The 124,298-nt window shown below is 41.4% G+C and overlaps 16 protein-coding genes across 29 annotated transcripts; 4 read left to right on the top strand and 12 right to left on the bottom strand.

Moving 5' to 3' along the window:
* Nucleotides 1–10,485: 10,485 nt before the first annotated feature.
* On the bottom strand, nt 10,486–18,804 carry zdhhc18a (zinc finger DHHC-type palmitoyltransferase 18a). 3 transcript variants are annotated; one of them, XM_041045161.1, is made up of 10 exons: nt 18,195–18,804; nt 17,921–18,081; nt 17,512–17,661; nt 16,184–16,321; nt 16,028–16,079; nt 15,101–15,203; nt 14,895–15,007; nt 14,560–14,665; nt 13,185–13,255; nt 12,276–12,413 (listed from the first exon to the last, which is right to left on the bottom strand). In XM_041045161.1, the coding sequence occupies exons 1-9, from the start codon at nt 18,425–18,427 to the stop codon at nt 13,214–13,216; spliced, it is 1,098 nt and encodes a 365-aa protein (XP_040901095.1). In that variant the 5' UTR covers nt 18,428–18,804; the 3' UTR covers nt 12,276–12,413; nt 13,185–13,213. The 3 variants fall into 3 exon arrangements, with proteins under 3 accessions (XP_040901093.1, XP_040901095.1, XP_040901094.1); XM_041045159.1 differs by lacking the exon at nt 13,185–13,255 and having other exon boundaries at nt 10,486–12,413; XM_041045160.1 differs by lacking the exons at nt 12,276–12,413; nt 13,185–13,255 and adding an exon at nt 13,514–14,434.
* A 573-nt stretch (nt 18,805–19,377) lies between these two features.
* pigv (phosphatidylinositol glycan anchor biosynthesis, class V) lies at nt 19,378–22,233 on the bottom strand. Its single transcript, XM_041045158.1, has 3 exons — nt 21,887–22,233; nt 20,423–21,589; nt 19,378–20,317 (listed from the first exon to the last, which is right to left on the bottom strand). The coding sequence occupies exons 1-3, from the start codon at nt 21,953–21,955 to the stop codon at nt 20,030–20,032; spliced, it is 1,524 nt and encodes a 507-aa protein (XP_040901092.1). The 5' UTR covers nt 21,956–22,233; the 3' UTR covers nt 19,378–20,029.
* A 936-nt stretch (nt 22,234–23,169) lies between these two features.
* On the bottom strand, nt 23,170–40,074 carry arid1aa (AT rich interactive domain 1Aa (SWI-like)). 3 transcript variants are annotated; one of them, XM_041045145.1, is made up of 20 exons: nt 38,880–40,074; nt 36,129–36,347; nt 35,388–36,011; nt 35,170–35,265; nt 34,130–34,370; nt 33,009–33,098; nt 32,735–32,905; nt 31,702–32,119; nt 31,404–31,549; nt 31,228–31,313; nt 30,886–31,095; nt 30,570–30,774; nt 30,238–30,373; nt 29,924–30,093; nt 29,594–29,810; nt 28,913–29,038; nt 27,991–28,087; nt 26,674–27,520; nt 26,413–26,543; nt 23,170–26,316 (listed from the first exon to the last, which is right to left on the bottom strand). In XM_041045145.1, the coding sequence occupies exons 1-20, from the start codon at nt 39,792–39,794 to the stop codon at nt 24,445–24,447; spliced, it is 7,017 nt and encodes a 2,338-aa protein (XP_040901079.1). In that variant the 5' UTR covers nt 39,795–40,074; the 3' UTR covers nt 23,170–24,444. The 3 variants fall into 3 exon arrangements, with proteins under 3 accessions (XP_040901079.1, XP_040901078.1, XP_040901077.1); XM_041045144.1 differs by having other exon boundaries at nt 29,924–30,087; nt 30,238–30,391; XM_041045143.1 differs by having other exon boundaries at nt 30,238–30,391.
* Nucleotides 40,075–42,996: 2,922 nt separating this feature from the next.
* On the bottom strand, nt 42,997–46,560 carry gpn2 (GPN-loop GTPase 2). 2 transcript variants are annotated; one of them, XM_041043376.1, is made up of 6 exons: nt 46,509–46,560; nt 45,679–46,208; nt 45,363–45,519; nt 45,021–45,181; nt 43,830–43,960; nt 42,997–43,624 (listed from the first exon to the last, which is right to left on the bottom strand). In XM_041043376.1, the coding sequence occupies exons 2-6, from the start codon at nt 46,096–46,098 to the stop codon at nt 43,552–43,554; spliced, it is 942 nt and encodes a 313-aa protein (XP_040899310.1). In that variant the 5' UTR covers nt 46,099–46,208; nt 46,509–46,560; the 3' UTR covers nt 42,997–43,551. The 2 variants fall into 2 exon arrangements, with proteins under 2 accessions (XP_040899310.1, XP_040899309.1); XM_041043375.1 differs by having other exon boundaries at nt 46,286–46,553.
* Nucleotides 46,561–46,701: 141 nt separating this feature from the next.
* Nucleotides 46,702–49,577, bottom strand: gpatch3 (G patch domain containing 3). The gene is made up of 7 exons (XM_041043453.1): nt 49,137–49,577; nt 48,096–48,550; nt 47,762–47,936; nt 47,517–47,576; nt 47,285–47,406; nt 47,067–47,194; nt 46,702–46,953 (listed from the first exon to the last, which is right to left on the bottom strand). The coding sequence occupies exons 1-7, from the start codon at nt 49,549–49,551 to the stop codon at nt 46,770–46,772; spliced, it is 1,539 nt and encodes a 512-aa protein (XP_040899387.1). The 5' UTR covers nt 49,552–49,577; the 3' UTR covers nt 46,702–46,769.
* Nucleotides 49,578–55,236: 5,659 nt separating this feature from the next.
* Nucleotides 55,237–56,556, top strand: nr0b2a (nuclear receptor subfamily 0, group B, member 2a). The gene is made up of 2 exons (XM_041044837.1): nt 55,237–55,814; nt 55,922–56,556. Exons 1-2 carry the CDS (start codon nt 55,280–55,282, stop codon nt 56,161–56,163), a joined length of 777 nt encoding a protein of 258 aa, XP_040900771.1. The 5' UTR covers nt 55,237–55,279; the 3' UTR covers nt 56,164–56,556.
* A 1,565-nt stretch (nt 56,557–58,121) lies between these two features.
* kdf1a (keratinocyte differentiation factor 1a) lies at nt 58,122–61,961 on the bottom strand. Of its 3 annotated transcripts, XM_041045385.1 has the most exons (5): nt 61,846–61,961; nt 61,660–61,758; nt 60,246–61,312; nt 59,754–59,828; nt 58,122–58,847 (listed from the first exon to the last, which is right to left on the bottom strand). In XM_041045385.1, the coding sequence occupies exons 3-5, from the start codon at nt 61,291–61,293 to the stop codon at nt 58,762–58,764; spliced, it is 1,209 nt and encodes a 402-aa protein (XP_040901319.1). In that variant the 5' UTR covers nt 61,294–61,312; nt 61,660–61,758; nt 61,846–61,961; the 3' UTR covers nt 58,122–58,761. The 3 variants fall into 3 exon arrangements, with proteins under 3 accessions (XP_040901319.1, XP_040901318.1, XP_040901320.1); XM_041045384.1 differs by having other exon boundaries at nt 61,660–61,953; XM_041045386.1 differs by lacking the exon at nt 61,660–61,758 and having other exon boundaries at nt 61,846–61,945.
* A 1,080-nt stretch (nt 61,962–63,041) lies between these two features.
* On the bottom strand, nt 63,042–64,506 carry LOC121186047 (trophoblast glycoprotein-like). The gene is made up of 2 exons (XM_041044649.1): nt 64,241–64,506; nt 63,042–64,011 (listed from the first exon to the last, which is right to left on the bottom strand). Exons 1-2 carry the CDS (start codon nt 64,498–64,500, stop codon nt 63,042–63,044), a joined length of 1,230 nt encoding a protein of 409 aa, XP_040900583.1. The 5' UTR covers nt 64,501–64,506.
* A 19-nt stretch (nt 64,507–64,525) lies between these two features.
* LOC121186048 (transmembrane protein 222-like) lies at nt 64,526–68,322 on the bottom strand. Its single transcript, XM_041044650.1, has 6 exons — nt 68,204–68,322; nt 67,828–67,912; nt 67,479–67,510; nt 67,275–67,371; nt 67,052–67,182; nt 64,526–65,825 (listed from the first exon to the last, which is right to left on the bottom strand). The coding sequence occupies exons 1-6, from the start codon at nt 68,320–68,322 to the stop codon at nt 65,738–65,740; spliced, it is 552 nt and encodes a 183-aa protein (XP_040900584.1). The 3' UTR covers nt 64,526–65,737.
* Nucleotides 68,323–69,122: 800 nt separating this feature from the next.
* Nucleotides 69,123–76,374, bottom strand: wdtc1 (WD and tetratricopeptide repeats 1). 4 transcript variants are annotated; one of them, XM_041045197.1, is made up of 16 exons: nt 76,339–76,374; nt 75,570–75,709; nt 75,313–75,396; nt 75,123–75,169; nt 74,638–74,749; nt 73,771–73,958; nt 73,469–73,651; nt 73,241–73,335; nt 72,985–73,100; nt 72,796–72,871; nt 72,603–72,699; nt 72,323–72,493; nt 71,974–72,209; nt 71,503–71,671; nt 70,813–71,005; nt 69,123–70,709 (listed from the first exon to the last, which is right to left on the bottom strand). In XM_041045197.1, the coding sequence occupies exons 2-16, from the start codon at nt 75,633–75,635 to the stop codon at nt 70,512–70,514; spliced, it is 2,031 nt and encodes a 676-aa protein (XP_040901131.1). In that variant the 5' UTR covers nt 75,636–75,709; nt 76,339–76,374; the 3' UTR covers nt 69,123–70,511. The 4 variants fall into 4 exon arrangements, with proteins under 4 accessions (XP_040901131.1, XP_040901130.1, XP_040901132.1 ...); XM_041045196.1 differs by having other exon boundaries at nt 76,237–76,366; XM_041045198.1 differs by having other exon boundaries at nt 75,570–75,650; nt 76,237–76,364.
* A 1,406-nt stretch (nt 76,375–77,780) lies between these two features.
* cep85 (centrosomal protein 85) lies at nt 77,781–89,798 on the top strand. 2 transcript variants are annotated; one of them, XM_041044502.1, is made up of 14 exons: nt 77,781–77,905; nt 78,846–78,905; nt 79,010–79,141; nt 82,322–83,115; nt 84,540–84,670; nt 84,811–84,928; nt 85,052–85,237; nt 85,745–85,897; nt 86,004–86,158; nt 86,298–86,415; nt 87,144–87,194; nt 87,282–87,389; nt 87,509–87,752; nt 87,855–89,798. In XM_041044502.1, the coding sequence occupies exons 2-14, from the start codon at nt 78,866–78,868 to the stop codon at nt 88,016–88,018; spliced, it is 2,394 nt and encodes a 797-aa protein (XP_040900436.1). In that variant the 5' UTR covers nt 77,781–77,905; nt 78,846–78,865; the 3' UTR covers nt 88,019–89,798. The 2 variants fall into 2 exon arrangements, with proteins under 2 accessions (XP_040900436.1, XP_040900437.1); XM_041044503.1 differs by lacking the exons at nt 77,781–77,905; nt 78,846–78,905; nt 79,010–79,141 and adding an exon at nt 79,194–81,631.
* ubxn11 (UBX domain protein 11) lies at nt 89,784–93,923 on the bottom strand. Its single transcript, XM_041044504.1, has 14 exons — nt 93,853–93,923; nt 93,724–93,764; nt 92,876–93,010; nt 92,676–92,776; nt 92,524–92,575; nt 92,349–92,428; nt 92,180–92,264; nt 91,820–92,037; nt 91,650–91,727; nt 91,451–91,574; nt 91,246–91,349; nt 91,017–91,090; nt 90,263–90,412; nt 89,784–90,178 (listed from the first exon to the last, which is right to left on the bottom strand). Exons 1-14 carry the CDS (start codon nt 93,921–93,923, stop codon nt 90,010–90,012), a joined length of 1,482 nt encoding a protein of 493 aa, XP_040900438.1. The 3' UTR covers nt 89,784–90,009.
* A 1,469-nt stretch (nt 93,924–95,392) lies between these two features.
* Nucleotides 95,393–102,023, top strand: fez2 (fasciculation and elongation protein zeta 2). 3 transcript variants are annotated; one of them, XM_041044687.1, is made up of 8 exons: nt 95,393–95,833; nt 97,046–97,154; nt 97,334–97,450; nt 97,608–97,740; nt 98,493–98,758; nt 99,349–99,424; nt 99,503–99,568; nt 100,853–102,023. In XM_041044687.1, the coding sequence occupies exons 1-8, from the start codon at nt 95,481–95,483 to the stop codon at nt 100,867–100,869; spliced, it is 1,137 nt and encodes a 378-aa protein (XP_040900621.1). In that variant the 5' UTR covers nt 95,393–95,480; the 3' UTR covers nt 100,870–102,023. The 3 variants fall into 3 exon arrangements, with proteins under 3 accessions (XP_040900621.1, XP_040900623.1, XP_040900622.1); XM_041044689.1 differs by having other exon boundaries at nt 98,493–98,620; XM_041044688.1 differs by lacking the exon at nt 100,853–102,023 and adding an exon at nt 100,332–100,357.
* A 1,025-nt stretch (nt 102,024–103,048) lies between these two features.
* Nucleotides 103,049–104,610, top strand: clec3ba (C-type lectin domain family 3, member Ba). Its single transcript, XM_041043409.1, has 3 exons — nt 103,049–103,244; nt 103,388–103,486; nt 103,738–104,610. Exons 1-3 carry the CDS (start codon nt 103,145–103,147, stop codon nt 104,136–104,138), a joined length of 600 nt encoding a protein of 199 aa, XP_040899343.1. The 5' UTR covers nt 103,049–103,144; the 3' UTR covers nt 104,139–104,610.
* Nucleotides 104,611–106,416: 1,806 nt separating this feature from the next.
* Nucleotides 106,417–112,453, bottom strand: LOC121186497 (CUB domain-containing protein 1-like). Its single transcript, XM_041045248.1, has 9 exons — nt 112,234–112,453; nt 111,229–111,438; nt 110,735–111,094; nt 110,268–110,636; nt 108,783–108,974; nt 108,304–108,675; nt 107,864–108,220; nt 107,644–107,731; nt 106,417–107,486 (listed from the first exon to the last, which is right to left on the bottom strand). The coding sequence occupies exons 1-9, from the start codon at nt 112,361–112,363 to the stop codon at nt 107,051–107,053; spliced, it is 2,514 nt and encodes an 837-aa protein (XP_040901182.1). The 5' UTR covers nt 112,364–112,453; the 3' UTR covers nt 106,417–107,050.
* Nucleotides 112,454–113,276: 823 nt separating this feature from the next.
* Nucleotides 113,277–114,797, bottom strand: LOC121186498 (transmembrane protein 158). Its single transcript, XM_041045249.1, has one exon. It carries the CDS (start codon nt 114,551–114,553, stop codon nt 113,852–113,854), a length of 702 nt encoding a protein of 233 aa, XP_040901183.1. The 5' UTR covers nt 114,554–114,797; the 3' UTR covers nt 113,277–113,851.
* Between the last annotated feature and the right edge of the window lie 9,501 nt (nt 114,798–124,298).

The following is a 124,298-nucleotide window of genomic DNA, read 5'->3' on the forward strand; positions in this document are numbered from 1 at the left end:
TTATAGTATAGTATTGCGTTTTTTTCGCCCAAAAAAGTCCAATTTTTTTTTGACCTCGAAATGTCATAAAAAACGTCATAGTATAGTATGGCGTTTTTTTCGGACAAAAAAAGTCAAAATTTTTTTTGACCTCCAAAAGTCATAAAAACGTCATAGTATAGTAAGGCGTCAAAATCGGACAAAACAAGTCAAAAAATTTTTTAACCTCCAAAAGTCATAAAAAACGTCATAGTATAGTATGGCGTTTTTTTCGGACAAAAAAAGTCAAAAATTTTTTTGACCTCCAAAAGTCATAAAAAACGTCATAGTATAGTATGGCGTTTTTTTCGGACAAAAAAAGTCAAAAAATGTTTTAACCTCCAAAAGTCATAAAAAACGTCATAGTATAGTAAGGCGTCAAAATCGGCCAAAAAAAGTCAAAAAATTTTTTGACCTCCAAAAGTCATAAAAAACGTTATAGTATAGTATGGCGTTTTTTTCGGACAAAAAAAGTCAAAAAATTTTTTGACCTCCAAAAGTCATAAAAAACGTCATACTATAGTAAGGCGCCAAAATCGGTCGAAAAAAGTCAAAAAAAAATTTGACCTCCAAATGTCATAAAAAACGTCATACTATATTAAGGCGCCAAAATCGGTCGAAAAAAGTCAAAAAAAAATTTGATCTCAAAATGTCATAATAAACGTCATACTATAGTAAGGCGTCAAAATCGGACAAAAAAAGTCAAAAAATTTTTTGACCTCCAAAAGTCTTAAAAAACGTTATAGTATAGTATTGCGTTTTTTTCGGCCAAAAAAAGTCCAATTTTTTTTTTACCTCGAAATGTCATAAAAAACGTCATAGTATAGTATGGCGTTTTTTTCGGACAAAAAAAGTCAAAATTTTTTTTGACCTCCAAAAGTCATAAAAACGTCATAGTATAGTAAGGCGTCAAAATCGGACAAAACAAGTCAAAAAATTTTTTAACCTCCAAAAGTCATAAAAAACGTCATAGTATAGTATGGCGTTTTTTTCGGACAAAAAAAGTCAAAAATTTTTTTGACCTCCAAAAGTCATAAAAAACGTCATAGTATAGTATGGCGTTTTTTTCGGACAAAAAAAGTCAAAAAATGTTTTAACCTCCAAAAGTCATAAAAAACGTCATAGTATAGTAAGGCGTCAAAATCGGCCAAAAAAAGTCAAAAAATTTTTTGACCTCCAAAAGTCATAAAAAACGTTATAGTATAGTATGGCGTTTTTTTCGGCCAAAAAAAGTCAAAATTTTTTTTGACCTCAAAATGTCATAAAAAACATCATAGTATAGTAAGGCCTCAAAATCGGACAAAAAAAGTCAAAAAATTTTTTGACCTCAAAATGTCATAAAAAACGTCATAGTATAGTATGGCGTTTTTTTTTTGGCCAAAAATATTCAAAAAATTTTTTTTACCTCAAAATGTCATAAAAAAACGTCATACTATAGTAAGGCGCCAAAATCGGTCGAAAAAAGTCCAAAAAAAATTTGACCTCCAAATGTCATAAAAAACGTCATAGTATAGTATGGCGTTTTTTTCGGACAAAAAAAGTTAAAAAATTTTTTTGACCTCCAAAAGTCATAAAAACGTCATAGTATAGTAAGGCGTCAAAATCGGATAAAAAAAAGTCAAAATTTTTTTTGACCTCCAAAAGTCATAAAAAACGTCATAGTATAGTAAGGCGTCAAAATCGGACAAAAAAAGTCAAAAAAATTTTTGACCTCAAAATGTCATAAAAAACGTCATAGTATAGTATGCGTTTTTTTCGGACAAAAAAAGTCCAATTTTTTTTTGACCTCCAAAAGTCATAAAAAACGTCATAGTATAGTATGGCGTTTTTTTCGGACAAAAAAAGTCAAAAATTTTTTTGACCTCCAAATGTCATAAAAAACGTCATAGTATAGTAAGGCGTCAAAATCGGCCAAATAAAGTCAAAAAATTTGTTGACCTCCAAAAGTCATAAAAAACGTCATAGTATAGTAAGGCGTCAAAATCGGACAAAAAAAGTCAAAAATTTTTTTGACCTCCAAAAGTCATAAAAAACGTTATAGTATAGTATGGCGTTTTTTTCGGCCAAAAAAAGTCCAATTTTTTTTTGACCTCGAAATGTCATAAAAACGTCATAGTATAGTAAGGCGTCAAAATCGGACAAAAAAAGTCAAAATTTTTTTTAACCTCCAAAAGTCATAAAAAACGTCATAGTATAGTATGGCGTTTTTTTCGGACAAAAAAAGTCAAAAAATTTTTTGACCTCCAAAAGTCATAAAAAACATCATAGTATAGTAAGGCCTCAAAATCGGACAAAAAAAGTCAAAAAATTTTTTGACCTCAAAATGTCATAAAAAACGTTATAGTATAGTATGGCGTTTGTTTTTTTTGGCCAAAAATATTCAAAAAAATTTTTTTACCTCAAAATGTCATAAAAAACGTCATAGTATAGTAAGGCGTCAAAATCGGACAAAAAAAAGTCAAAAAATTTTTTGACCTCAAAATGTCATAAAAAATGTCATACTATAGTAAGGCGCCAAAATCGGTCGAAAAAAGTCAAAAAAAAATTTGACCTCCAAATGTCATAAAAAACGTCATACTATAGTAAGGCATCAAAATCGGACAAAAAAAGTCAAAAAATTTTTTAACCTCCAAAAGTCATAAAAAACGTCATAGTATAGTAAGGCGTCAAAATCAGCCAAAAAAAGTCAAAATTTTTTTTGACCTCCAAAAGTCTTAAAAAACGTTATAGTATAGTATGGCGTTTTTTTCGGCCAAAAAAAGTCCAATTTTTTTTTGACCTCCAAATGTCATAAAAAACGTCATAGTATAGTAAGGCGTCAAAATCGGACAAAAAAAGTCAAAAAATTTTTTAACCTCCAAAAGTCATAAAAAGCGTCATAGTATAGTATGGCGTTTTTTTCGGACAAAAAAAGTCAAAATTTTTTTTGACCTCCAAAAGTCATAAAAAACGTCATAGTATAGTAAGGCGTCAAAATCGGACAAAAAAATTCAAAATTTTTTTTGACCTCCAAAAGTCATAAAAAACGTCATAGTATAGTATGGCGTTTTTTTCGGACAAAAAAAGTCAAAATTTTTTTTGACCTCCAAAAGTCATAAAAAACGTCATAGTATAGTATGGCGTTTTTTTTCGGACAAAAAAAGTCAAAAATTTTTTTGACCTCCAAAAGTCATAAAAAACGTCATAGTATACTATGGCGTTTTTTTCGGACAAAAAAAGTCAAAATTTTTTTTGACCTCCAAAAGTCATAAAAACGTCATAGTATATTAAGGCGTCAAAATCGGACAAAACAAGTCAAAAATTTTTTTAACCTCCAAAAGTCATAAAAAACGTCATAGTATAGTATGGCGTTTTTTTCGGACAAAAAAAGTCAAAATTTTTTTTGACCTCCAAAAGTCATAAAAAACGTCATAGTATAGTAAGGCGTCAAAATCGGACAAAAAAAGTCAAAATTTTTTTTGACCTCCAAAAGTCATAAAAAACGTCATAGTATAGTATGGCGTCAAAATCGGACAAAAAAAGTCAAAAAATTTTTTGACCTCCAAAAGTCATAAAAAACGTCATAGTATAGTATGGCGTCAAAATCGGACAAAAAAAGTCAAAATTTTTTTTGACCTCCAAAAGTCATAAAAAACGTCATAGTATAGTAAGGCGTCAAAATCGGACAAAAAAAGTCAAAAAATTTTTTGACCTCAAAATGTCATAAAAAACGTCATAGTATAGTATGGCGTTTTTTTTCGGCCAAAAAAAGTCAAAAAATTTTTTGACCTCAAAATGTCATAAAAAACGTCATACTATAGTAAGGCGCCAAAATCGGTCGAAAAAAGTCAAAAAAAAATTTGACCTCCAAAAGTCATAAAAAACGTCATAGTATAGTAAGGCGTCAAAATCGGACAAAATAAGTCAAAAATTTTTTTGACCTCCAAAAGTCATAAAAAACGCCATACTATAGTAAGGCGTCAAAATCGGTCGAAAAAAGTCAAAAAAAAATTTGATCTCAAGATGTCATAATAAACATCATACTATAGTAAGGCGTCAAAATCGGACAAAAAAAGTCAAAAAAAATTTTAACATCCAAAAGTCTTAAAAAACGTCATACTATAGTAAGGCGTCAAAATCGGTCGAAAAAAGTCAAAAAAAAAATTGATCTCAAAATTTCATAATAAACGTCATACTATAGTAAGGTGTCAAAATCGGACAAAAAAAGTCAAAAAAATTTTTTGACCTCCAGAAGTCATAAAAAACGTTATAGTATAGTATGGCGTTTTTTTCGGCTAAAAAAAGTCCAATTTTTTTTTTGACCTCGAAATGTCATAAAAAACGTCATAGTATAGTATGGCGTTTTTTTCGGACAAAAAAAGTCAAAATTTTTTTGACCTCCAAAAGTCATAAAACTCGTTACAGTATAGTATGGCGTTTTTTTCGGCCAAAAAAAGTCCAATTTTTTTTGACCTCGAAATGTCATAAAAAACGTCATAGTATAGTATGCCGTTTTTTTCGGCCAAAAAAAGTCAAAATTTTTTTTGACCTCCAAAAGTCATAAAAACGTCATAGTATATTAAGGCGTCAAAATCGGATAAAAAAAGTCAAAATTTTTTTTGACCTCCAAGAGTCATAAAAAACGTCATAGTATAGTATGGCGTTTTTTTCGGACAAAAAAAGTCTTTTTTTTAAGGCGTCAAAATCGGTCAAAAAAAGTCCAATTTTTTTTTTTCACCTCGAAATGTCATAAAAAACGTCATAGTATAGTATGGTGTTTTTTTCGGACAAAAAAGGTCCAAAATTTTTTTGACCTCCAAAAGTCATAAAAAACGTCATAGTATAGTATGGCGTTTTTTTCGGACAAAAAAAGTCAAAATTTTTTTTGACCTCCAAAAGTCATAAAAACGTCATAGTATAGTAAGGCGTCAAAATCGGACAAAAAAAGTCAAAAAAATTTTTGACCTCCAAAAGTCATAAAAAACGTCATAGTATAGTATGGCGTTTTTTTCGGACAAAAATAGTCAAAATTTTTTTTGACCTCCAAAAGTCATAAAAAACGTCATAGTATAGTAAGGCGTCAAAATCGGACAAAAAAAGTCAAAATTTTTTTTGACCTCCAAAAGTCATAAAAAACGTCATAGTATAGTAAGGCGTTAAAATCGGACAAAAAAAGTCAAAAAATTTTTTGACCTCAAAATGTCATAAAAAACGTCATACTATAGTAAGGCGTCAAAATCGGCCAAATAAAGTCAAAAAATTTTTTGACCTCCAAAAGTCATAAAAAACGTCATAGTATAGTAAGGCGTCAAAATCGGACAAAAAAAGTCAAAATTTTTTTTGACCTCCAAAAGTCATAAAAAACGTTATACTATAGTAAGGCGTCAAAATCGGACAAAAAAAGTCAAAAAAATTTTTAACCTCCAAAAGTCATAAAAAACGTCATAGTATAGTAAGGTGTCAAAATCAGCCAAAAAAAGTCAAAATTTTTTTTGACCTCCGAAAGTCATAAAAAACGTTATAGTATAGTATGGCGTTTTTTTCGGCCAAAAAAAGTCCAATTTTTTTTTTGACCTCGAAATGTCATAAAAAACGTCATAGTATAGTATGGCGTTTTTTTCGGACAAAAAAAGTCAACATTTTTTTTGACCTCCAAAAGTCATAAAAACGTCATAGTATAGTAAGGCGTCAAAATCGGACAAAAAAAGTCAAAATTTTTTTTAACCTCCAAAAGTCATAAAAAACGTCATAGTATAGTATGGCGTTTTTTTCGGACAAAAAAAGTCAAAATTTTTTTTGACCTCCAAAAGTCATAAAAAACGTCATAGTATAGTAAGGCGTCAAAATCGGACAAAAAAATTCAAAATTTTTTTTGACCTCCAAAAGTTATAAAAAACGTCATACTATAGTAAGGCGTCAAAATCGGTCGAAAAAAGTCAAAAAAAAATTTGATCTCAAAATTTCATAATAAACGTCATAGTATAGTAAGGCGTCAAAATCGGCCAAAAAAAGTCAAAAAATTTTTTGACCTCCAAAAGTCATAAAAAACGTTATAGTATAGTATGGCGTTTTTTTCGGCCAAAAAAAGTCTAAATTTTTTTTTACCTCAAAATGTCATAAAAAACGTCATAGTATAGTAAGGCGTCAAAATCGGCCAAATAAAGTCAAAAAATTTTTTGACCTCCAAAAGTCATAAAAAACGTCATAGTATAGTAAGGCGTCAAAATCGGACAAAAAAAGTCAAAAATTTTTTTAACCTCCAAAAGTCATAAAAAACGTCATAGTATAGTATGCCGTTTTTTTCGGACAAAAAAAGTCAAAAAATTTTTTGACCTCCAAAAGTCATAAAAAACATCATAGTATAGTAAGGCCTCAAAATCGGACAAAAAAAGTCAAAAAATTTTTTGAACTCAAAATGTCATAAAAAACGTTATAGTATAGTATGGCGTTTGTTTTTTTTGGCCAAAAATATTCAAAAAATTTTTTTTACCTCAAAATGTCATAAAAAACGTCATAGTATAGTAAGGCGTCAAAATCGGACAAAAAAAAGTCAAAAAATTTTTTGACCTCAAAATGTCATAAAAAACGTCATACTATAGTAAGGCGCCAAAATCGGTCGAAAAAAGTCAAAAAAAAATTTGACCTCCAAATGTCATAAAAAACGTCATAGTATAGTAAGGCGTCAAAATCGGACAAAAAAAGTCAAAAAAATTTTTAACCTCCAAAAGTCATAAAAAACGTCATAGTATAGTAAGGCGTCAAAATCAGCCAAAAAAAGTCAAAATTTTTTTTGACCTCCAAAAGTCTTAAAAAACGTTATAGTATAGTATGGCGTTTTTTTCGGACAAAAAAAGTCAAAAATTTTTTTTGACCTCCAAATGTCATAAAAAACGTCATAGTATAGTATGGCGTTTTTTTCGGACAAAAAAAGTCAAAATTTTTTTTAACCTCCAAAAGTCATAAAAAACGTCATAGTATAGTATGGCGTTTTTTTCGGACAAAAAAAGTCAAAATTTTTTTTGACCTCCAAAAGTCATAAAAAACGTCATAGTATAGTAAGGCGTCAAAATCGGACAAAAAAATTCAAATTTTTTTTTGACCTCCAAAAGTCATAAAAAACGTCATAGTATAGTATGGCGTTTTTTTCGGACAAAAAAAGTCAAAAATTTTTTTGACCTCCAAAAGTCATAAAAAACGTCATAGTATAGTATGGCGTTTTTTTCGGACAAAAAAAGTCAAAATTTTTTTTGACCTCCAAAAGTCATAAAAAACGTCATAGTATAGTAAGGCGTCAAAATCGGACAAAAAAAGTCAAAAAATTTTTTGACCTCAAAATGTCATAAAAAATGTCATAGTATAGTATGGCGTTTTTTTTTTCGGCCAAAAAGTCCAAAAATTTTTTGACCTCAAAATGTCATAAAAAACGTCATAGTATAGTATGGCGGGTTTTTTTTCGGTCGAAAAAAGTCAAAAAAAAATTTTTGACCTCAAAATGTCATAAAAAACGTCATAGTATAGTAAGGCGTCAAAATTGGCCAAATAAAGTCAAAAAAAATTTTGACCTCCAAAAGTCATAAAAAACGTCATAGTATAGTAAGGCATCTAAACCGGTCAAAAAAAGTCAAAATTTTCTTTGACCTCAAAATGTCATAAAAAACGTCATAGTATAGTAAGGTGTCAAAATCGGACAAAAAAAGTCAAAAATTTTTTTAACCTCCAAAAGTCATAAAAAACGTCATAGTATAGTAAGGCGTCAAAATCGGCCAAAAAAAGTCAAAAAATTTTTTGACCTCCAAAAGTCATAAAAAACGTTATAGTATAGTATGGCGTTTTTTTCTGCCAAAAAAAGTCCAATTTTTTTTTGACCTCGAAATGTCATAAAAACGTCATAGTATAGTCAGGCGTCAAAATCGGATAAAAAAAGTCACAATTTTTTTTGACCTCCAAAAGTCATAAAAAACGTCATAGTGTTGTATGGCGTTTTTTTCGGACAAAAAAAGTCAAAATTTTTTTTGACCTCCAAAAGTCATAAAAAACGTCATAGTATAGTAAGGCGTCAAAATCGGCCAAAAAAGTCAAAAAATTTTTTTACCTCAAAATGTCATAAAAAACGTCATAGTATAGTAAGGCGTCAAAATCGGACAAAAAAAGTCAAAAAAAATTTTTACCTCAAAATGTCATAAAAAACGTCATAGTATAGTAAGGCGTCAAAATCGGACAAAAAAAGTCAAACATTTTTTTACCTCAAAATGTCATAAAAAACGACATAGTATAGTAAGGCATCAAAATAGGTCAAAAAACATCATAATATAGGAAGGCTTCCAAGTAGGTCAACAAAAGTCATTCTTTAGTATGGCCTCAAAATGTCATTTAATTTAATTTAATTTAATCAACAACACAATCTGAAGAGTTGCTTGGGAGCCGAAAGAGCCGGCTCTTTTTAGTGAGTTGAGCCACAAGAGCCGGTTCTCTAAAATGAGCCACAATTCCCATCACTACTGCTCTTGTCAGACCAGTGAGCGATGAGGAAAATACTTGTGAGAGCATGACACACGGCTGCACACATGACCAGCGGCAGAGCCAAAAGTGGCTCGCTGAGGAGGAACGAGCATGATGAATCACAGAGTGGATGACAGCCGGAGGTACATTGATAGTGGGTTATTTCTTTGAAGGGCTGGAATTTATTAGTTTTAAGCGAGAGAGGCGGCTTTCCCTGCTGTTCGGTTACAGCATGTTGCTCATATGTTCTGAGAAAAAACAGGGAATCAGTCAAGTAAAAGTGTCGCATCAGATAATAAAGTTTTATCTGCACTGATTTCATGTATAATGATCACATATGTTCTAAAAAGAGCAGAGAAGATCCAGTAAAGCTCAGCCCTCACCCAGCCTGCGCTGTCTGATCTAAATCTGTTTCTGAAGCGAAATAAAGTCACCTTGGTTTGACTAAAACACATCCTCTTATTTTGAAAACCAGCAGTGAAGCAGACCACTCATCTCCCGCTGACTGGGTGGCCTTCTCAGTCTCTCTGCCACACCAGTTGGGGTTAAAGATCATGATACACTCCAGCAAGCGAATAATCACCTGCAGCCAGCAAGGTCTCAAATAATCCACATCTCAACACTGCTGACCAATAAACCCGCTGTACTCTGATAACCTGGTGCTTTTACTGGTGCTGTTAAATTAAACTCGTCTTCAGATTTCTTTTCTACTGAAAACCATTTTTAGACTTCTAGGCGATGGAGGGTTGTGGTTAAAATGCAACACAGATGCTGGGGCAGTGATGCTTTAGTTTTTCTTTCTGCCAGACACTGATCCAAAAGTCTGACCATCTGTTTTATGTTAGCTTGAGATGTACAGGTTGCTATACTGACATGTGTCAGCAAGGAGTCTTTTGAAGTCAAATGATGTAACAGAGACATTCATTTTTTTTTAAGAAATCCATTAAGGTTATCATGTTTCACAATAAGTATGTTATTCTGCTGTGCAGGGTCTGAGCCTTGCAAGCATCCTTTGACGTCCTTTTTGTCTAATTCCAGCCAGAGGCTTTAGCACATGTTTATGTCTTCAGTCATCTTTTCTTCCCTTTACTTCCTGCAGCATTAAATAGTAAAAATCACAACAGTGTCATTCTATATTATTGCAGCTGCAGACACAAAGATAGTGATTTTTGGATTCCCTTAAAGCAACATTCTCACTTTTCTGTGCTCAGAAGTGACAGCTGAAGTGAAGTCAGACTCCAGCCTCAGCTGCCACGGTCCATCCGTTGTGATCTCTGGCCCGCAGGCTATTTTTCTCCAGTTTTCAATTTCAATAATTATAGGCAAAACTGCTTCTTAAAAAGTATAACCCTGGGCACAGAATAAACATCGTGTTGTTGGCAATGCCAAGGAAACAATTTACCACACTCTGAAAGATGATATTCCGTTTCATATGGCTATTTACAAAAGGGGGAAAAGGGGGAAGAAAATCTCTAAACCACAGTCCAAAACACTTAATCTTATTTGATGGGAGAACATCTCGGGACAGATGGAGGGAGGATACCTCAGATAGTCCTAATGTCAACATCATATCTCTGTTTACAGTCTTTTGTTTTCTCAGCTTATGGTTCACAAACCCAGTACATGACCGGGTCTGTCAACCTAGACACTGTGCTAGTTTGGCTAAGAAGATCTTTATAAAACTATTTTATTGTTCAAATAATATGTTGTTGATTCACTGCAAACCCGTCTTTCAGTGCAGGGTCAGCTGCTGAACACACCTCACACTGACCCTTTTCATGACTGGATGTTTGCCTGTCTGAGCACATGTGGCCAACATGCACATTATGAGGGAGAGATTTACTGTATTACAGTTTGATATGGGTCTGTTTGACATCATAGAAGTTTAAATAAAGTGAGCTTTGCTATGCAGTTAGAAAACTTTCACATGGGAAGACCGCATCTTTAAATGCAGAAAATGAAACCATAAAACAGTAGAATTCAACAAAACTGATCATTTTTTATTGACCAAATGTTACAGCTCCACTGTTACATCCTACAAAATGCAAACAAGTTTGTCCATACAAGCACTGCTTGTAATTATCTCTACACAAACTATGGGTCTTGATGCAGACTGATAAATGAATGACCCTCTGACTATGGCAAAGTGGTTCTTCACAAATTCACAACCTATGCACAGCTTCAACGCTCAAATAAAAAAAGAATAAATAAAACATCAAAAGGCCTCTCCTCTACTATTCGTCTTCTGTGATGCCTAATTCACATCCTGCCCCCTAGTGGCACAAACTACCTCCTCACTCTGACAAGAAACTGAACTCCACCATTACAGATAGAGGGGTTAAGTTTCATGCTGCAAGAGCAGTGAAAGGTCACAGCCATGAAAATGACAGCTTGAACTGCATTAGAGGCCTCATCAACATTCCTGAAACATTACTCTGATTGAAACAGTCCATACATCAAGACTGTGCTTCAACCACCGACGCACTCATGACAGGTAACATACTGTTGACATGCCCTGAGGCAAAGAAAAAGCAGATGCTCACTTGTACTGAAAGCGTCCCAGTCGATCACATGGATAGGAGATAACAGTGCTTCAACAATGAATACTCAAATCCAAGCCCTGATAGGCGGCAGCAAATTTGACTTTGACTTTTTTAAATACTTGGTTTTAACATCCAGCAAATTAGGTAAAGCTACAGAATGGACATTATACAATATGTATAAATGCTACACATTTCAGTCACTTAGTATCCAGTCATACCTGAAGAAATCTGAACAAATTCACTCAGTTTTAAGTATCATCTTTCAGTTAATGTCTCCTAATGTGATAAACCTCACAAAAAAACCCAAAAACAACATATTTAGCCATTTAGTTTAAAACCATCTGATGTACAAGACATGCAGAAAAAATGTTTGATAAGTAAATAATAAAAATAAAGCAAAAACTCCACCTTGTCCTGCCCTTTCAAACTGATTACTAATTTATCTCAAAACAGTCAAACTGGATCCACCCAGTGACAGTGGGCCGATGTAAATCTGGATGATAGGAAATGATACATAAGGCTAACACATGATGTGGTCATCCTGAAATGGCTCACTATCCAGAGAATGTCAGTTCAGTAAATCTTTTGTTTCTTTACTTCCATCCACAGTCAAACTGTGAGTATTCCCAGATTTAAAGACCTGTTTGCATAAGAGATTAACAGGAACTCAAACACTGCGGGGGTGATGTATGGCTTGAGGTTCTGTGGAAGGTGAGGAGGCATGTTCTGGGCATCTTAATAAAAAGGTGTTTAAAAAAATATCTCTATATTGTGCTTCCGAGTGTTTACTAAGATTTACCTCCATCCTGAAGGACACAAGTAGGACATTGTTGGTATAACTCACAGAACATAAAAGCCCTCCAGGTAATGCTTAACCAACTCATCAGAATGACATCTTAAGAAACCAAATGGCAACAAACATCACGACCACCACTGTGAAAAAGTCTCTTTGTAGCCAAAATCACTGCCAGCGATACAGAGCAGATGAATAAGTCCACTATGGCTCCTTCTGTCCTGTCATAACTGGGTTCACACTCAGGGTAGTGGGATAAAGCCAATGTCGGGTGCATCGTCCAGAATCAAGCTGGCGCGGCTCAGCGACGGCGAGGGTGAAGCCAGACGGAAGGCCGGATTGATGGAGTGCAGCGAGTCCCTCTTGCTGCTTCTGCTGAACGGGGGGCAAGGAGCAGCCACAGGCTGGTGGTCGTGCTGTTGTGAGCAGCCAGTGGAGGGTGAAGGCCCTGTGGAAGGTGCTGGCGTGCTAGAAGCCTCCAGGCCAAGAGGGGTGGTCTTTGGTGTGCCAGGGGGGCACAGGCCATGAAAGTCAGAGGAGTGGACCATCCTCTCCAGCACGTCCTTGGTGCTCTGGGTGCACTGTGTGCAGAGGAAGAAACAGAGAAGTTAGAAAAGAGGGGGAAAAAATGAGCCACATCAAGTGTTTTTGTTATGAAAGGCCAAGCTGCAATGACAAAACAGTAAGACACACATGTATAGAAAATTCTGCATTGTGATTAAAAGGATTAGTTTGGAACTCATCAAGCACAATGAAAGCAGTGACGACACTAATGACAGCACTGTCCAAAGATTCAAATGAGGAAGCATGGAGAAAGTGTCAATGCAATTAGAGGGCAACCGTATTGAACAAGGGTAAAGAAAGATTAAGATGCATGTGGAGACTCTGCTTCTTCTTGTGTTTCTTCTGGCTTTGATCAGAGTAGAAAGGGAGGTGAGGTTTACGCAGACTTGTATTTGTTTGCATCACTGTACATGCACAATAAAGCCCCAGACAAGTGACAAATACACGTCATCTAACTACAGAGAAGACAAAGAGAAAAATCATCAGCCTTCAAACACGAGCTCCATCCAGCACTGAGTGAGTAAGTGAGCAAATGTTAATGAGAGGATGAATGAATGGGCAGTGAAGCATGCACATTCAAGAAAGACAGTGCACCCATCCACACCATCACTAAAAACCAATCACAAAAACTGTCCTAAAATTTTTTTGATAAAATACTTCAGAAAATAAATAACTGTTGAGACGACAGCAATTCAAAGCCTAAACACCAACTACAATGTGAAAGATGACAGAGTGAATGGCAAGTGAAGAGATGTTGTGATTGGTTTAACGTTCAACCCTACTCTTACCATCAACCGTCTACATGCAGCAGTGCCCTTCAGGCTGTGCAGGACAAAGCAAAATCCTGACAGTTCTCCTCCTAGCAGGGTGGAATGGATACAGTACAACACTGAGTGTCAAATCTTTCATCCAACAATTCAGTTACAGGCATACACAACAAAACGTTCATTACAAAAATAAATGCAACTGTTCACCAACTTATACCTACTGAAAAAAAGATATAATACAAATACGATACAACTTTTTCCAAACATCGCAAAACCTGCAGTCAGTCACATAAAGACTTGATAAAATGAAGAGGTAAAGTAAACTTACAACAGAGACCAAAATCCCAAAATACAAAAATAATGTTTATTTAACACATAAAAGAACACTTGCGTTATGCTTTTTAGGTAAATAAAAGATACATAAAAAAGAAGTAAAAGTAGATTTTAGAAAGCTGATAACACACCTTTGACATTTGATATGTTGAAAGCAACGAGACAAATCTATTCAAGGCATGTGACACATGATCGGTGATAAAGTGCTGATAAATCCAATACAAAATATGATCTAATACCATCTGCATGTCCAAATAAAAAGCAGTAATTGAGTTCTTTGTGTGCACACCTTCACCGCAACATACAAGCAAACTCAGTAGTATAATAAGGAGGAGGTAGATACAGCAACATGTTGAATTCCTAAAAGTGTAAGCGAACATAAACACGAGTAAAATATCAAAAGGGTACAACAATTAATGTGTCTACTGTCCGACAGCAGAAAATGGCCATAATGTATCTGCAGAGGTCTGACAGGGTAACTCAGCGACTCAACAATGACCTAAACACATGGTTAAATTTTTGGCGGTTAAAACTCGCTGACCACTTTCTTGCTTTTTTAACTGCTCAGTGATGCCAAACAGCTTTACAAGTGACTTCCAAGACATTTTGTTCTAAAGCTAAAAGAACAAATGACACAGCAGTATTTCTTCAGCGTGTTGCATGGTGATGAATCACCGCTTCAACAGCTCTAATGCCAACTCTAAGTAGCTTTCTCCATCATTTCTACTGTGAATATCTGGCTTTATATTAGTTTCAAGTCATCGTAAGCTGAGCCCTAGTAATGTTGTTCAAATGCAAAGACAGGCTACTTTTGCTATTACAGATCCACGCTCTTTTCTCTTCTCTTTTCATAGACAAAACATATAAAATGTGCAACTTAACACAGATCCAAAGTACTGCATGCCAGCAACTCTACTTGAGGTCTTGAATCTGGAAGTCTGGAGGATGAAGGAGTGGAAAAACACATTGTGGAGAAGGCACACGGGGGGCAGGCTAATAATAACACAGGAGCTACTACGGGACAGTTGGGACCTGGGAGGGACCACAAGCTGGTTCATCCTACCATGTGCGCGTCATTCTTGGCTGTGAAGAGTGGCAGCTCTATCTCCGAGGCAGAAGCAGCAGGGATCGCCTCATCAGGAGGCAAGAAACCTCTTCTGTCAATCAGACTAGAAAACAGAAGAGAAGATTATGTTGTGATGCACTTAAAAACATGCACTGTACCTCTACTGTAACCAACGCTATCATTACAGAAATGTTCATAAAGCGTGTTCACTGATACTAAATGGAGGAAATGTTTGTAGACCGTGAGCTGTAATGAGAGACCAGGTGAACTTCAGAGGAAACATAAGATAAATTAATGTGGGGATGATGAGGTTTCCTGACGCCTTCACTCACCTCGGGGGCATGGGCCCACATAACGTCACGCAGCAGTTGGTTATAATGCTGTTGTAACTGTATGGGTTCCCAGACTCCTCTGCCCCCCTTTTACTTGACCATGAGCCCTTTATCTGCACAGTGAACAAAGGACGTGTGCTGTCAGTTAGTGGATAAAGTCAATATTAACAATCATGCAGTGAACTGTGTCATACGTGAATACTTACATCTTCATTTGTTGTGAGGTTGGAGGCTACTAAGTATGTATGGAAGCCTGAGAGGCCCAGTATAGACCAGATGGAGAAGAAACAAATCACCAACTCCACCACAGTACACGAGGAAGAGTCAAGGCATGATAATCTCACTATTATCAAGGATCACTAAAGACAGGTGGCAATTAAAGGAGAACATCTATGACTGATGGTGTGTGTTTAAGTTGTTTTCCTCTCACTGTTACATAGAAACTTCGAATTCACCAAGATAACTAAATATCTTTTCCACTGTTGTGTGTGTTTTTTTCTGTTCACCATCTGTAAGAGGTACTTCAGCTATGTCATGACATACTGAAACAGAGGTAGTTATGTAATTGTCATTTATTTAGACAGTTTAGAATCATTTGTAAATTGGCTAAAAAGGCCATTGTGACTTTTAATGCTTAACAGTCACAGAAGATTCACAAATTCATAAGTTTTTTTAGTTTTAATATGAAATTAAGAAAAAAAATGAAATAAAATCATCTGCTCTATGAGGTAACTGATATGGTTTGGGTTTTTTTTAAGTTTACGCATGCAGTCCAAAAAAAAGACATAACGTCATGCTCATCATGCGTACAATGAGGTTATTAACCCACATCCTGCTGTGAATAACAAATCAAACCACTCTGTAGTCATGCAGTCTATATTTGTCAAGGCAGAGACATCATCTCATAAGGACATGAGGCAGCAAACCTGCTACTGGAAAGCCATCTGCCTAAAAGCACTGCTTTGCTGGATGCTAACTCTCTGATCCTATTAAGCGTGGGCTTACGCTGAGGAGGAGTGGGAAATACCCTGTCAACAGTGGAACTTGTGTTATTTCTTGGCAGGAGCAAATTCAAAAAGATCTATCTCATGAACAGGTCGATAATGTGAAAATTTGGTATTTACAAAGGATATCTGGCAGGGCTCTCCTGAATGGCTTGAACAAGGCTTGTGCCTGCCTGAGAACCTGAAGAGAAAAATTGCATATATGAGGCAGTGGTTCTCAATAACATGACAGGAACATCATACAACTACAGGGCGATGGTCTTTTTTCAGAGTGAGAATACTTACGCAGAGTGATGTGTGTGATGACACAGCCAAATATGAAAGATGTCAGAAACGACAGAGAGATGATGAAGCTGTAGAAAAAGCGGTAATTGCGTTTGCCCACACAGTTCCCCACCCATGGGCAGTGGTGATCAAATCGTTCTGAGGGTGAAAAAAAGTATACGTGTCATAGATTAGACACACGTTTTGTAAGCTATAACAGCAGTAAGGCTCAATATCTAACAGACTGTACTGTATATTACATTATTCATATCAGTGAGGCTGAGAAAAAAGACTGGAGGTCTCCTAAGTCAATCTGTGGGACTGGGATCAGAGCAGATCCAAGCATAATTGCTCTTTACTGGCTACTGAGTTTGACCATTTAATGAAGTACACCTGTTCAAATTAATGTGATACAATGCAGCTGTTCCTTCTACTAAGTCTACCTTAATGATAGCCATTGTTGTGGACACTGTCATAGAGTTGTTAATTGAAATATATATTTTAGTATCAACATCATAAATAGAGGTGGTGTTGTCCTGGACTGTGTTACACTGAGAGGCGTTTCTGATAGTCTGCCTACCTCTCAATATGATTTAGTCCAGAGCAACAACACCTATGACTTCAATAATAAGCCTATAATTGAAATTACACATCTCTGACAATGTCACCAAAACACTGAACATCATAAAAGTACAATTTCTGGCAGAGCGCTTCAGGTTACCTGTGTACCTAATAAAGTGACCACTGAGTGATTATCATTCCACAATTTGGATGTAATCATGTTTTTTTTTTCATTCATACTTTTGTAGCTTCACAGTAAAATTAAAAAACAACAATATATTGGACACAATGTAATACTATTACATGAGAAACACAATCACTCCCACCCCAGAATTATAAACAATTATATACAACATATAAAGATTGTCCTTCACAGCAAACAGGACAGACCTTTCAGTCTGGCAACAGAGACACTCTGCAGTCACATACTGCTTGCTCTACCTTGCCAATAGATTACCTAATGCTTTTAAGACCACCCACTTTATAGCAAACTGTAAAAGTCCTGCACACACCAATACAAAGCTGATTTTCTATATTTTTCATAACTAGAGCTCACTTTGAAAATAAATACAACCGTCTTAGTACTGTTGTGTGGACCTGTTCATTTGATATCAAGGTGTCTCAACAACTCGGATTCTGGACACAGATTTAGCAGATTAACAGAGTAGAGTGGATTGCACAAAGCAAAATGGTGATCAGTATAGTATGCTCCTCTTGACAATGGTTTTAAGTTGTCAAGTTTAATTAAAGTAGTTGGAATAAGTTGTTATTTCACAATACATCCTTACCCACACAGTTGTCACACAGGCTGCAGTGGGAGGTCCGAGGAGGGCGGAACATTTTACAAGTGAAGCAGTATTTGAGCTTTACCACCTGCTGGTTGATGAGGATCTCCTTGGTTCGTGGAGGGGGGCGATATGTAGAGGATCCTGAGGTATCTTAAAATAGAGAAGTACAGAAACTCACTAAGACACATTTCATCTGAATAACTAACCTAAGAAGTAATCAAATGTTATAATAAGGGACACATAAACACAAATAAAGCCATGTCATGCTCTTCAATCATGATAGTGTAAGCTGCTTAGGTGTTGGTCTGTAGTTCAAAGACAAATACGTCCCTCAGAGATCCCCCATATGGCAAAGCTCCTTTACCCCATCTGTCCCGCAGCAAGCATGCAATTCCAGGGTGTGCCTTACCTATCTGCTTCTCTATGTCTGCAGCTTCATCTGGGGTCGCCCTAGGCAGGATGCCTGGGTCTGTAAAGCTGGTTCTCAGCAGGGAGATGACCACAAATACAAACAGCATCCCACCAATCACAGGTATGAAGACGGTCAGATGCTCGACCAAGAATGGGCAACTGTAAAAGACAGAGAAGAGCTATTTTCAGGCAAAATCAACTTTACTCCTTCAGTATATTGTCACGATACACCGTTTAAAATTAACTCAATAAAGCGTAATCCAGTTACTCACTCGAATGCAAAGAAAAGGCCACAAGTGACAACAATAAGGCCCAGTGTCAGAGGAAGGACACCGCTCTGTCTGGCCAGTATGATCCGTCCATCGCAGAAAAATCTGTTCTTCCCTGGGAACACTTCCCATTTCCTCCGCGGCCGCTGCGCTTTCTTCTCGGTGTGGTTCTGTGCCGACGTGGGCGACACCGACAGCGCCCGCGGGTCGATCTGCTGGTACTCGCAGTTCTTCATCGTGTAAACAGTACCCACACGGTTCGGAGGTAGCTAAAGGCACACACGAAACTCTCTTTCCTCGACGCGTTTTCGAGAGACAGCGCTCTCAAGATTCACTCATTGTACATTTATATTTTGCCTGATCGGTTAGCGTTCAGTTGTTCATCCTGAAAGCTAACGCGAGCTAGCTAGCTAGCGTACCAGCAAAGGCATTCTTCTCCGTAGTTGAGTTTAACGAGATGAATCGATTCCCGGGTTGACTCAAGGTTAACTACCATCTTTGGTAGTTAAAGTAAAGACTCTCGCAAATATTTGCGCTCATTTTTGTCAAGAATTCAACACAAGCAAACACAACGGGTTTCGGCTCAAGCTTCTTGCAGCATTTCACGTTTCCTTTTTTCTCTTACCGTCAGCTAGTGTACGTCACGTGCGAAGCGATGACGTACCCACCCAGGGCTCACCGCTGATTTGTAACGAGACGGCGACGTCAGTTTCCGCGACGAGATGATTTGTAGATCAGCGGCAAACACCAACGCCTGCAGAGTGATAATCTTTGGATTGGCTTAGGCAGCTCTTTGTGCTTCCCCAAACTGTTGGGGGAAGTTTCCATTCTACAACTAAAAAAGTACATATGGTGGATGCTTTATAGGCTGATTAGAGTATTTGGTCCAAAATTCCTATGTAATTCGATGAATTCATAAATTATCCTCACTGACTCAGAGCAGGTCTGACACTCACAATGTGAGTGCATCTGAATCAATGAATGAGAGGCAAGCTGTAAGTCACCTTCTGTACTGTAAAGGCCATTTATAAATGCAATCCATTCAGCATTCATGGGACAAAGAACACAGTGCATACTTTCTACACAGTCTGAGAGAAATCTGGGATTTGTTTGTCTCACACTGTCAGCATGTGGCCGCGACCCCTGCAAACACATACAGCTGAAATCTGAATCTGAAACCTTTTACAGCAACAAAATCTTTATTTTTTTCATTCACATCCCAAAGTCTCAAACAATAACTTGGAATAATTATTCCAAACATGCAGTGCAATATTAAAATCTGTAAATAAAATCTTGATGCTTCAGCAAGAACTCAGCATAAAATAAAAATACATAGTCTTCCCAAGTTTTACAACCAAAGTGTTCAATAAAGTTTCAGATACACTGTACAGTTCAGTTTATTCTCAAACAACTACAAACACATTAGACTAAGATGTGAAAATCAGATTTGTTGACTACTGCATGAATGAATCTTCATCAAAAATGTAATGATGTCAATATGTTGTATGTAAGACTGGGCGTCATTACCAAAATATGAGACAATATTTTCTTTTCTTTGGATTGGGTTTTTCTCCAAAAACAAAATACAGTACCTTTTTTTTTTAACAAATGTGACATTTACAATATTTTGCATTCATGTATTCTTTTATTTTTTTAATCTCTTTTTAATGAAATATTACAATGAACAATTTAATCATTGTTGGCATAAAAAAGACAGTGGATGATGATATGGTGTTAAAAAAAAAAAAAAAAAACTGCGTGTGGATTCACATCATTTAAAATATGGTCACTAGCCCAGTCCTACATAGAAATATTGCATTTAAAGCTAATGTCTAAAGTCAAGTCCATGGCAAGAAGTTGCAATGCAGAGCGAGCCCCAGCACCCAGTAAGAGATGAAGTATCCCAGGATGCTCTGTGTGGTAGGTGAACAGGTTTTAAAATGTGGCAGCAGTGCAGTGATGGGGTTTTGAGGTGTGTGCTTGCATCCATTTCTGGAATGTGCCTGTAGCTGTATGCTGGGGTTTGATGTTTTCCTTCGATGTAGAAGCGGCTCATTGAGAAGGAGCAGGTGAGCACTTATCCAGAACGGCACAGGAGATGAGGAGGCCATGAACCTGGTTAGAACCTAGAAATGTGGAGTGAAAATGGGAATGAGTGAGAATTAATGGCTGTTCCTGACACCCAGACAGTTTACACGGTCCACAAGAAGGTGATTATAAGACTGACTTACCTGTACATGCATGCACAATGTTCCAAACACCAGGAGAACTGTTGAATGTACAACATACACAAACACCCTGGGGTTGAAGAATCCCGGTGTGGGTTTGTCAAGCCCTTTATTTGCAGCTGTCTCCCACAGTCCAAGTCTCAGACACAGCTCTGGATTAGTTTGACAATATGCATAAGCTGCCATTATGCCGAGGGTAGCCATAGGTAGAGCCAGAATAAAGTTTGGTATCTGCCTCAGCTCAAAATAACGGAGGAAACCCACGTCCCAATACACGTCCTGGATATGAGAATAAAGTAGGGGGAGGGGTCTCATGCACCAAAGGGGTGGCGGACCATTTTCATCTGGAACCCGGTAGCCCTTCCGTTCACCCAGTGACAGAAGCGCGGGAGGGATCCGCTCCAGGGAGACGGATGGTGTGCAAAACGTCCTATAGCCATAGTACTGGAAAGCACAGAAGGGAAGGGCAATAATTGCAGTTCCCAAGAGGGAGGTGACCAGGAGACGGATGATTGCCCAAATGTAGTGGAAGACTTTAATGTGGCCTTTTGTCGTTGTACGATACACACGAATCTGAGAGATGGCGTGCAGTGATGGAAGATACAGCAGAAATCCAATGTTGACAAGTCCATTGGATCGTGCTGCAGTGGCTATGCTGAGGGCCAAGCACGCTCGGAACGTGAATCCCTTCTCCAGGAGGAACAGCCCGCCAAAAGTGAGGGCAGCAAACAGGCTCTCTGAGTATCCAGCAGTCATGAAAACATTGGCAGGTGTGATGCAGTAGAGCAGGCTGGAGAGCAGAGCGAGACGTCTGTCCTGCAGAACCATTCTACTAAGTGCGTGCAAGGCGACCACACTCAGCAGGAAGAGGGCACTGTTCCCCAGAGCGACGGCCACCAGCAGGCGGCCACGCACACTGAGCCAGCTGCTCAGGGGCCACAGGAGCGTCTCTGCCAGGCCTCGGAGGACGACGGGGAAGAGGGGGAAAAAAGCAAAGTTGTGCTCATAGAGGTATCCTCTCTCAGCAATGAAGAGGAAGTGCTCGGCGTCCCAGCGAGAAAGGCCACCCAATAACCACTCCACTGCAGAGTCCAAGTACAGAGGCTCCTCAGTCCGCGGGGGCCTGAATGCATCAGCTTCATGGTCAGGGATGGCAGCGTTCAAGACAGCCTGAGGAGAAATGTTTTGTATTATCAAAATAAATCCTGCCATTATAAACAGAGTTTTGCCCGAGAGAGAAATCAGCCACACAGGTGTACAGTCACTTCTGTGTCTGTGACCTACTTATCACACACAGTATATATTCCCCTGAGTGATATTCATTAGCGACCACACAGAAACATATAATTGCCAGAGGGACTTAAACATCAGAGGCAAATGAAGGATAACAAGATTATAGCTATAAACTGGGGAAGCTTAATTAGTAAAATGTCTAATTCACATTATCCAACTTGTCTTAACAGTTACCTGCAAGAACAGCGAGAGGCCCCTGGTGACTGTGGCAAACTCCAGAACTGCTCTGACATCCATAGTCATTGATGTGACGAACAAAATCTGCAAAAGCCGGTTATGACAGGCCTGAGCATTGTCGCTGCTACGAGGCAGAAACCGCTGGATTCCTCATAATTTCTATTAAACATCGCTCGCAGGGGTAAACCGTCCGGCAAATGAGATCCCGCAAGTTTCGCGTTTTCATTGGTTTGACAAGTTTAGAAAATCTAATAGCATCAGTGTTATTAGATGGCCAACCGTCTTCCAGCAGCGTTTGTTTTCGCTCAGGTGCAATCTTTGTCCCCACATCCTCTCCCCCTGCAGTGGTCTGGCTGGTTTCGACTGGCACTTTTCACTTCCGGTCCAACAAAGGAAACGCGTTTTCAAAATAAAAGTTCGTTCGCCCAGACGAGGAGAACACTAGCGAAACGAATACATTTAATTTTGTTTTAAAAAAGTATACGTTTTAACAGATAATATGAATGCTAGTTTGGCTTTCCTGTTCTTGAGTTTGTAACCTCACATCTGCTTTGATCACATTGTAAGAAGGTTGAATATTAAATGATGGGTGGAGTATTATTTCCTCTCCAGCAGGCGGCGCTCCAGACTGTCTCATGGGCTGGTTTTTCAAGTACTACAAGTGTGATTAAGTGTTCTTCATTCAAAAGAGAAGCTGCTTCTTTTCATGTTCTTAGTCTATTGAGTTTAACTAACTCGGATTTAAGGTAAATAGTGCTTCTAATACACATACCTTTGTCAGTAATCTTATAAATATGTGTGTTTTTTCTCGTGATAGGCTATATATTAAAGGTTCACATTGACTGAAAATTTATGTGAAGTGGTTTCTAAATGGTTTATGTCTGTTTGGTCCCTAATGCAGGTGTAAGTCAAAATGTTAAATTTGATTCAGTGTTATTCTGTTCGGATAAATAAAGTGCTCACACAAAGAGAGCTTTTGTGCAGTCGTCCTCCTTCAGGCTTTATGTTATGTAGCCTATTTAAGTTCGTGAAACGACTGATGCCTGTAGAGCTTTCCTTACATTTATGCAAATTTCTAACTGAAACATAGAAACTGGACTAAGGCTAAGTACAAACACATTAATTTCCACCAAGTCCATCCAAAGGGACCATGTTTCCTGCAAGCTTCCTGAGCACTCAGGTGATGACACTTTAATTTCAGAATTATGTTTTTGTTGATTTGTTTGTGAAGAACAGGCAGTTATTCCAGAAGAACAAAACCATCAAACAGCTTACGAAGATTTAATGTACATTTATTCTTACCACGTGGAACATATAGTATAAAGATTTCATACTGAATAAATGATATTCATTGAGCCAAAAAAGGGAAAGGGAGGAATTTACATGTTGTCTTAGCTACATAGTCTGAAATACAAATATGCAGAATCCATGACTGGAGAAAAATTGTCAATGTGTACTTCATCTAGTTTATTTTTGTTGTACCAGGAGATAACAGGTTTGAGCCGTGTCTGCCGTACTACGGAGCTGTGGAGAGACCAGAGGAGTGGGTCTAATCAGAGGGGGAGTGGAGGTCACGGACCAAACTCACAAGTCAGCCTCCATCCCTCACCAATAACAAGAGTGAGAATAGTGACACAGACAGAGACAGACACAGAGAAAGGAAGTGTAATGTACAACATTATATATACACCACAGCAAAGCTGTATTTGAAGTTGAAAACCAGTCCTAAGAGGTGATTTCTTTTCATAAGGGTATTCATACAATCAAGGGATAAGAGGAGGTAAGGGTGTTGTAGGTTCTTGATACTTTGGGGAAGAAAGCCATTTTCTGTTTAACACCAAACTAAAATGACCTCAAAACTCTAGAAGAGCTGCATCGTCAGCTTCTGTGTGAAACGTGTGGTACAGAATGCTTACACTCAAGAGCAGTACGGTACAGAAAATGTCCTACAATCTACTGCACACTGCACAGGCCTCCCTGGTGAAGGTGTCTATTGACAGCACTTTGTCTACTGTCGGGCTGACTGGTGAGAATCCAACTACAGCAACTATAACCAGTAGGCCACTTGTCAGTCTGCTTCACCTCTGAAACGTCAACCAGTTACAGACTCATTGTGCCCTCGAGGGGAGAGCTAGGGCACACTGTGTCTCCCAAACTCACTGTAAACGAGACAGCAACTTTGGTTACAGTTTTTGTTTTTCAGCTATTTATTTATTCATTTATTTATCTTTATTAAAAAGTACTTTCCCCCAAGTGCAGAACAGTCTCCCAACCGTGGTGCTCTGCTCTGTGTCATCCAGTTGGCATTCATGTTGCAAGTAGTGTCACTTTGTGGGCATCTCTCTGGTTTGTAATCCACCACAGCTCTGTGATTACCCTCCTCGAGCAAGGACGGCCTGGGGAGGGCTCAGAGAATGGAATCTGAAGGATTTTCATAAATTAAAGACAGTCACTTGAACTTTCCTTGCCCTGTTACACACACAAGCCAGGTTACCAGGGAAGAGGGGATTGGGGATAAAACCCCCAGAAAGTGGAGCCACGGCTCCCTACAGCTGTCATGACTGGCCAATCAAAAAGAGTACATCACAGATAACATGAGAAACCAGCGAGTTCATTAGGGGAGACACTGAAAGGTCGAGGAGTCGGGACTCATGTAGTGTGAACTCTGAGTGGTTTTCCTCCACCTTGGCTAAGGCGTGCAGAGCCCGGGCAGCTCGCCGCATCATGTCCGGGCTTGTGGGCTCGAAGTGCATCCCCTGTAGGTGTAGTAGAGAGCTCTGGCTCTGCTGAAGCTGTGTGGCAGCCAGACTATCCTCCAGGAAGCCCAGCAAGTTGCCCACGCTGCCCTTCTGAACAGCAATTGCTCGGGCTGCCATAGTATCACCCTGGGCCAGGTTGGCCAGTAGGACCACGGCCATCTCCCTGCAGACTGCAACCTTCCTGTCTCCAATTAGCCGCACCAGGTTTCCATATAGCTTCTCCAACCGACTGAATGGCGGAGTGGCCAAGATGAGGTCCACATTGTTATCTTGGATGCTTAATTTGCTTAGCGTCTCCAGGACCAGTCTCTGAGGTGACAAAGCACTGTGTGGGCCCAGGGTGGGGAAGGGATCCTGGGCCTCTGCTGAGGGGCAGACAGCCCAGTGGAGAAGACCATCCAACAGAGGCAAGCAGATGCTTTCAGAGTAGATGGAAAGGTCCAATTGGCCTGAGATATTCGCCAAAGTGACCAGTGTGTTCTCCCTCAGGAGCTCCAAGCAGTCCCACCACCATTCATCTCTTTGGCCCACTCCCTCGTCTGAATCCTCATCTTTCTCATACGTGAGCGGGGCCTGTTTGCGTTCAGGGTGCCTGTGGTGGAGCAGGATCAAGCGACCCAGTAGCAGCAGCAGCCCTGGATGTTTGGACATCTCGTGGTCATTGCCTGGCACAAATGAGAGGCTGCGGACAATATTGGAGACACAAATGCAGCGGCGGGCTAAAGAATCCTGCCAGTTAGCCAGTGCAATGAGCGGCCCCTCATCTTTACTGTGAGGCTCATCCTCCAGGATGGTGCCAGTCTGCTGTGCCTGCTGAGCTAAAACACTGCCGGAGGAGAGAATTGGTCTATTGTTCTCCTGGTGACTTGTAGCACCTTTCTCAACTGTCTTTGTCTCCAAACATGTTTTCCTCTCCTCCTCACTGCTGAGTGAGGGACTGGCCTTCTCCGAAACTGAAGATGATGTCTCTTTTGGCCTTTCTTCTTCATCCTGATGCTTCCTTTTCTCCTCCTCAGTTGGCAAACAATTTTCCAGTATCTCTTCTTCTAGGACTCGTCTCCTCAGCAAAACTGGGGGCACAGGTATTCGTTCTCGAGGTTCCAAGAAGTCTTTGCGTGGCTCAAAGTGGGTCTGAATGTGTTCTGTTGAATCCCCCCCTCCAGCACTCCAATGAAGTAACCCACTGTCAAACTCTTGCAGTTTGCCACAATTCTTGGACTGGACAGCCACAAATGGGTCTTTCCTTCGTACCACCTTTAGGGGAAACTTGTCAAACTTGCTGGCCTGTTTGGGTCTCTCATGGGTAGGTAAGGATTGCGATGAGCCTGTCTGTTCAGATGAAGAACCCTTGCTCTTCCTCTCCTCATCTTCTGTCTTCTCATCTCGACCCCGAGATTTAGAGCATTGCTCTTGCTCTTCCTCATTTTTCACATGAGCTGGCCCCTCTGCTTCTCGCTCCTCCTCTTCTTCATCATCCTCTTCCTCTTGTTCCATGTCCTCAGCCCGTGGCTCTTCTTCTTCTGTGCTGTCCCAGTCTCGCTTCAAGGCATCAGGATCAAGTAGTGTCCTCTGGCCAGGATCTCCAACCTCATACTCCCGCAGAATGCCAAAGATTTCAATGAGGCAGCGTCTGAAATACTCAACCACCAACTCTAGCAGGCCAGGTAACTGAAGAAGGAGCAGAAATATAGAAAATATTAGACACGATCACCATGTTATTATACTGCTACAAACTATCATTAAAGGATCAATGTTAAGTCTCACCGTGTTTAGATCAAAGGTGGAAATACTGCTGTCATCATACAGGAGAATGTTGATGGTATCTAAGGCCCACGTACTCTCAGCCAATAAACCAGACTTCAGTGACATCATGACTCTCCAGGCCTCCGGTGTTCCTACGGAGTAAAGACAAAGAACAATTGGTATCAAGTCCTCTATGAACAAGAACTTGGGAAAAGGTTGACTGATTGCCTGAGCCACACCCTGTCAAAAGAGGGTTTTATTATTTATAATCTATAGTCATACCAATATCTTTCATGGTGAGTCTCCGACGTGGTTTCAGGACAGGATGAGTAGCTTCGACAGAGCCCGGGGGAAAAGGCATGTCTCGCCTTATTAGAGGCGACTGCACCGGAGGGGGCACTATGTGAGATGCAGGCACTGGAGGGCCAGCCTTCTGCATCTTCATTACTCCGTGCATGTAGGGAGATTTACTAGGTGATGTCCTGCTCTCCATGGGGCGGGGCATGGAGGCTGGGCTGGACACCTGTGGAATGTGGTTCTGTACACCCTGAGGGGGCTGGTAGTTGGACTGTACTGAACGAGGCATAGGTTGGCCAGGCCCTGCTGGACCATAGGGAGGCTGCCGCGGGCCCATCTGACCCCCCCACTGGCCATCATGGTTCATGCGCTGTTCCGATGACATCATCTCCTCTGAGCGGTTCATGCCAGGGTAACCAGGTCCCTGAGGTGGGCCTGCAGGGCCACCTTGCCGACTGGGGTAGTTCTGATAGTTCATGTCTCGTGGTCCTTGCCACATGCCTCCCTGAGGACCGTCAGGGCCTGACTGCATCATCTGAGGGGGCATGTTGGGCTGAGTGTTGGGCCCTGTCACTCCCTGCATCCGTTCACGGCCAAAGGGGAAGGGGAACTGATTGCCTGGGCCAGGTGGACGGCGATCAGAGCCGGGGTAGGGCCCACTGCCGCTGTACTGATTGTACGACTCCTGCTGTCCTGAAGAGGGTGCAGAGGCGCCTCCTTGCTGTTGCTGCTGCTGCTGCGGTGGTTGCTGTCCGCCAGGGAAAGGCCCACTGTACTCTGTCTCATGACGCTTTGATGGAGGGTAACCCCCTTCCACAGGACGCTTGTAACTCTGCACATTGAAAATGGCACACAAATACACAATTATTTCCCACTATTTCAGTAGAAATGTAGAAAACGTTCATGAAACAGTTTCTAGCTTAAAAGCTTTATCTAATATGACAGCAGCAACATCTAAGAGAAAAAATATATACTAAAACAGTTAAAAGAAAAATCTTTGAAATTATTTATCCAAGTGTATAGTTAGAGTTAAGCCTTCCTCGGGGACAAGAACATGGACACAGTTATTCTTTACAGCTACGTTCTAGTCGACTCTGAGTCTGCTTGGTGCAGGCCACGTGCAGTTGTTGCCTAGTAGTGCAGTGGTGCGCAAACTAAACAAATTGGTGGGTACACAAACATTCGCACAGAGTCGCATGTACAACCTCTGATGACGAAATTCACATCACTCGTACTGTAACGGACCTTCGCGTACATGAAAAGCATAAGAATAACCTGAGTGTGGTGCAGATAAATGTTTACCTGTTGTTGTTGTGGGTACATTCCAGGTTGCTGATTTGGGAAGGAGCCAGTAGGGGGCGTTCCCTGTCCAGGATACTGATTACCATAGGAATCATGCCTGCAAACATTAAGCCCCAGTCAGTTTGACCATGAAAATATTATGCATCTCTCTCTCTCACTCACTCAGACAAGCCCCACTATTACACATGTATAGCGGGACACACATTCAGTCTTATGATGAATTTACAACCGTAAAAAGACATCCAGTTGAAAGGGTTGCTTTTTGTTTACAGCTTCAAACACAGTTACATTATACTGAATCTCCCTCAGTCTCGGTTGTATCAATATGATTCATTAATTAATTATAAAAAGGTAAATGTAAATTCTGAATATAAATAACTACCTACTTTTTGTCAACTGTTCTGCTTACTAGTAGGTAAGTAACACTCGCCCCCAGACAATGCAATTTGTATTGTCTGGGGGCAATTTGCATTGTCTGCAATTGCATTTTTAGACACATTTCAAATTCAAAATACATTTCAATCAATACAGCCTCTGTCTGTGCATATATCATCACATCCACATATAATAACCTCAAACAGGGCTCTGAAGATTAAGTAAAATTTGAAGAAAACATTTTATCGACGAAGGATGGCAACAATAATTCTAATGTTTATGGTGTGATCCTGTACCGGTAAGTATTTATCCAGATAATTAATGTCAAAATAATGTCAAATTAAATTATACAACTGGATGAAACAGGAAGACCTCTAACGACACTGAAGAAGCTATTTCAAGAATTTCTGGACATTTCTGAAATTGTCCAAGAGTTGCCCATTATTACATTAGGATTCACAAAAGCAATTAATTTGAATGATCAGTTTTCCAGTGACCGGAGCTTTAAACCTAAGAAGCTTGGCAAATAAGTGCTATGTGAACTGACCGTGGCTGCTGTGGTGGGAAGCGATTTGGCGAATACATCCCCGTGTCGGCGTTGGCAGGCATCATAGGGTTTGGCTGAGGAGCACTGGATCCCATGTTGCCCTCAGGGCCCATTCCTTGCTCCGATCTGGGAAAATCAGAATATGCACAGTATGTTGTTTTTTTTTTTTTTTTTAATATATATATTTTGCTTCACACTGACATACAAATTACGATAGAGCTCATCAAAAAAAAGCAATGGAATAACAAATGTTACGATCACAACTTCAATCTTCGGTGTTTGATGGTAAACTATTGGCAGGAGTGACTTAAAGAATTTACCAATTTTCCAATGTTGTGTTGACAAAAACATTTGTGGTGCTTGGAAAAATATGACACAGAGCTTTAATTGGCATGAACAAGGCTTCTTCAGTGTTTCAATTAAACAAATTAAATCACAATCACTTAATTCTGAATGTTAAATATAGACTTGAAGGTTTAATTTCCAACTTATCATTTCTGTTAACTTATTTTTCAGAGCTACAGAAATGCACCGCATGACCCTTCTTCCATCACAAAGACAAAATATCAGTCTCCACATGTCAGTGAGCAACATTGTAAATCAAACTGAATAAAACTTTGACTGATCATAAAAATATCTCCTCAGTGAGTGTTCAATGACCATCCATTCAATAATTATTACCTCCTGTCATAGCCTGGTCCATAAGGATACTGCTGTCTGGGCCCCATTGGCATCGTGCCCATTGCCCCAGGTGGTCCTCTGTTGAATGGCGGCTGCTGCTGTTGCTGCTGCTGCGGTGGCGGCTGCTGTTGCTGCTGCTGCTGTGGCGGTTGCTGCTGCTGTTGGTCACCCACGCTGCTGTTAGGGCCCTGGTTAGCAGGTAGAAACTGCTCCCCGACTGCAAATGCATTCAGAATTAAAGCCCATTTAGGAGTGATTAACTAAACGGGTAATTAAGGAAGCATTTTAGCTTTTAGGTTAACATGATCCATTCAGCTCTAGTGTGCCCACCTTTCCGCATGTTGCCAAAGGGGTCCTTGTTGGGTTCGTAGGGACCCATACGCCCTTGCATGTCTGGTGTGTTCATGCCAGACTGATAGGCAGAGTTTGGCGTCATGTTCTTCCTGGGGAAAGCAGGGTCATTTCCTTCAGAGAATGGGTCCTGCAGGTTAACGCTGCTCCTACGGGGAAGTAAAGGTGAGGGGGAGGGGAAATTAGACGTGAGTGGGAGAGACAGAAGAAAATGCAGAAAGACATTAGTTTCTCTTATTCTAATGTCTTTTAGAAGGTAACAGTCAGTTGGTAAAATCTTAAACAAGAGTCACCTGGACACGGGTGGCATGGGGGGCATCTGGGTATGAGGAGTGGAAGCTGGGGTGGGAGGTTTTAAGTCTCCTCCCTCAGCCATGGAGCTGCTGGTGGACTGGGGTGTCTGAGGACCCTGCAGAGAGCCTGACCCAGCTGTGGAGCAGAGGGACGCTTCAGTTTGAAATAGGAGAGGAGCAGACAGACACGGTACATGACTTTAGTGACACTCAAACACAACCAGTTATGTATTTTTGTTGGTTATTAAAGTGCTTGGATGTGAGTTACTGAATTGGAAGTGCACTGGAATATGTGCTCATCTGAAAAAAAGTGGCATGGGTACAACTCTAACCTGGAGAAGGTGGCTGGACCTTAGCAGCTTGGTTCTTTTTGTTGTCTGAAAAAATCTCAGGAGGAGGGTCCTCACCGCGCTCTACTTTGCACTCAAAGGCATACAGACACTGGATGTACTGTTTCTTCAAAGAACTGGCAGCGCTGCTGGATGTACCCACATTCAGGGCAGTGGCCAAATCGCGCCATTTCTTGTTCTTATTCACCTGAAACACATACACACACAGCGAGACATAATTAGAAGAGATACAATGAAGACAAGGGCAAGAAATTAATGTACTTTAGAATTCATTGTTATTTATAAATGCCATATTCACCTGTGTCATGCCTCCGATCTCTTTAACTGACATATACAGCCGGAAGAGGTCGAGGGGTTTGCGTCCTACAGCAGGCAGGTTGCTCATGCCCAAGGCTTTCTCTTCAATGAAGGCCAAGTAACGGTCCACCCACATCTTTCTGTCTGGCTCTGGTCCTAACTCATACAGGCGTGTTATCTTGTCATTGGTTGTGGTGGAAGAATTGGACTTCTGTTTTAAGCAAAAGAAATGAGATGCCCATTTTAAAACAGAGTGGAAACTCTGCAGATGCACCAAGATGTTTGAGGCGCTCAGACTGACAGACAAAAATACCGTTATTACAACATACAGTAGGCAGGTTACCTTTGATTTGGACTCTGGTTTGGGCGTTCCACTCCCATCTACTTTGTTATTCATCTTATTGTTCATCTCTGGACTGGGGGCCATACCTACAGACAATGATGGGAATTGGAATTAGCTCCTACCTTTAAAAAAAAATGGAGAAAAGGGGTAGGTGCAATCACCTCTGTACAACTTACCACTTGAGTTATTGGCCATGTTTGGCCCCATCGGATAAGGTGATCCACCTTGAGTGTTCATCATTCCAGGCATGTTGTTCATGGGAGGGCCATAAGGTGGTCCAGACCCCATCATGCCTGGAGACATATTGGGGTAACCAGGCATCCTGGATGGAGTAGAAAATATGTGAGAATCTAGTTTGCACAATAGCAGCAGTTTGGTACAGCTATCTAATTTTTAAGCCTAAGTGAGAACTCAATCACATGTGTTGTATGAGGTAAACAAAGCTCGCCACTTGAGGATCCAGCATAAACCAACCTGTTGTGCATGGAGTTGGTGGCAGGGTGCTGCATGGCTGTGGGGTCCTGCGGCTTTCTGTTCATGCCTGGTGGAGGACACATTCCTGAGCCGACCTGGGGTGGCATGTTGCCCATGTTGGGAGGCATGTTTGGACCCATGTTGGGGCCCATGTTGGGGCCCATGTTGGGGCCCATGTTGGGGCCCATGTTGGGACCCATGTTGGGACCCATGTTGGGACCCATGTTGGGACCCATATTGGGACCCATACTGGGGCCATAGGGACGTGCCCCCATTTGGTTAGGAGGCATCCTTCCTGGAGGCATGCCAGCATACGGTGGTCCCCCACCCTGTCCTGCCATAGGGTTCATCGGGCCCATACCTGGCCCAGGGTAGTTGGCATTGGGCATGTTGCCATAGCCAGGCTGACGGGGATAACCTATGGATGACATTATAACAAAAAATAATCAGTTAACAGAATCACTTGGCTCTAGCTGTACACTGGTCTGGAAAACAAACAGCACCCATCAGTACAGCACCCAGAAGTTTGTGTTCAACATTACATGTGGATTGTTATAACTATGACAAAGTCCTTTCCTAAAGAGCTGTGCGAGGCAGACTTTTTCCCTACAGTGTGCTAGCACAGAGAGCTATGCACCCTGAGCAACAAGCCTTCGTCACAGTCTCAGCTCTACTGACAGGAGGCTCTGCTACGTCAGCTGACTCTCTGCTTCACGGCTATAAATAGCTGCAACAGAGTCAGAGGGTGGGACCAGCGGTAGCATGGTATTCCTATTAGACAGGGAGATATATTCCATAGGTTTGTCTAATGGGAATTGTGTACATGAGAAAACTTTACAAATAGTAAATAAAGTGGAAAACCTGTATAAATCAAAATATAAGCCTAAACAATTCCATCTCTAGAAGCCATTTTGATGAATCTTTTCACAGTGTTGTAACAGTAATTCAAAACAAAACAAAGCTCTCCCTGCTCAAGTCAAATCCCTGACAGAGATGAGTCAAAAAAAAAAAAGAAAAAAAAGAAACCACACACCTTGTGGGCCATACTGTCCTCCTTGCTGCCCATAGCCACCCATGGAGTTGTTCTGCTGATATGGGCCCATCCCAGGATGCATCTGTCCCCCTGAGGACTGGCGCGGAGACAGTGCAGAGGCTGACTGGGGGGAGCCGTAAGGGGGCATCTGAGGGTTTCTCTGCATAAACCCTGAAAGAAGGAAAGAGAGGGAGACCATGCTCAGACTCAGATTCAGCAAACACTCTTGACACGTTGATCTCTGTGAAGACTCTGCATTTACACTGCAGCATACCTCTGTCCTGGGCCATAGGAGACTGGCTCATTGCAGGGTGTAGGCTCCCATCTGACTGCACACTTGACGGCCTGGGAGGCATCTGGGTCCCTAAGCAATAATATTTAACTTAAGTTAAGGGTGAGCTCAAAAAAACGTATAAGTACAGAGTTTTAAGTCATTGTGGTTTTCAAGTACCTAGAATAGTTATTCTGACTGAGGACAAAGGTAGATTTCTATTGTTGAGCAATCAACAAAACTGAAAACAGTTATCAAGAAAAAGTTAGCAACACCAGCTACCTGAAAGGCACATTTAGAGTAGGACATTAGAAAATATTACTTTATAGTAAAGATTTATTTGGCTCAAGAAACAGTAAAGACTGGGTATCAATTCTGTGGGTGGACAAAACCGCTTTTCTGCATAAAAAGAGAGCATGCTGCAGTTTCAAATTTTAGCAAAAAAAAATTTTTACCATTAAAAAACACCAACAAGAAAAGCAGTTAACAATTAACAGAAATATGGCAGTAGTTACTATTTGGCTTGTGTATTTTTTCTCTGTCAGACTCCCAAAATTTTCAAAGCCATTTTTAAACATCTTTCACCCTGCTACACCTACTGGCTCAGTCCTTACAGATGCTTTGTTTTTTTTCCCCCAAGAGTATTGACAAAACAGACCCTTGTGTGACTGAGGAATCCAAATATGCCAGGCTGAGACCTCAGGGAAAGTGTAATTACATGATATACTTAATATTAACAATAGCTGTGCGATCTGTATCGGGAACATTATACAGTTTCATGAAGTTTTAGAAAGAGAAGATACAGAAAGGTATGGTGATAACGTGTGGGGCTACTCTTTTACTTATTTCGAATTTTAAAGTTCTGAAAAATCAGGGTTTAATCATTTGACAATATGAGTTATGTATTACAGTATAGTTCTGTTGTTGTTAATGTTCTCCATTAAATAAGTTGACAAAATTCAAGAACGTAACGAAAGAAATTAAGCTGCTATCAAATGCACTCCCCCTTGAAATGCAAACTTGCAAATAGACCAAAACCATCAGTAATACGACATTAGTGAGCAATTTCAGAAGTCTATTACTGATCATATGTCTCATTCCAGTGTTCAGACGGATCAGCCCACCTGGCATGTTGGCGGGTGACAGCGGTCCTGTGCGGGGTGTGCTGGCACTGGCAGGGGAGCCAGCTGGGGAAGGTGAAGGCCCTCGGATTCCTGGCAGGTGGGGAGACGTGTGAGGAGAGAAGGGCGACTGAGCGGGGTTACTCTGCTCACCCTGGCTGCTCGACACACCTGACGTGCTCACGCCGGGACTCAGGGCACCTTCTGTACCTGTAGGCAGGTCATCGATGGAACCTGACAGATCCTGAAAATAATAGGGGAAAAAAGGAAAAAATCATTTATGGCTTCAAAAGATTCAGCTCTTGTACATTTTGAGAGAGATCATGTTTCTTTTTTACATTTACAAACAGATCACTTAGATTTGTAATGTTTATTTCATATACTGGCTGTAGTAACAGCCTGTTGCAATTCCTTCTCTGTTGTTAAGATACGAGTGGCACACATACAAATACTACAAACACACACACACACACACACACACACACACAGACCCAGAGGCCATTGTCCTTATTTATCTCTTTCAAAGGAAAAAAATGAGTGTGCATTAGTGCAGAGGGTTGTCATGGTTACCAAGGTTTGTAGGATGCGAGCTGAGTCAGCATGTAGCAGCAGCCTTGCCATGTGATTTAATACACAAACAAACTCTCTTGCATTCATCTCAGATCTGTGCATTTACACAGCACCTTTTTCCACACGCATCAGCCGTGCAGCTGTCTCTCGACAACGCTAACGTGCAGCAGTGCACAAAGTCTAAAATCGCCAAGGGACGGACAGCGCAGCAGCCGCAACACAAGCACGCAGAAAAATGAAAGCATTCAGAACATTAATAGCTGACATGCAAAGTAACACAAAAGGAGTTTTTAAATGCAATGAGCCTTACAACGTCATGTTTTTTATAAGTAGTAAAATGCAAATGCCCTATGTAATAAACACGACAAGACACAAATAGAAAGTAACCCTCTAACACTTTGAGGTGAAAAGCAAAAACAGTGTGTGAAAAGGGATTTTTATGTTACAGCAGTGATATAAAAAGCAGAGCTGACCGGAAGGCTGGAGGGACGGCCTTGACTGTCCTCTGGGCCAGATTTAGGCTGAGTGGATGGAGGGGCGTTGGACTGAAATGAGTCCTGGGATACCTCCTAAAAGACAGCAGAACATGTGCTTAAGTGTACTGCCAGACATACAGAAACACATATAACTGAACATACACAGAGAGGATTAATTAAGCATGATGAATATGATCCCACACTGAGCGTAGTACCTGTTGTTGTTGTGGAGGAGGAAAGCGCTGATAAGGTGACTGTTGTGCTTGCTGCTGCTGCTGCTGCTGCTGCTGCTGAGGGGTCTGCGGGTATGCTGCAGGCTGGCCCTGTGGGTGTTGGATGTGTCCCGGTGGCTGCTGTGGAGGCTGAGACTGTGCCTGCTGTTGCTGCGAGGGAGGCTGCTGAGGCCCCTGTGTGGATCCTGGGTAGCTAGACTGGCCCTGTGATCCAGGGGGAGCCTGGGAACTTGGCTGCTGCTGGGCCTGACTGGGAGGACCCTGCTGTTGGGCGTAGGGAGACTGGCCAGACTGTGGGGTTGAGGCTTGAGAATAAGGTGGCTGAGACTGTGGGGGCCCTTGGGATGGGCCTGGCAGTGGCCCCTGGGGCTGTGGGGGCATGTGGGGCTGCTGATAGGCTGGTCCTCCCTGCGTGTGAGGAGCAGAAGTTGGCGCAGGGTGGGGTTGCCCTGGGTAAGGTGTCTGGCCACCCAGTTGTCCTGGTGGGGGCTGGGAGTAGGGAGTTTGCTGCTGGCTTGGATGAGGAGCCTGGCCAGGCTGGCCATAATACGGTGCCTGGCCCTGAGAGCCATAGCCTCCTGGTCCCTGTTGTCCATAAGATCCCATCTGAACAGAGTACACAAATCCATTAGACGTCAAACACAATTGAAGAAAACACTGATACTAAGGTCAAATTAAGACACCAAGGACCTATTTCTGAACAACAAAAAACAAGTGAAAAACCTGTGGGCTATATGGCATGCCACCCATGCCTCCAGGGGTACGTCCTTGCATTCCTACTGGGTATCGCTGGGGACCTGGAGGACCATAACCCTGGCCAGGATAACCGGGCCCCTGTTGTGGACCTGTGGGAGGCCCCTGCTGCGTTTGCTGACCATATGGACTGCCTGCTCCGTATAGTTGACCTCTCATTTTCCCCATTGGGTCCATGGGACCAGGTGGCTGCAGATAGTGAAAATATGAGAAAATAAGTCAACAGCCAAACAATGTAGGAGAATTTTAAATAACAAGTGCTACAACTTACATTCAGCCTCCTCACGCTTACATAACATAATTATGGCATTACGGTATTTTCTTCGAAGTCCATAAAATACTTGGCTAAGGACAAAACGTGTAAAAACAAGCTTCAGTGAATGAGGAAATTGTGCTTTTTTCACCTTATTTCCCACGGTCATTACCCTGATTTTTTTTCACCTCACTTTGCCATAGTTTCGGAAGTCAACAGAGCTATATATATCTACTTTCGAATGGAGGGCAGTCTGCCCAATCTTAAACATATCCCAGCTGTGCTCCTGTTTTGAGCCTCATCCAAGTCGCGTTTTTTTTTCCCCAGAGAAGGCAGTTTGGCTCTGGATGAATGACATCAGAAATGAAGGAAGTACTTTCACAACAGCCAGGGAAAGTGAAAAATGTACATGAGTATACTCGGTCAGTAACAGTTACTATAAACATTCTTCATGTAAAAACTAGGTGCTGTATCTAAATCATTAGCGCCTTCAACTTAGTGCTATGCTATATTGGAACCATACATATAAGATCCTAGTATCACCTCCACCAAAAACACTGGGCACTAATAAGTCTGGAATTTTATGATAATTTCAGCATAAGAGCATCTCCTTGAAAACCTTAAGAACACTCATACATTAGGTCACGTGAATTCCCACATGTGCACTTTGGAGAGAAGAGCCTCCTCGGCTTAACAACAGCCTTTTACAAATAGTATGCAAAATGCCTTACATGACATTTTGCAGATCCAAGATAATGAAGTGAAATAAATAGGAGCAGCACATGGCTAATCTGCATAAGACAGAGAGGAAACTCCCTTGGTGGGTGAGAGATGGTGGACTGCCTTCTGATTGGCTTGGGGGGAGGATTGGGGGGAATTCTTTGCAGTCACACAGTCAAACTTGCGTGGCATGCTAGATACAGCAGCAATACACACTCACACACATACTCATGGGCAGAGCTCAAATTTGCGTTTTGATACAGAGTACCAAGTTATATATTATATATATATATACATATGAAAAATGAAGTAGTCTATTAGTCTTTAATTTGATTATCTAAGGATTATCAAGGATAACAAGTAAGGTGGTATGCAAATTAATATCAAGAAAACTAATGCAACAGCAGATGTTATAAACCATAATACTGAAATCATTTCATTATTATAGAAATGCTGTTACATGGTTTTATTTAGATTAAACACAAAACAGCACAGCACTATCCTTCACATTCAACGAGGCGGGCGCAGCAGTTATATGGGAGCACATTTTGCAGCCATCAAGCTACAGTTTGTGGTGATAGTGTTTCTGATGGGAATATTAAAACCATGCTGTATTCCTGTTAGAACAGGTAACTAGAGTATTGGTATTAATATTAATTATTTTGGGAAGAATTTGCCAAAAGATATATATATATATCCACGCATTATTCAAAGCCCAGCTGCTCCAACACTACATGTTTTATTGAATAGATAAAAGCAGGGCTGTGAAGAGGAGTGAAGCAGGAAAACCTCTGGTGACCCTGTGATGAGTTAATGCTGTGTGTTCTTATCAGCAACTGTTGCCTTGCATCACATGTAATTATAAATGGCCATGAGCAGCGGATGAGGAGCCAATCAGATTTCAGCTAGCATGTCAACCCAAGACCAACTATCTCCTGGCTCTGACAGCAGGATTTTACCTCCACAATTCAAATCCCAGTGCAAACTGCAATCTGCGGGCTGCAGTCACTCACTCATATGGCTGAGCCGACTGTTTACAGGCAGCATGCATGAGAAGCCCAGCTGCTTTTCAGCGCAGGGAAACAAATTTAATCAATATATGATGAACATGTAATAATTTACATCCCTTCCTGACATCCCACAGGGCATTTACGTGATTTAAACTGGACCTACACAGGCCATTTAACTAGCCGTGAGAGGCTGATTTCGGCATGCAACACATTCCCTCCGTCATGGCCACAAAATTACAGCTTATCGAGTGAGAAAACAATACAAACGTGACTGTACAAGCAACTACAAGAATCCACTCTGTGTACGAACATGTTATCCTTTATATACCCGTGTCGTTTAAACACATTTACAACACAGTGTAGTGTAAATTCAACGTATAACGCGAGTAGCAAAGCTATCGGAGAAAAAAAAACGAGCCGTTGGTCTTCGGCGAGTATTTTCGCCCCCTTTTCAAAGTCGGGCCTTCTTGGCTCCCTGAACGTCCTTACATCGATTCAACAACTTATATCTTATTGTAGCGGCACTATTGTATTGCTATGTACCTTCATAAATTTAAAAAAGCAATGATTTAACGGTCTGTTGTAAAGGGAAAAAAACACACACGAGAGGCAGCCATTTTAGAGTCTTTGCGAACTAGTATCAGACAATGGCTGGCCTGCTACGTTGTGAACTAGCTAGGAGGAGGGAAGAAGCCGTGCTAAAGCCCACATCATGTTCCTGTAATAATGTGATTTTACCTGGTTTCTAACTAGCGGCTGCCCGGCATTTCCCGGGCTCATAGGCGACGGGTGATGGCTTCTTTGTTGCCAACCCGGATTGCTCCCTCCATACTGACCGCTACTGCCCATGTCTGCTGGTCCCTTACTAGCTCCTTCTTGGCTACTGTAGTCGCTAGACGGGTAGTTTGGATATCCCCGCGTTGAGCTGGGGGAGGTTAGGAGCTTGTTGAGTGTCGGTGTGGATGTAGGCTGAGGGTTTCCAATGTTATATCTCTGGTTACTGTAAGATCCAGACATCGCTGTGGGTCCTCCCGCTGGTGGCTGCTGCTTAGCTGGCTGCCCCCCAGCTGTCGGCGCCTGGGTACTGCGAGGGGAGTTCATGGCGTACGCTTGGCCGGGATAGGGAGTCCTGTTCGGGAATGGGTTGTAATTGTTAAACTGGTGGTTTGAAAAGCCATGATCGTGTGAATTAGGTTGATACGGGTCCATCATGTTGCTCGACTGCACGACCGGACCCGCAGCAGCTGCCATGCCAGGGCTTTGTTGTCCGCCATGTTGATGAAAAGGGGCCCGACCGTAGTGCTGACTGTATCCGTACGAAGGTGGAGGAAAAGCGGTGCTGTGGTGATGCACCAAACCGGGATGATTATTTCCCTCCGGTCCGACAGAGTCATTCTGGTTATTATTGTTAGCCCTGGGCGGGTTCCCATTCCCGTTCTTCATCTCAGGTTCCCCTCCTCCCCCTGCATTTCCACCGTCGGCCCCGTCCTGCAGATCCCCCCGGCCCGGCGATCCGCTGTCCAAGCCCGGCTGCTTTTTGTCTGACTGCTTCTCCCCCGGTACCGACTCCTCCTTGGGGTCTCGATCCGGCTTTTTGAGTTCGGAAGGCGGGCTAGTGTTAAGAGTGGCGGCGCTGGCGACCTGAGCGGCCATGATATACCCCCCCCACCTCTCTCTCCCTCTCTCGGCGAGTCAGTCACAATCACAAGCTAGCATTGAATATAAATAATTGTTTATAACCATTTATCCTTGTGCCGATTCATTCCCACCCCTTATACCGGACCGAATCCGGTTGCCATCCCCCCGGTTCCGGTTCCGTAAATGAGTTAGAGAGATGATGGAGGCTCCATACAATGCGTAAAAAAAGCGACAGAAATTGTTGTGGGAGTTGTGTTACTGAGCCCGGGTAGAGGCAGGGAGCGAACCCAACCAACACGAGGCTCCGCTAGATACAGCCATTTTACTGAGCCGCACAGATGGCTGCAAAACATGGACTGGATCCCCTCCTCCAGCGCGGACTGGATTTTTTGTCTTACAACCTCACGTTGTGCCCCCCTCCCCACTCTCTCTCTCTCCCCCCATAGGTGGAATATTTTCTCCACATGAAGAGAGTCTAATGTTCACACAACTCGTTAATGTTGTGTTACCAACATGTAAAAACAATTTATTTTAAATCTTACATCCATGAGGCCGCGCATCACAATATCTCTATATATGCATGGTGAATTTCATGAGTGATCAGTGCAGGGGGAAACTAATTAATTCATGAAATATATAATTTTCCAGCTGTATGTGTGTTTGGACATGTGTGGATGCCACCGCTGCACATGTAAGGAGCTGTACTGCACGCACAGCAAGGTGGGCATTAAATGAATTAAAGGGTGGAAACTATTTGCAATGAGTTCATTCAGCCTTGCTTGTAATACCATTATGACTCTGACTTGGAAAAAGAAAGAGCAGAAATTGTTATATCTATAAATGTGTTCAGCTAAAAAAAATCTGCCTGTGTATACTGGTGTTTTAGTTATTTCCCACCAGTGATTCTGAGAGGTATTTACGCAAGCAAAGGCAACATACACAGGTTTTTCCAGAGCAGAAGGAGGAAGCCTTGCAGCAAACGAGACTACCAATGCACATTCCCTCTTATTCCCTCCCCTGCCTGCTGCCTGCTCTGCTCTCCTCTACCACCCCCTCTCCTCTCCTCTCCTCTCTGTCTGTCTCTCACTCCAAGCAGAAACACTCTTCTGCTGAGTGTGGGGGGATGGGCGCGCAGGCTCCAGCTCTCTCTCACCCTACTAACATTGAACTACGCCGTACAGAAAAGAAAAAACAGACCTTATCTACCCGACAGAGGATGCATGAACAGTTTCAAAGTCTCCCAACAATTAGAAAAATGGGGCATTTGTTTCTCTCTCGCCCCATTCTCAGTCAAATGAGGCAGACATTTTTGGCATCCACAAAACGCACAGGGTGTGCGCACAGCATTGAGCAGGGGTGGGATGGTAATGAGAAGTGTGTGCATGTGTTGTATCTGTGTGTGTGTGTGTGTGAGAGAGAGAGAGAGAGAGAGAGAGGCTGAGGGAGTTTTTTATATATATATTGAAATGCAAATACATGGTACGCTTTATGAGGCGTATAATGGTTCGATTTGGTATTGATTAGAATTCAGGTTTTGGGTGTAAGTGGGACGAGATTGCCTTTCGGTTTCTTTTCTCACTCTCGACGCGCGCGCTCACACACACACACACACACACACACACACACACACACACACACACACACACACACAAACTGTCTCTGTTCTCTCTCACACACGTACACACACACACACACACACACACACACACACACACACACACACACACACACACACACACACACACACATCTACCTCTAGGGGGCTTATAGGGGAAAAAAGGCAGGAAGTACCAGTGAGGAGGCATACTTGATCACATGTACAAACATCGGAACACAATTTAACATTCTGCCTGACACACCCCCCTAATGCACGGAGAGCAGAGCTTTGCAGGCAAGAAGCTGTCCACATATAATTTCACAGTCACATCATACCACACAGGGTTAATGTGATTTCCCACATCAGTGCGAGCTCGCAAAGTGGATCACGCTTTATTTTAGTCTGACTGCAACCCTGCATGAGAAGTGCGTGCACGCACATCATGAAGCCTCATGTTCAAAAGATGTGCGTGTGTGAGTGCGTGTTACTGTGTCTGCGTCTATACTTCTGATATGGGGTTATATTAAAATGCGGATGTTAGGTTTTAAACTGGGTTACACGGTTGCGGAGGGAGCACAACAACAGCAGCAGCAGTAGTGCAAAGAGTTATCTCCTCCGAGTGAAAACAGAGTTTTAGTTGCTTTTAGAAAGACAGAGGGTCTTCCATCCCAGAGACCAGACACAGGGCCAGTTGTGCAGAAACACAGATTTAATGTGGCTTCCTCTCCCCGCCTGACTTAATTTTTCTGCTCTGGCTCCTGAGAAAAGTTGGAGCAGACTTTTATGGATCTGGGAGAAGGATTTGCAAGCGTATGCGCCACCTGCTGGACAAAGGATTGATCCATAATACAAGGACTCGCTCTTGGCCAAAGTCATTTCTACTCCTGATGTGTTGTTTTTCACTCACCTCATCTTTGTCAGAAAATGCTCTATGGACATTTCTGACTGTTATAACTAAGTAGCCCGTGACCACTTCAGATTACTTCAGATCACTACTTTCCATTTTACCCTACATGTTGCAAAATATCTCATTTTTAATGAACAGAAATCTCTTGAAATGTGTGATTCTGTTATGGTTAACAAAAAATTATCTGTTTGACATAAGAATATATGTGGTTTTATATTTCAAGCCATCTATTCTTAATACGTCACTATAAACTGGTTGAATATTAAAGTGATGAGTACTTTACCTATACATGAGAAATGTCACCATTTGTTCTATAAAATAAATGATGTAGTATTCGTTTTAATATTTACCCATCCACCACACACACACACACACACACACACACACACACACACACACACACACACACACACACACACACAATCCAATTGCACTTGGATCTCTGAGGCACTGGCAGTTGTCAAGTTCCATTATATTCCATTGCATATCAAGGGAAAAACGCTGTCTGTTCTCTGTATCTTCCTGTCAGACATCTTCCACGCTAATATATGCACATGGCAGGAGCTTACGCATGAGGAAAGTCCAAGTCCTCTCTTTAATCTTTGCCATAATGTTCTTCACTAAATTATAAAACAACAACAAAACACAGTCAAAAACTAGAACACTTTTCAGAGACTTAATATACACAGCAATAATCTAAAATACGCAATAAGGAATATCAACATGAATCTTTTATTTTCTGTTAATTCATGCCCGCAGAGAAGGCAAAAAAACCAAACAATAACATGTATTTATTGTTTCTGAATGAATATTATTAATATTATTATATAGACCTGCACCACTGGATGCTTACCATTAGACATTTACCTATAATTCCTCAAAAAAAAATTACAGCCTCAAATATCTACCACAGTCAAAAAACAATGGGCTTTACATTTGGTAAATTTAAAAATAATGTACTTGCATCTATTGAAAATGTCCTTTATTGTTGCCTATAAAGACAGCAGTAGAGAAAAACTATTAACCACAAGCCTCTCATTGATAACTAAAGCAAAGTTAAGCATTTACTCCCTTTCAGTCATCCTGTGCGATTTTTATGAGGTGTGGTGCAACCTTGAAGGATCTACAGCACCAAAATTTAGATCCTGTTTCTTCACTGCTTTTGTAGAGAGAGAGGGGCCAACTGAGATGAATGTTACCAAGACTCCCCTGATATACTGGTGTTAAAACTGAGACCAGTTTTGTCCTATTTAATAGGGCGTTTCAATTTACAGGTCCATCATTTCCTCCTCCACAGTCTTTCCACTGGTTTCAACATATCTCTCTTGCACTCCAAGAGTACTGGAGGGTTCGAATGTTAAGGAAAACATAATGAAATCAAACATTTTAAAATGTGTATTGTATGATTCAGGTTACTTTTAAAATAATTCATTTTAAGTTATTCGTAACATTAGAGTAATCAGTATGTCACCTCCCGTAAATGTTAAGGTTTGATTTTAAACCAGATGAGTCACAGTGAGTCACCACAGCGATTAGGAAAGGATACGAGTCGAACTGGAAGTCTGCCCCCACAGCAGCTGACATCATGGCCTGCAGATTCCTCTCCTCCAGGTCTCCAAAGCAGTAGCCGTTGGCCTTGTCTACTGCTCGTAAGACTTGAATCATGCTCTCCTTGTCCTGGAGACAGAAAACAGAAGTGTTTTATCAAGAGGGGTGGGGGGAAAACCCACTCACAAACTATTTGATGACAATACTCGAACTGAAACCTTGCTAAAAGTGCTGTTTGAAGACAAGTGTGCTTCTGGTTTGTGAGTAACCAGTGTAAAATACCTAAAATAAGCATATCTAAGTATGCAGAAGTAATCCTATCACAAGTCTGTGTAATATCTGATGTGCTTCATATGTCCTAATTCTCTTTCCCTATTTTTTTCCACGAACAGTCTGTTCAGTACTACATGAAGGCACCTTCCTCAAAAAGGTTTCGAAATCTTCTTGGAAATGTGGTAATACAGCCTTTTCTGCCTTGTTTTTTGTTAATCAAGGCTTGGTAGTCTGAAATAAACTATAAATCCATATAAATCCACATACCTCCAAGAGTTTCGTATCTTGCCTTTCTCAATGTCAAAAATGTTGGGCTTTTCCCTTTTAAATTTGCTGGACTCGTGTCTCCGGACATGCACAGGATCAAATCAGTCTCCATAAAGAAGTAAAGTCATATGCAGAAAACTGACCGGTTCCTCAATCTGAAGTGCTAAAAGTAATTCAGTATTATGATTGATTCACTACCAAAGTCCTTTGAAAGATCACCAAAGTTTTATTAAAAACATTAAATTAGTTTTAATTAGTAAAATAGAATTGTAACTTGGAAAAAAAGCATTTACTGTCTTTCAGTCAATTATTTTGTGCTACACACATAAACTGAGCCCTCAAAGCCTAATTTCTGTACATGTAGTATGTAATTTTATTAATTTAAATTCAGAGGGTTGATGACAGACATGTACAGTTGTGTCTGTATTAGCCTGAGCCGCTTAAGCCCTTTTTTGAATTAGGAAATCCCCCATGAGTCTACTTAATTAATTAACAGACTTAATTAACTTTATTTACTGAACCACGCAGTAATTCAGTGGATATATAGCAATAGGAGGTCCTATTGGCTAGAATCTACCACCAACAGTAAGAAATATTTTAGTCATTTTGCAATATATAACAAGAAACATCTCAAAACCAGCAGTCATACCTGTACATTGAGAGGCACGAAGGAGACGAGGCTGTAATCTTGTATGACTTCTGCCAACTTTTCATTTAGTTGGCGGAATTTTTTAAAGAAAGGATCTGCAGCCAGGTGATCGAGGAGATAGGTCAGATCCATGACCTCAGTGTAGAAATCAAGGTTGAAGGCTGTACAAGAATACAGACAAGAAAAAACAAAACAATGTGACTATGGTAAATAATATTATGTGTGAACCTTTCTATGTCATAAATATATATAAATATATAATTAAATAAGATGTGAAATTATTGGTGCATGGTTAAGAAATACAAGAATCTAGGAATTTGAGGTAAAGCCACCAACCCTTACCAAGTTTGCCATACTGCTCAATCAAGTCCATCTTGGAGAGGATGTTGACGTGGGGAAGCTCCACATGCAGCATGGTGGACAGGGAGGTACACAGCACAGAGATGAACTTGGCTGGGTCAGCACAGTAATGCGAGTCCACAAGGTGCACTGCTGTCAGCTAAAAGAAGCAAGAAAGATGGGGAGAACAACAGATATAAGGTCTAAAGGGGGATATCATATTGAGCACACGAATAATGACTGTATGGATAAAGTATCCGTTTAAAGCTCAGGGGACATGAGATGTCCCATCCTACCCCCGAATGAACTGGAAGCTCACCCTGAAATTCCACTTAGCCAGCTGTGAGAATATATTCTTCACTGAGCTCTGGTGGGTGTAGAGCTCCACCTGTCCAGGACAGTCAAACAAGAAGTAACAGTCACTGTGCTGTTTCAGCTTCTTCTCTAACCAGTCCAGATTTGCTTCAACATACTCCATACAGTAGAGGAGCCCACCGTTGGGCCCAAGCTTCAAGCCATCCATGACATCGTCCAGAGTGACCAGCTCAGAGATATCTACTGCACAGGAATATGGTAGTCCTTCGTTGGCAGGGTCCATGTTCACCACCACCACCTTGCGTCCCAGGTGAGTCAGGAACTCTTGCATTCCTTGGCAGTAAGTGGTTTTACCTGAACCTGGGGGTCCAATAACCACCTGGCCAAAACGTAGGGAGGGGGTTGCTCCTGTCTTGATGGACATGGTTTCAATAGCAAAGGGACTCGGGGGCTGTAGAGGTTCACATTAGATTGGACCAGGATGTCAGAGGGGCCACATGTGCTGTCCTGAGCAGGATAATCAGCATCCAGCGGCTACAAAGAGTCACATCAGTAAGTGTCAGGTAATTAAACAGCCTTCACTTCCTACTCACTACTATTATTATACTCACCTCGATATTTAACAAAGAATAAATGAATCTCAGCGGAACAGCGTTAAGTTACACACTGGTAACTTAACATTAATGAAGTGAGCTGGCTTTATCTAGTTAGCTTCAGTTAAAAGTTTCTGTGCGACATAAAAGACATGCAACAAATGTTAACGACAAATTTGTTGCATTGTTATGGACTTCAGCTTTTAAATTTAGCAAGTGCTGACAAATAATAACCATTTACCGCCGTTATGTTTGCGTGCGTATGATGGTCGATGCTAAAATGCTAATCAACTCCAAAGCACATCCGGGTTACGTCAACGACGTGTCAAAATAAAAGCTGTGTTTTTCATTTCATACTACACCAACTGAAGATTTACATTACATTAAATAAGCATAGGAATAGTAGAGACAAACACATGTGGAATGAATGATCTGCAAAAATGTTTTAATATCAAAGCCAGACAAATAAGTATTCAAAATATATATGTACAAAATAATTAAGTCATCGCCGCGGTCCAATGCTGCCACCTGGCTGCCAGCCTCTGTATTTCATACTGGTGTTTGGTTGGCGTCTCAGCAAGGTGTCACCTCCATCTATGTCTTTCGGTTTATCGTACACTGTTGTTATATGGAAATCTGTCCTGGCCTTTTTCGCAGGATGTAAGAGCAACTTCTCCCCATGATACCTGTGAAAAGAGAAATTTATGATAGTATGAGAAACCAATGTATAACAAGCAAAGCAAACATCCCAAAACATACAATAAAATTTTGTCCATTCTGTTTTTGTATTTATACTCACCCGAAACCCCTTTTGCAGTTAGGATGTTGGCCCTCATTCTCTAGGGCTTCAGGGATTCCAATTTGACTGTTCCCCAACCCTTCGCCATCCTTCCAGCCTTGCTTCTCCATCACACGACGACCAATGCCCTACCAGAGGGAAATTCATTACTTAAATAGCTTGTACAGACTGAAGGAGACATTTTAGGAGCAATTTATAGGTAGCAGCACCCTCCTTACCTTAGTGAACCTCTCAAAGCTACCAATAGATTGACTGGTTCCAGATCCATCTTCAAGACCCTCCCTCAGCCTCTTTTCATAACGCATTCGGACATAGTCACGGGCATCCATGTCACCTCCATCTGTGAAAGGAAAGAGCTGGGTTAAGGAAAATTTGACTCTGCAGGGATAATTTAGTTTGGTTCCCCTCTTCAATCAAGATAAATGGAGATGTATAACACTCTTGGGATACCTTTATCATAGTAAACGCTCATGTCAACGTCCCAGTCGTCTGCTGTTTGTTCATCAAAATCTAAAAAAAGGACAAAATAACATAAATGTAATCAATCTCCCAGTGAACAAATACACTTTATTTAAAGTAGTGAAGATTTAAAAAAATCACATAATTATAATTTCTTGATTTATTTGTTCTATTTAGATCAGAACAGATCAGCAGTCATGAGGTAAGGCCGGAGGATTCATGTATTTTTTTCATACCTCCTTCTTCTTCCTGCCAGTACTGGGCGTCAGTATAAAACACCAGGCCTGAGCCGCCCTTTTCCCACTTCAGCTCAATCTCTTCCTCATACAGCCTCTCTTTGCTTCGCTCCTGGCTCGTTACATCATCATGTAAAGCCTCATGGCGCTCCCACTCCTCACAGCAGTCATCATCCTGCAAGATGAATAATTGGCAAACCTCAGTGAAGGGATGATGATAACAACAATTCAGCCATCCTCATATCACAGCCTACACATGCTAAAAACAACAACTATGCATGTATACAGTATCTGGCAGACAGACAGGTTTTGATGGATTTAAACGTATACCCACATCATCTGCATTTGACTGTGCATCCTCCTCCTCCTCTTTCTGCGGCTCATCGGTCTCTGTTGTTTCTGTGCTATCAGCTAGCTGCCTCGATTTAGAGGTTGAAGCAGCCAAAGGGCCTGGTCCTGATATTTCATGTCCAGAAGCTGTTAATACCGTCTCCTCTGTAGCTGGAAGTGTGCAAGTGTTCTGATACTGGAAAGGTACGTTGCCGTAACGACGGTTGGAGCCGGTCTTGGGGAAAGTGAGGCCTAACTTCCGGATGAGACGCGGAGGCAGTCGGCAGGACTGGATGAGCTGGAGGAACACTTTCACTGATGTGCCCACATTCCCATTCTGCATCAGAGAGGGTGGATTCAGCTCGGATAAGCTTTTGAGGTCAGCCTCTGTGAAATGCTCAGTTAACGAAACATGGTGCCGCTGCTCGTACTTTGTTTTATATGGGAACAATTCATCATCTGAAAGAATTGGAGAAAGTTTAGATGTACACACAGTGATAATATTTCATGTCACAATTACACTAAACAAAAGACAACACATATCCAGTAGTAAACAGTTACTCTTACATAAAGAAGCCATGGCATATATTACACAATTCCTACACTCTAAGTGTAACTGAATGGTTTCCCTTTAGAAAAAAAAGCAGTGTTTTAAAAGTTAGTCTATGAATGAACATTTTTTTATTGAAAATTATCCAGCATTTGTTGTAAAAAAAAAAAAAAAAAAAAACAAAAACAAAAACAAAAACATTTATTGATTATAATTTCATACATACCAAGAAAACAGGGAAATTACCAAATGGACAGTTTTAAGATAATAATTTGAGCTCTTATAACTGACGATAGCCGTGTTTCATTATTGATGAAGGTCACTAATATACAAAACAAAACATAAAAATAACAGTCCAAATCAAAGCAGCAGGGGCCAAGATATCAGAAGTGGGTGAAACTCAGAAAAAACGAGGAGTGATGTTAGGAAGACTTACAGTAAAGTTTAAAGCAGACACAGTCTGAGAAGCACACACGTATATAACGTCTCACTAACCTTTGTCATGTGAAACCTTGACTCTTTTGATAACACAGCGTCTGGACAGCCAAGTCCCCTTCGAGTCAATCCAGTGATTCCCCGCATACATCCTGACGAACCTGTCAGCGTCTTTGGCGTGAACTGAGACGATACAACAGCACGACCTCAGCTCCTGCTTCTTCACTGAGCCGTTTTCTGTGGCCTGGCCGGTCTCCGGAGAGTGTGAGCCTCCCTCCTCTTTGTCAGCCCGCTCTGTGTTTTCGTGGCCTTCGGACTCTCTGAGAACCTCCGGCCGGTGACGGTAGTGAAAACACTGAAAACCTCCGCTTTCTATGAACTGACTGAAATAGTTTCTCAGGTCCGCCGAGCGAAAGGCCACAGGAATGTTACTGACTGCAAAATACACAGGAGCTAAACCTTCACCGTCCGCCATGATTGTTTACTACCTGGACCAGCAAACGTCATCAGACTGAACGACTTCAGAAAGGACGTCACATCCGCTTCCTGAGACGTTAGAAGAGGAAAAAAGAGATTATATTATATTATATTATATTATATCGCTTATTGTATATATAGCAATAGTCTGTAACACTTTACTACAGGCCCATATAAATCATATATTGGTATATAAGTATATATAATTGGTTTAAAACGCACCATAATGTTGTGAGAAGAGTTAAGCACATTTTAGGTGTTTATTAATGTAAACTGTTAAGTAATTAGAACATTTCCTATGACAGCCGATTTTATGTCATTATAACTGTGTTTTACTATATTGTCAACAGCCTCCACTAGGGTTAGTTAGGATCGGTGTTTTAGTTGTTAACAAATACATTAATAACTACTTACAGCTGCTTAAAACTACATTTCAGTTTGTTGTAAACCATTTATAACATGTACTGCTTTTTTTTTTACTAAATAGTTTAATAAATAGTTTAAATAAATAGTTTCTGCTGCTATATGTGTATATAAGACCCCCTCCTGTATATGTTGTATTTCTTTTCCAAGTTTATTTTTCCTTTATAGAGTGTATTTATTGTTCCTTGTGACTGCTGCTACAAACGAATTTCCCCACGGGGATTAATAAAGTACCTCTTAATCTTAATCTTAATCTTAAATTGTCTAGATAACTGCTTACAACTTTAAATTCAGGGGAAGTGGCTAGAAAGTGAATACATGCAGGTGCTCAAATTAGGCAAGAATCTGTAAAAAGTAAAAACATTTTTAACTTGTTTATGTTTAGACACCAAAGATTAATATATTTTGCAGCCTTACCGTTCAAGTAAATAGAGACACAACACCAAAAAAGAGACACATGACTGTAAATGTAAACAAACACTTTATGTATCTTTTGTGACAATATGTCATGCCTAGTATCAAACCACATATCCAGAACAATCCATAATGAATGCCATAAGAAATGTGTTTGTAGAGAGAATAGATAAAGTGACAATGATGCAGTTTGACTGAGAAGCTTGGCTCATGTAGTGTCCCTGTGACAATGCAAAAAACAAACAAACAAAAAACTCTTTGTACAAAGGGCCAAAAATGGGAGACAGCACAGAAGAGTCATTTTGAAGAATGATTCCCCTTCTTGGACAGCTTCTTTTTTACAAAAAATGAACATCCCACTCACTTAACAGAACAGCTACAGTGAGCTACTCTGCACTCTTGATTTCATTCAAAGTTACAAGGACAAAGTTAAAAATTTTAAAAGGTGAAATGAAACCATGAAGCTCAAATGACAGTTATAAGAGCAGCACTCGGGCTCAGTTTTTAACTTTGCATATCTATTTTTGATTTAGGATGAAAAGGCAATGAGGAATGTGTGAGACTCTTATCCCCAATGAATACAATAAAAGAAAATGTTAGGGTTTTTTTTTCAAGAAAAATATTAAAATCTTTCACCTCACTAAATGTTTTTCAAACCTCTTCCAGAGAGACAGCCAAGAAATCTGTTCAGTCAGAGTTCATTGACCCAGAGGCTAACTCTTTAGCCTTCACCTCAGCTTTTATCATAGTGTTTTGATAGTAACAGGCAGTAAAACTAGACCCAGGTGTCTGGACCCTGACATCACTTTACACACCATATTACACACTTACTGTGCATTAGTCATAGTCATCCTGGCTTGTGGAAGCCCACACTAATCCTCAAGAATGTCAGATGTGTAAAAATGAAAAAAAAAAAAAAAAGCGCTGAAACAATCTTGACTTTATAGATATAAATATATTGGTAAGTCAGAAATTTGATCTTACTTTTAGCTTTACAGTCTAGCTAGATCAGTGCTTGTAACATACTGAAAGATTAAAATTTATAATTCAAATTTTTCAAATGTCTCAGTATCTCTAAACACGAATAAGTCACAGAAATGTTCCAAAATAAAATGCAGTGTAAAGAAAATATAACTTAAATCAGGGCACATCTAATCAAAGGATGATTAACATGCAATCGATGCCAACTGTCTATACAGTGCTTGATAGTTTTTGATACACTTTGCACAGACAGACACCTTTTGGTCAGAAACCAGAAAGTACAGAAGTTTAGCTTTATCTAAGTTTAGTATGTGTCCTTTTCCAAGTACTACAAGGTCAACATCGAGGCACGCTCTATCAGAACTGTATGTCACTGGTACAAAATAAAAAAGAAGAAGAAAAGAGTAGTTGTTAAGTAAATGTTTTTGTCAGTGATTTATGAATTTTGTTGTAAACAGGAAAGTCTGAAAATTTGATTTGAAAATGATATGAACTGTATTGTTTGAAAATGGTAGCACTCTGGGTCTTTCTTACTGTACATGACTGTGTGCTGTTGTCCTTGTAAGTTAATTACAGAAATTCCTTTTTATTTATAATAAGCCTGATAGATCTGCATATGAATATGTGAAGTGAATTCCAACAATTTGAACTCCAGGAAAATTGAATCATTTTTTTTCCATGAGGATTGAAATGACCCCACAGTGTAAGAATAACTGACACGTTTGGGTCAATGACCTTCTGAAAAATGAACCTCTGCTATATTAGCAGCAGGTTAAGGTCAAGTGTCATGTTCCAGACACAGTGTCCATGCACACGCATAAAATGGTTGTGCTGAGAGTTCAGTGACCTGGGAAAACTAAAACCAAAAGTCAATATTTGGGGGAAACCTTGCTAGAAAAGCAAACTTGGTTTCAGTGAATGAAGCATGTGCTGACACAGTTCTCATCAAAATTATCCAATGATTGTCCAAATAAAAATATTTTATACAGTGTTAACTTCATAACACTATTACAGTCAACTGCTGTAATACATTTTTACAGTTTGTATCTATTTTAAATGTAATAATAGCCCCCAAAAATTCTTGGACAGTCTTCAGGTGCCAGCCATTACATCATGCTTCATCTGACCTGGAGGATTTCACTTCCTTGATCTCAGAACACAGCAGTTGTTCCACTTATAGAATGAAGGACATTTTATTTTTACTGTCTTAGTGGAGATAAGTGTCTGTCCTCCGTGTCCGTCTCTGCCTGCTCCTAACCTCTATAAACACGAGCCTTATCGCAAACGTTTACAACTGTCAGCATGCTTCATGAAGCTGAGGGCATTATAGTTCACTTTACACAAAAGCACTATGTTCTCCTGGATAATTTAATGTGTTTCATCATTTATTCGAAGCTTTTGTCCATTTTGATTTAGGACCTGTGAGAATGGACATGTCATATCTCATATGAATAATCACTGTGTGTCATAATGAGATCACTCCAGGAAAGCAAATGTGGTGATGAAACATATTCAAGAGAATTCTTTGAAGGAATGAATAAAGACAACGATGGAGTAAAACAAACATTCGGTGACTGGTGCTGCCAGTTGTGTCTGGCCTATAATCTCTTTATTGCAGTCATTCACTTCATGCACTGACCTTGACTCTGCTGCTCTGTGGTTCAGATCTTCCTCCATCCTGTGATGGTTTCAGGCTTCTTGGCTTGTACAGCAGATGTCCTGTCAAAAGTCAAGAGCACAATATGGTATAAATTGTGTCACCTTCCTCTATACAATGTGATAAACATTTTAAAAGGTCTACGGTGCTAAATGTCCAAACCAAAGGAGGGTGTTATTGAAAATGTGCTGTTTGTTTATTTGTGGCAGCAATAAAGTCATTTGCTTATCAGTCTCGAACCTCCGTGCCAGGAACGGGGCAGATAACAAATTAGGATAAACTCATTTGAATGACAAGGGGAACATTGTACCACCTGTCACGGACACTATAAACTGAAATTCCCTAAATTTTCTTGTTTCAAAACAAAAAAAAAAAAACAACTCTCTGGGACAACGTCTGGGACACTTCCGACATCAAAAGATGCTGTCTTAAGTGTTTCCACTGACAGTGAAAGAAAGGCTCAGTCTGTCTATCCACTGCGTCACAGACTGTTCTAATTTCAGCCTCATGACCAAAGTAAAAAAATGAGACAAATACGGATTTGAACCATTCAGCAATAACCTTGCAACTTATAACTATAAAACAATTAACTCATCAAAAATTTAAATAAAAGCACGAGGACCTGCAAATGGAAAAAGAGCTCCAACAACTGGGTTTTTGTTGGCAAACTGACCAGAGAAGGATCTGCACAGTGTGGTATCAGTCCATCTATCACTTCAAACCAGTGTGTCAACAAAATTATTTTTCATGTAAGAATGATTAGAGTTTGATCTTTAATAATATTTTGAGACAAACAGGGAAGACTGCAGGGCTCTCTCTATATCATTAAGGACACTGAGGTCAGTGTGTCCTCTAACCCCTTTCTTTAACTGGTTTGGGAACTTTATGCCTATTAGATATGTGACAGTTGAGAAAAGGACATGGGGTGGGGGGAATCTGTTGCCTGGACACAGATTATGCTCTACAACAGCATGCATGCTCGCTGATTCCAGTATTTTTATCCATGTTAACTGCAAAGCTCTATGGAAGGAAATGACCACAGGACTTAATGAACTCCCATGAACTTTTACACAGACATTCATCTTCCCCAGAGGATGAATCCTAATGAGTTTGCTGATCCTCTGATCCTCCAGTTTCCTCTGATGCCACCTTTATAATATTTCTGTGAAAAGCATCAATAACTATATGATGGATTGCAGTTAAATTTGCAACACCCACTCATGTCCCCCGTAATTAAAATTGTAATAACTTTGGTCCCTTAACTTTTTAGTCTCATGCCATCATCAGGTCAAAAATTTAACTTCTCCAGTAAACTGATTTAAGACCAAGCACCTATAAACTGATGACATTCCCATCAGCCTCAGCTGTGCTTTGTGGTTGATGCTAATTAGCAAATATTAGCATGTTAACACTCTAAACTAACATGCTGAACGTGGGAAACATTACACCTGCTTAGCATCAGTATGTTAGCATTGTCATTGTGAGCATGTTAGCATTTAGTGTTTGCATTTAGCCCCATGCACTACTGCGCCTTGGTGCAGTCTTATAGAGCCACTGGACTTGTTAATCTCCACATATTTGAATTTTACAGTAATGAACAGACAAAATATCAAAAATCTAAATATGCAGAAAGACTACATTTTTTATGGTCTGTGGTCAAAAAGTGTGGAGGGTTATAAAGGTTAGGTTATGGACTGGGGGTGGGGACTAATTACCTCAGTATTTCTAAAAATCTGCAGAACTGTTAGGCAAGCCAAGTCCAAATGAGTTTTTCAACAGCAAAGTGCTCTTTGCAGAGCTGCTGTGGTACTACAGTAAGAAAAAGAAGATTTAACTTATAGTTCAGTGCCCCCTCTTTGCTTTGTCCTCTTTCCAGCTCTCCAGGTGTGAGCTGGCAGGGACACAGTGTGGGGCTGATTACCTCTGCAGTCCTTGGTAGCTTGGTACTGCCTGGGTTAATGACACCGGCAACAAGATAAGGCCCAGCCCTCTTGATATCCAGGCCTTACTCCACCAGCTCGGGCTTTCATTGAGAAAAGCTTATCGGTTTCCCAGGGTTATTCCATTAGTCACCTGGCAGAGCACATGGTTGTTTTTCACAGAGACTGTATTGACAAGTCAAGGTCCACCAAGCAGGGTGGGTTGGCCTTATAAATACAGGGACACTGGAGGTAGCAGCAGAAGTTCTCAAAGACTCATCCTGTGAGAGGACACTTACACCTACACTGCATAGATCTCTACAGCCTACAGAATGGATAACAGATGTCAATGTTCAGCCAGCAGTGATAGGCTTTCGAACCCTATTCTCTACAACATCCTGAGTCAAATGGATAACAGCAAACCGGGTCAAAACAACTTCAACTACAACTCAGTACCTCATAGATGCAACTGTGAACTGCGACGGACAGTGTGCCTGAAAAGGCCAGCAGAAATTTGCAAAGAAGCTTCAGCAGTTCTGGTTAAAACTGTCCATTTCATGAAGAACTTACCTGCTTTTAACCAGCTGCCACCAAATGACCAGTTCTCACTTCTCAAAAACTGCTGGGCACCGCTCTTCATTTTGGGTGTGGCCCAGGAGCATGTGGACTTTGAGGTGACGGACACCCCCGCTGACAGTATGCTGAAAAAGATTCTCCTGAACCGCCAGGAGAGCCCTGAGATGGAGAGAGAGCAGCCAACCATGGCCGGTGTCAGTAAACTCAAGTCCTGCCTAAAAAAGTTTTGGAGCTTGGATTTGAGTCCAAAGGAGTATGCATATCTCAAAGGGACCACAATATTTAATCCAGGTTTGTTTTGCCCTATAATATGAGAATTTACATGAAAATGCTTCCAAATTTTTTTTTCAGTTTTCAGGGGTAAAACCTGTCTAATTTCCTGTCTTTGCAACCAACAGATGTACCAGATTTAAAGGCAGCTATGTTCGTTGAAGGCTTGCAACAAGAAGCTCAGCACGCCCTCAGTGAAGTGGTCCAGCTCATTCACCCAGGGGACCAGGAGCGCTTTGCTCGAATCCTCCTCACAGCCTCCATGCTGCAGAGCATCACGCCCAGCCTCATCACTGAACTCTTCTTCCGGCCCGTGATAGGCCAGGCTGATCTGCTGGAGCTGCTGGTCGACATGCTCTTCTGCAGATAGAGGAGGTGGATTTCACGTAACTGTCCTGGAGAAAGTTGAATTTTTAACCGTGGTGACGCAGAACTGTTTGTTGAGCAACTTCAGCAATGTTCCCTCATGAAATGAAGGAACGTCTGACAAGAAAAAGCACTTATGATAGCCAACAAAAACGATGTGAATTAGTGACCTTGAAATGATGAATTTCTTATATTTACTTTGAAGCTGAGGTCACTTTAGCCCAGTCTGAGAAGATTTTCTCTGCTGAAGAGGAAAGAGTTGACTTTCCACATGAAGACAGACAGAACCCTCTGCTCATATACTGTATCTTATGGTGAAATATTTTCTGTTTGCTTCAATGTTATAAAAAAGTTTTGTCTGAATTTACAGAACATTTCGAATAAATATATTTTTGTACACAAATGTAAAAGAGAAGTTCTGTCTCAGTCTTTTAAAAAGACTCACAGAGAGCCAAATCTGACACAATATTTGTTTTATGCACCTGATAACAACACTCTGTTCTGAACATCTTCACCCCTACAGTTCATTTTGCGGGTTAGTCACTACTGACATGTTGTGCAGCCAACATTTGCTGCCGCAAATGTTGTAACCTTACAGCATTTAGGCCCCGCTGTTTATTATTGGTACTTTGTCTCCCTCTCATGGAAGTTGGTAGAAGGTGTTTATTCAGGAAAACTACCTGACCAAAGTTTTAAAAGCAGACTTAACGCACACATTTAACAAAATAAAAGCCCTACAAAAAGCAATTATCACATTTTTAATCCACACAAGTTAAATGGAAGAAATATCTGAATGCAAAAATCAACTGTCCTTAACAGTCCTCTGGGCTATATTTGATACAGAACAAGCCCTCTTGATTCATCCTAGCCTGTGGTATGTTAGTTGTGAAACAGTGAGCCTTACATGACACCTCATACAGGTAGAACAGGAATGTACTGGTGGGGGCAGAGAGCCAGAGGAAATGGGGTTACACAGGGCAACTGCAACTCAACGCACACAGAAAAGCAAGTCTAAAAACAACAAAGATAAGATTACTTAGCTATGCTGAGTAGTTATTGTTTTTTGCCTACAAATAAATAAAAGATCTTTTCACTTATTTTCAGTACAAATCACAATTTTCAAGAATGTTTTAGGATAATTTCTTGATGCTAGTGCAACTTTGTGTCTCATTCTGTTCTGCTTTCAGATGCTGATGCTTAAATTCCTAAGTTTTAAGGCAGAAAATGAGACATTACTGCACAAAACATGCATATTTCCATAACACAAAATAACTATAATTATAACTACAGATGAAAATATGTAAGTGGACCAACTGTTAATCATTCTCAGTCTGTCATTGGTGCTCATTAAATAAGAGTATTACATATAGTAATTTTGGCTGGCAGCTGCAACAAAAGACCTGTCACCTGAAGGCATGCTACTTGAAGACTGACGTATGTCTTAAAATATACATTATTGGTAAATATAATTCAATTGATTTGATCCAAAGTAGGATTTCAGGACAAGTTGCTAAAATCAGGTTGGTTTTCTGCACTGCTTCTTCCCTTTAAAAGCAATAAACACTGAAGACAAACCTCAGGATTTTATTTCCTTTTTGTAAGAACCAGCCAAACAGGTTCCTTCTTTTGCTGAGGGCGGAAAAAGCCTGCCTGCCGCAACACAGTGACCTTAGGGAGATGAGCCTGACAACAATAATCCAAGAGATAAAGAGGAAAAGTAGGCTAAAGAAACAGTAGCAGAAAGCCCTGTGAAGCAAAGACTTGTTGATATATGAGTAAGAATATTTGTCATAAAAACAAATGGATCTGCTCTAGTTCAAATTAGATAAATGTTACTTTAACTTGTAAGAGAAAATAAAAACATAAAGCTCTGCAAGCATGGAGCAGTATGTCATGTTTTCTGTAAGCTATCATTACTTACACATATAATTTCCTTGAGAAATACACATGAAAAGGCATAAACAAGTATGGAGATTTTTATTTTGTTAAAAACAGAACTTATCTGTGAGTTAAAAAAAAACAAAACAGTTTCACAAAAACAGTTTGACAACCCAGAAAGTAACATTGACTTGAAAACATTTACATCAAAATATGGCTTAATAATACAGTTTTCAGATCAAAACATGCCTCTAAGGAGTCTAAATGGCAGGAGCCAAAAAACCCATACATACAGTACATGCGCAATGACTTGCATAAACAATCACACAGACAAGAATGAGGACGGTTATGTTCTACCATCAGTCTGTTATGGCCTGACTGCTAAGACCGCACGGAGTGTAGACACGTTTCTTTTTCTGAAAACAACTTTAAACACTGCATACTAACACATAAACACTTGCTTTATCTTTCCCTGTGTAAAAAACATAACAAACAAAAAAAAACTTTGTTTCCTCAGTGGGTCATTTGCTGGAAAGATAAAATGTCCTTGAATTTAAATGACTCTCCAAAAGGAAACATTAGCCGGACCACTAGAAGGAGAAGTACAACAGCCCGAAAGGTGCTCCACTCAGTAACAGCATAAATGATAGCAGAAGGATAAAATTATCCATCTAGTTGGCTACATCCCTTGTTTGTATAGGTACTTTGGCTCCGGTGTTGCCCTTCAGAGAAGCAGAGGAGCCCCTGAAGAGTCTGTTTCAGTGTCATGATGGTAAGCCGAGTAGGCTGTGTTGGTGCTGGAGGAGTATGCTGCGAGAGAAAAAAAAAATTCATGCATTGTATGACAAAAAAAAAAAAAACAAAGAAAAAAAAAAACAAACATAGCAGTAAATAATAGCCAAAATATTACGTTATATTTCAAGTACATAAGGTGAGATGGGAAATGTTGAGTTTAATCCTGGATGCTAACACATTCCCAGGCCGCGATGTGAAAGTTGTGGAAACACAATGTGGTGTACCCTCATTCAGAGACATGTAACAGGACACCCCGTCCTTTTACCAGCCTCTTTGCAGAACAACAACAAAAAAAAGAGAGAGAGAGAGGCTGCTGCATGGTAATCCATCTGTAACCCAAGTTGTTCACTGACATTACATAATAAACCAGGGGAGGGGACATTATGTGGCATATATTTAATGTGACTCGATCTGCTGCTTTAGCAGGTGGTGTAGCATGACCGCTGAGCTGGAGGGGGAGAATGAGGCAGATTGATAAGTGGGTGTAAGGTGGCAGATGAGGGGAGGAGGCAGCTAATGAGCGAGGGATTGTAATATGCAGAGAAAAGGGCAGGAATGCGGGGCTTTCACTGTTTAAAGAGTGGTATGTTACTGGAAAGTAGAGAGGAGGTGAGAAAATGCCTGCAGCTGCAGCAGGTACAATGGATTGCAAAGACTGAGCCCCACGTACTGATTCACACACCGGGGTGGTAATTATACCTCAATGACCAGGACAAATAAAGACTGTAGCTCTATCAGCACAATGAACACAATTAAGATTATGATGTGCAATATTTCCAACCACTAATCACGCCCTGGTGCAGAACGATTCTGGATCTAATTCAAACCTTAATCCCTCGTTAACGCGCTTTTTCTTCGACACAAAGGAAAGGTACAAACGGGTCTATGCGCCCGACATGGAAAATTCCCACATGCACTCACTTTTCCCGCTGTAATGTCTCATCTTCCTCGCCAGCTCATCTGATGGCGTCTGCTCTGACACTTTCACCTCTGGAACTGTAGCAGGGGACAGAAAATGAATGCAAGAATACAAGGAACTTCAGCACAAATTAATACACCCTCACTTTACAATTAATCCGGTCATCCTGTCTATTGTGCAATATGTTTTAAGAGACGGCGTGTACCTGTACCGGCTTGCCTCACATTTAGCTGCTGCTATTAGGTCATTGCCTGTAAAATGCCTGGCATATCAGGATTTAAAACTATGAGCCAAACAAAAGAGTTTCAGCAGCGTTCCAACAAACACTGTGAGTCATTAAGAGAAGACAGGTTAGATGATTGGTATATTTGGTATGCTGCAGCCAGGTGGTGGTGAAAATGGTTGTCACATGGTATCTAATAAATATTTATACAGCAGTAATCATTAGTGTTAAATGGTTTAAAAACAATGCTGTATGTTGTATGTATTCTTACAGTCACTGCTCATGAAGGTGTTGGTCATGGTCTCGTTGCCGCTGTCAGGGAGAGTCCCGTCACTCCTCCCATTAGGACGCTGTCCGGTGGGCTGATGGCTCTTGTTTTTCTTGCCCTTTCGTGTGCTGATGCGGATGACCCCGTGCACCAGTTTGCACTCGGCCTCCTGCTCCTGCAGGTTGTAATCCTGAGCGATGCTGTAGATGAGCTCACTGATCTCGTTGGTCTTGCGAGAGAAAGAGGAGTCAGAGGTGCACTTGGCCAGCTGGTCAATCTGGTGCAAGGCGTAAAGTTCCAGCAGCTTCTTGGTGATAAGAGAGTCAATGTCTGTGCCCGTGTCGCTCAGGTCATCTAAGTCATAGTCCTCGCGGGATAACAGGCTGGTGTTGCTGACTGGCCGGTGGTTTTCCCCTTTGCCAGGTGCACGGGTCCGTTTGGGGGCAGTGACCGGATACTTTACTGTCTGACCTGCAATGCGCACATCTGGGTAGCGAAAGCTGTCACTTGTGGGCAACTTAGAGGGTTTGGTGACCTTGCTGGGCTCCAAGGGGATGCCACAGGTGGGGTTGCTCACAGACATGCCATTAGGAGGGTGAGGCTCACTACCTGCTTTAGGGGGATGGTCTGTGGAGCTCTCATTAACAGGCAGACAGGGCTCTCGGCTGCCATAAAATCCACAGGTCAGTACACAGCAGATAAGAGCCTTACAGTTGCTCCAGCCCATAGAGGCACAGGAGCCACAGGCATGTCTGCTGGTAGGCGTGTTGTCTGCTGACCCAGGAATAAATCCTATAGTCTCTGAGCCCCGTGCCGTGCCATTTCGTGGGTGGCCTCGGCTGCGGCTGCTGTACTTGTTCTCTGAATACCGGGAGTGGTCAGTGTGGTGTTCATGTAGATGCTCCCCGTGAGGATCCTTATAGGAGTCTTGGCTGGCCGTGCTCTCCCTGGATATAGTCCGAGTTTGTCTGTACTTTTGTGCCCTGGAGCTGGAGCTGTGGTGTTTGTGGTGACGGGACACCTGGGGAGCCCCTGTGCTATGGCCAGGCATGGCTCAAAATGCCTGGGACCTGGTGTGGGAGATGCATGTTATTAGGAACAACAACCAGGTGTAAATCTCCCCTTTTGTTGCCAGACGGGCTTACAGCATTAAACATACCACTGCACATTAAAACAACCAGCATTTAAAACTCCTGTAGTAAACACTTAACTTCCAGTGAAGTAATGTACCGTGAGATTCCCAGAATGTAAATAAAACTCAGTGGACTGATTGCTGGCCTGATAATAATTATGTGGCCCCATTTCGTCGCGCCCTTAAAGCTTGTTTGGCCTACAGAACCTGTGCAGGAAAATTGTCCACACCAAATCTCATTCAACATTTGACCGTTTTAATTTTACTTACAAAACATTCACTTACCGCATAAGAGAAAACAGTTTTGGTTGTCTTTTATCCCAGACAACTTGTTCAACGAGTAAACCGCGGAAGTTTCAGTGAGAAAACTTCGCTCTGCTAGCGCTTCAAAAAGAGAGAAAAAGAAAAGTCGGATTTGACCGCCCACAGGTTCCCAGGTGCTTTAACTTCAACGAAACAAAGTTTGCAAACCTGAGGAGAGGCGCCTCGACCGAACTCAGCTCAGTGTCGTCTTTCTTTTGGTGAAATTCACAGTCTTGGGCTGCCGACAGTCTCCCAATGTTTGGCTATCACCTGCGGCTACAGCTAATCCCAGATCCTACACCCACCCACAGGTGATTCGTGACGTCACGCGAGGCGGACGTGTCGAGAGGAAGCAGAGACTGGGAAGAGAGGACGAAACGTGATCAGGGAATAAAATCGAGGAAATAAATGCAAGAGAAGAGGAAGAAAAGGAGAAAATAGCAAAAATAAATAGATAAATAATAAATAAAACTTTGTGTTTTCCGTAGCGGACTATTTAATAATAGCATGCTGTAAACACGCACATACAAGGTATGTCTGACAGGCACACACAGGTACACAGCTGCAGAGCCAGGAGGTTTGTTTCCAAATATCTTTCATTCTGCCCTATTTCCCCCCCTGTGGAGACACTTAATCACAGACTCTCTGAATTGAACTAGTATGTCCACCACACCTGGAGAGAAATATGAGTCTGTGTGTAGCGTGGTGTCTTGCGGTTTCGACGCAGTCGCAATAAAACAGATGAACCTGAAAATTAAATACATCAAAACGTTGTTTTATTTATGGATAATGTAAACACAGGTTCAGTATCACACAGTGGCTTTAATATCTACTCATTTGACTATGGCAATACAGATCACATTATGAATACCACTCAGCAAACACATAGCTATTTAAAAATGTAAGTATTTATTTATTCATTTAAAGTATAGAAAATCTTATGAAGACCTCAAAACCTTCAAAAGTTTACTGGGTGTCTATGTATTTTCTTAGGTCAACATATATTTTCCATGCTACTTAGCTACCATCTATATCATTTTTCTATCTGCTGTATGTCAAGATATATAAAGACATGAGACACAGTTAACAATAACTGAGATGTTTGTTGTCTAGGGTTATTTCAATCTAGCTAAATATTGTATTCTTATAAATTTTATGACAAACGTACAATATTAATGTCAATTTACATGTACAATGCTCCGGTGCCTCAAAAACACAAAGGCACTTTTATGGTGAGATTTATAACTGTGGTATGTACAGGAAGCTCAAAAACATTAAATTAAATTTATAAATTTACTGGCCTAAACTATTCATATCTACGTCTAGCTCATATTTTCTCAGATCATTTTAGGTTTAGATAGAGATCATAAGTTCACAGCTGGGGAGGTTGTCACCTGTTTGACCTGTGTGTCTGTGGGGACCTGGACAATACAGGTATCGTTTGGCAGCTGCTGTGAAAGAGCTAATCTTAAATGCCCTTGTGCCCTGCTGTTGTCTGCTGAGATATGCCCAAGCCGGGGGTCTGAGTCAATCTCGAATCGGTAGTGATATCCCTCCAGAACGTCTCTACAGGCATCTCTCATGTCAATGATCCACTTCTTCATGCCTTTGCGATTCAAGTAAAGCACAAAGAGAAAGACCATCCCCACAAACCCCAGCACCAGCCCTAGGAAAACATAGGATGTTTGCAGGGTGAGGTCAGTCACCTCTGCTTGGACTGGAACAATGCACCCAATAGCCTGAACACTGAGACCTCGCACCCGGGTGTTCATTAAAGCTCTTGGTGAGGTGCAACTCACAGCATCCACATCTAGCTGAGCTCTTGATTCATTCAGCCAAGTGACAAAATTACGGATTTCACAAGAGCAAGTGTAGGGGTTGTTACCGAGAAGGATGCGGATGTGCCCAAGCTTCTCCAGCTCTTGTAGAGCATCGTCCCTGAATGTCCTGAAGGCATTGTGCGTCAGGTCCAGCAGCTCCAAATGGTTCATACCAGAGAAGGTCCCACTGTAGACAGCTACCAGAGAGTTGTTGGTGAGGAAGAGCTGCTGCAGATTGGGAAGGTGGGAGAACATCCCCGGGGGAAGCAGGGCGAGGTGGTTCCCTGAGAGGTCGAGGCGGAGGAGCCCCTTGAGGCCACCCCAGCGCAGAGCCGTGGTGAGGTCCGTCAGGGCAGTGAAGTTGTACAGCGAGCGGCTGAGGTTGAGCTCCTGAAGGGGACTGCCGGGTATGCTGAGAGCCTCCGGGTGGATGAGTGCCAGTTGGTTCCCGCTGAGGTCCAGGAAGCGCAGGTTGATGAGGGCAAAGAAGCTGTGGGATGCCATCTCTGTAATCCTGTGAAGACGGCTAACACTGTAACATCTGACCTTGGACTTTAATATTATTTTGATGCTTACATACAAGTTATGCATCTCACTGTTTTGCTGTTAAAGTAAATTAATAAAAACCACATAAATAGACGTTGTTTATTTATTAGATACACATCAACAAAGTTAGTCATGTTATCCAAATATGGCTTAATATACACAAACAAAAACAAAAAGACAAATACTGACATTCTCACCTATTATTGCTTAAAATGATGTTAGTGACATTCTCCATCTCTGTGAATGAATCAGGTGCAATCTGGTGGATATTATTCCCTGTGATGATGGCAGTCCTTGCATATCCTGGAATACTTTGTGGCACCGTGCGCAGATCCTTGGAAATGCATTTCACTGTGCGAGTGACGGCAAAACACTCACAACCAAAAGGACACCCCAAGCACTGGTGTGGTGCACAAAGAAGAATTCCCAAAAACACGCGGACTACAAAAATACACATTTTTACAGCCAATTAAAAGTAAAGAGTCAAAAAAATTTTTAACACACAAGAGTATAAATTATAGCAGAAAAAAAACTTGATTCCATGTGAATTTATAAGTCAAATTCTAACTTTTATGCAAAGCTTTTGTTCTCACAAACTAATCAAATAAAGCAGAGGCGGCAAAGACTGCTCCAGCATCAGTCCCTCATCTGTTCCACTCTGGGAATAAAGGTTCCAGTAAACTGATGGTAGTTCATATCACGCAGAATCTGTTGGATGAAAAAGGTACGTGGTTCCCTTAAAGGTACAGAGGACGATTAGGGCATCCACTGCCTGTGACCTACACCACAGTCTGACAGGGGAGATGTATAAAAGGCTACAGCACATCCAAAGAAAATCCACAACAAAAGAAATATTAAACTGATAGAAAGATATACAACAATAAATAATACTCTTTCAGGTGCACAGCATTGAAAACAACAAAATAAATGATATACAACAATGTAATGTACTATTGCTCATACTTTGTATAAATCGGCAGTAATAATAACATTCCAGCATGAGGATGTATGGTTTGAAAGCATTCAGTTTCTGTCTGGAGAAAAGCAAGCAATAAAGAAAAAAAGAAAAAGAAAAAACACTTCATTTTTTTTATACGACAGAGGAAAGTGGATTGAAGGGAGGACACATTTTTACAGGATAATATCACTATTTTTCACATGTGGGTCCTACATCATTCTATCTTTGGTAGCGGCTCATATCTCTTAGACAAATAATTGATGAATATATTTCAGCATTAAGATTTCGTGGTCCATTTTGGATGCCATTCATCACTGAAATGTACATTAGCCAGACTGGAAACACATTCATCATTGCCATCCATGTAAAATACATCAGTGGAACTCACCAGCATTGCTCTGCTGTAGTGTAATCTTCCATCGTAATCTTCTCAATAAGCAAAACAAAAACATAGAACCCACTATGTGAATGAACTGTTTTGTAGATACTGTAGCTTACACACCTTACTAATTCATAAATACATAAATAAATACATAAATAAAAAGTACAATAATTTTGGGATTTCAGAACTACCCACAGACAGCTAGGCTTTGCCCTCAGTTACCCTGCTAGAGACTAGATCACTACAGACAATGAAGTCCTTCAGAAGTCCCATCAAACCACTTCATTCACGTCAGTGACAATCGATAAAGTATAACCAAAGTCTTTGAGTCATCCCTTCGTGCTGCTTGCTCCATTACTGTAGGTTGAGTGTTAGGATGAAGGTGGCGAGGACTCCACACAACATGAGGAAGGGCAGCCAGGTCTTGAGGAACGCTGCCCAGCTGAAATACAGAAAGAGGGTAACGCATGTTAGTAATCATGAACACCTGGATATTATGGGGGGTGTGTATATGTGTGTGTAGCAGAGAGGCCCACTCCTGTATATTTTGGACAGACAAGGACATGTGAGGTGTGTTGCTATATCACATGGTCTGGTCTCTTCACTCCCAGAGGCCCACAGCTCCCCTCCCTCCCTGTGGCTGCACCCCAGCCTGCGTCCTACTGTCCTTTCCACCCAGCCGGCGCAGGGAGCCCCAGCAGAGAGGTGACCTCCAGTGGTGACACAGAGGGAAGCGCTGCTGTCAGTGATGAATTACACGACTGCCCTTCTGTTTAAAAGACTCCTGTGCCGTGGGAGTGTATGTGCAGAGGCAGCACAAACTGTGACGCCAGCGCTGCCTATGTGGGTCAGCGGAGAATAATGACGGGGGTTCTCTGAGCCATATGTCTCTTAATGCTCACTAGCCTCCAGCAGCTGAGCAATTTAAGTGTGTGTACATGACTTTGATGAAGATGCCTCAGGTGTGTATCGTTAGGAACCATATTTTTCCACTGCCAACCTGTATTTCTACTATGGCTACTTCTGTCGTCTCTGTTTATGTGCAACACCTATTGCATGTCTGACTGTCCTGGAAAAGGAATTTCCTCCTCACTTCCCTCCTTCTCCCTCTGTTCCTGTTAAAGGTATTTTCTGTGCCATTTTTTCTTATCAAAATAAAGAGTCTAAGGACATATAAACCAAGAATACCAGAACTTAAAAATAATAGGCGAGTTTGGTGTTCATGATCAAGAATGCACTGCAGATGCACACCCATGAAGCAACTAGGCCAGGCTCTAGAGTGGATTGACTGTTAAACATAGGTTGTTCGATTCCCCTGCTGTTTCTGTTCAAATGGTGAAGTGTCTTCAACCAAAACATTCAAATTCCCCAAATGCTTCTGATGTATGTACGTGGTAACTTCGGACAAAAAGATCTATCAAATGAATTTAACATAAAGCTGCAAATGTAAATGCTGGCAAATTAATCATCATTTTATTTTGGTAAAATAATTAAATGTTAACATATTACTGCCCACTAAACCATAAAGACCCTATATGGCAAAGTGCACTGGGAAATGGAGGACCACGACACAGATGCTCACTTGGATGCAGGGCAGGACTTCGGCTTTGTATACACCTTCTTCTTACAGTGCTTGAACAAATGGCAGAATGAGGCAAAAATACTTACCTGACATGTTTTCCATTAAGGAGAGAGAGCGCACACAGGTTCACCATGTTCCAAGAAGTACTGTTGTCGTAGCGCATAAGGTTCAGGGCCATGGCAACGTGGGAATGGCAGTTATCAAAGCATAGATTGTGCTTCAATGTAACAGAAAAAGTAAATCATTATTACATGGATATTAATATGGAAATACATGTACTCAAAATCCTAAATACTGTCTCTGTCTTACCGGCCTACATTTGTATTCCTCAGACGCATCATGTACTGCTTTGTCCCATGTGGCAGCTCCGTTACCACAGACTTTGTCCACATCAAGCTTCCAATACCTGCAATATTAGTTGCCAATCAATCAACGTTATTTTAAATGTGTGATTTGGTGTGGTCTACTTGCTGAAATTCTATTCAAACACAATATTTTGATTAATGAACTCACTTGGTCGGTCTACCAAAGCCCATGTTGTCCTCCTGAAGAAAAGAAACAGTCATATTTTATAACATTTAATGAAACACGCATGTGAAATTATTCTTGACATTACTGTGGAATTCAGATCTGAGAGGTTCATCACCGGTGTATTTAAAACACAAAATACAGTGGATACCATACATTATGAGTAAATATGAGAGTTGTAGCCTGAAGGCAACAACTCATTTATCATCAGTTCATCAGCTCCATTCAGTATGACATCTCAGATTTAGGGCTTGTATTTAGGGCTTTAATTTATGTCACACTTCCACTCCCACTTGCATCTGATACACACACGGATTAACTAGAGCAAACTCACCGAGACAAAGTATGATCCTGCAAAATCTCGTATGACTCCAGAAGAGGTGCATATACCCATGTGACCAATGAAGGGGAGCACCCACCTGCAGGATGCACCAAGCAGAAAACAATACATCGACAAATGGGACTCTTAAAATACATACATAGTGCGCATATGTCAATTCATGCACGTTGGCTTGTGTAGCAGAATACATACTGTACAGTACATTTAATGCAGTAATTCATTAAAATGAAATAGCATAAGAATTGACCAGCCGATATCACAAATCTGCTTCATTTCATCTGACGTCTGAGAAATAACAACCTGCCGCCCGAGCGGCAAGCTTTCACATTTAACGCTAAGCTAGCAGGACCTGGAAGTGTCGGCCTCTTACGATAAAATAGGAATGGGTGTCCAGACAATGCAGTAGGGGTAGCGGCTGCTTTTTCTGTCGCTTTTTAAAAAGTCCCCGTGGTAATTCATCATCATGTCGATATCGTCCGCCTCCGCCATCACTGCCCCGGAGTGACAGAAGCTGACAGTGACGCACAGACTACGCCGGACGGCGTGGAAGCGGAAACGCGCAGACGTCGTCTCAGCTGGGTGAACCAACGGTCGGCCAGTGAACGCAGCACCGTTCATTAGTGCACCCGCTGCGGCGTTTGATTGCCATCATTTAATGGGATTTATTAAGCACCGCAGGGTTAAACACACCAAACTGTCTACCAAAACAACAATATGTATTATTTTTGTCAACGGTAGCTACATTTTAGATTTATGTTTATTTGTTTGTTCTCACACAAAATTTCTCCTTCATAATATTTCATGTGAATATGTATTGTTTAAATTAACACACCAAAGATTTTGATAAACATTTATCAAACAAGTACAAAAAGCTAGTTTTTCAGGACTGGGACTGTCTATTAAATCTCAGCCCTATTTGGCAGCCACACTCACAGGCTCAGTCAGCCGTGAGCTTCATGTGTGTAACAACCACTACTCCTAAAGCTGGGTCACCTCATTACTGTACAGTATATGGGGCATGAGATGCTCCCCCTAACTACTCATGCTTGTGATGTACTGTGCTCACATTTGTTGCCTAATAGTCAGCAAAAGCAGAGAGTAGAGCAGACACTGATGGATGAGCAGGATACCAGAAAGTTCATAGCCTCGCCTACAGAACATCTTCCCAACCTAGTTAGCATTGCATCAGCACTGCTCTAGTTGTTGTGTAACTGTTACCCTAAAAGGACAAACAGTTCCTCTTTCAGTCTTACCACTGGTGGAACAAAAAATCAAGAATGCAGACAATAAGGTGTTCAATAATTTTATTTCTTACTTTGTTTGCAACAAAGGTTATTATAGGACTCCTCAAAGAAAAACAGAGTATCTCAAATTAATAAACAAAGTAAAACACATGAAAGCCTAGTGTTGCATGTTGCTGAGGGCCCATTTCTTAACATTTACCCTATTTGAGGGCAAAGAAGACCCAATGATGTGTTCTTTGAGCAACGGATGGGATGGCTCTGTGTCCTTGTTCTTTTTTTTTTTTTTGCCCATAACTATGGTCAGAGAAGCCTCATGCAAGCAGGACTGAACACCTGACTGCAGCAGAGGACTAGTGCTAGAGCCACGCAGCTAGTAGGCAGGAAACCTATCGGCACCAAATACTTACTGTAGCACCCGGTTGGCATTTACCACAAAATTAGCATCTGTGTCCCACTTATACCCAACAGAGGTTTCACACTGACATTTCATTCCAAATGACATTTACAATCAGTGGGACTGTCTGACTGAAAACAAAAACTGTATTAGAAAGTTATTTTTGTTTTACAAATATTTCTTTGTCGATATCTTGTTGATCGTGTCAACAATCTCTTGTAGTAAAACCTCTTAACTAAAAGGAGACCAGTTTGCCAAAATTATGTTTCAATGAAACAGAGGAAACAAACAATCCTTGGCCGCTGAAATGATAGATGACAACCTTTGGCAGAAGAAACCACTGTTTTTTTTCTGACAGTTATAAACAAAGCTTGTAAATACTTTTCATTGGAGCAACACCAGCAGCTTTCACAGCTTGGAGATTCTAAATAATTCTAGGCTTTCTGTGACCGAAACTTCAACTGAAAATATGATCAAGTCTAACTCAGAATCAATGACTTGGGTGTGCAGCCTTTCTGAGATGAGCGGGCACTGTGACTTTTAGCTCCAACTGTAGAGCAGGCAGGAGATGCATCCGATCCTCCATGGAGGACACTGCGACTGTGTGGCCACGCGGACCTGAAAAATAGGTCGCCTGACTGCAGGCTTCTCCTTCTACATGTTGTGTGTCTCTCCAACATAAACCTGAGGAGGGATAAGTGCTGAACTCCTCCTTCTGCGTGAGAAACTGGGGAGTGACGTGGAAGGTGCTCTCCTCAAAGGTGTCCCCCTGCCACCACAGGATGCAGGGAGGGGCTGAGGTGTTGTTGGTGCTTTGAAGGGGCGAGATGGGTGTTGTCTCCACCCTCCATGAATTCTTCTCCCCAAAGTGGTCTCCACCGGTCCTGTCTTAGGACAGGGGAGGGCGATGCATAGTGCAGAGATGTGACATGACATTCACTCAATGTTTCTGTCAGATAGGGGGGAAATTAAGATTCAAACAGGAGCTGGGAGAGTGCTTTGCTTCCTACATCCATTCTGCAGAATGGCTGACAGTTTGCTTAGCTTGGCCGACACTGCACTTGTCCCTCTGAGCTGTCTTCATCATCTGAGCCATCTGGGCCAACGCCACGCAGGCCTGTGATGCGATAGCCCATGTTCAGCAGCATTACCTCCAATGGATCAGCGTTCATACGCCGCTGGTTCGCCTGAGCAGCACTCTCCATGTCCTCCACTACACGCCCGTTCTCACTCTCCGTCTGTGTTATGAGAAAGTAGAGGGCAGGAGAAACGGTAATGAAAAAAATGGTATAATATAGCAGTATTTATGCAGAAATAAAAAACAGATTATCTGTTGTATACCTCTGGTCTGGGGTTCCATAATCGAACTACGGGGTCAATACCGCTCGTAGCCAGGAAGCAGTAGCTGGGGTGGGGCTGCAGGCAGTTGACTATGGACTCATCCCCCTGCAGGATCCTCACCAGATTAGTTGTCTCTTTTTCCCAGATGAAGAAGGAGCCGTCATCTGAGCCACTGACAATGTACTGCCCCTTGCTGTCGAGAAAAGGAGAGTATTCAGACCTGACTGACAAGCTATGTTCTTGGAACGTGTTACATTTACTGGGAATTAGAAGATTGTTTTGCATTGAACTTCTTTCACAGAACACTCAATCATTTCACCGTACAGGTGTGTAATCGTGGCTTGCCTAGTTCTGGTGTGAAAGGTAGCTCATCAGAGCATACTGGTATAGAAGGTTCAGTGGGAAATGAACTTTGTGTTGCATTATGAGTATTGTTTTATATTCTAGTGGCTTTAGTTATTCAGATTTTCTGACTGAATATTGTGGAGGTGAAGTACAGTTTTTCACAAATAACACAACTTACAGTACTTAATTTGGCCTAAAGTATAAAAAGACCAGGTGCTGCTGTTTAGAGGAAACCGGAGCACTCTTGATTGGTGTCCCTTTCTCTGTGGTCCTCTGCCTTAAGCTATGGAGCTCGTGACTGCCCCCTAGCGAGGCCTCTGCAGACTGAGAGTGAGATCTCCTGACCTTCCAAAGAAGTTGGCCTCTTTGATGTCAGTGGTGGTGTTGCAGTGACCACAGTATCTGTGCTTGTAGTCAAAGCTGCGCTCTCTCAGCAACAACTCATCTTCAGGGATGGACTCCTTCCGACTGAATGAGTGAAATCGAATGGAGCTATTGGTCTTCTTATCTTCAGCTGGAGAGGAAAGAAATCAAACTCATTATCACTGAACCATTCAGACACATTAACAAAATAAGAAAGAGTGGGCAGTAAATACATAATAATAAAGACACAGCTGCTAAGTTATCACTCAAGCGTCATTAACACATTAACAAAAATTTGTTTTAGCTTGTATGAACAGTGTGTACTTTATTCCCAAGTCTTCAAACAAAAGGGTGGTGGCAGTGTGGCTTGTATGTTTAATTTAAGATCCAACTGTGTACATGCGTGTTTGACAAATAAGAGCTACAGCTAAGTACCATTTTTCCCTTTCATACCTGATTCTGTCTTAGAGAAGAGAGCGGCCTTGATATCTTTATCTAAGGCGTCACAGGCGCTACTGTGCGCCTGCTCCGGAAACTTTCCTTTGAAATCGTCCAAACACTCCAGAGCCTCAGCCACGTACTTCAGCTCAAACAGGCACCGTGCCAGTCTGAAATGTGCTTTCAGGTGGCCAGGGTTTAAAGTCAGAGCCTTCAGGCAGTCCCTGAGGGCATCATAATGGTCTCCATCCCTGTAAATCACAGATGTAAACAAAACACTTATCTGCTTTCATAGCATTTAGGAAAATGTGATGAACTGTCAACTGCAGTGGTGCTTTAGGCATCCTGATGTGACGAGGCCTACCACTTGCGTTTCATGTATGCTGCAGCCCGGTTCCCGTACAGCATGGCATTGCAGCTGGCCTGATGAATGCCTAAACTGTACAACTGGATGGCCTGTGTCCACTGCTGCTGTGCAAATGCATCATTAGCTTGTTGCTTTATCTTCTCCAAGTGAGGAGGAAGCTCAGTGGAACTAAAGCAAAGAGAACAGAGGAAACACGACTCAATTATGTGCACTCTCAAACCTTCAAACAATCAATCTGTGTGTGGAAGCGATCACTGACAGGGAGAAAGACAACTACCTAGAGCGTGTCTTGCTTCCGGAAAAGCGAATATGGCTAGTTGGCAAGTGAATTCCATTGGAGACGCCATGGGTTGTCTTTCCGTTCTGCACTTCTCCTAGAAAGCCAAAGTTTTAGAAACCCCAATACATACATAGATAGCGTACTTATGAAAGTCTATGAGGCACCATTCACCAGTCATGCACAGACCTACCTGTTGATGACTGGCACTTTTTTGGGAGCAAGAAGGTGTATGGCCTCTGTTTAAATGTCAAATCAAACAGATACACCTAGAAGAACCATAATAAAAAAAACAAAAACAAATGAAAAAACAAAAATTACAGCATGGACCACAAATAAATAGTTCCTCTCACTATTCCTTGTTTGTTCTAACAAGCGTTACCTGTTCCCCACCCATGTTAACAAGCAGCTCTGTGCCATCTGGACTGAAGGTGACATAGGTGGCCACCAGGACCCTTAGGCGGTTATTGTAGTCAGGTAGTTTCACTGGCAGGTGCCCTAGAGCATTCAAACAGATAGTGATGTTATTCAACCGCATGCTTCACAGTTACTTTCCTGTAACCTGTGCATTTTTCTGATGAACCCAGATGTACCCATTAAATAAAATTTGAGACCAGACAATTCAGCTGTATATGCACCTGCAACATAATACTGCCCAGCTCCATCTGGGATGGGCTTCTGCCTTTCACAGAATGTGTGCACAGCTGCCGATGTGCTCTGACTCATAGATTTCCTGTGTAAGGAACAAAACAACTTGGTTAAAACCCAGTTGAGCAGGTATATATTAAAACCTGGAATGCAGAATAAACCACACTTCAGTGGCTGGTGAATCATTCGCACAGGACGACATCAAAAACTTCACCAACCTATAGTTGTGAATCATTCTGATGTCATAGAGGCGTACAAAGGGACCATTGGCTCCCACCGCCAGGTAGTTGTTGTCTCGTGGGTTGACAGCCAGACACTTCGCCTCAACCAACTGACCACAAAACTCTGTCAGGTCAATCAGCACCTCAGAGCGTTTACTGCTTTCCCGTAAGTCATACTGTCTGTAGTGAACAAGGAGAAAGTGAACATGTTACATGCAGTAAAACTAGGGATGACATATCTTTTGACTTTAGTAAATAAAACATGGGTATTTAATCCATTTAAATCCCTGGCTTCTGACCTGATGATGCCGTCCTCCGCAGCACTCCAGAAGGTGTTGGGCCACATGGGTGCTGTGGCGATGCGTTTGACTCTGTTGGTATGATCAGAAAACATATGGATGGTTTCCTTCACGGTCAGGTCGTGCACATGGACCTTTGTGTCGGCTGCACCTGTTACCAAAATCCTGTCCCCAGAGTGAGGAAGGAACTGCATGGACAGAGAAACAGACCAGAATTACCTGATGATTAGATACAAAATGTCTTGTGATTAGCTGATTTTTAAAGCATATAATAATCCAGTCATGGCCAATAACCAAAGGGAACTCATGGGAGCAGTCCATTAATATTCCCGTTTCAATGCTATGGGTTAAAGTCTTTAGACACAACCTCCATTATGTCATTATGTTACAATATAACATTTCCCTCTAGTATTTGACCTCATTTCTGTTATGTAGTTATAGTACAGGAGAACATGTACATAGATGGGTTTTCCACCAAATAACATGCGACTCATTACATGGCCAACAGTGCCACCTAATGTACAGGAAGTGAATTTGTAACACTGAGAGCATTTTTAATGACTAAAGGGTGAGGTGAGGCAGAGCAAAGAATCTTACCAGCAGGCCTGGCAAAAGCATCCAGAATTTGAATTGTGATAAGGAGCCCAAGTTAGCTTAAGGTGTTTGCATGGATAGAATGCACTAAACACTAAAATGGGAGTAAGTCACTACTCTTTCTCTGCCCGAAGATATAAATCAACAAAGTAGGCTCCATCTTATTCACATCACTGCCTTGATTACACTATGACTGGATAATCGATGTGTAAGTAAATGCAGACACTGTAAATGATTTCAGCTCACATCCATCTTCCAATTAGTCCTTCTTACCTTTACAGAGAATATATTTGCTGCATGACCCGTGTGCATAGTTGTAAGCTTCTTGTGTCTGAATGGATCCCAGATGATGGCATGTTGATCATCTGAGCCAGAGGCCAGTAAACTGAATACAAAAAGAATGACCAGGACAAGTCAAGCAACATTTGTATAGGCTCTTCACGCCCAGTGCAATTTAAAATCTTCCTAATCTTAATACTGACAAACATTTTAAAGGTGCAATAGCTGATTTTATTTTATTTATTTATTTTCCATTTAACTCACTGAAAGTGTCATGTGTGAGAAAAATGTTTAAGTGCCAAAGAGCAATTTCTGGATGCATATAGATGCCATTACAAAGTAGTGAAACACGGTATGCCTTCATTTTACATACAGTATGTACAAGACTTTTGTCATAGTTTTGTAGTGATGGAACGTGACCAGTGATCCCAGGTCAGAGATTAGAAATTGTTCAGAAGGTAAAATCTTTGAAGACTTACTCTCCTTGTTCATTCCACTCTAAACAGTTCACACAGCCTGTATGGCCCTGTTGAAACACACAGTATAAACTGTCAGACAAATATATGAAAATATATAGTTATATATATATGTGTGTATCCTATCAGTCTCCCTTCTTTTCACAACCCTCTGTGCATCTACAGACACATATATACACTTGTTGTCACTGACCTGAAGCTCAGCCTCCAGTCCAAGTCTCTTGATGAAGGGGTCAGTCACATGGTAGAACCTTTGAAAGCCTGGCGCTTTCTTGTCCTGAACACGTGAAGTCTCCATCAGATTTTATACATTAGAAATTATATGGTCTTTTTTGTTGGGGATAATCTATTCGGGTTAGACCTACCAGGATAATTTCTACATACATAAAACACATTGTCTGATAATTAGTATATTAGTCTCATAACATGCTATGGCATTTGTTTACTCACCCTGATCTGCCTGTGCAGGATATCTCTGGTGATGTTGACAGTAGTCATGGCCTCACCACAAAACATAAATTAGCGTCTGGGCTGGAGGTTCCAGGGGTCAGAGCACAGATGACATTTACTCTGTATTTCTTGAGAATAAGCTGTACAGACGTTAAAAACATTAAGACAGGGTTCACAATACAGGAGGGACACAAGACACTGATTTACGTTGGTGTGATTTCAACCTAAGAGGAAGAGTGCAGATATTAGAATTATTCACTCATTGTGTCTTCTCTAAAAACAGCTGAAACATAAGCATGTCATATAACGTTAGCTGGTCTACAGACTTTGATCACTCCAGTGCCAAAGACTGGGTTTGCCCCCCGTCAATGAACACCAACAAGGCGAGATCAGTAGCTAACTAGCTAATGTTAGCTATGCAGCTCTGTCAGTACTACAATCAGCGAACAGTTTCGTAAAACACTGACATTTAAAATGTAGAGGTGCTGTTAGCCTGCCAGAATCGTTAGCCACCTGTGCATCGGGCCTTTAAGAGACCTATCGTTTACCAAGTAGCTGGCGTTAGCGTATCTGCGTTACCCTGCTAGCTAAACAAAACGTCCACATCATGTAACGTCAACATTTGCAACGCTTTAATTATAATTTACGACTGCTAAAGAATTCTCACCGCTTTCCTTGAACTAAAAATGCTTCTGTCAAGAAATGTCCATTTAATAAACGTAATAAATCACACTCTATGTGAGTTTGTTGACAGGATTCTCGCTAATACCTTCTCTGACTTGAACATAACCCTCCTCCCACTGAGAACATCACGCAACTTTGTTCCGCCTGCTCAAACACAACAAACACTTCCTGTCCGTGTTCATTTCAGAATAAAAGCATTCTCCGCACAAATAAGAGCTGGCGTTTACAAACACTTCATACAAAAGCACAAAAAAACAAACAATTGCAAATAAGCTGCAAAGAGTAACTATGCAGTCTATAAGGTGTTTGATAATATGATATGATAATATGATAATAGATGACACTTTCACTCTCACTAAACCAAACAGAAACGCACTCTGACACATTTTGTGATTATATTGACATGTACACAACAAGCTCAAAAGTATTTTGATTTTTTTTGTGTGAGCGTAAGACCCATTGAACAGATATCAGCAAAAGCCAATTGCAAATATAAATGAACAAGTGATTTCTTCTTCAGAGAAGTAACTGCAAGCATCTTGGACTCCTTATAGTGATATTTTATTTTAATGTTTCATGTATACTACATTAGTGATGATATCTTCATATTCAGATACTCAGCAGTATAGAAACTAGTGTTTGTGAGGGCAACAAAAAGTTGTTCTCATGCTATTGTCACTTTAGGCTTTACAAGGTATATCTTATTACAGTTGTCAAAACAATGTTCCAGACAGCTTCCCTACTGCAGGTAAATTCAGATAAACAGTTAATTAATGTGTGTAACTCATTTTCATTGTACCAAGAAGAGGCCAAATAAAACAGATGTTGCAATTTGTATTTCATCCATTGCAAAAAAAAAAATCCCGCATCCTGTATGGTGGGGTCAGGTATTGCAAATATCCCAAATCGATGTCCCAACTTCCTACAACAAACAGATGTCAGCAATTTTGGTATTTTCACTTCTTTGTCATCCAGAGCTGTTCTGTTTGGCGTTGACCAACAACTTCAACTACAGACGGAGTATTTCCTAATTTAGTCTACTGCTTTTTGCTTCTTAACATGTCTCCTGTGCAATAACAATGACCCATATTTTTGCATTTAACCTTACAGTATTTTCCTCAGTGCCACTTACTGTTTTGTAGCCTAATTAAATAAATGTTGGAACTGTGAAAAGGTTGAAACACTTCTGAACCTTTGCGATAATCTTATTTTCTAGGTTATTCTAGCCGTTTCAATGCATCTGGGTTAGGTTGGTTCGTTTTGTTTTACTGTTGTGATATGTGGTCACATGGCCATAATGAACCCAGTCATCTTTCTGTTGCATCGGCAGGAATATTTTAAGAAGAGACTTAAAAACATTGGTGCTCTAGTTTTTCGATTGTAGTCTGCAGATGTAAACACGGTGTACGCCTTTACCTTGTAAGCAGGAAAACCTCAAACGGTTTCTGAGACATGTCTTGTCATTGCTGAACGGGCGGCGCTGTGATATTAAACAAGCGACCATTGTGTCTTGGACAGGTTGTCTGCCAGCGAGCGGAGGGGATCAGTTGGCTAGCGGAACAACAGCAGCAGCGGATGGTACAGATTCGGCTTCGGTTGCAAACCTGAAACCGAGATTTATTTCTTCATTCTGTGCTTATGTGAAACATAAGGTAAAGTAAACCTTTATGTCAGCGCCGACAATTATCTTAGCTGAAGTAATGCAAGCGAGAAAGCTTTCAGAGATTTTTTACGTTTAATGTTCACTCAGGTAGCTAAGCAAACGGCAGCGTTGTCTTAGCTAGCTGTTAGCTAGCTTGTTAAACGGAAACAGATTTGTCATGGATTAGCTAAATGGTTAACGGTGCAATACATCGCGGTACATCAAATGTGAATGTTATGTAGATGTGAAATTGTAAAGAAGTTGTCGCTTTCAAACAAGACCTGGACCTGTATATGTCTGATGTCGCATTTAGCTGATATCGTAAATTTTTTAAAAACAAATTCAGTTAAGCGATTAGTCACGTTTAGCTGACTTAGCTTGCCTTGGCTTGTTAGGCGTTAGCGAGTCGTTTCCTATATGAATTATCTGGTGAAGAGGATTAGTTTGTAACAACCAGGCTGTATCTCAGACTGCATGTATCTATCTGTAATCATTATATTCGCTTCCCACAAATGATGTACTACTTCCCGTAGCCTCTTAGGGATATAAATGTTTGTGTAACAGATTATGTAACGCTAAGACATGTGCTCATGTTGTTATTTTTGTTTGTGCCCAGAAAAGTCTGTCGAGTTTGTTTCTGGCACGTTGAGGGGCAGAAGAGTTTGATAGATGAGCAGATCAGTCATTAGCTAGCAGCTGTTCAGTCCATGAACATTCAGTGCATAATATTCAGTAAGCAAGAGAGGGCCCTTTGTTCAGAGAATATCTCAGTCTGTGATGCATCATAAAAACCATACCAGCCAACTGAATGTGAAGAATAGATTTTCAGATAGTCACTACTCTGTTGAAGTAACTAACATACATTAGAAAGTGATTCAAGGCTTTCAAAAATATTACATTTTTAGTGTCGCCAGTGTATGACGGTGTAATTTTCCCTCCATCTTTATTAGGTGACCTTGTCTTGTATGGAATGACAACCTCACAGAGATACATTGAATCCAAACCAGCAGGTAAGTTGGCACTCGTTTATGAAAATGCACAAACCGTGTCTGAGTTCAGCTTGTGCTGATAAACTCTTCTGTTTCCATTGTTCTGTTTCACAAATATAAATTAGCTCGGTTTGCTGACATGGAGTGGCAAACACCAGCTGTGTCAGAAAAGTTCCACAGCCGCTTTGGCCGCCGGCCTGGAACATCGGACAGTGGGGACACTGGTCTTGGCACCTCAGCATCTGACAGCACAGAAGGTGATGTGTTTTGCTTGTTCTTTCCCTGCATGTAGCATGTGTTGTGTAACATTGTTTTGAAGTCTGCCTGTCAGAGGTGGAGTCCCAGTTTGCACTCTATACAGCCAGGGTTGGGTGCTTTGAGGTTTTTATAATAGTCGACTGCATTCATACACGTCACAGGATATCTGTATTCTACAACACTGTTCATCATTAAACTTCTGTGCATAAAGCTGATATGAAATTTGAGAGCAGTTATATAATGTATTAGGGGGTGAGCAGCCACACTTGACCCTCTGACTCAACCCCAACCCATTTTTTGTGCTGAAGCAAGCGTGAAAACTGTCTTCACGTTTGTGTTGTTGTTTCTTATGCTATTTATAGAGTGAGATAAATGTTCATGATCCATCATGGGTGCTTTGGAGATTTGCAGAGGTAGATTAAAGTCCTACCCAAAAAATGCCCCAAGGCTCTGCGCAGCTGCCCTGGTGTTATTGCTAATTGGGAGGATGGGGCGTTGGGATACTGGGACTGGATGGCTAAATGGAAACTGGACTCACTCCTGTGGTTTGAAATGTCACTTTCAACAAGCTTTGTTTTTTCACATTACCGCAGTTTGAAATGGGCATATACCACTATATTGTACTATACTACAGTATAGTGGAAAAAATAACAGATACTTGCATCAGAATAGTTCCATGTAATGGCTGGCCATCTGGGATGGGTGGTCCCTTGTGCAACAGGAAACACTGCAAAATAATAGAGCGAAAAGCTGTCACAAGTGAACCAACACTCTACAGTTTGAGTTCATAAGGCTGATATTTATGCCCCGGCTGCCAGTTGGAAACTTTTCATAACAACTGCAAACAGGTCACTGTTTTTTCGCCCCCTGCACCAAGTTACATTTACTTGTGTTGGGTGTGGTGAAAAGCAGTCTTGCACCCCACAGTCCCAAGGATGCCCTTAACACAGAAGTTCTTTTGCCATTTTTTAAACGTTGTTGTGGATTTGTACTGGTAATTTGGTAATTGACAGGTAAATGAGGCAATTTTATAGGACCTTGTAGGACCTTGCACACCACTCCATATACTGATGTGTGTTTTTGTGCTTTGCTTGTCACCATGGTGAATTAAACAGTCTGTGCTCGCTTCTCATCTTGTGTCCAGTCACCGGATCTAAACATCACTAAACCTCAAAGGGAAAGGTGTGGAGAACAATTAGTGGTGTTAGCAGATGTCTTTTACGTCTTTCAAAGAACTGAAAACACTTCTTCGAGAGGTGTCTAGTGTTACCCAGCCAGCCCCCAACACTGCCATCACACAGCTCAGGTCTTGTAAGGCAACATTCTTAGAAGGATTGAAACTGCATTCGAGCAAATGGCAGCTGGTCTTGTTATAAAATACTTCAGATTAATTATTAGGTTTGTATTATTTCATCCAATCCTGTGCATGTTGTGTGTGTGTGTGTGGTTGTTTCTGAATACAGTTCAGTTATAGCTGTCTTTGTGTAGGAATGAATGTAACTGCTTCTTGCAGGCCTCACTTGTTTAGTTCCAACTGTTGAGCATGCTGTTGGTGCTGCTACATGTTTGTCCAGGCTCTTAAACTGACAGCAGTGCCTAGCAACATGACAATTAGCCCCAAATTTAGCCACAATAATGACCTGTTGTAGATAATACTTTATAGCATACATAGAACACAAAATAAACAGCTGTAGAAGACCAAAGCATTAATAAAAAAAAACAAAACAGGACGTTATTTTAAAATTTTAATAGCTCCGTGTTCGAAACATTCTTTTTTAAGGCTGAGATTGTTTTTGTGATATACTTTGCAAAGGCAGGAATGTCTGTTGAGCAAAGATCTAGCAGAAGTTCTTCTTACAGAGTAGTTTAGACTTGTTCTTGCCGATCATGAATCAGTGGAGCCTGGAGGCTTCTATGATATTTGAAGTTTTACCTTCCTGAAAGCTTGATGTTCTTTCCATAATACTATCGTCTTTTTACTAAAAACATTTTTTTCTCTGTGATTCAAAAAGAGTCACTTGTTTAATGAAGGTGTAGTTTAAACTTAGCAGAGAAAACATATCCCATTCACTCTTTGACTGTGGATGTACACGTGCGTGATGTGTGTTACAGTGGGAGGAGGCAAGGTGCTTAAATAAGCGGCACCCACAGATCACTCTGTAACTTGAGAGGTGGGCTATAAATACCCCTAACCTTTCCTGTGTACGCCTGTTTGCGTTTGCTCAGAGGTTGGTACAGGCTGGTTTGGCTGTTCGAGGACAATACGGCTTTGGGCACAGGGCCTGCCTGCTGCACGGCTGTCTGTCTTGGCTTCAGAAGTTGATTTGGTTAGACCAAGAAATGCAGAAGGCGGATTGCTGTTCCGATTTAAAGCGCTCTGCAGCTCAGCTCACCTCAGTTCAGCTTTAGAGAAAAAAATGCCACAGCTAATAACATGTTTGTTGCGTTCAAGTGAATGCCGGGTTTCCAGACTTCAGCAGGTCTCTCAGGTTTGTAACACGGTTGAAATCAGACTTATGTAACTTCAAACTGTGCTGATGCTTGTGGAGATGTCTGTAGGTTGGTTGTAGTGATCTTGCTGTGTTTCTGTGAACATGATGAGATCTCTGAGGTTTCCAAATGAAGGCAGTTAACATTTTTGGGCATGCTCTAATGGTGTGGATTGGGTGTGTACTCTGTAAAATTATCTGAGGGTGCTTATCTGTGAATGCTGTTGAGAGACTAATTACAAGAGTTTATGCTAATTAAAAAAAGAAGACCATTTAGTCAGCAGCTCTGTAGTAACAGAATTGTACAGTCTTATATGTACACTTAGGGATGTGGCAGATAATACCAGTTTCATTAGTGCTATTTTTTTGTTAATCATGTAATACAGATCCTTTTCTCTGCTTTCTCTCTCATTGGTTTAAGTCTATTATAAGCCTATTCCCTGGGTTGAGTCAGTCAGAGCCAGTTAATTCTTTTTGTGGTGACACCTCATCATCAAAGTAGGCCACCCATATACCCTGCTGCATCTACTTTACTGACTGAAAATAGAGAAAACTGCCTGCAGTAGTGCTCCACATATTCTGCATCGAATTAACAAGGTGCATCTGTATAGTGAATAGTGAGAGAGAAACACTGATTGTAATTTCTAATGACTTTTCCTCCTTTTTTTTTTTGTTTTTTTTTTTTTAAAGATTTCTGCAGTTCTAGCAGCAGCCCCTCTTTCCAGCCCATCCGCAGTCAGATCCCCATTCCCACTGCACATGTCATGCCATCCACGGCCGGAGCCCCGGCCTCTAAGCCCCAGTCATGTGTCCAGGAGGACTGCTTGTCCTCACTTGAGGGTCACAGGTCTTCCTCTGGCTCCAGGACCCCGAGTGGCTCCACCTCGAAGTCTTCCTCTCTCTCCAAATCAGCATCTTCGCCTAACTTGGATGCTCAGGCTGGTGTAGGAGGCGATCCTGTGGGGCCAAAGCCAGACTGCCTGAGCCGCTACCGCAGCCTCGTCAATGGACTGGACCACTCGCTTTTCCCATCAGATCACACACGGTTGGATGAGGGCCAGAGGTTTGACACTCCTGCTGTAGAACCTACTCTAAATCAGTCAGCCCTGTTGGGGGGGTTATGCCCTGATGTCAGACTCCGATTACAGACGAGCGGGATTAGAGACAGCCCAGACTGCGTGTCTGAGGCCTACAGAGGCGGCATGGAGCACAGCTATAAGGTTCTGCCTGAAGCTAGGCCTGGGGTTCCCGGCACAGCAGAAACCTCTACTCAGAGGGGCAGTCAGCCTGGTGCAGCTGGATCCGCTGGAGTTTATGCAAGCCCTCTCAGCCTGCAGACACAGGCTCTGCTGAGGGAGCATACAGGCTCCAAGGGTTATGAGCCACTGCGGCAGGATAGATGTAGTGAACTATCCAGCTGGCAGCAACAACAGCAACATAAGCAGCAACTGGAGAGTTTACGCCTTCAAGTGGAACAAATGCAGGTAAGCATTCATCCTAAAGAGAAAATCATACCACACTGATGCTAAAGAAACACAAACCTGGGAGTGTAGGGTTATTTTTATTTGTCACTGATCTTTGGGTATCATGGTATAGAGGCTAGACATTTATATCAGTCTTTCACATGATACCTTCACTGGGTGTCAAAATAAACCTGTCTTGACTGCTATGATGGTGAGGACAACACCATCATCACCATCATAGGACAACATAAAGTAAAGGCCACAGGAGTAGACATGTGGGGCATTCATTTGTTGGTGGACGTTGAAGTCTGGCCAGAAATTCAGTGTGTGACACATATAGGTCAACACAGGAGAAATTACGTTCCACTAAACAAAGCCTGAAGGCGTACAGACACTTTGTCCTATTTTAAAGCATGATTTGTCAAATCAATCAGCCAAATTAAAATCACAGGAACTTTAATAGATTTTCTGTTCTCAGTTGTTAGCTTTATAAAAGAAAATAGTTATGTTTTATTCCATGTGTAATTCAGAAAATCCTGTGCTTGCTTATTAGAAAACTCTTTGCTGCTTCACTTTTGAAGCCTGTTAAAAGCTCTTGACATGGTAAAAAAAAAAAAGTTGCACAACAGCTCTTTGCCTTTGCTCTTTGTGTTTTAAGCATTCATTTCCTCTGTGGCAGATGCTGACTTAGTGCCACTCTGGAGTTACTGTTTCTGCTTCCACATACTGTGTGCTGACACATTAACCGACACTTTATCATCGTAGCACAGTTTCTAAAAAGCTTTTACACATTTGAGATACTGAGACAAGGCAGAAGATTCAAATGCACAATCTGATTGGGGGATTTTCCAGTATGAAACCATAAGCATTGTCCTAACTATATGAGTTATCTTAAAGCTGTGATTTGAGTGCAGCATTCATTCATTTGCGGTGCTGGATGTGTTCTTCAGAGCAACAGAACACACTGACATTTGGCTGTGCCTTCACTGTATGTTGAAAGAAAGACTTTAAATAGTCACTGAGGTGGAATTACATTCTATTCTAAACAGAGACTGGCACTGCTCGATACTTCAGTTTTATTTCCTTTCTGTGATGGCCAAATGTAATTGATATTGTTGTTATTCACACACAAAACAGTATCTCTCACTGTTGTCAGATGACTGCTTTGCTTTGCTGTAGCAGTTTGAGCAGGTGTCATGCTAACCGAGGCAAGCAGCAGTTCCTGTTTGCATTTTGGTTTGTGCAAATATTTTTAGATTTGTGTTCCTCTCAACATCTGGATTTTGTGCACTTTCCACTGCTTGTAGGGCACCAAGACAAAGTCAGCCAAGCATTGTTTATTTTATTTTCTGGCATAAAACTGCACACTCTCCCATCACCTTTGCACATTTTCTCCACATGATGCAGCTCTAAGTGTCACATGCTTTTTCATCTTTTTCTCACAGTTGATGAGCTCTGGAGTGGGTCAGTACCCATCTCTGTACTCAAACCCTGTTCACCCAGAGTCCGGCAAATGGGATGCTCTGGTCAAAGCCAGTGAGAGTCTGTTAAAGGAGAAGGAGCTTATCATCGAGAGGCAAGTGAAATTTAGTATAAAAGTATTGATGTTTGTCCTGTACCCCCAGGGGCTGTACAGTGCTTTTTTCAGATTGTATTTTCTGTGTTGTTGGCTGTATTGTTGTTCTCTTGTTGATGATGGACCCGGCTCTGATTCAGGCAAAAGCAGCATATGGCCCAGTTGGAACAGCGTCTGAGGGAAAGTGAGCTGCAGGTCCATGGAGCCCTCCTGGGCAGAGGGGCTTCATATGGGGACATGTGCATGCTGCGGCTACAGGTTGGTGAGAACATGCTCTGGCTCCCACAAACAAACAACACCAAGAACCTTGTGTTATACTCTCATCACCCTTACAAACTATTTACTTCACTGAAACTTTGGTGTCACATGGTGGCTTCACAGGAAGCTCAGAGAGAGAATGCCTTCCTGAGAGCGCAGTTTACCGAGCGCACAGACTGCGTTGCCCTGGAGAAAGCAGAGGCCGAGCGCAGACTGGGAGCAGTTGAAGCGGAGACACGCCGACTAACTGACAGTCTGAAGGAGACCTGCGAGAGACATGGAGAGGAAATGAAGAAACAGGAAGAGAGGGTTTGTACCTACCTACCTAGCAGCACTTCCTAAAATATAGGAAGTGCTGGTGTGAGCATGCAAAGAGACATGAAAAATAAATGACACTGAGAAGTTTAAATGTGGATATCAGGTTTTACAAACTGTCCACTTTGTCTCTATTTCAGTGGCAAGAACTACATTTCAATTTTTTTAATGTTAGTAATAAAGAAAAGTTGTTAAAAGTTTCAAATGTCCTGCCATGGCAGTTCCAAACTCCTTATTTTGTAGGACATTGAACAGGTCCCAGGAATCCTTGTACAGGCACCACTTCACCCCCACAGGAAATGAAATGCTCTTGATAAAATCCGCGCCAAACTCAGTAAATAATTAGATGTTACATGTTACTTATAGCTGTAGACTTTAACAAAGTTGTGGTTTGTTGGAATGTGTTGTCACGTTTTCTTGCTGTGAGTTTTCTTGCTCACTCTAACCCATATTACATTTGGACCATATCATCCCGCTTATCCCATGTGCCTTTGCATGCAGATTCGCAGTCGAGACAAGCACATCAACAACCTGAAGAAGAAGTGTCAGAAGGAGGCGGAGCTGAAGAGAGAGAACCAGCAGCGTATTGAGACCCTGGAGCGCTATCTAGCTGACTTGCCCACCTTGGAGGACTACCAGAGCCAGAACAAGCAGGTTGGGACAGTTTAGCTTAATGTCATCCCTTCTGTCTGTTTTGATTTACCTAAGTCAAGGTTTTTAAATCATTAAATCTGAACATGTACCTTTTTTTTTATATCAGCTCCTGGAGGCTGAACAGCAGGCAGCCCAACTACAGGAGAAAGTAAAAGAATTGGAGGTCTGTCTAGAGACGACGTGCTCCCAACTACGGGAAAAAGACGCACAGCTGGAGGAGCAGAAACGCAGGGAGAGAGACCTGCTGACCACCATTACTGAGTATGCACACACGCAGTCTGCAGTCTGATCACCATGTACAATCTTCCCAGCAGGCATGTTTGTTCTCTTCACTCTGTGTGGACAAAGAGACAGTCGTAACTGTGCATAATGTGCTCTGTGTTTTTATTTTTGCCATCAGTATGCAGCAGCGGGTGCAGCAGGGCCTTGAGGACGGAGCCCGACTGCCTTCTCTGGATATCGAGAAGCTCAGAGGAGAGAACAACAGTTTGAGAGAGGAACAGCAAAGGCTCAAAAAGGTCTGCTGTTTAAAAAGCATCTTATATTTGAAAGCCAAGAGTGCAAGTGAATCGGTTTGAAATTACCGGTACCAAATTCAAATGCATAAATTATTCACAGTGTGCAGTCTCATTGTAGTTTTGCTGCTGATATGCTTGACCCCACATGACTTCAGCTTTGAAAAGTTGATGTGACTGAACGAGCTTAGAGGAAATTGCTGCTCAGTTAAATTTGAACCAACAAGAAGTGTTCATTTTTCTGGAAGTACGTTTCTGTATTTTGTGGTTAAAGCGTGCTGCAGCGACTGTTCATCAAAGGACAGAACATTTTCATCTTTTCTGAGTACTGTTGTTTGTCTGATTTGTCATTCCTTTCTTAGTGCAGATGCTCTCTGTAATGTTTACCGTGCTGTCTGTGCTGGTGTGTGCTTCAGCTGCAAAGCAAACGCCTCTGGTCACACACACTATTCCCACGATGCTCGTACCACAACCTTACAGTCTTACAGAGAAAGGAGGAGGAAGAAGGATGTAATTTGATATTAAAATTAAAAGTCTGGGAGTCTATAAAATGGGAGTTTCCCAGTCCTACAGGACATATTTTGTGAATGACTGTAAACAAAGTATAGCTTCTGAGCTGTGGAATTGTTAACTTTAGCTGTGCACATGGGTAAATTTAAGTTTTATAACATCTCACAGTGCTGTTTCAAGTAGGAAGTTGATGTTTTACAGCTCAGTTCTTCTTTTCACAGGTCATTGAGAAGCAACACCGAATGATGGAACAGCTTGGCTCCCAAATCCAGGTGTTTATATCTTTACAATGTTTCTGGTCACTGCCTCGTTTATAGTCTCATCTCAACACGTGAGTCATTTGTTGTTTGTGTTTGCAGGCTTTGGAGGAGCAGATATCTCAGGAAGAGAGCAGCTCTCAGGCTCTCAGAGAGGAGGTATTGGCTAAAGAGCAGAATGTGCTGGAGCTCCACACAGCCATGAAGGAGGTGAGAGAGACTGATTCATAAAAACGAACGTTTCTTTGGTACAACATGCATAGAACCTTAATTGTTCCTCGACTTGACTGTTCCACTAAGTAACGTTGATGCCGACTCCCGTGTTTCAGCTGTCAGCCCAGAACCAGGAGCTGATGGAGCAGAATCTGACCCTGCAGGAGCAGATGAGCGATCCAGAGCAGAGGAGCACCAACCAGGCGTCCTCTGCTCTGCAACCAGCCGGGGCTCGTCTCACACAGAGGCTTCATGTGGAGATCGCCACCTGCCTCAGTGACCTGCGCTCCCTGTGCAGCATCCTGACCCAGAGAGCTCAGGGACAAGACCCCAACCTGTCCCTGCTGCTTGGTCTCACAAGTAAGGACTGCTTGACTGTTACTCTTTCTCTTGTCTCTAAAACAGTACAGTGTAAATGTTAATGTTGTGAGTAGTTGTACGAGTCACATGTTGTTTTTCCAGCACCTCCACCGGTGGCAGAGCAGGACGAGGACTGGATGAGTCCAGAGGTGCTGCAGAAGAAGCTCGTCGAAGCTCAGCAACTCCGGCGAGATGTCGAGGAACTGCGCAACGTAATACTGGACCGTTACGCACAGGACATGGGAGAAAACTGCATCACCCAGTAACCTTGCCACACCCGCCCAGGTGATGGAGGACACTTGTAGAAGCCCCCCCCCCCCCATCTTCACCTCAGAAGCATCTTAAACGGGCCTGTCTTTCATGCCTAGTTACTGAATGTCAGAAAGAGGACTGGATTTTAATTTTCTTAAAATGAGGACAGAGGAAAGCCCAAATGGTTTAGCTTCTACTTCTCTCGACTGACTGAATGTCGAGTCTCAAGCCTGCCTGTAGCTCAGACCCCCACCCCACCCCGGTGAGTTCATCTATTTCTGTCCAAGGGCTAACAGAAAATAACTTACCTCTAATACTTGATCCTTAAAGCATTGTGTGCGTGCGTGCGTGTTTTTTTTGTTTTTTAAATAATGACGTTACCAAACAGTCTTATACTTTTTGTTCATTTCCAGCGGATAATTATCTGTGTAGAAGTCCCACATATATAATTTATTTAAATCTTAATTTCCCTCCTGAGGGGAATTGTCCAAGAATTGGTTGACAATCAACTGCAAATATTTTAACCTGTGCTTTTAACTGAATTCACTAGGAAATGTTACTAACGTGCCATTATTTACAATGGCCAACACGGTAACGTTAGACTCAGCTGTGAGGTATGAGACTTAACAACTGAACGGTTTAATACCAAATCAGCTTCTCACACCAACAGTCCTACAACAGTTTTATTACCAAAGAAAAACTCTGGTCGAGGCAGTTGTGCGAGTCTCTGAATGTTTGTGAACGCTCCTCTCTGCTGCAGACCTTGTTCTGAATGATTACCAACATGTGCCTTTCTGTCACGTTTGCAACCACAATGCTGATTCATTTAAGACCAACCACAAAGGGCTGTTTGCAGCGGACTCTTCCATTATGACTTTTCTCTCAGTGTGTCAACCAGTAGGATAGTCAATACATTCCCTGACTCTGAATGTAGCAGATAACTGCGGGCCGCGTCGCAGAGTTTGTGGAGGCCCCTACACTGTTTTTGTTCCCAGTAGATAAACGAAGTTAAGTAAAACTCATTAGTCTGGGTGATCTTTGTAGAATCTGCTCTGTGTAGATGAATAACTTCACAGCATACTGTACATTTCAGTCGATGATGGCTTCGACAGAGTGGTTAAGTGTTTGATAAATGTATGCCAGAGATACAGTATTAATCTTCAGTATTATTTATTTTTCTTGTTTGCATTGACAATTCGGTGTGAAAGCGTTTTGGGTCCTCCTAATGTGTTGCTGTAATAATGTGCTAATGTTGTTTGAGCAAACTTGGCATCAACATTGTGTAAAGGTCCCATGAAGTGGCTTTTAGATTGTAATTTTCTTCTGTGGTGTTCGATATGAGACCGCTGAGGTTAATTCGCTCTCTTCAGGTGAAAGAGGGACACGATTTAATCCCAAGCGCCGATGGCGGTGGGAGGGGTTGGCTGGATCACCCCTAAATCACCGATCACATAGTACCGGTTGGAATTTTATATTTGCCCTGATTTCAGGATAAGCCATTTAAAAATAAAACTTGACACTTTACAGGAAGAGAGATGGATTTTAATATAAAAATATGCAACAAAGACTTTTTTTTGAGAAATTATACAGAACAACACACCCAGGGACACACAAGCCATTTTTCATTTCATGGGACCTTTAAACTCGAGTAGCACAAGATTTCTCTTTGGAAAGTCAGGTTCCGCATGCCTTAACATCTCAAACGTTTTGCGAAAGGGAAAAAGATGTTTATATTTTCATACTTTTGTCTTTGTTTGTATTTGCATATTTTAGAAATAAAGATTTTCATTCAAACATTCTGTTTCGGTTTTATTTGTTTCCAATTTCATTTGATTTCACTGTCATTTTTTTTTTAATTTATTTTTTTTTTAACTGCAGTATTTTTATTCTCTCTGTGCAGAACACCACGAGGTATCAGCAGATACCCTGAGGTGAGGTACTGGAACTGGTATCGCAAGAGAAAAAGTTGGAACCCTCTGTATGGTGTAAAGTCTGACGTAACTTTTTACGGGTTCATTTGTTTGGCTCCGGCCAATGAGTGAAGGTGTTCTCTCTTCCGCAGCAGCAGGGTAGCATTAGTGGTGAGTCCGTACGATCGGAGCGTCCTGCTGTTGTCGTCATAGCAGCCCCGTGGATACGAGCTGATGATGTCATAACCAGGGAGACCTCCGCCTCTGTGGTGTGAAAAACACAAGCAACCACATGGTTACGAAGAGAGACGCTGACAGGACAAATTGGACAGGAGGATGCGGTCTCACCTGTGCTTGTCCAGATATTGTCGCAGGTGGCCAACTGTTTCAGAGAAGCACATTTTCAAGATGTAAGTATGATTCCCATCCTCGGACTTCACCTTGAGCGTGATGACATTGTGGGCTGACGACGGCCGCTCAGAGCTGAACGTCTGCAGCCTGAGAGTGAAAAGAGACCAGAACACAAAAAAACTGTCAGCTAATTAAATAACTTCCTGCACTAATATGTAAGAAAAATCTAATGAGTTAAAGCTGACATATTTATTGCTGATAATATAACACTGCAAAACATTACATTAACCAAAACATTGGCAACTGCAGTGTGAGGCACTTCATATAATGATGTTTTCGGCTGGTCCCAGACTCCTTAAGGAGGTCACAGATCTGAATCCTGGACTCTGTCACAAGCTAACGAGTGCTGGACGTTCACGGTGACCTGCCCTATTTTTCAGACGAGTGCATACAGTAATCTCCACAATCTCGACGATGAGCCATCGTTGCCAAAAACAGGGTTTTAATCAGCCTTTACATCATGCACTGTGTGCTTGGATTTAGCAGTTCCTTTTAACCCCTTAAACCCTGTTTTTTTGGTCTAATTTCTACATAGTTGTAAAGTTGGTCAATGATTTGCACACACTGTTGTATCTGGACATACTGAGTGATGCTTATACTGAGTCACATATTAAACCACAGATAAATAATTATTAAAAAATAAAATAAAATAAAGTGTGCTTATGTAATGAACAATGAAATTTTTGAATACTTCTCTTTCATCGCCCGTAGTGCTGCTGTGTCTATGAGGATCACGGAGTCACTGCTCTGGGCTTCAGATGAACCCTAGAGAAAGTGCTTGTTAGATGATGATCATTATATTAAGCACAGCTACAGACACACTATAGTGATCATCTGCAAGAGCGCACACATACACAGACACACGGGGCCTATGAGTATAACCACTTTTGGAATGAGGTGGATCTTTGCTGCCTTCTCACCTGCAGGGCTGCTCTCAATGAGTCCCTGATATCAATCACTCGACCAGCCTTGACCACCCTCTTTGGCAGCCTGTTGAGGAACTGATCCATGGTCTGTTTCTTGCCTGTGAACCAGAAGAAAACATGAAAATCACAATGAAAACAAAGGATTTCCACCACAGTTTTGATTTTTTAAGAGTATGTGAGTGATGTAGGCAGGACAGACCAGGTATTTGATAGCTGGCAACATCTGATGATCCATCTTTCCCCCCACAGACAGCCTGTCCTTCACCAGGAAATTTATCCCACGGTAGCCTGAAGATAAATTCCTCCTCTCGCAAGTCATGAACCTGCACAATAAGTTCCTAATAAGTCACAAATTTGCACATTTGCTGCCAGACAATGAGAAAAAAACGGAGACTCACCTCAAAGGGAACACCATCTGGAAATCTTTCCTGAAGCTCAGATGGAAAATACCCGTCCATCAGATCTTGCATGCACTGCTGCACAGATCAAAACCAGAGAGTTTGAACCATCAAAGATTTTAAAGCTTTAAAGAATGCCTTTTCTCCCTGTGCAGTTTTATTTTGCAAACCTGGGTGCTTTGCTCCTGATAAGAGCGGAAAGGACCATCAAACATGACAATGCCGTTGCAGTAAAGCCTCAGTTGAATGGGATCCTTTTTCGCCAGCTGTGCCCCCGTGGCTGTCGATTGCACATAAGACTCTCCCTCCCCTGCGAGTATGTTCAGCTCCCTGATCCTCTGCAGCACAAGGTCAAAGTTCATATGGAAACCCTTGACCCTGGAGGTGCCTGCAGGGGAAAGATATACAACATGTTAGGAATCATTTTAAGTAGAAGATGCAGAATTATAGCTCTGTGTAGTAGATGAATGTAAGCAGCAAAGCTTACATTCCTATAAAGAGGAAAGCAACCAACTGCCAGAGGCCTCTACCTGAGCTGTGTGTCTGTTCACACCCAGCTGAGTCACTGTTCTCCTCATCTCCCACCCAGATCAAACCATAGTCATTTAGAAAGCCCTGCAGAAGAGGGACAAGCAGAATTCAACGTGGTGTAATCACAATAAAAAGACATTAATGAAATGCTGTATTAAATCAGCTTGCCTCCATTTCATGCACTTGATTCTGCAGTTGCTGGCACCTTCTTTCAAGATCATCTCTGCCACTCAGATCATGTGCACTCTCTAATCCACACATAGGCAGGATGAAGTCAAAATCATTTCACCTGTATCATCTATTTATATCAAACTCAGGTCTGTAACATGTTGAAGGTTATTACCTGATTCTTTCTGAATCCTCAGCTTCTCCTCCAAAACAGAGATCTTTTTATTCTTTAGAAGAATGAAGAAAGTATAAAGTGGGAGTAGGACATGTTTCGATAATGTATGTTACTACAATTCTATTATTTATCTGGAGGAGGTGCGAGCTCACCTTGCACTCGATCTCCCGCGCTTGGCTCCTCACTGTTTTCTCCAGCAGGGTCACCCGCTGCATCATGGCAGACATGAGCTCAAAGTCACTCGGTGGAGCACCTGATCATCAGAGCTAGAGTTAGATCTTTCATTTGTGTAACAGGAAATAAAAGAAGAGCCACTTGGCTTTGGAATAAAGAGCTTTGTGTTAACTCGTACTTTTCTTTAACGGGGCCTTTGACTTTGAAGTGGAGGCGTCGCTGGCTGGAGGGCGAGAGCGTTGGGGAGGATTTGGATCAGATGACTCATCATCATCATCGTCATCGTTACCATCAACCAACGCTGCCTGAAATTCTGAGAAATAAAACACACAAAAATAGGTGAACGTCTCAGAAGGGATTAAGAAAGAAGACATAGCTGGATATTTATTAAAAATCAATTTGTCAAAGTAGAGTGATAACCAGAGGTGGAATGTAACTGAGTACATCTTCTCAAGAACTGTATTAAAGAAGGTACTTCACTAAAGTATTATCTTTTCATGCCACTTTATAAGAAATATTGTCGTATTTATTAGAGCTGAAACTAGACAGAAAATTAGCTGAAAATCTCTTCAGAAGTCATTTTTTATGCAACAATGCCAAACTTTTTATGGTTACAGCTTTGTCAAATGTGAGAATTTGCTGTTATTTTTTTTTTTTTTTCTTGTTGTGATTTTAATTATTTTGTTTTATATTCACACGTAGGGTGAATGTGTCACAGTGGGCTTTGGGAAATTGTGATGGAATTTTTCACTCCTTTTCTGAAGATTTACAAACAAAAAAGAAAAAAAAAAAGAAAAATAGAATTCCACTCCAACCAGCTACAGAAGTACTAATAATCTAATGTTATATAAAAGTGCAACAGACATTTTGTCTGCATTAAGTATTTACTTGTGATACTTTCAATAATTTTTTTTCTGATTATACTGACATACTTTTACTTAGGATTTGGACACTTCCTTCACCACTGCTGTTTTAGTGCACTGCTCTGCCATTATGTTTTTTAGCATAAGATTTGTCCAGCCCTACCTTTGAACAGATTCCTCCTGAAAGGCACCTTTTGTCTGCCCCTGCAGGTCAAAGACAGTTAAATGTTTGAGTTCCCTATTTGTGACAATAAAGTTACAGTACTGTCCTTGTGTCCAGTGAGTGACCTACCATTGCTCACCCAGAGGGCTCTGCAGTGGAGTGCGCCTTGTTTTCTTCAACATGGACAAAGGTGAGCTCATTTTACCTGAGACAAGACACGCACTGCACGGAAACTCCTAAACCTAAATGTCCCGGTCCGGGTCTGTCTGTTTATCTCAGTTTGTTTGGAGTCTGTTGCCATTAGCAACGCAGGAAGCGGTTGACACTGTAGAATAAGGTGATGTCCGAATGGTTTCCGTTTCATCCACAGGATGTCGCTGTTTCTCTCCCTCTGTCTCAATTCAGTTCACCATGTTATGCTTTACTGCAATGAATGTCAGGTGAACAATATACAGGTTTAATTCAATAATGAGATGAGGAAAAAAGACTATAATTCATTAAGTTAAATAAAAATAAATAATTAGATAAAAAGAGAAAGAACTTGTTAAAAACTGCAAATATTTCCTTTTCAAGTGTGTGTTCCCTATATATAAAAAGGGAAATTAATTATGTGTCCCTCCGTTTCTTACATGCAATCACACGTTGTATAGCTCAGTTTACTGCATGTCATTCTTTCACTGTTATGTAACTCTGTGAAGTTTGGTAATGACAAATCAAATATCTTAAAGTATTCCTCACTGATATTATAATATTTGCCATTTTTTAAGAGGTAAGTTCATCTCTGTCTCTTCCTCACTTGTCGTGCAGGGACCACAGACTCTTTGCTCTTTTGGTAGCCAGAGATACACTAATTTGTATTCATGGTTTAGGGCCAGATAGCAATTGAATTTGTTTCGCATTTTGGTTTGATTGGTCCAATGTTCCAGATCACCGGGCATCTTTTGGTTGATTTAATAACTTGGTTTACTCTGATTAGAGGTTGGAAGGCAGTGCTGCTCTGAGGTTGAACATTGTTTTTGTCTTATTTGATCAGTAAGTCTCAGGACGAGCTGACAGAAGGGGACTCTTTTGGGGGTTTAGTTCTTGGGTTTGTAGTGCCTGAAATCTCAATGTGTCTTATGGGCTTAATGTTAAAAACCAAAAGATAATTGTTTTAATTCTGCCCTGCATGCATTGGTTGGTATTTTTCTTTGGATGGTTAATATGGGCCTACAGAATTCTGAATGCAGGATCTCTATGAGATGCTTGTCCCACCTGGTATAGTCCTGATAACTGATGGTGATTGGTTGGATTCTACTGTCAAATATTTTAGCTCCAGGTAATCATAACATAAGGTGTGATCTAGAGGGGTGTTTCCTAATTTGAACTGATAAACTTTTACCCTTGTTTGGTGTACATAATGATTTATTAGGGTGTGTAGTGTGTAAACGTGATCTCTCTCACTCTGTCACACAAACACACACACAATTTTTCTATGGTACAAACAGAGTTTGCCTAAAAACCCTTGTAATCTCAACCCCTGTACGAGCTGATAAGTTTAATGAGAAGCTGTGGGGTCTTTACTCCCGGTCCCCGGCGTTACCTTACTTCGTATCCTAAAATCCTGGAGACTGTCACCACTAGTGGGCCCGGTGCAGCCATAGTGTCCGGTGCAGCCTGGCTGTGGGAAGTGAGCGGGCAGACAGACAGGATGCTGAGGCCTGCCAGTCCCACGGCACATCCATCATTTACCCGGAGCTCTTAGGCTGTTCCGGGCTATGGCTGCACCAGTCGCACATTTCGACGACGACTGGCCGGTTTCAGGTGATCTGAACATGGTTTCAGAGCAGGGTCTGCTGCCTCAGAAAGGCCGCGCTGCAGCCGTCGCCACCGCCGCCAACACCACGGGGGAAGCGGCACCGCAGCTCCTCCTGGATGATGATGATGATCTCCCCGAGCTGCACGACAGCAGCTTCTCCCCGGGGGAAACCGGTGCTTTCAGATCCATGGAGGACCTGGTGAGCGAGTTTGACGAGAAGTTATCCGCGTGCTTCCGAAATTTCAACGCCAAGACGGACAGCATCGCTCCCGTGAGTGTGGTCGGAGAGGACACGCTGCTGGAGAAAGACGAGTGAGTGTGTGTGTGTTTGTTTGTTTGTGGCCTGTCCGCAGGCGAGCAGTGTTTTTTAAACGTGTGTGTTTGTGTGTACATGTGTAGAGGCTGCAGCTCGTATTCTGAAAATCATATTACGGTTTTGGTATCAGCAGTGGGATGTTTAATTTCCTGGATCAGGAAGCCAGCATTTCTTTAAAAGGGTTATGGGGCTGCGGTGACAGCCATCTTTGGCCAAGGCATTAAAACTCAGAATATAGGTCTGCTTTAATCCAGTATAATAACAGACCGGAAATCTCAGCTACATTTATTTTCTCCACAGATTCATTCAGCCAAACAGGTGCACCAATATCGACATGGTATCTGTATCTGCCCTTAAAATGTCTTTTGAAAACCGATATTAGCCGATATGGGTAGATTAACGTTCTATTTTTGTTTTTAATGTCGATATTTATGAAACTGGCTCTTTAGTGATTATTTTCTTGAACCACCTTTATTGAATATTTTAGTTTCATATATCATCATACATTCATAAATAGCCTATTGTTATTGCAAATACATGTATACTCTGCAATATAATGTTATTTTGCTCTGAAATTTTTCTGACTAAAGGATTGATAACTTAATCAAGAATATTAGGGCAGCAGCTAATGATTATAAAAATAATCAGTGGCTGCTGTCCTAATATTATTAAGACAATATCACCCACCTGCAGGGCTGTTTCAGATATTGGTCCTGTTCCAAAACCACATATCCATGTGTTACTTTTCCAAAGACATTTAAAGTGTTTAGCTGACAAACTGAGAGTTTCTTAGTGGTTAAAAGAAGTAGGTATGTCATCATTACAAATACATTAAACATTCGCCCAGTGACATGTTGTTGCACAAAAAAGCTTCCATCCTGCAGCTTTGTGTGTTTGTGCTATAAAAATTTAATGATCAGTGACATTTTCAACTTGATGTGGTTCCATGTTGGGGATTACAGGAGTGTGCCATGTCTGTCCTCCCCACCACAACTGCTTAATCTGATTGTGACACATTTGTGTTTCTGTGGCATCTTCTCACAGTCAGTCCCCTGTAGCGCCTCGGCTACAAGGAAAGAAAGTCAGGCTCAGGAAAGAGTTGTAGTCAGAGGATGCAGTTTGTAATGATGATAAGTATGTCAGTACGATTTAACATTTTGCACTGACATGTTTGTTAAGATTTGTTTTGTCTCCTCTTCTCTCCACAGAATGTGGAACGCTTTAACCAGTAACTATGGGCATGTGATGCCGGTGGACTGGAAACAGTCTCGGACGCGTTCCCTCCACACCCCCACATTCAACCTGACAGAGAAACCTGTGAGTGAGTCCACCCCTCCCATCCCATCTTTGTCCCACTTTCCATTCAACCCCCTCCCTCCCCTTTCTCCCTCCCCCGCCAAATCTCTCCTCCGTTCATCTCACAAATCTCAAATATTCATCGTGCCAGGGTTTAGCGCTTTGATTAAATTCCCTCCCCCTGTCCTGTTCCTGGTTAGAGAAAGACTGATGTCACGGCGGCGCTGTCGGACGACGAGGAGCTGAGGGAGCAGCTGGACATGCACTCCATCATTGTCTCCTGCCTTGCAGAGGAGCCTCTTTTTACAGCAGAGCAGGTAAGTTGCATATTAACACCAACCTGGCCTGTCAGCGGTCACAGTGCAGCAGCTCAACATGGCTGAAATCCCTCTGAGATTCCCACAGAGATTTAATAACTGATGTTCAAAGGGATATTATGAGTGCTGATCTCTCTTCCTGTTGACGCTCTCTCAGGTTATTGAGGAGATAGAGGAGATGATGCAGGATTCCCCTGACATGGAAGCAGAGCACAACCCCTCTCAGTCGGACCTCTCGATGCTCTCACTGGACGTCCAGCGGTCCACCAGCAGCTCCAGCTACGAGGAGAGTGAGTGTCCACCAATCAGGATAAATAATCACTATTATATAACATGTTCTATGTGATTCTTTGCTTGTCAAGCCTCATGTTGCGATTTGTTATCAATACACTGGTACATCATCAAAATCCTGAGACATTAAAGGACAACTGTGGTGATATATTATATTTTCTATATTTTTCTCATTGTCAACAAATCCCATAAAAGGACCAAAACCAAAAATGAACTGATCCTATAAACACGACTGTCTGTGTAGCCAGAGTCTGATAATAACTCATTCCTCAGCACACATCAGTGAGCCACACCGTTACACTGGGTGGCATGGTCCTTCATTACAATGAACACGGGCACTGAGCTGATACCAAATGCACTGTCCTGCTGCCGCTTTAAAATAATCAATCGAGCTCCAAACGTGTGTTAATCCACAGCTGAAAATAGTCCCTAAGAAATGCACCGGTTACTCCCCTTCATTTAGCATTATTAAAAAGTGGAATTTTTTTGATTTATGTTTACAGTTTGAGTGGACTTGGGGCTGAGTTTTCTTGGCGTTGGGCTTTTCATGGGATTTACTGACAATAAGAAAAATACAAACTATGGCAAGGTTTGTTCTTTAATGTCATCAGTGCTTTGACACCAGTTTTTTTTATTTTAAATACATGTTCTGTGAATTTTACATCCTATTTTGTTATTTTTGTAGTAAATATAATACAGGTCCAACTTCTACTACTTCACACTCAGCTTTTTTTTCTTGTTTGCGGCGCAGGGGTGAGGACCTTGAGTGTTGCAGAGCTGAACGAACGTCTGGAGGAGACGGAGACGAACATCAGGAGGTTCTCGGAGGAGCTGGTGCAGCAGCTGGCTCTTAGGGATGAGCTGGACTTTGAGAAAGAGGTGAAGAACAGTTTCATCTCAGCGCTCATTGATGTACAGAACCGGCAGAAGGAGCACCGCGAGCTGCTGAAGAAGAAGAAGAAGCTCAAAGGCGGAGCTGGGACGTCGCACGGCCACGCTGAGAAAACTCTGGGATCTGTTAGTACTTTATTCTCACAGTCAGGTTTGAAGGAGACATTACCAGCCTGGTTATGTGTGTTGATGTCTTATTTCCTTATTGATCTCTTGTTTTGTTATACAGAGATATTTTGATGTGATATCTTGAGATCTGTCTTTTCCTCTCACTTTCATGCTGCATTTCTTGTTTTTATTTTCCAACAAACTTTTTCCTGAAATATTTTCCAGTCTTCGATTATCTTTCTCTTCTTACGTTTCTCTGCTTTACTTCCTTCCTCCTCAGCGCTTCAGCATGGAGGGACTCTCCTCCGCCATTCAAAACAGCTTCCGGCAAACTTTTGGGAGTGGGTGCATTGAAAGACAGGTTTACTTCCCATTTCCCTCTCTCTCTGCTGCTGAACTTTAGCCCTCTGCTTCCCTCACTGAAAATATACACATCCTGCTGATCTCAGCTGTCTTCCTTTTTACTCAACCACATCAATCACTTAAAGCAAAGAACAAATCAGACTATGTATTGTTTTTTCTCCAGCATTCATGGGTTAGATTTTCTGCCTTTTTAATTCCTCTCTCTCTGTCTTTGTCACTGTCTTTTTTTTTTTGGTGGTTTACAGTATTTGACCACAGTCATCCCTTATGAGAAAAAGGGACATCCTCCTTCCATTGAGGACCTCCAGATCCTGACCAAGAGTGAGTCTCTTCATCTTTACCAACCATGCTTGAATGTTAGTGGCTGTGACTGATCCATTCACTCCTCTCTCTTCTCAGTTCTACAAGCTATGAGAGATGACAGCGACAAGGTGCCCAGTCTCTTAACAGACTATATTCTCAAAGGTGAGCTTTTCTCTTCATGTATCTATATATCTATTATATATCATGACTGATCAGTATTTAAAGGGCCACATGTGGTTTTGCTTGTTTTAGCCCGTTTACTACAAATTGTCTATACTTAACATTGCTTTTGACAATTTTCATTTTCAAAGTTAAAATTTGTTTCCTACCTCTCAAAATTGCAAAATTGTACAAGAAAATCATCTTGCTGTGATCTGCTTGATATAGAAGATGTACATTCATTGAATGCATCACTCTGAACATCTTTATTTCTTAAGTCAAGTTTGGTCAAGTTACATTTCTGTTGCTTGGTTTTGCAGTTCAGGGCAGCTACTGCTTTGCAAACAATCCGTGTTGGTGTATTTAAAGACACAAAATGTACAATTTGACATTTTGCTGCACAAAATACATTTTTTTATCTTATAATGTTGGAAAAACATATGTAGATGAAAAACCAATAAGAAAATATGAATAGTGTGAAAATAATAATTTGAATCTGGTAGTTAAAAAGTTTGGCTGTTGACTTTGAGGTCTCAAGTGTTGAAGTTCTCACGTTCTCAACACTAGTTTGAGCTTTACCGTGTTGCAATAAGCAAACACCCCTTTTTTTTTTTTGGATATCAACCCAAAAAAGTATTCTTTAGAAAACAATTTGACATTCCTGTAATTCCGTTCTTTCACATACGTTCTGTTTTCACTTCTCATTTCTTTCTCTACTTCTCATGTTCTGCTCTGCCTCGTTAATGTGCCGCGTTACACCGGCTAGCTCTGGTGTGAGCGATGGATGGAGAGGTTTGTGACACATTCACATGTGAATATGCACTGTTGTGGTGTTGTCACTCACGGTGGGAGATCGCCCCCTCTTGACCACTGAAGTGTAGTGCAGTCTGACCCCGATGTTCTCCCTCTCACTGCTCCCCTCTCCCACACAGTGACACAGTGACCGTCTGCAGCATGGTTTATCCCTGTTATTGTCCAGACCTGCAGGCAATGACTCACCGCCATGCATAGCAGAGCTCTGTTTCCCCTTTACTTAACTATTTAGGCACTGTTTTGTAATTATTAGTTGCCTGAAAATATTTACCATTCAGATCACCCAGCCTATGTTTGAGACACGTTTGTTATGCTTGATTTTATTTTCAGTTCAATTTATCAATCTTTAAATAATATAGTGAAACAGGTGTTTTTTTTTTCCTTTTGTTTTTCCTCCTTTGCATCAACTCACACTGAAGCTTCATCCCTGGTCACTCATAGCTCTGTTAATATTCATCTCTGCTGTTATTGCAGTGCTTTGCCCAACGTAGACCAGAGGGATGGTGCCTGATACTCTGCGGAGGCTTCAGATAGTTTACCATGGCAACAAGAGGAAGAGGACTCATTGTATTTTTTTCTCCCCCCAAACATGAAGCACACTTAATTTATTCCTGCATGTTTTTACCTCGAGATGTGTCTATTTTTTTGTTTTATGTTCTTCATTTAGTTGTATTTATTTTATGTGGAGTGTTGTGATTTCACAAACCTTGTGTGTTCCCGTGAATTTTGGCTTCTTTTCGCGTTTTTCTAATTTCCTTGCACTGTGAAAAAGATTCTAAAATGAGAAACTATATGAGAAACATACCCAGACAGATGTACCAGCATAGGAGCTGCACTGTTTGGAAAATATTGAGCTTTGCTTGTTGGTTAGAAGTAAGAGCAAAGCTGCGATGCAAAGGGCTTTGTCTTTATCTTAAGTGCTTCTTATCCACTGAGCAATGAACAATTGCACAAAGCACGTTGAACACAGAAGTGGCAGTAATAGAGAATTATAGAAACAGATTTAAAGTGTTGAGACTGTAAAATTGAAGAGTAAAATAATAAAAAACTTTATTGATCCCCAGAGGGAAATTAAGTATTACAGTGGCGTGTAGGGACAGGATTCAGACAAATAGAAAAATATAGATTAAAAACAATAATAAATTGGTTGCACAAGACAAGTGTGCACAAATACTGAACTGTATGTGCACAAGCATCACATGATTCAGTGCATCCTTCCATGTACCTGCAGACTGTGTGCTGTTTGCTCTCCCATGTTGTCATCTCAGCAGTACACCACATACGTCGTTATTATTCAATGGAGGATGAAGTGCTGATGGGCGAGGTGATGTAGCCTGGACTGAAATGAACTAATTAAGCAACTATGCATTTAAGTGAATACCGAATTGTGACCCATGCACTGTCTGTACTTTTGTGGCGGTGACAGGCTCTGAATCAGAGACTCGAGCGCCAACGTGCCTCCTGTGCACAGGGCAGCGTACACCACGACTGGGCATTGTTTTTCTGTGTGTAATTACAAGCTGCCTTTGCCTTTGCCTGAACTTTTGTACATTATAAATGACTTATTCTCAGTGAATGTGATGTTATTGCTTACAGAATCGGTTTCATCATTCATTTATTTTGTAAATATTTTATTTCAAATATATTGATGAAACCAGTGGCTGTTTGTCTCAATATATTAATATATTCATTTCATTACAGAAATAGTAATAATACTAAACACACAAGACAATAAGCTGAACAGACCTGGGAACTGAATTTAATTTTAAAATTGACGCTATAATGTGGAGTTTACAAAAAATACAACACACCCTCTTTGTGATCTAGCTGTTTGTTTTTGAGCACAGTAAGGCGTAATATGTATTAGTAACAGGTTTTTACATAAAAACTCAAGTGTATTTGCTCATGTTTGGAAGAGGAGTTTTGCATTGCATCACTTTATTGTGTCATTTGGCTGCGAGCTGCGTGTTTTCAGAGAGTGAAACCTGAGCTCACCGAACATTTCGAGGCTCGAACAGTCGGCTCCGTCTCTGCTGGCAGTGGTCACTGAAACTGAAGACTGGTCTCACAGCAAGAGATGAAACATACACAAATATTATTCACAACAGTGCTTCTTCATTATATAAGTCTCTGCCACGTGTCATCTGCACCTCTTCCAGCTCACTGAGGAGATCCAGATGTAGGCCCTGGTTGAAACCCCAAAAACATCCAACCTCTGGCCTGTTGGTGCTCTCAGCAGAAACACTTCAGACCCTTTGGAAGGAAAACAGAAGATGAAATCCACAGCTCATTTAGCAAGCAACTATGAAAAATCACTTTGAAAACTGTTTGTAACATAATAGCTGTTGCTATTAAGTGACACAAAGAGATGCAAATTTTTGATAAAAATGTAAATGATTCAAATTCTGTTTATGTAAGAAGTATGATATAACACACAGAGACGTACACACAGTAACACACAGACAGATAAGGCCTTGCTGTAATTTATCTGCAACCTACAAACATATGGAACCATAGTCATGCTTGTCTGAGCGCCGTTAAACGCTGCACAGTACTGCTCCCCATCCATCTCCCTTCAAAAGCAACACAAACGGCTGTTAAACATCTGTAAAACATTTGTTGACTCTGAGATAAGATTTCCTCATTCAACTCTGTGCCGCCACTCCGGGCGTGTAAAACACAACAGTCTGGCCAAGGCTCAGAGCAGCGAGGGGCGCTTTATTGTGGTGCTGCACCAAAACAGTTTCTTTAAGTGTTTTTCTGAGTATGATGGAGGCTAAAGGGGTTTGCTTGATGTTTTGCCTTCTGCTGCTGGCGCACTGCACACTCCAGCAGACCCCTTCAAAGAGAAAAAATGGCAAGAAAGGTAGGAAAAATGAAAACATTGTCCTCTCTTGTTAAGTCTCTGAGAAAATTTTACAGAACAACACGACTGAACTACTTTGTGAAAGTTCATCAGTAGTGTTGACTGAATGCCTTGTGCTTCTGAATACATTTTTGCTTTTCCAGACTCTGCAAACACTGCTGCGATCGAGGAGCTGAAGAAACAGATCAATGACATTGTCCAGGAGCTGAATTTGTTGAAGGAGCAGCAGGCTTTACAAACAGGTACAGCTCCTGCAAGGAAATTGCTTCACAGATATGACAAGATAATGTGATGCACAGCAGCTGACCACTCTTTTAAAGTACATTTTACAACACTACAAACATGCTACATCCAAAACAGAGGAAGAAAGAGTGACAGACTCTACAGCATCTTATATTTTAAACACTAATCTGGCATCTTCCTAGTGATGCAGAGGCAAATGAAGTCGACAATGACACGTGAAATAGACTGACTCTCAAATTTTCCCCTCCAGTTTGTCTGAAAGGCACAAAGATCCTCGGCAAGTGTTTCCTGGCTGATCCAGTGAAGAAGACTTTCCATGCGGCCAGCGATGACTGCATTGCTAAAGGAGGCAGCCTGAGCACTCCTCTGACAGGAGACGAGAACGACCAGCTCTACAGCTACGTCCGCCAGAGCATCGGCCCCGAGGAGCACATCTGGCTGGGCATCAACGACATGGTGACTGACGGCCAGTGGGTGGACCAATCAGGGTCCAACGTACGCTTCAAGAACTGGGAGACGGAGATCACCCTGCAGCCAGATGGAGGGCGCAGCCAGAACTGTGCCATCCTCTCCACCACAGCCAACGGGAAGTGGTTCGACGAGAGCTGCAGAGCTGAGAAGGCCTCGGTGTGTGAGTTCAACATCGTCTGAGAGTTGCTTTCCGACACCAACATGACTCTGTGCAGATAAACACTCGTGTGAACAGTAAGTGCTGTTGCATTTGAAAGCTATGAAGTACAATTATGCAATACATTGAAAAAATCATCTTTCTCATGCTCACATATTCTTGACCAAGCCATTCAGATGTCAGTAGACTTCACACAGTGGTCTGAGATACACTATGTCACTGTATAAGCTAAACTCATGCCACATAATATTTTACATGTATTCAGTAAACTCATGTTCTCAAATAATCAGATTTTAAACAGATATTCATCAAGGTAAACACCACTGGATGGCTCACCTTTGTTTTATGTATTTTACCACATCTGCTGCTAAATGCCGCCACCTAAACGTCACCATGGTTGCCTTTTCTATGGAACTCTCTTTATTTTCATTTCTGAATGTCAAATTATACTGTTTGTGCTGCATTATATAATGTTAATAAACATGTGTCTCCTCAGTTGCAACCTTCTTATTCTCTTCCTGCTCAAGTCAAAGATTCAGTTCAATTTTTTTACTAATTGTAGGAAAAAAACCCCGAAAATGCTTGGTTGAAAAATTCGTATGTAACAACTAAGGAAAAAACATCAACAACAAGGCTGTTGCAACCAGTGTTAATAACCAACAATTTTATGCTTTTGGGTGGGTGTCGTTTTTTCCTAGTTATTTTGCAAGACCAGTGCAGTGAGAAGGTGAAAAGCAGCCAAAGTTTTCCTTTCAAAATAAGACTCAAAAACACTGGCAATTTGTTTTGACAGTTGAAGTCAAGGGACTTCTTTTCTTCCAAAAGAAGTCACATCTTAAGAATCCACTGGAGGTATGCTGTTTAAGAAGTTCTGAAGGAAAAAGGGGGTCCAATCCGGTACTAGCAAGGTGTACCTAATAAAGTGGCCGATGAGTGTATGTTTACAGTGTTGAAGTGCACTGTCTTAAAGTGAGAAGAATGACACAATTTTCAACTTTAAATGTTGTCTCCCTCTGCTGTTCATTTTCTGAAGTGCAGGAAACTACTTCGCTTTACTAGACAATTTATTCAGTCTCTCTGAACCACCAACCATTTTTTCTCTAACAGGACCTTTTTATTTTGGGTCCACTTGATGTGAAAATGAATATTGTACATAAATATTTCAAAATGTTGAGAGAATATTGTGTATTTCACCAAATGCATCCCAGAAAATCTGAAAACTGTAAAAGTTTATGAAAAACAAACACAAAACAAAAACCCTTGGATGCATGTAACTTGGTTAGTTAGCGCTTGGTGTCTTCCGTGCTCGAAACCTTGTAGTTCCTCGCCGAATGAGTGACTCAAGTCTAACAACAACATGTGAAAAGATCCTGAGCACTCACCACACTCATGTTAAATTATAGCTCTTGTACAGTCTCTCCTTTTAAAGTTACCTGTAATTAATAACAAAGTTCAGTCAGCCAACAAACATACTGACATTTCTTTGTTAGATTACTGCACTTAAGGGTGAATAAAGGATTTTTATTCCATGCCTTTGCAGTCCAACAGAAGGGGTTCATGGTCCTTGACACAACTAACAAAATAAAATATGCTACCAAAGGATTCTCATTCACTGTGGTGCATAAGACTCAAACGAAAAAAAGTCTCTGTGAGACCTGAGAAAAAGATCACTTGGTTAGCAGCTGTCATGACTAGCCCCTAAGGGGGCTGTTCTCTGAACCCTTTTGGTTATGTTTTGAACTCTCTTTTGAACTTTCGGACTCCTGTTAAGTTTTGTTCATAGTTCCTGTTTTATTTTGAAATCATGGCCATTGTGTATCTTGTCTTGTTGGACTTCCTGTCTTTGTCTTGTTTCCCTCCATTTGTGATTGTCTGCCCCGCCCTAAATGGTTTCACCTGTTGCCCGTTGCCTTGTGTATTTAAGTCTCGTATTTCCCTGTGTCTTTGTCATTTCGTCTGTTTCCATGCCTGAGTGTGTATCTGAGTCTGTGTCTTCCCCGTGTTCGTTCCCATACCTGTGCCCTGCGTTTTCTTTCCCCCACTGCATGGACTTACCTTGATTTCCTTTGTTTAGGAAGGAAGTAAGAACTTTTGTATTTTTGTTGTTGTTCCTAAGTGTTTTTCTCCTTCGTGGATGATTTTTGGTTGTTTGAGTTTTGCTCCCTGGCCCTGGACACTTTTTTGGTTTTTGGTTTATTAAAAGTTACTCCTAGCCTGTATTGGGGGTTATTGCTTTTGGGTCCTGGCCTGATTCCTAGTCGCAGCGTAACAGCAGCAGTTCAGTCTTGAGATTTCCAAGAGTGTGGGAACAACAGCACTCATTTTTTATTTATCCCTGGCTGAAAACAACTCTAAAATCCCACACTGTATTAGCAGGAGTGTAATGACCTCTCCGTAAGGCACATTTATGGTGTAATGATATCTAAAAGCACACACAGAGGATTTCATGCACATACACTGCTGCTGCAATCTCCTGCAATACAAGTCACCATCAGTCCATCATGTCCTGATGATGTGGTAATGTGCTATGTATTGCAACAGCAGCGGAGTCCTCTCTATTCAATGCTTTGATAAAAATGAAAAACTCAGCATGTAAACAGCACACAGGTTTGCTCAAACCCACCCATAATAAGTAAAGAGTTCATAAACAAAATATCACAAAATGAAAAACATTCATCTCTTGAGAATATAAGTTATTTGTTATAGTGGAAAAGGTTGGTATAAAAGGGATGGTTAAGAACTAAAAACAAGTTGCAGGCTGCTTTGAACAGGGATATTTTGTGTGTCTGGTTTGGTGCAAATCTACGCTCAAGAAAAAAAAAAAGAGGCTTCTTTCAAGGCTGAACGGCAGGTAATCACACAGATGCCAGGGAATGAAAATCTAAAAGTTCAAGTAGGTCACTTGAAAAGAAGAAAGCTGAATCCAATCTTCTGCTCAGTTCCCTCCCTCTGGCTCAAGCCTCGGCCCCAGATTTGAAGAATGCTCCTCGTCACTTGAGTCCTCAGTCGCATTGTCCACCAGGGGTTTGCTCAGAGGCCTGTCGGGAAGCGGGGGAGCCTGTTGAGATGAGTACCGAAAGGAATGATAAACCCCGACCTCCATGCTGTCTGCACCAGTGCTATCAGACGCCCGCGGCTTATGCGAGTCTGTGTGTCCTGTGAGGGGCCGCTGTGTGTCAGTGTCTCCGTAGACGGCAATCTCCATCCCCTTGCTCAGCAGGTGTGTGTAGACGAGCGTGTCATCAATGGAGGTGTACACATGGGACTCGTTGTCTTCGCGTGTTTTGGGGAAGTTGTTGTGTCCTGGGAGGAACATGGTGCCATTTGGGTTGTAGATGGACACCTGATGATTCAGCTTCTTCTTCTTCTTCCTGTTTTGCAGGAGAGACAAAGTTAAATGAGACGAAATTTTAGAAATGAAGGGGGAAAATCTCTGCGACCTTCAGTATCTTTTCGAAAACACGTAAAAGACAAATATACTGACATTTTGAGTGTGAATAATAAAAGTATAAGTACAGATGCACTTACTTAATCACCACACAGACCACTACCAGCACGATGATGAAGATGACCAACAGGGCAGCCACCACACTCAGGATGATGGTCAACAGAAGGCCTAAATATGAGAAAACAACAACACATACAATCTGAATTCTGAGTGTGTAGAAAATTATTGTCCAAACCAAAAAAAAAAAAAAAAAAAATCTTAACAGTTTGCATAAAACTTTGATGCAAAATCTCCTCTTACTCTTGCTCTCCTGCAGGGTGATCTTGGTGATAACGCTGAAGTGTCCTCTTTCGGGCTTACAGTTGGACATGTTGACGTAGAATGTCTCAGAGACCGTGATCTCGCTCTGAGCCTCCTCGTCCTCCCTGCGGCTGTAGTCCTCCTCCGGGCGGCCGACTCTCTGCACCTTGATGTTGGTGTGGTGGTTATTGCACTTGGGCTGGCTGAGGTTGGCAAACATCACGTGCGCCTCCATCTTTGGGGGCACGGAGACAAACCAGGAGACGGTGGAGTAAGGCTTCATTCCCTCTGGCCAACCAGGAGTAGCCACAAGGACAGCGGTGTCTTTCTTTGAAGATACAGTGAATATGTATCTTTCTGAATGTGAGTTAGAAAGAAAATGAAATGAAATATCACTGAAAAACAATAATTTATTTAATTCATCTGAAGCTAATTGTTACCTGATATCTCCTCTTTAAAACAGGCGTCCAGGATGTTCTTGTAAGACGTCCTCAGTGATTTACTCCCCATGCTGGACACAGTGACAGACATGTTGGTGTGGATTTGGATCTTCTGTATGGCTCCCTGAGGGCAGAAGTGTCCAATAGTGTTGCCATTGTCTTCAGCCACTTTGATAATAATGCTGTCATTGCACTGCTGTCCAGGTAGGGACTGCTTGAGGGGCCCAGAGGGAGAGGTCAGCTCCACGGTCCCGTGCTGGGGAGGACGGAGAATCCAGGTCACACTGCTCAGAGGGGCGGGGAGGCAGCTCGGCAACACAGGCAGCAAGAGACGGACTGGAGTCTTTGGGCAGTCTTTGAGCTGACTGCACTCTGACATGAAAGTAGAGGTCATTGAAATAATTAGGGGTTCAGAAATGAGAGAGCTTTATTTTTCCAGTCTCAGGGAATCCCTGTTAAACACTCATATCTGGATTTACCTATGACTCTCATGGCGGTGACTTGTACGTCTTCAGGAAGGCAGCCCTGGAAAGACAGGTCACTGTCTGAAGTGACTATGATCTTCTCCTTCGTCACAGAGTTTATTTTCATCTCGCAGTCAGAGGCCGGTCTCAGCTTCTGAATGTAAAGAGAGAGTTCCTCCACTTCGCTCAGGTCCACTTTACACGACACTAGAGGAAAAACAGTGAAGCAAGGAAACCACATCGAACAGGAGTTAGAATTTTGAGGAAGTTCTTCCTGCTAATGTGCCACCGCCGTCATTTATGACTCCGCAATAATGCAATTTCAGAGCTCCCCGGACGTGACACCTGAGGACTCAGATAAAGATCACTACGTTACTCATCACACCTCAAAAAATAGGGAAAAAGTTTGTCTCATCTGTGATTCATGGAACGGCAGACTTGTTATAACTCGTTGAGACAATGAAAAAAGAGAAAAAAACATTATTTATACGCATGCCTGCCACAGCACGCAGCACACCTTTTACACTAGCGTCTGAACAGCAAAGTCAATCTGAATCACCCGAAGAAAAAAAAACTGTGCTTTCATTTTCAAATTGATAAATCAAAGTTGATTGACACAGTTTATTTGTCACAATGGCAAAATTTGCAGCTTTAAAGACTCTTTGAGATTTGCTTTCTGTTCTGTATTTAAAGTCTTTATGAAATAAATATTTTGACACTGATCAGACTAACAAATACATTTTTAGATAAAACCACGTGGAGGCAACAGAAACAAGCTGTAAATACTGACATATTAACACCTTATAAGGTTGATATGTCAAACTTATTAACAGTTGTTTTATTACACATCCATCCATCAGACACAAAGCAGCATTAGTGTTCATCTCCAGTTGTGTGTCACTGAGTAATATCTGTCTCTTTAGCAGCTAAATGCTCCACTGTGTTCACCAGCTCTGCTCTAACTGTATCTGTCTGCCGTTTGGTGCTGAGCTGGTGGTCTTCAGAGGGTTTTTAGAGGTTTTTTTAATTAAATTTGAAAACAGCTGCCTGCTGCAGCTGATAAAAGTGTCGAGACTGAACCAAGTTGTGGTTCAAAAACCCAAAACACTACTCGAAAAGACACTAAAACACTACCTAGAGATCATTCTCTGTGGGCTTGTCACTATAGGCAACATTTTTGACATTAGACATAGTCATTGTCATCCATAGTTAATACAAACATACTTATTATTGCAGCTTTAAATTTCAGTTGAATTGGTTTTTGAGCCTTAGAAACAGCCAACATCTCAGTTAGCTTCATTCTCTCAGTGTGGACAAAAACATAATTTGTCCACGTCAAGGTCGACCCAAAATCAAAGCTTTTCTCCTGCTCACAGTCTGTCTAATCGCCTTATATCATAAACATGTAAAATGTGTTAAATTGAGAAACCATGTCTAAGGGCCAAATACTCAACAATACCAAAGCTAAATAACATGATAAATTGCAAATGAGGTACAAACCTGGTAAACTTGTACTTGAAGCAGACACCTGTATATTCAGGGAGAGTCCACGAGAGCCAGCTCTTCTTCTGTCCATCTCACAGTTCCTTAACATCAGGGTGAAGTTCCCCTGATTGTGAGTCGGCTGGGGCTCCATCAGACCCAGCACCGACGCTGCTCTCCCTTTACTGTGGTACTCCACCGCTGCCTCCTTTTTCATACAAGTCGGCTGTGTGAGGTTGAAGAACTTAATGGATGTCTTGTGTTTGCTGGGGACCTGAAAGTACCACTCCATCACATCGTCGTCAGGAAAACTGTCCGGGAAGTTTGGAGAGAACAGCTCTGAGGACGACATCCCTTTTGGTAGCGACAGGGTGATTTTGGCAAGGGCTAGGAGAGAAACAAGTAAATGAAACTGTCAAATAAAGTGACTTTGAAAGACACACAAAAGAGAAGTTGTTCAGATGTGAAAATATAAACCAACTCACACTTAATTTCCTCCCCGACGGACACCTCAAACTGGTCATTTTGCAGCTTCTGCCCTGCTGGGACCTCCACAGAAAAGCTGCCCAGATCCAGAATCTGAGCGCTACTGATAGATCCCGTTCTGCAGTATTTCCCTACGGTCACATTCCCTGTGGTCTGGAAGGCCTGGAGGGTGTAGATGTGCCTGTCTGGACATTTCTCAGATGGATTAATCTCTCTCAGACCCGTCTTGGTGAAGTCAATTTTGAACGCTTTTGGTGCTGTGGCGTTCAGGTTCCAGGTGAACTTGCGGTTAAACTCCAGTAAGGGAAGCGAGCTGGACTCATCCAGAACGATGTGCCCACTGCACGACGTGTTACATTCTGAGGAAAGAAATTTTATAACAAATACATCCACCCATACTGTATCAGTTCAGCAAGATAGTCTGATTACCTTATAAGATAACTTTTCAAATAATACATTTCATTTTCGTTCAAAGAGACTGCAGCACTCTTACCTATGTTGCGGCTAATTTCCACCCTGAACACATCCTGAGGTCTGGAGCATTCAAACTCCACTGAGACAGAAGTGGTGCCTTTTAACAGCAGAGATGCATCACATCGCCGTGAGCTCCCTGCCCCTGTACACACTTTACAACCTTTGACCTGAGTGCTGCTGATGTTGAAGGTGGTGCCTCTGTCAGGGGTGATCATCAGCTTTTGGACCCCTGGATAAAAGATGAAGCTTGAGAATTAGACTGAGAGAAAAGTGATTTAAAAAAAAACAAAAAAAACCATTGAGGTGTAGCTGAAATCAGAATATATAAAGTGATATAAACTTAGCCTTAGATATACGCTTTTATTCACTGTTAACAAAGTCAGTATGACTAACTGGTTGAGATGAGAGATGGGGCCGGCAGCTTGGCTTAAGTCCTCCTGTGACTAACCAGGCCCGCACTGAGCAAACACTGCCATGTTCACACGCCAGCAGCACCTAGTTGAATCAACTCTCCGCTGTCTCACATTTCCTGTTTCACTGTGCTCTTTCTTTTTCTATGTTTGTCTGTATTTGCTCCTCAAGGGGACAAAGCAGACACAACCTGTCATCTCACACATGACACATCAGATTAGCTCTGCGACGGTTTTGGATGGTGAGGATTTTGTTGAGCAAACAGCACAGAAAGCCGCTGAGTCCAGCCTTGGAAAAACAATGAACTCCACGCTGAGACCACAGGACACTGTTGTCATTATTGTCCTTATACTCATCCTGTCGTACAACTTTTGATTTACTCAAATACACCCATTAAAGTCATTCGGGTCCCAACAATCCATCAACGGCCCTGTTAGCAGTAAACAACACAGTAATAACGCATTATAATAATGTCAGATGAGTCTTTCTTCTTACACTCGTCCTTTAATCACTATTAGAACAACACAGTGTCAGATAACAATATTTAAACAGCAGATCCACCATCTTTCACAGTAAACCTGTCCTGCTGGTTAATAATTAAGCTTTAACTTACCTGATACTGCGGAGACGATGCACATAAGAAATAAAATCTGTAGACAGACTCGGACCGCGGACAAGGACATGCTGTCCAACAGTGTGGCTCCGTGACTTCGATCCTGGGGGGAAATCCGCGCACATGTCATGGCCTCTCGTCCGGAGCTGGGCGCTTTATGCGCAACATTTTCCTCTCATTTACGTGAAGATCAACCCGTAGCCTTCGCCTCTGGACTCCTCCGCTTCCTAATCTGTGTGTGTGTCAGCAGCAAGGGAGTGGTAAAATACCAGGTAGTATAAAGGCGTGGCCAGGTCGGCCATTTTGGCAGGTAAAGAGGTCATTAATGCGTTGTAATATAATACGCGATTTTAAAAAAAGTATAACAAATGCAATTTAATAATTTCTCCGAAATATAATCAGTAAATAAAGATTACAGTTAAAAATATTGTTATGATTATAGGTCAGTGTGCACTAATATTAGAGCAGAGAGATAAATAAATATTATTTGCAATAAGGTCAGTATGAATTCACAGGTTTCCAGTATAGAAATGATTCTTAATATATTAATAATTAACAGTGTATATAAAGTACCTACCTGAAGCAGCATTCTATGAAAATGCTGCTCATTATGAATCAGTAAATCAATGAAAGGAAAGAGGATATCTTCAGATATTAAAGTTCAACAGTAATTCAGCACAATTATTTGAAAAAAACTTGAGGTAGTTGGAATTTTTATTATTATTTAATTGGTTCATGTAGCTGTGGATTTATTCAGTGTACTAATACTATAAAAACAATCATTTGTACTAATTGTCTCCTCTATATTTTCAGCCTGGATGGTCAGACACAATATTTTAACAATTTACTTACTCAAAAACTGAACATAAAGAATGATGGATGCAAAGGACATAAGTTAAAGGTGCATCTCTCAGTCTCCAAAGACTGACAATGTGGACTCAAAGCATTCAAACTGGATTCACTTGGAACAGGTATGGAGTAAATTGATTTAGGCTACAGAGAACAGGTCAGAGAAAATCTTAGGTATAGCCTATAATCAATTTTATTTCTCATTTAAACATTAATACAAATACGCACAAATGAACTTGACATTAGAAATCTAACAATTTAAATATCGAAACTCTCCCTAAGTCAGTCATAAACAACATCTATTTTTCAGAATGTATTGGAAATTACACTTACTCTGAACATGACTATAGGTTAACTATACACTGTATGTGACGGCACACCTTAAAGTTCAGTTTTCAGTGCAAAGTTCCTACACATGGGATAAGGCAAAAAACTTTCTAGAAAGATTAAAAACTATACAAACACAGTTTAAAGAGAAAAGTTTGCACAGTTTACGCTGACATAATCTATAGGAAGGCCTACAAGGGTATACAAAACACTCTGGCGTTGGTCCCAGTATAGATTACTATTGGCTAGTATAAGTCCTCATACATTACCTTGGTTGTCCTACTGAGGAGGAGGTCTATTAAGGGTTAAGGAACACCCAAAACTAAAGCATTTGATCCAAAGAGTTCTCCAAACTTCGTCAATCATTCATTCGTGTGAACAGTTGAATGGCTACAATTATAGTATAGGCAGCACAGGCTAATTTATATAAAGATTGTTTCAGTTATCTCGGTCTTCTCTGCTCCATCCCATTAGGCAGAAATCCTGCAATGATCGGCACTGGCCATATGAGAGCAGCAACACTCCACACGATGATGACCAAAGTCATGAAACAAGCCACAAGTGTCGATTCGATGGGCTTTCTGTTCAGCCTCCAACTTTTGTCCCCCTTCAGCTCGTCGAGGCTGAAATCCACGCAGCAGAAAGTGACCTGATCCCCGGTCTGCTGGCCCCTCGACCTGCCCTGACCAAACCTGCGGTACCGGGACATCCCGCAGCCCACGCACAGCCGCAACTCCTGCTGACCCCCGGTGACCCCGAGGTGCTCGATGACGACAGGCGAGATCGCCCTGTTGAAAGACGCGGAGAAAAAAGCCCTTCCGTGGTTGTTGGTGGTGTAGATGAGCACATCACACTGGAAGCCGAAGCTGCTGTCCCAGCGGGCCACCAGCGAGGTGGGCAGGAGTCTCTGGACGCTCACGTTGCACTGGGACAGACTCTGCAGGGAGGAGGCGTCGGGCGAGGTTTCGCTCTCCTCCACAGACCTCTTGGAGAAGCGCACGTCCACCTCCAGGTTGGCCAGAAACCTGTTGGAGGAGTTGATGGGCGGCAGGAGGAGGTCTTCGTCGCTCCAGCCTTGACATCGCTGGAGAAGTCCGGCCACCGCGGTCAGAGCCAGCAGCAGAGTCGGAGAGTTGTTCAGCATGGCACAGGGCGCGTCTCTCCTGCTCGCATGGTGTTGTGACGATCCGCAGGCGACGGGCGAGGCGTTGCAATGTTTGAAAATGCCAGTCACCGGTGATTTTTATTTATTTTTCAAAAAACAAAACAAAAAAAGAAAAACGCATCTCCAGATAGAGAGATTCAATTCCCAGCCCGACTGTAAATGGAAACGTCCAAAGCCTGTCACATGCGCGCATCCCCCCTCCCGTATGATATTTTCCCTCTGACTAGTTCTCCAAATGTGCCGTGCAATCTCTTTACAGGAGAAGCAGGCTGAGCAGCTCTGTGCGCTGCCTTCATCACAGCTCCGAGCTCCACTCCCCCTCTGTCACTTCAGGTGTGAGCGCTGAGCACCAAAACCCAGCGGGGCGGTGAGGGGAGATCCTCCAGTGCGCAGGGACAGAGGCGCCAAGTGCAACACACCCCCTCCAATCAACAATCCTAGCAACATACACACGCTCAGTAAGACAAAATAGCCGACAATCCTCTGTCTCTGTCTGTCTGTCTGTCTGTCTGTCTCCTTTGATCGGGGCGGGGGGGGGGGGGGGGGGGGGGGGAAGAAATGTGGCACACTCTATTTAGACTGCAAAAGACGACATGTGGCACCATACTGGACATATATGAAACATAAAAAAGGGCCATGGCCAAAGAGCTAGTCTCTAAGACTTTTAGTTGGATTTTTTCGTATTCCACCACTTTGGTCCAGACTGAAATATCTCAACACCTGTTTGATGGGTTGTCATGAAAGTTTGTACACACATTCATGGTTCCCGGGTGATGAATCCTTATGACTTCTCTTCTAATGCCACAACGAGATTCACATTAAATATCTCCACTTAAATTGGATGCATTGCCATGAAATTAGCTACACACGCTCAAGTCCCCCTCAGGATGAATTGTTGTTACTTTGGTGAGCTCCTTAGTTTTCCTGTGGCGCCATCATCAGGTCAAAATTTAAGTTTGTCCAACAGTCTCTGAAATTTACTCTGAGTAGTGCCAAAAACAAAACAAAACATCCTGTGTGTTGCAGTTAAACTGACAGAAACACCTTGTTGAAAGAAGGAAAGAGGAGAATATCCAGACTGGTTAGAGCTGACAGAAAGGCTATGGTGACTCAGATAACAATTCTTTACAACTGTGTTGAGCAGAAAAGTTTCTCAGAATGCACAATATAGCCAGCTTTAAGGCAGATGCACTAAAAACAGCAGAAGACCACGCCGGGTTCTTCTCCTGTCAGCCAACGCTGAGCAAAACTGGCCAGTTGAAGACTGGTCTGATGAATCTGTATTTCTGCTAAGACAGCAGATGGTAGGGTCAGAATTTGGCATCAACAGCATGAATCCATGGACCCAACCTGCCTTGTGTCAACAGTCCAGACGGGTGGTGAAAAGATGTGGGAAATGTTTCTTGGCTCATTTTGTCCTGTAAATTCTAACCAATCATGGTTTGAATGCCATAGCCTATCTGAGTTCTATTGCTGACCATGTGCATCCGTTTATGGTAAAAATGACCATCTTCTAATGGCTACACAGCAAAGCACGAAGTAAAAGTCGTTTAAAACTGGTTTTGTAAACATGTCAGTGAGATCAGTTTACTTCAGAGGCCTCTCCAGTCACCAGACCTAAATCCAGTTGAACACCTTTGGGATGTGGTAGAGCAGGAGATTGGCAGCATCACTGTGCAGTTGACAAATGTGCAGAAATCATGTGATGCAATCATTTCAACATGGACCTCATGGAGTCTCAAATGAATGTTTCCAACATCTTGTTGAATCCATGTAATTGAGGCTGTTTTGAGAGCAAATGGAGGAACTACCCAGTATGAGTATGTTGTTCCTAATGAAGTGCCCAGTGAGTGTATTTCTGGAGTTTTGATTTCTGTAAAAGCCACTAAAGCTATGAAACGAGATGAGATTTCAGGTGACACAGGGTAACCAGCAAGGTCACACCAGTAACTTAGACTGTTGTTTCATCAGCGTGATTAAGCTAAAAGCTAAGCAGTTAATCTGCGCTGCCATGCAGGAAAGATTAACTTCTGAACCTTTATCTAATCAGAGTAGATTCACTGAGTTGAGCATGGCCACTGAATAAGCAGACCCTCTGAGTAGCAGGGGCTTAAGAGCTTTGCTCAAGAGCACCTCAGCAGTCGAGATGAGGGAAAGGCAAATGCCGGCTTCTCACTTCCGCACTATGATTTGACCTACGAATCCAAAACCATTGCTTTGTGTATCTGCAAATGTAGTAAAACATATGCCAAGAGCTTCAAAATGTAATCATTTGGATGCATAAGTGTAAATGTGTGTTGAATGTGAAAACGTAGTCATTTGAATGTATTTCCATTCATTCATTCAGCTCAAGGGCCTGGTGCTGTCATGTCACAGTCACACACAGCTTTCTGTGCTCAGTCTGCAAGGACACATTTTATACATAATGTTCACTGGAAAAATCTATCTCATCTATTATTTGTCTTTTTTATCCAGTCAGGATATCAACTCTCCTGGGTGCTGTATACATGACTAGTTACTATAGTTACATGACACTAAACAGAAAAGACTGTAAGGTTTGTTTCTTGACGGTTGTTCTGTAGCTTAATAAAATGACAGGAACTATAATTCCGCACACTCAAGGTTAAAAATAAAGAATTCAGAGCATTTGTATTTATAATTGCTAACTCATATCACTTATTTTTTCTCTCAAATGATTGCAGATTTTTTCTCCTCATGTTTCTTTCTCATAGAGAGGCATAGTCCGGCAGAGATTAAGATTACAAAAGTAGATGCCAACAATTTCTCCCATGGTGTTGCAAAGACTTTGGTTTGGTTGCAGTTGTTTTAGCTACAATAATCACAAGTAGCCTGTCACATGTAACAGCAAAAAGTTTGTACATGTTTTCAGTGCTTATAAGTTTCAAACTCCTATACATGAAAATGTCTCTGAGACCGTCCAACTGTCCAAACTCAATTTGCTTATTTACTCATCTGTTGTCTGCTCTGAGATTTTTGTTTGTTGGTGCTTGTTTCTCTCAGCCATATTGTGCGCTCAGGGACAGCCAGACACATCAATAAACATGTGCCTCCACTGTGCTGGAGCAGCAGGGAGTTTTGTACACAGTGTGTGTCACCTGGCTGCTGTATATCTGATGCTGAAGAGGACACAAACACCCCTGCTCGCCTGCCCTCCCCTCCGCTCTTTGTGTGTTGGTTCCAGCACTTTATCACAAACAGCAAATCTGATTACAATTACAGCTGGGGACACAGCTGCAGTTAATCTCAGCTGTAATAAAAGTTTAAACATTAGGACTCGTGGTTGAACACCTGGTCCATTTTGGCAAGGAGGGTTTCAAGCTGTGGTCACTGTGAGCCATGGTTGGCCCAAATCTCACTGGGCTCCGAGGCAACTGCTCTGTCTCCTAAAAAATTATGCTTATGCAGGTCAGAGTTGAACTGGAAAGATCCGGATGATAGAGGCCAGGACTGACCTTCCTCACCCTGCCAGGACTGTGCACACAGTGTCACACAGCAACATTTTAATCATTTCCTGCTTGTTTCACACGACATCTGAAAATTTCTTGCTCATAATGAAAACTATTACTGTAGATCCCTACATAAATGATAATTTGATTTTGAACATATCAGAGACAATATTTGAACATACCAATGTTTGTAAATGTTGCACTGAATGTATTCTTAGCCTGATCGTGTGCAACATATTAGATGCACCTTGCAAAATAATACAGTTCAGTGCCACAACAACCCGAATTAGAGATTTGAGATCCCAAATAAGGAGCTCTCTGACCTTTTTAAAACAAGATATGGACACTAGAGGCTTCACAAAGGTACAGGGTCATTACATTTGTGTTGTATTTGGAGAGGTTGTCCCTTCCTAATAAAAAAAGAGAAATCACCCCCCCCCCCCCCCCCCCCCCCCCCCCCAATCACTTAACTTCCCATGCATTATGCTTCCGGTAACCATTTTTTAAAGTGGCTTTTAATGGGGACATAATTATGCTTTTTGTCAGTATACTCTTCCAGATAATGTATACATAATGCATCAGAAAAGATCATAAACTATTGACAGAAATGGGTCATTGACCAGAGGCAAAACGGTGATGAATTATTCTCTTTCATCTTTGCAGGCTAGGATATATGAATGGCACTTGTATGAATTGTTTTTTTCTGTGCTGTTTAAATGGTGTAATTTGCTCAGGAGGCCTGCCTCCGTGCATTTGATGTGAGGGCCAGCTGAAGTGAAAGAGGCTCTGGCCTCAATTTACACCTGAAAGCCCTCGTCCTCTTGTCTCCGTTTAACTATGACAGTGTATTCTTCTCAACCGTCTTGCTTTAAAGTGATCATGTAGTTGTTTGGTTCTCTTTCTGCATGCTCCGACATCTCTCTGGTGCTCACAAATACTCCCACACATCTCCCAATGCCAGTCCCTCTGCATCAGATATACTCTCTAGACAATGTACTGGTGAGCGGAGCAAGAAAATGTAAATGACTTTCTTGTTCATTAATTATGCTATAAAAATGTAAATTGCTTTGGTGACAAAAATGCAAATTGGACTAAGATAAAAGTCTCTTGTGCCAAAGGAGAATGTATGAAACATTCATTTTCTCAAAATGCAGCTCTTTATTCAGGAAACCAAAAGGAGGACCTGTTAGTGGCTCCTGGCTGGCGTTCATCAGGTCTGTGCTGGATCAGACACCATTAGTCTGACCCACCGAGTCTCACAGACAACTGACTTAATTAGAAGTTGAGGATTGGGTATATATACTTCCTCATAGCCACAGTGTTCAAGCTCCTCTTTTACAGCCCAGCCTGATAAATCCCCTGTCTGTCTCAAGTAGTCCTGTCATACCACCGATCACTGCCCGGACTCATTGCCACGGCAACAAAACAGAGGTTTTCCCAGAAGCTTGGGAGCAGTGGAAAATATACAATCCGTGTACTCTGTAAAAACAAAAACTTATAACATTACTGTCATTGTTATTTCTATATTTGGTGATCAGAGCAGCCACAGTTATTCATAACAATGCTGTGTTCAGGTCCGATCCAGTGCTGGGGAACCGCCTTTGAAAGGATACCAATTATTTCACACTGAAATAAGTTGTATTATCTTGTAGATGAATCTAATTTGGTTAACTTAAGCTGCTTAGAAAAAGTAGTTCAGACTACTTTGTAAAAAAAAAAAAAGATCAAATACATAATGTACATGTGACATGAAATCACAAATCTTTCGCACGTGCACTACACAAAGGTCAAGTGTGTGTTGGTGGCTGTTTGGCCAACACATAGTCTGGGCCTTCTAAGGATGAGAGAAAAAAGGGGGGCTGGGCTAGTCAGAGGGGTTTCATTTACAGATGAGAAGCAATGGCAAAAACAACAACTAAAAAAATCATTCCTTCGCTTAAATGACCCAAAGTTGAACTACCTGCAAAATTCAGTGAAACTACTGGTTTAATTACATATAGTTCACTGGTCCTGTCACAGTGTGTGACACAGCTACAGCAGAGAGTTTCTTCCTCTCTCATTTCTGTTCTGAAGAAACAATACTAGTCAGAGCGTGACCAGCTCGGGTAGTGAAAGTCGGTGGTCTGCAAGGAGCTGGAGACAAACCGTAAAATCTGAGTAGCACTGTCGCACAGTAATTATAGCAATCATAAGATCCAGAAATGGTTGTGATATAGCTATTAAATTCAGACTGAAATTATCAAACATTTTGAAAAATGTTTCATCAGCACCTGCAAATCAAATCATGTCTTAGTTACATATGGAAGAGGAAAGAGGGTTCATGTGTGAATTTGAATTTGACCAAATGTTTTAACAGAAAGCCTCTGTTACAGACTTACAGACACAAAGATGTGGGGGGATACCTTACAAAAGATGCTGCTAAAGAGTAAAAATCAGCACACAGGATATCAGCCATAGCTGCTCTTACGTTGATCATTCTTTTTTTTTTAAAATGTCTCTTGTGATGCGCCCAGTGCTAATTTGCTTCAGTGCCCCTTTAAGTAAAAGCAGCTATGTTACATCTTAAAAACTACTTAATTAAAATCTACATTAAACATATACTTGAGTAAAAATAGAGCTGTATTATCAGGATAATGTACATAAGGACTGAAAGCTTTTTGAAAATACATCACGCTGTATGTCCTCTTACACAATGTTATGTACTGGATTATCATTACTGCTGCATTAACATGTAAGCAGCAGTTTAATGTTGTAGTCAGCTGGCTTTGTGTAGTCAGTTAAATTTAAGTACTTGTACTTAAGTACTACACTGGTGGGTGGTTGAATCCAGAACAATGCATCACATTTAATAAGATGTTTTGGATGAAAATTTTGTTCTGAAAATTAATTGCTATATTCATCAATGTAGACTCTTATCAGTGTATACATGTTCCTGGGACTCCCTGCAAAGCAGAGCTGTTACTGTGTGTAAATCATTCTTGTAAAATAAAATAAAGTGTATGAAACAGGCTGTCAAATAACTGTGGTGGATCAATAAGTATGGTGTTGACTCCCTGAAATGTTGTAAAAGTATATCACAAACTGGAAATGATCAAGTTTCCAGTTTGTTCTATATCCAGTTTTGAGTAAGTGTACCTAATTACTTTTAACCACTGCTTATTCTTAAACTGTTCATCGTTTTGTTTTGTAATGTTCGTTTACTGTGAAGATTGCCTCACTTTCTCATTGTTAACCTGTTTAACTGTGAGCAATTAAAATGCTCATGAACACATGCAGAAATTTGATTTTTTCACTCAAGGACATAACAAGGTGGCAATTTAAAACTCATTGTATTCGTATCTTAATCAGAGTGCCACCCGAGCCTCGCTTACAGCTGGTTTGAGTGCATCTTCGAGACTGCAGAGGGATCTGCAGGACTGAGGAGCTGTACACTAATTAGCATCATTAATTGCTAAGGAGCTGGATGGGGATCCCGAGAGAAGACATTACAAATGTGTAGTTTTGTAGAACAGCCCGTGTGTTGCAGAATCTGCATTTGTCATCCCAAATGAGTGAAAGTCGTGCGGCAGTGTGAGAAAATTGGAACAGGGTAGATGAGGAAAGAGAGAGGGATGCTGCCAGTGAGTTCCTAACAGTTTCTTTAAGATCTTGTTCCAGCTACAAACCTCCTCATCTCTTCTGTAACACCATGTTTCTCTCTGAGGCCCTTTGTCTTCCATGAGAACAAATAAGTGAAGGACACGCTGTCAATGTGAAATAGGCCCCAGGAAATAACATCACACTCATCAGGCTCTCTGAAGCGCGGTCAGAGGCGCAGAGAGTCCTATCAGCCCGCTCCTTGCCGGTCTCAGGAAACTGAGATGGTGTGAGATTGCTTCTCTGTGGCACCACCGGCCGGCCCACTTCTTGACGAGGATGTTGGATTGTGAATCACACACCCGTCCACAAAAGGTCACCTTGGACAGGTGAAGACAAGTCAGCCCCCCCCACATCCACACACTCTCCTCATCTGTTTTCTACCTAAAGCGCTGCTGCTCAGGCAGCTCTGTGTGGTCGTTTGTCATCTGGTTTTCTGCTGGTGAAATGCAATCATCCTCCCCAAACAGGGAAAGAGGGGGTCATTACCATGGGTTGCTTGTCATGGTGGGAATGGGTAGGCGGATGTGGGTGGAAAATGAGCATGATTGGTTGCTTTCAGAAGTGATTTGTTTGAAAAACAACAGAGGCTGCTTGTACCTGAGACTCAAAGGGGAAAGTAGCTGTCCAAAAATGCGCAACTTTAATACAACCAAAAATAAATGATTAAACACTTTTGCCAACAAAATGAGAAATGGTGCCAAAGAGTATTTTAAACTGTTAATTAGAGTAAAATATAAAGAAATGGAACCACCTGGAAAGAGGATGAGACTTTCACAGAAGTGATTCCATTTTTTTTTTTTTTTTTTTTTTTTTTTTTTGTTGCTTCTCCACACATTTCCAGCAATAAACGGGCTTTGTTCACTCAGACACTCCCCGCGGACACAAAGCCTCCATCTGCTCCTGTTATATGATGCCTATCATTTTTCCTTATATGTCACAGAGAACCATTATTTTAAAAACCCATTGTCTTGGGGTACCCAATTTCAATCAGGATTCAGCCATATTCAATCAATAAAAATCTAACGACTGTCGAAGGGTTGTTTTCTCACGTTGCCAGGTTACTGTCAATTAAATCTGATCAAACCGCACCCACACAATCCTGATGAATCAGATTATCTGAAGTTGTTTTTTTTTTTTTTTTTTTTGTTTTGCTTTATTGGATAGTTGACAGTGAAAAAAAGGGAGACAGGAAACAGGGTGCGAGAGGCATGACTTACAACAAAGGACCACAGCTGAAATCAAACAGGGACATTGTAGTTATGTGGCACTGTAACCCCTCAGCTGCTGGAGCACTCCATTATCTGAGTTTTATCATATATATTATCTGAGAGTTAAACTAAAATCTAAACTTGAGAAATTGGGGTTTTAGGTGGAGTTACCTTCCAGGACTATATCTTGGCTGGGTGTACTGGCTTCCTTTCTCTGTGCAGGGCCAAAAAAAAGTCCAACATTTAACTCCACATGAAAGCACTTTTTTTTACAGATTAAACAAATTAGATCTTAGATGTGCTGGTAGGTGGGTTGTGTAAAACTCTGGACATAATCAGGCTGGAGCAGTATATTTTCTGAATTTGTGTGCAGTTCACCAGCATCTCTAGTCCTCCATGAAATACAGTAATGATGAGGAAGTGAGATTCAGATTCATTCATCAGGCTCTATGTGGAGCGTTAGTGTCTCAACTGTGTCAAAAACCCATTTCCCTGTCTCATTCCTCCTTCTCAGCCACATCCTGTTGTGCCCTTGGTCGAGGCACTCATTTAACTCTGATATACGACGGCAGGCCGGATCAGAGCCCCCAGTTTAGCTCGCTGACGTCAGACTGAGGAACTCTCTCTATCTCCTGCTAATCAAACCCCACCCTCCTTTTTTTCCGCTCTTCCCTCACCGGCTCTGCTGTAACAGTGCAATTTCCCCATTGTGGGACTATTAAAGGTTTTATCTATCTATCTATCTATCTATCTGACTTCTCCCTCCGTCAGATCAAAGGTGAGAGCCACAGGGAGAGCTTGTAGAAAGAAAAAGACTCTGATGAGATGCTGCTGCCTCCTCCTCCTCCTCATCTTCCTCCTCAGTGTCTCTCTCTCTGCTCTGTGATGAAGATGAAGTGAGTGGAGGTGCTCTCTCCGCCAGCAATCACTTTAGGCTGGAAGTTGGCATCAAAGAAATGGTGCTTCTCTCAGAAATCACGTATAATGAAAGCACCTCCTGAGGATACTTGTGGAGCTGCTGGCAGTAAATTTGTGTCATGGAATTACTTCAGTCATGTTTTATGGTAATTCTTCTTGTGAGGGATGAGCTGATTTACTTTGGTTTGGTTCACATTTGACACTAGAAGATAAAAGAAACTTTAAAAACAACAAGAAGTGGTTTAAACAAGAAAGTTAAACTTAAAAAATAATTTTAAATCTACTTTCTCTGTGGCCCCCAATGAAAGATAAAGGCAGTCTTTACAAAAAATAAAAAAATATGCAGTAACAAACGGCTTTATGAACGGTTAATAAAACAGTTTACCAATGGTTTACAAATCAATAATAAACCATTAATGAGGACAACTGAGTTTGTCAAAAACCTTTTAGCATTTATAACTGCTGCATTAGTAAAATAGTAGTAAAATACAC

The sequence above is a fragment of the Toxotes jaculatrix genome, chromosome 8 (assembly GCF_017976425.1).
Source record: "Toxotes jaculatrix isolate fToxJac2 chromosome 8, fToxJac2.pri, whole genome shotgun sequence".
NCBI classification, from domain to species: Eukaryota; Metazoa; Chordata; class Actinopteri; family Toxotidae; genus Toxotes; species Toxotes jaculatrix.

Excerpts from the sequence above, each read along its gene's own strand:
- LOC121186047 (XM_041044649.1), bottom strand. The coding sequence starts at position 64,500 with ATGTGTATTTTTGTAGTCCGCGTGTTTTTGGGAATTCTTCTTTGTGCA. Across the intron at positions 64,012-64,240 it reads ATCATTTTAAGCAATAATAG|GATTACAGAGATGGCATCCC; the intron begins GTGAGAATGTCA and ends CCGTCTTCACAG.
- LOC121186498 (XM_041045249.1), bottom strand. The coding sequence starts at position 114,553 with ATGCTGAACAACTCTCCGACTCTGCTGCTGGCTCTGACCGCGGTGGCC.
- zdhhc18a (XM_041045159.1), bottom strand. The coding sequence starts at position 18,427 with ATGAAGAACTGCGAGTACCAGCAGATCGACCCGCGGGCGCTGTCGGTG. Across the intron at positions 15,008-15,100 it reads ACCTCACAACAAATGAAGAT|ATAAAGGGCTCATGGTCAAG; the intron begins GTAAGTATTCAC and ends TTCACTGTGCAG. Across the intron at positions 14,666-14,894 it reads TGTGGGCCCATGCCCCCGAG|TCTGATTGACAGAAGAGGTT; the intron begins GTGAGTGAAGGC and ends TCTGTTTTCTAG.
- LOC121186048 (XM_041044650.1), bottom strand. The coding sequence starts at position 68,322 with ATGGCGGAGGCGGACGATATCGACATGATGATGAATTACCACGGGGAC. Across the intron at positions 67,511-67,827 it reads CAGGATCATACTTTGTCTCG|GAGGACAACATGGGCTTTGG; the intron begins GTGAGTTTGCTC and ends TCTTTTCTTCAG. Across the intron at positions 67,183-67,274 it reads AGGAATACAAATGTAGGCCG|CACAATCTATGCTTTGATAA; the intron begins GTAAGACAGAGA and ends GTTACATTGAAG.
- wdtc1 (XM_041045197.1), bottom strand. The coding sequence starts at position 75,635 with ATGTTTTGTGGTGAGGCCATGACTACTGTCAACATCACCAGAGATATC. Across the intron at positions 73,652-73,770 it reads GCGGAGGACGGCATCATCAG|ACAGTATGACTTACGGGAAA; the intron begins GTCAGAAGCCAG and ends TGTTCACTACAG. Across the intron at positions 73,101-73,240 it reads TGGGCAGTATTATGTTGCAG|GGCACCTGCCAGTGAAACTA; the intron begins GTGCATATACAG and ends TGAATGCTCTAG.
- fez2 (XM_041044687.1), top strand. The coding sequence starts at position 95,481 with ATGGCTGCACCAGTCGCACATTTCGACGACGACTGGCCGGTTTCAGGT. Across the intron at positions 97,155-97,333 it reads TCAACCTGACAGAGAAACCT|AGAAAGACTGATGTCACGGC; the intron begins GTGAGTGAGTCC and ends GTTCCTGGTTAG. Across the intron at positions 98,759-99,348 it reads CTGAGAAAACTCTGGGATCT|TATTTGACCACAGTCATCCC; the intron begins GTTAGTACTTTA and ends GGTGGTTTACAG.
- nr0b2a (XM_041044837.1), top strand. The coding sequence starts at position 55,280 with ATGGATAACAGATGTCAATGTTCAGCCAGCAGTGATAGGCTTTCGAAC. Across the intron at positions 55,815-55,921 it reads GACCACAATATTTAATCCAG|ATGTACCAGATTTAAAGGCA; the intron begins GTTTGTTTTGCC and ends TGCAACCAACAG.
- gpn2 (XM_041043376.1), bottom strand. The coding sequence starts at position 46,098 with ATGTCCATCAAGACAGGAGCAACCCCCTCCCTACGTTTTGGCCAGGTG. Across the intron at positions 45,182-45,362 it reads TGAGCAGTATGGCAAACTTG|CCTTCAACCTTGATTTCTAC; the intron begins GTAAGGGTTGGT and ends ATTCTTGTACAG. Across the intron at positions 43,961-45,020 it reads TCGTGCCTCTCAATGTACAG|GACAAGGAGAGCATGATTCA; the intron begins GTATGACTGCTG and ends TTCTGTCTCCAG.
- cep85 (XM_041044502.1), top strand. The coding sequence starts at position 78,866 with ATGACAACCTCACAGAGATACATTGAATCCAAACCAGCAG. Across the intron at positions 84,929-85,051 it reads TGTGCATGCTGCGGCTACAG|GAAGCTCAGAGAGAGAATGC; the intron begins GTTGGTGAGAAC and ends GTGGCTTCACAG. Across the intron at positions 87,195-87,281 it reads AGCTTGGCTCCCAAATCCAG|GCTTTGGAGGAGCAGATATC; the intron begins GTGTTTATATCT and ends TTGTGTTTGCAG.
- pigv (XM_041045158.1), bottom strand. The coding sequence starts at position 21,955 with ATGACTATGGATGTCAGAGCAGTTCTGGAGTTTGCCACAGTCACCAGG. Across the intron at positions 21,590-21,886 it reads GCCTCTCGCTGTTCTTGCAG|GCTGTCTTGAACGCTGCCAT; the intron begins GTAACTGTTAAG and ends ATTTCTCCTCAG. Across the intron at positions 20,318-20,422 it reads CATTGTGCATGCATGTACAG|GTTCTAACCAGGTTCATGGC; the intron begins GTAAGTCAGTCT and ends CCACATTTCTAG.
- LOC121186497 (XM_041045248.1), bottom strand. The coding sequence starts at position 112,363 with ATGACATGTGCGCGGATTTCCCCCCAGGATCGAAGTCACGGAGCCACA. Across the intron at positions 111,439-112,233 it reads CATCGTCTCCGCAGTATCAG|GGGTCCAAAAGCTGATGATC; the intron begins GTAAGTTAAAGC and ends TCTTTTATCCAG. Across the intron at positions 107,487-107,643 it reads GTGGTCTGTGTGGTGATTAA|GAAGAAGAAGAAGAAGCTGA; the intron begins GTAAGTGCATCT and ends CCTGCAAAACAG.
- ubxn11 (XM_041044504.1), bottom strand. The coding sequence starts at position 93,923 with ATGAGCTCACCTTTGTCCATGTTGAAGAAAACAAGGCGCACTCCACTG. Across the intron at positions 92,429-92,523 it reads GAGGATTCAGAAAGAATCAG|AGAGTGCACATGATCTGAGT; the intron begins GTAATAACCTTC and ends TGTGTGGATTAG. Across the intron at positions 91,350-91,450 it reads TGCCAGCTATCAAATACCTG|GCAAGAAACAGACCATGGAT; the intron begins GTCTGTCCTGCC and ends TCTGGTTCACAG.
- gpatch3 (XM_041043453.1), bottom strand. The coding sequence starts at position 49,551 with ATGGCGGACGGTGAAGGTTTAGCTCCTGTGTATTTTGCAGTCAGTAAC. Across the intron at positions 47,937-48,095 it reads CACAGTCAAATGCAGATGAT|GATGATGACTGCTGTGAGGA; the intron begins GTGGGTATACGT and ends TTCATCTTGCAG. Across the intron at positions 47,407-47,516 it reads GAGCGTTTACTATGATAAAG|ATGGAGGTGACATGGATGCC; the intron begins GTATCCCAAGAG and ends TTCCTTTCACAG.
- kdf1a (XM_041045385.1), bottom strand. The coding sequence starts at position 61,293 with ATGCCTGGCCATAGCACAGGGGCTCCCCAGGTGTCCCGTCACCACAAA. Across the intron at positions 59,829-60,245 it reads CACCTTCATGAGCAGTGACT|TTCCAGAGGTGAAAGTGTCA; the intron begins GTAAGAATACAT and ends CCCCTGCTACAG. Across the intron at positions 58,848-59,753 it reads GAGACATTACAGCGGGAAAA|CATACTCCTCCAGCACCAAC; the intron begins GTGAGTGCATGT and ends TTTCTCTCGCAG.
- clec3ba (XM_041043409.1), top strand. The coding sequence starts at position 103,145 with ATGATGGAGGCTAAAGGGGTTTGCTTGATGTTTTGCCTTCTGCTGCTG. Across the intron at positions 103,245-103,387 it reads GAGAAAAAATGGCAAGAAAG|ACTCTGCAAACACTGCTGCG; the intron begins GTAGGAAAAATG and ends TTGCTTTTCCAG. Across the intron at positions 103,487-103,737 it reads GCAGCAGGCTTTACAAACAG|TTTGTCTGAAAGGCACAAAG; the intron begins GTACAGCTCCTG and ends TTTCCCCTCCAG.
- arid1aa (XM_041045143.1), bottom strand. The coding sequence starts at position 39,794 with ATGGCCGCTCAGGTCGCCAGCGCCGCCACTCTTAACACTAGCCCGCCT. Across the intron at positions 30,775-30,885 it reads AGATCGGAGGCATGACACAG|GTGAATAAGAACAAGAAATG; the intron begins GTGAATATGGCA and ends TATGTGTTTCAG. Across the intron at positions 27,521-27,990 it reads TGTACCCACAACAACAACAG|AGTTACAAGCGTCCTGTGGA; the intron begins GTAAACATTTAT and ends TTCAATGTGCAG.